At 45.7% G+C, this 124,121-nt stretch overlaps 8 protein-coding genes across 40 annotated transcripts in view; 4 read left to right on the plus strand and 4 right to left on the minus strand.

The window, feature by feature from the left end:
• Window positions 1–482, minus strand: part of LOC311586354 (olfactory receptor 1D2-like) — a gene marked incomplete at both ends in the record, with an annotated part of 942 nt that extends 460 nt beyond the window's left edge. Inside the window, one exon of the mRNA XM_084762308.1 lies at window positions 1–482. This exon is cut by the window's left edge and continues 460 nt beyond it. Coding sequence (XP_084618434.1) covers window positions 1–482 — 482 coding nt within the window.
• Window positions 483–9,917: 9,435 nt separating this feature from the next.
• LOC311587254 (olfactory receptor 1f45-like) lies at window positions 9,918–12,691 on the minus strand. Its single transcript, XM_084763838.1, has 2 exons — window positions 12,493–12,691; window positions 9,918–11,307 (listed from the first exon to the last, which is right to left on the minus strand). The coding sequence occupies exon 2, from the start codon at window positions 11,303–11,305 to the stop codon at window positions 10,382–10,384; it is 924 nt and encodes a 307-aa protein (XP_084619964.1). The 5' UTR covers window positions 11,306–11,307; window positions 12,493–12,691; the 3' UTR covers window positions 9,918–10,381.
• An 8,037-nt stretch (window positions 12,692–20,728) lies between these two features.
• On the minus strand, window positions 20,729–26,261 carry LOC311587253 (olfactory receptor 1f45-like). The gene is made up of 2 exons (XM_084763837.1): window positions 26,146–26,261; window positions 20,729–25,027 (listed from the first exon to the last, which is right to left on the minus strand). Exon 2 carries the CDS (start codon window positions 25,023–25,025, stop codon window positions 24,102–24,104), a length of 924 nt encoding a protein of 307 aa, XP_084619963.1. The 5' UTR covers window positions 25,026–25,027; window positions 26,146–26,261; the 3' UTR covers window positions 20,729–24,101.
• Window positions 26,262–26,317: 56 nt separating this feature from the next.
• Window positions 26,318–106,512, minus strand: LOC311587252 (olfactory receptor 1f45-like). Of its 17 annotated transcripts, none has more exons than XR_014775804.1 (10): window positions 55,132–55,834; window positions 53,061–53,199; window positions 52,325–52,402; window positions 46,169–46,258; window positions 45,441–45,545; window positions 45,088–45,208; window positions 37,650–41,992; window positions 35,558–36,554; window positions 34,721–34,787; window positions 26,318–26,443 (listed from the first exon to the last, which is right to left on the minus strand). XR_014775804.1 is itself a non-coding variant. In XM_084763822.1 (9 exons), the coding sequence occupies exons 7-8, from the start codon at window positions 37,702–37,704 to the stop codon at window positions 35,605–35,607; spliced, it is 1,005 nt and encodes a 334-aa protein (XP_084619948.1). In that variant the 5' UTR covers window positions 37,705–41,992; window positions 45,088–45,208; window positions 45,441–45,545; window positions 46,169–46,258; window positions 52,325–52,402; window positions 53,061–53,199; window positions 55,132–55,834; the 3' UTR covers window positions 26,321–26,443; window positions 35,558–35,604. The 17 variants fall into 17 exon arrangements, 15 of the variants coding, with proteins under 15 accessions (XP_084619948.1, XP_084619961.1, XP_084619960.1 ...); XR_014775805.1 differs by lacking the exon at window positions 26,318–26,443 and adding an exon at window positions 30,882–30,902; XM_084763822.1 differs by lacking the exon at window positions 34,721–34,787 and having other exon boundaries at window positions 26,321–26,443.
• On the plus strand, window positions 45,565–48,632 carry PROP1 (PROP paired-like homeobox 1). The gene is made up of 3 exons (XM_084763839.1): window positions 45,565–45,944; window positions 46,953–47,176; window positions 47,945–48,632. The coding sequence occupies exons 1-3, from the start codon at window positions 45,836–45,838 to the stop codon at window positions 48,284–48,286; spliced, it is 675 nt and encodes a 224-aa protein (XP_084619965.1). The 5' UTR covers window positions 45,565–45,835; the 3' UTR covers window positions 48,287–48,632.
• On the plus strand, window positions 66,828–77,701 carry ZNF354B (zinc finger protein 354B). Its single transcript, XM_084761366.1, has 5 exons — window positions 66,828–66,954; window positions 67,346–67,430; window positions 70,999–71,125; window positions 72,539–72,619; window positions 75,941–77,701. The coding sequence occupies exons 2-5, from the start codon at window positions 67,398–67,400 to the stop codon at window positions 77,455–77,457; spliced, it is 1,758 nt and encodes a 585-aa protein (XP_084617492.1). The 5' UTR covers window positions 66,828–66,954; window positions 67,346–67,397; the 3' UTR covers window positions 77,458–77,701.
• ZFP2 (ZFP2 zinc finger protein) lies at window positions 82,605–101,876 on the plus strand. 15 transcript variants are annotated; one of them, XM_084763814.1, is made up of 6 exons: window positions 82,647–82,699; window positions 85,167–85,427; window positions 86,967–87,114; window positions 88,701–88,827; window positions 89,200–89,292; window positions 99,223–101,876. In XM_084763814.1, the coding sequence occupies exons 3-6, from the start codon at window positions 87,082–87,084 to the stop codon at window positions 100,683–100,685; spliced, it is 1,716 nt and encodes a 571-aa protein (XP_084619940.1). In that variant the 5' UTR covers window positions 82,647–82,699; window positions 85,167–85,427; window positions 86,967–87,081; the 3' UTR covers window positions 100,686–101,876. The 15 variants fall into 15 exon arrangements, with proteins under 15 accessions (XP_084619933.1, XP_084619934.1, XP_084619945.1 ...); XM_084763817.1 differs by having other exon boundaries at window positions 86,988–87,114; XM_084763820.1 differs by having other exon boundaries at window positions 87,025–87,114.
• A 115-nt stretch (window positions 106,513–106,627) lies between the features above and the next one.
• On the plus strand, window positions 106,628–120,632 carry ZNF454 (zinc finger protein 454). Of its 3 annotated transcripts, none has more exons than XM_084761578.1 (4): window positions 106,628–106,859; window positions 107,932–108,062; window positions 111,081–111,207; window positions 117,439–120,632. In XM_084761578.1, exons 2-4 carry the CDS (start codon window positions 108,030–108,032, stop codon window positions 118,770–118,772), a joined length of 1,494 nt encoding a protein of 497 aa, XP_084617704.1. In that variant the 5' UTR covers window positions 106,628–106,859; window positions 107,932–108,029; the 3' UTR covers window positions 118,773–120,632. The 3 variants fall into 3 exon arrangements, with proteins under 3 accessions (XP_084617704.1, XP_084617703.1, XP_084617705.1); XM_084761577.1 differs by having other exon boundaries at window positions 108,012–108,062; XM_084761579.1 differs by lacking the exons at window positions 106,628–106,859; window positions 111,081–111,207 and having other exon boundaries at window positions 106,878–108,062.
• Window positions 120,633–124,121: the final 3,489 nt, after the last annotated feature.

Raw genomic sequence — 124,121 nt, forward strand, 5'->3', positions numbered from 1 at the left:
TGCACCAGAGAGATGAGGCCAGAGCACACCCACACAATGGCTGCCAGCCCCCCACAGAGCTTGGGGGTTATGATGGTGCAGTACTGCAGTGGGTAGCAGATGGCCACGAATCTGTCCAAGGCCATGGCAGCCAGCAGAAAGGTGTCCACGTTGGCAAAGGAGATGAGAAAGTACATCTGAGTCAGGCAGTGGGTGTAAGAGATGGTCCGTGTTCCGGCCACATGGCTAGCCAGGAGCCTGGGGATGAGGTTGGTGGTGAAGCAGATGTCAACAAAGGAAAGGTTGGCGAGGAAGAAGTACATGGGGGTGTGCAGGCGGGAGTCAGAGCTGATGGCCAGGAAAATGAGTGCGTTCCCAACCACGGTGACCAGGTACATGCACAGGAAGGCCCAGAAGAGGATCTGTTGCTGGTGTGGGTCATTGGTGATGCCAAGAAGGATAAACTCACTGATTGCAGTTTCATTCTCCCTCACTTTGGACATCTCCCTGTGGATCCTGGGCGGGTACAGGCTGGACAGCGGAGCTTACTCTGTGTTCAGAATCAGATCACAGTTCAAATGTTGGAGCTTTCTGCCAGAACCGTGTGTGTGTGTGTATGTGTGTGTGTGTGTGTGTGTGTGTGTGTGTGTGTGTGTGTGTGTGTGTGTCCAGAAGAAGGCATCATATTCTCTGGAGCTGGGGTTACAGGTGGTTCTGAGCCACCATATGTGTGTGCTAGGAACTGAACTTGGGCCCCCTGGAAGATACACACATGCTCTTCCCCACTGAGTTCTCTCTCCACGCCACCCACAGCCTATTTATTTGGTCATTTGTTCATTCATTTTTGAGGCAGAGTTCTTGCTGGTCTGGGAGTTGCAGTTCCACTCAGGGGGTTCACCAGTGAGCCCCAGCAATCCTCATGTCTCTGCCTTCCAGCACTGGGATTACAATTCTGCCCAGCTTTGATTATTTGTTTGTTTAATGTGGATTTTGGACATCAAGCTTGGGTCTCATATGATAAGCCCTGCCTACTGAGCCATCTCTCTAGTCCGGTGGCTCTCAACCTTCCTAAAGCTGCAATCCTTTAACACAGTTCCTAGTGTTGTGGCGACCCCCAACTGTGAATTTTCTATTGTTGCCACTTCATAACTGTAATTTTGCTACTGTTACGAATCATCATGGAAATATAAATATTTTCTAAAGGTCTTAGGCAACCCCTGTGAAAGGGTTGTTCAACCCCCAAAGGGGCTGTGACCCACAGGTTGAGAATCACTGCTCTAGCCCATAATAATCACTTTTTGATCGAGTTCAACTGCACTAAAGATCACATGCAATTTTCTTAATTCCCACCTTATAATATAAGTTCTTTCCTCGTGTCCTCCCTTTAGATGGGGCACACTGGCAGTACAGGGACAAGGGACTTCTTATCCAACATGGTCTGAACGCTGAGCTGGACTCTCTCGGGCATGCTGCAAGCGCTGTCTGGTTGGTTGTCAGCTGCTAGGTGCTGAGGCAAACACTTAGGCACCAAGGCTTTGACCCCTCGGCAGCTGTGAAGGAAAGGAGACCTGGCCTCAAAGCCCCAGCAGCGAGGAGGCAGAGCAAAGTGGGAAAGTGCTGGCAAACGTTTCCAGAACCTTCAGACAGAGTGTGTGACCAGCCTGTAATAGATGCCCAAAACCATTGCTCCCTGCTTTGCCCAACCCACTGCTGGCTGTCCTCTGCTCTGTGTCTCTCTGTGTGTCCCTAAAGTACAAGGTGACTCTCAAAGTTCAGAGTCTCACCCTTAGAGGAGCCTGTCCCATAAAACCAAACCAAGCAGCAAGGTTTCAAGGCAGCCCAGACTGTTACCTGCCTGCATCCCTGTCCCCCATCCATGCTGCAGCATCTTCTCAATTAAACACCCAAAGAGACTGAGACACTCTCTGGTGTAGCTCAGGCTGAAGCCCAGACTCCTAACCAAAGTCCTCCATCACCTGATTCCTGCCCTCTTTTCTTACTGTGTCTCCTGTCAGGCACACGGAACTTCAAGTCCTTCCTGCCTTGGGGTCTTTGTGCTAGGGGCTGACTGTGCCCTGGATTCTTTTTGCTTTGACCATATTTTTGCCTCCAGTCAAATAGCAACTTCTCAACAAAAGTGTTTAGTTTGTTCTATTTTGTTTTGTTTTATTTCATTTACTCTCTCTCTCTTTGTTTCTCTCTCTGTCTCTCTCTGTCTCTCTCTGTCTCTCTCTGTCTCTCTCTCTCTCTCTCTCTCTCTGTCCCTCTCTGTCTCTGTCTCTCTCTTTCTCTCTCTCTGTCTCTGTCTGTCTGTCTGTCTGTCTGTCTGTCTGTCTGTCTCTCTCTCTCTCTCTCTCTCTCTCTCTCTCTCTCTCTCTCTCTTTGTGTGTGTGTGTGTGTGTGTGTGTCTGTCTGTCTCCTCACAGGACAACTTTCAGAAGTCAGTTCTCTCCCTCCACCATTGGTTCTAGGGGTCAAAGTCAGGTGACCAGGCTTTCATAGTGTGCTGACTAGTTTTATGTAAACTTGACACAAGGGAGTCATAAGAGAGGAGAGAGCCACAATTGAGAAAATTCTAAGCTGGGTCTGGAGAGGCAGAGGTAAGCAGATCTCTGTGAGTTCAAAGCCAGCCTGGTCTACAAAAGTCCAGGACAACCAGGGCTGCGTAAAGAAACCTGTCTCAAAAAACAAAAAAACAAAAAACAAAAACAAAAATGCCTCCATAAGATTGGCCAGCAGGCAAGTCTGTAGGGCATTTTATTAATTAATAATTAGTGGGGATGGGGAGGTTTTCTGGGTGGTGCCATCCCTGGCCTGGTGGTCCTGGGTTCCATAAGAAAACACTTTGAGCAAGCCATGAGGAGCAAACCGGTCAGCAGCACTCCTCCATGGCCTCTGCCTCAGCAGCCTGCCTCCAGGTTCCTGCCCTGTTTGAGTTCCTGTCTGACTTCCTTCAGTGATGGACTATGATGTGCAAGTGTAAGCCAAATAAACCCTTTCCTCCCCAAGTAGCTTTGGTCATGGTGGTTCATCATGGCAGTAGACACCTAACTAGGGCATATAGCAAGCACGCTATCTTCCAAGCCACCTCCCTGGCCCCTGTTTGTGCAGTTTTAACCAGCTACTCTTTTGTATGTTTCTTGCCTGCATCTCAATACAAATTCGTTTGTTCACTGACTTACTTATGGGGCCTTTACCTCACCAGGCTGTGCATTCCTCAGACCATAGACACATCGGTCTCATCCACTACTCAGCGCCTGGACCAACACCTGATATACAGTAGGGGCCAAGAAAGGAGTCCAAGGAAATAATAGGTGTTCACAAAGGCCTTGCCCACTAAAATCCAGCCACATAAAAAGGCAGCCAGAGTAGCCTGTGGCTAAGGACTCCATTCAAGAAATAAAACTAGAGGCGGGAGAGATGGCTCGGTGGTTAAGGGTGCCTGCTGCTCTCTCAGAGGACCAGAGTTCTGTGCACCAAAAGCAGGAGGCTCACAATCAGCTCTAACTCCAGTTCCAGAGGATCCAGTGCCCTCCTCTGGACTCCAAAAGCCACCAATACTCCGCACACACACAAATTTGTAAAGCAAACAAAACAAAAATGGCATGTAAAGCATGAGATACAGGGCCAGCCGACCCCTGACCTTGTTCAGCCAGTGCCAGTGTTGACAAGTCCAAGAACATCTGTCTACAGGAGTTTCTTCCGTGACACCATGAAGGAGGATGACCACATGTACAGACTCCGAGTAACCCAGGGCTTGTGATGAGGTGGGTGAACTGCTTCTACCAGACCCAGCCTCCATGCGTGTTTTCTTTGGGCGTGTGCCTAGGCTGTTCCCAGAAGGCTTATATGTTGTGGTCATGGTTTCCAGGGTGGTCTGCTGGGAAGTGGTGGAGATTTGAAGGCATAGGGAGTGGGCCTGAAGCCGTGGTTAGGCTGGGTAAGAGCACTGGTTGCTCTTTGCAGCTCACTACAGCATGTGCCTCCAGCTCTAGGGGGACATGACGCCTCCATGGTACTTTACTCAAAACACCCAGACTCATAAAAATAGGGAGGTAGGTAAGGAGGGAGGGAGGGAGGGAGGGAGAGAGGGGGGAGGGAGGGAGGGAAGGAGGGAAGGAGGGAGGGAGGGAGGGGAACAGGCAAACACATAAGTTTTTGATGTTGGCTTACTGGTAGGTCTTCTGGCCACTGGTATGTGTGTTTGAGGGGACTGTCCCCCTCCCCTCTTCCCCAACCCCTCCCTCTTTCTTGTCAACAACATACATGGCTTTGTTATATCACACACTTCTACCACCATGCGCTGCCTCACCATAGGCCACAAGCAAGAAGGCCAATTGACTCTGGACTGAGAGCCCTCTGAAGTCATGAGCACAAATCAACTTTCCCTCTCGATAAGGTGGCTGATTGCCTCAGAAGTTAGTTACAGCAACGGAGGCTGATGAACACAGATCTTTAATGTTCTGCAAAACACTTCATACAGGCAGATAGTTTAAAAATTCACAGGGAATCTGAATTTCTGAGTCTTGGGAAATCTTAGTCTGGGAACAATCACACACTCATTCTCTCATAGAGCATCAATCGGTCAGGAGAACGGAAGAGCTAATAATCAATGAACAACAACTATGCTTTAGAAAAACGGCCTGCAATAGCTCTCTATACTGACTTCCTGTGTGTCCCTAAGAGCCTTCCTCTGTAGTAAGTTTATAACTGGTCCCACAGGATTCTAGGAGGCACAGAAAATTTAGGGGACTCCCCAAGCAGCAGAGATGATATCCGCTGCTCCAGGCAGCCGGTTCTGATTATCATGGTCCCCTCCTATTCTAGTCCTGGGGTTATTGGGGGGGAGGAAATGTCTACAGTCTACACACTCCCTGCCTGCTACCCTTTCTAGGATCTGCCTGGTGCTCCGGGTTGTGGAGACTCCGAAGCAGTTCTGAAAGCTTAGGTGAAGACAGAGTCAGGTCGGTTACGAAAAGATGATTTCAAATGCAGACCATCCACTTCTATCATTTGAAACGGAAACTAAATGTAAGGGGACTCTTGGTGTTTGTTTTTGGAGATTGGGTTTTTATAGGCCAGGCTGGCCTTGAACTTGCTATACAGCTGAAGATGACCCTCAACTCCTGATCCTCTGCCTCCACCTCCTGGAACTGAGAATACAGCCACGTGCCACCACTCCCGTCGTAGAGTTTGAATTCTTAAAGAACACCTCTTGCTTTCATTCAGGGTCAAAGTAAAATGGCTCTCACCCAGTTGGTCTGCCAGTTGGTCTCATTCAGTACAGGAGTCGACCCTGTCCTCTGATAACACCATTGTATTCCAGAAAGGTCCAAAGAGACTCACAGCTGACATGCTGCAAGGCAAGGAGGATGGGCTGGGCCTGCAGCTCCGTTAGCAGAGTGCTTGCCTGGTGTCTGTGACATTCTGACTTTGAACCCCAGCACAGAACAAACCAGGAGTGGTGGTGCACACACTCACACACTCACACACACACACTCTGAAGGTGGAGGCAGGAGGTTCAGAAATTCAAGATCATCCTTGACCACATAGTTTGAGGCCATCGTAGGGCCAGATGAGACCTGGTCTCAAAAATGCTTGCATACATACACATACAGGTATAAAGACAGGAAGGAAGGAAGGAGGAAGGAAGGAAAATAAAAGCAAGGAAGAGGTAATTGAGATGTGTTAAAAATTCATCAAGAGTCTCAGGTACCTGGTACTTGGCTTATATGGAAAATGTGTGGAGAATATCACACAACAAAAAGCAATTGAAAAATATTTTCTTTTAAAGTCAATATTACCAACCATCATTTAAGAATCTCAAGAGAAACATTAGGACCCTTTCTGGTTGATCAGGACCTTGCACTGTGAGTGGACCCCTCTCCCACTGCCCACCTCCTCTGATCCTCTGAACTCTGCTACTCAAGAGGAAACGGAGGTAGAAAAAGACAGAGGAGGCTGGTGTGCCTGATCCCATCCTGGCTCGTGTTTAATCTAGAAATGGATCGGATTCCTGAGCAGATGGCTCTTCTCAGTTTTCCCTGTCACCTGGTATGGGTGACAATAGCGAGGAACAAGGGGAGGATGTGTTTACACTGTCTGACTCCATCCTGGTAAATGAGAGTCAAAGGCTTACAGCTGCCAGCCTGTCCCGCCCTTTACTTGCCCACACTAGCTACCAGACAGTACACAAGAGAATGCAGCACAGAATACCAGACTCTCCTCACACTGAGGCAGGCCATCGTGTGACCAAGGGGAGAGTAGGGTGGAGAGAGAGGCGTCAAGAGGACGTAGGGGACAGTTTAGTGAGTAAGTCCTGGCCTGGAAGGCACAAGGCACTGGGTTTGAGTATTAGCACCATACAATTTTAGCCAAGGACAGAAACACACCAAAGCTGACACGCAACAGAGCTTGCGCTGAAAAACCATGCTCTGTGCAGATGTCCCAGTTTACTGGCATCATTGAGCCTTTGAGCTTTCTCCAGCCCCAGTCATGTGTCCTACTGGAAGGGCCTTTCTCCTTCACTGCATCTCTTCTGTTATCTGCATATGTCTATGTCCATAATTTTTTGTACAAGGGACACAGGGACCTGGGAATCCCAGGTGTAGTGCTCAGCACCCAAAATATCATCCAGACAGCCAAAATGTAGCAAGACTTCCCCCACGTGTCACTTCCTTACCTTCTTCAGTCCTGACTGTTGCCAGGTAGGAGAGCACCTGCCATGGACCAGTAAACCATGAAGGCAAAAGCTGACCCACTAGCAATGGCTCCCGCCGTGTAGGGGGGCAGCCCCCTCTTTTCTCACAGTTGTGTGGTGCAGGTGTTATACCTGGGCTCCTGGTGGCACCCTTTGTTTTCCTCTGGGCTGGAACACAGTTTGACTTCATGTATATTGTTAGTTTTATGACGTCTAGCACTGAGAGAACCCCCAAAGTGCCTTATTACAGGTGAGTCAGGAGAGAGCGCTGCTGCTTCCTCTGACTCCCTAAGGGCTAACAAAGGAAGGGGGAACATTGTTTCTACTGCAGGTCACTGGTGTGCGTTCTCTGTGGGAAGCTTAAAGAGAAGTCAAGTCTCAGTGGGATGGGACCCCTGTAGATTCACTAAAGATGTTGGCCATGTCTTTTCTGAATATTCTCTGCCTGTTTATACTCTTATCAAAAGATGCGGAGATACACGAAGAACCCAGATCCTAATTGGCAACAGACCTAACTAGTCTGTATTTGGAATATATATTTTTGAAGTTGGGTGAAATGGAAAAAAAAAGTTGGAGATCTGACTGACACATAAGAGGTAGATAATTTGGGAAAGGTCATTGGCCCAGGCCCAGCTCTTCAACAGTGTCTTCTTATTGCTGTGACAAGATATCTGAGAAGTAGCTTAAGGGATGGTTTGTTTTTGCTTAAAGTTTGAGAGGACAGAGTCGACCACGGTGTGACGCAATGGTGGTGGCCACATCAGGCAGCTGGTCACATTACATTCACAGTCAGGAAGCAGAGAGAGAGGCGAATGCTGGGGCTCATCTCACTTTTTCTTTTTTATTCAGTCAGGGATATCAGGCCCTGGGATGGTAGAACCCAAATGTAGGGTAGGGATCCCCTCAGATAAACCTTTTCGGAAGCACCCTGGTAGACATGCTCAAAAGTATGTTTTCATGGTGAGTCTAAGTCCAAAAAAGTTGAATGTAAAGATGGGCCATCATGGCATCAATATGAATAGTTGGAATCAAGATTCTCAATTCCCTAGCTCTGTTAGACTTGGAACCTAACTTCCTAGCTTCCAGGGGATCGTTTGATATTAGATGCTGTTGTGCCAGATGTTATCATTGGTATTTGGGAGAGGTGTCAAACTATCCTGACCAGTGCCTAAGCATCTTTTTTTATACAAAATATCTCCCACAGTTCTGGTCAGAGAGTTAGAAAGCCATGTGCATAAGTGTTGTTTGTTTGTTTATTTTTGAATTCTGAGATTCACCTATTGGGCAAATGAAATATGCCAAGGCTTTCATGATGACCTTCTTGTCTGGTAGCATGAAGTATTATCTCAGAAGCAAATTGGCAATATGCCCAGCCTTGAACAATGGGATGGATTTCAGGACACAGTCCAGAAAGCATTGCCTTTCCATCTACTGGAATTGTCAGAAGGGGTCCTATACATCGTTTGAGTTTCTTGCCTTCACTCAGCTTTGCCAGGTGAGGAATATGTGTCTCTTTAACCCATGGGACTCAATGGTGACGCCCAATAACAATTTAACATAGTAGATCATCACAAGAGTTCCCCAACTCCTGCCTGGGTTTCCTCATTATATCTCTGCGTAAATATTTCTCTTTGGTGTGGCAGGTGATGCAGCTTCTGAAAAGCACTAGCAATGAGTTAGAAAAGGATGCTTTCAGGTATGGGCTAGATGCCTGGACATAATGCACAGGGTGATGGAGGAAGTAAACATTGCTAGCACAGGTGCACTTTCTCTTTTCTTCCTGGTCATCATGAGTAGCTAAGCCATAGCTTCCCTCTCAGTGTTGGAGACATAGCAAAAGTTCTGCATCCTGATCCATAGGCAGAGAGGGGAGAGAGAGAGAGAGAGAGAGAGAGAGAGAGAGAGAGAGAGAGAGAGAGAGAGAGAGAGAGAGAGAAGACAGAGAAGAGAGGGAGAGAGGGAGACTGGACCTGCCATGAGCTTTTGAAACCTCAAAGCCCACCCCCAGCGATATACCTTCTCCAACAAGACACACCTCCTACTCCTTATAATCCTTCTGAAACTGTTCTACTCTTTAGTGACTGAGCAGTCAAACATGAGCCTTGGGGAGCTATTTTTATTCAAACTACCTTGGGCTAGGAGGATACACATTCTATTTGGAATTTTTTATATGGAAAACTTGTTCCTTTTCATTCCTTTGCTTATTCAAATGCTTATTTTAATCAGTATGGACTTCCCTTCCATTTTAAGTTACAATTCAATAGATGTTGTAGATCCTTGGTCCAAAATGCCTGGGATAAAAATATGTTTCAGATTTCAGGTTTTCTCCTAATGAAACAGCTTGGAGTGAAGCCAAATATAAACATGAAAAAACATTGTGTTTTATATGCAAGTTATACATATAACCTACAAGTAGCTTCATATAATATTTTAGTGCACCCAAGTTTTGATTGCTACCTGCCCAGTAAGGTTAGTTCTGGGATTTTCCACCTGTAGTATCATCTTGGTACTTGTCAATATGGAGATTTGAGGGTTCTCTTAAGTTTTGATTTTCTTCCAGGGGTGCTCATGCTGTACTGCCATATTTATTTGTGGTTTACTGGTTCTGGCTTTGCCCATCTGGAGCCCATCTGGGTTGGTTTTTTGAGCATCTACCCACTGCCATTTTTCCCTCCCCTCCCCTGACCAAGGTGCCATACTCAATGCCACAAAACTGCAGTAAGTCACTTTCCCCAAAATCCCAAACCAGGAGTGTTGAGCCAGAAATACAATATAACTCTGAGCTTCAGTGCAAATGCTAGATAGAGGGCATGTTTGAATCTGAGTAGTGTTAGAGTGGGGTTCATAGTCACCACACTGGAGGCTAAACTTAGTGCCTCTGAATGCTTGGCAGATTTCTATGCTAAGCTACATTCGCTCCTGTGACGGTCTGAATGGAGAATGCCCCCAACAGGCTCCTGTATTTGAACACTTGGTCCCTACTTGGTGTCACTATTCTGGAAGGTGATGGGACCTTTAGAGAGAGAGGTTTGCTGACGGAAGCACGGCACTGGGTGTGGGGCTTGAGATTTTATAGCCTGTCCCCACTTCCTGCTCTCTCTCTCTGTTTGTCTTCTGTTGGAATGAAATGTCATCTTTGCACGGCTTTCCTTCCATGAAGGACTGTGACCTTTTTGGAACTTTAAATTAAAATAACCCCCTTTTCTCCTCTAAGCCAATTTTTGGTCAGGGTATTTTATTGTGGCAACAGAAAATTAATGGATACACCAGCCTGGAGCGGTCGGCTGAGAACGGCCTCAGCAGGCCTCTGAGACTCACACATACTCTAGACAACCAGGTAAAAGACTGAACAGATGAAACTCCTCATGTCAGAGACATGAGGACATGTCGTAGAGGCTTTGTCTGACCAAGTTCCAGAGACTTCTGACTGCCCAGCATGATCTTTACACATCCAAAACAGCCATTTGAGGCTTAGCCTAACCACGTTCCAAAGACCTTCGGCGCTGTCCTTAAATATTATCTATGATTCAGGTCTAATTTTGTCAGCTTCAGATTTAGAGATTTAGAAGGGTGAACATGATTACCAAGCCCTAATTCCAGAACGGTCACAGTGTGCTGTAGACATATCTACATTGATTTCTCTGTGAAGACGAACAAATGCAAGACATCTAGGATTCCTTTCAGTTCTAAAACCTTCAGATACTAAGATCTAATACTTATCTTCCTTAGGGCTCCTTTAATGTCGCGATTCCTTAGGCTGTAGATGAAGGGATTGACCATGGGTGTCACCACTGTGAAGATGACAGAGGCCACCGTGTCCTGTACTGTGTAGGTGGATGAAGGGTGCATATATATGCCCAGGATCGACCCATAGAAGAGAGAGACCACAGTGAGGTGAGACCCACATGTGGACAGGGCTTTCCTTATCCCCTGGGCAGACTGTAACTTCAGAACCTTAGCGAAGATGTAAGCATAGGAAACAATAATACATGTAAATGGTGTCAGAAACACCAGCCCACCAACGGTGAAGACCATGAGGTCATTGACAAAGGTGTCAGAACAAGAGAGCTTCAGGATAGGGTAGGGGTCACAGAAGAAGTGGTGCACTGCATTATTGGAACAGAACGTGAGTCGAACCATGAGGAGAGTGTGCAAGAGAGCATGCAGGTTTGTGATGACCCATGATATGGCCACCAGGAGGACACAGAGCCTGGGCCTCATCATCATGGTGTAGTGGAGAGGGTGACAGATGGCCACATAGCGGTCATAGGCCATGACACTCAGGAGGAAGCCGTCCATGTTGCTGAATGTGATGAAGAAATAGATCTGGATCATACACTCCGTGTAAGAGATGGACTTGCTCCCCAGCACGTGATTCACCAGCGCTTTGGGGACAGTGACAGATGGAGCACTAATGTCAACACCGGAGAGGTTGGCCAGGAAGAAGTACATGGGCGTGTGGAGATGAGGGTCACAGCTGATGGCCAGGATGATGAGAAGGTTCCCAGAGATGGTGACCAAGTACATCCCCAGGAACAGCCCAAAGATGACCTCTTCTTGCTCTGATCGTCCAGTGAGTCCCAGGAGGATGAATTCTTTGACCGTTGTCTGGTTGGCCCCATCCATGTCTATAGAGAACAGTTTTGTCATGCAGTCAGATCATTTGCTATAACTTGAGCAAAAACATCTAATTTGAGACAGTTTAGTGATAGGTTGAGAATAAACTAAAACTGAATTATCTCTTTTGTCATTTAAAACAAAATCCTGGTTAGGTTCAACATATTTTATTTATGAGTGGCTATAGTTTTGTAAAGTACTCCTATTGGCTTGTTCCAAGCTTGATTGCTTTCATTCACAGTATTAAATTTAGTCTAATGATTTAGGCAATATAATTCACCTTATGAATAAAGGAACTGGTTGGAGTAGCAGTCATGCAGTTAATCAATTACATATTAGGAGAATTCAAAATGATCTTGTGATTTTCCTTTTACTATATAAACATACATGCGTGTGTGTGTGTGTGTGTGTGTGTGTGTGTGTGTGTGTGTGTGTGTGTGTGCTGTGTGAGTGCCTATGGAGTCAGAAGAGGGTATTACTTACCCTCAGTTTTACTGAAGCTAATCTTTTAGGAGTAGCAGGACATGTGGCTGTCTAAGTTGCCTAATATATCTGCATCACTGGGTGCTGGGGACCCTGAATCTCCAAGTGAAGGATGTTACTGCCAGGATTAGAATCAACCAGTGTCCCCCTTTGGGACTAAGAATGGCCTCCATGTAGCTTAAGTATGAAGCACATTCCTTGTGTGATCATAGATCACAGTGAGTGAACATTAAAAAAAAAAGAAACACCAGGGCAGAGGTTTGGAGCATCTTACCCGGATACTATCTTTTATTGTGGGAGAGCTCTCTGTGTGTCTGTCACTGTCTCTGTCTCTGTCTCTCCCTCCCTCCCTCTCTCACACACTCTCTCCCCCCCTTCTCCCCTCTCCTTTCTTCTCTTCCTCCTCCTCCCTCCTACCTCTTGATTGGTTACATCAGGCCAAGCTTCTCAACAAACTCAAGTCTCTGCTCCTCATCCTGCTAAACCTAAGCTGCCTCATCCCCTTTCCTGTCTGTCTTGGCGAGAGACTGCCCTGTTCTTGGCGGGCAGCACATATTGACAGAGAAAGGTTTGGGTGTCTACCAAGAAGCATTCCCTCTGATCCTGGACCCTGTTTTCCCCATTCATTCCCCATGCATTCCCTGACTTGTGTCTCTGTGCCCCTGTCTGTGGCTGAGGTGATATTGCCTCACCTGCTGCCCAGACTGTCTTACCTGCTGCTGCCTATGCTGTCCGAGGCTTTCACACAATTCCCATTTCTGTGCATCCCACGCTTGATGCTAGATTTGGGTCAATCCAAATTTGTGGGGCATTCACCACAGGAGAACATCTGGGAAGAGACGGATGGCTCTCTATGGTCACGCTTCTGTGACAAGAGTAAATAAACAGACACACCACCCCTGGAGATCAGGATTGCCATGGCAACGACTAATACATTGGGGCACCCCCAGGGCCCATTCCTCAGAGGTCCCCACTAGGGACCCATACTGAGTGTTCATTGTTTGCACTCTGTCTGAACACTGAAACTATTGTCATGAAACCAATTCTTATGAAACCCTTGTACAAACATGGACCAACATGACCGCCTCGCCTGCCTTTCCTCCGCTGTTCTTTGAGGAGCCGGTGAAAGAAGGAGCTGAGAGGAAGATTCGCTGTTAAGATGAAGGAGCTTATACACCAAAATCGGTTGTCAACTTTGTGAGAAACAGGAAGTGACGACCCCCAGACGTACAATTTTTGCCGTTTTTAATTTTTATGTGTTACGCATATGAGTGTTTGCCTTTGAACATCTGTGCACCACATGTGGAATGATGGAGGAAGCAAGAGAGTTACTGGGGTTGGAGTTACAGACAGCGGTCAGCCCCGTGTGGGGCTGGGAGTCCACCCTGGGGCCTCTAGAAGAGCCACAAGCGCTCCTGATTCATCAGCCTTCTCTCCAGCCCCAAGTCTTACTCTATTTATACTTCTACCAGAATACCAGAGTATTGCTTAAAATGTAGCCATCTTTTCAAACCCCAAGTAAACAGTGATGGTGACCCTATTGTCGCCGGATAATTTTATACATTTATCATCAATTAATGTGAACATGCTGTTTTCACTATTTTTATTTTGTTTATTATTATTATTTTTATTATTGATCTGGGGGTTGAAACTAGGGCTTCTTCACACATGCCAGGCAAAATGCTCTGTCCCTCCAGCCTGGTTTAACCCCTCATCTCTCCCTGCCTGCCTGCCTTCTTGTGTGTGGGGGGGAGGGGGAGTGCACATATGCAGGGCAAAGAAAAGCTTGCAGGAGCTGGTTCTCTCCTTTTACCGGTTAGGTACTGGGGATCAGTTGAACCCAGATTATCAGGCTTAGCAGTAAGAATTACCTGCAGAGCCATCTTTTCCATCTCCTCTTATCCAGATATTTAAAGTAATTGTTTTAGGTTGTTGTAACAAAGCTCTTTACAGTAGCCTGGATAAGACTACCAAAGAAATGCCTATCCCTCTAAATTTTAAGAGTTCTTCATGTAGCAGGATAAATTTTACAGGTAGATTCTATTTTTTAGTTCATATGCCAAATTTGAACTTTGAAAATTTCATACATGTAAATACCGAACTGGGGGCACATCCCAGATTCTCTCACCCTCCTCCACCTCCCCACCCAAAATCCTTCTTATTCCTAACAATTTTCTTACTACATTGCTGTCTTCCCCCGCTCACTGTGTTTGATTATAGATATGTCGATGAGCTTGGGTGGGAAAGGTTATTTTTTGGGATGAATCTCTGCTTATCAAAAATGATTTAACTCATTTATCCTTAATAAGATTATTGTACAAAGCTGGGTGTGGTGGCACATGCCTTTAATCCCAGCACTTGGGAGAGAGAGGCAGGTGGATTGCTGTGAGTTCAAGGCCAGCCTGGTCTACAAAGTGAGTCTAGGACAGCCAAGACTACACAGAGAAACCCTGTCTTGAAAAACAAAACAAAAACAACAACAAAAGATTATTGTACAAGAAGGGTTTAGCTCTGCTATTAAATTATTTTTTCATGTCTTATCCTTTGTCTCTCAACTTTTATTATTGCCTTTTTGTTATTCACTTGAGTTGGGGTTTTGTTTTTGTTTTTGTTTTTCTTATCATTCTACTTTGAGTCTCACTTTCTCCTTTCAGTGTATCTTAAGTTGTTTTCTTAATTATTACTTCGAAAGCTGTAATTAACATCTTAATCTTTTAACAACCCTGTCTGGATAAGACTGATTTAAGATTCGAATGAGTTCCTCTATGTCTTTGTCTCTCCCCTTTCTTTAAGGTCACATACTGTCAGAGATATAAGGACAAGTCATAGAGGCTTTGCTTGACAAAGTTCCAGAGGCCTCCGACTGTCCAGCATGGTCTCTAGACATCCAGAACAGTTGTTGAGGCTCTGCTTGACAAAGTTCCAAGTATCACTAGCTGATCACCACTGCCTTTAAATATTATGTATGGCTTAGGTTTAATTTTGCCTAAAAACTGCTTTGAAATCTGCTTTTTCTCTTAACCGCCTTTCTCTCTTTATTTCTCAGCCCTAATGAAATTTACAATGGAAAACTTTTTCCCACAGAGAATGTTGAAAGAAGGCGTCTGGTCAAAGGCTTGAGACAATGATAGAGTCTTAGCTCTGACTGTGAGACTGCCTGAAATACCTTGATATAACAGTACTTGACTAGATACTCTTAGCTATAGAAAAGTCACTTTAGAATCTGCTTTGCAAGCAATAGAAGGTGAGCTTGGAATGTCATGCTTTACAAATATTTTACAATAGAGGATCCCTTGGCAGTTAGTTTAGACTCAGATAGCACAACTGTTGGTTTGGGACTGGGAGTAAGTCAATTTTTTTCTTTATTAGAGAACATTTAGTTGCAAGCTATGTTGCTTTAACAATCATGTAAACACAATGACCTTAGCACCAGAAAATTTATGATTAAACTTTCCTGAGTATTTTTTAAGAAATAATAATCAGGTCATGCTGACCATTGCTTGGAAATTGATTGATTTTTGATGTATGCTTTATTGTAGGTTATAAAGAACTGTTTGTATTTCTTTGTTAGACTGTTACATTGCTCTGCTGATTTTAAATGCTCTATTGATTGTAAAAGATGAGAAAATCATGATGTAATCTGTAATGAAAAAAATTGAACTTCACTTTAAATAAAGTATTGGTGCAAAAAGAAAAAGAAGAAGGAGAAGGAGAAGAAAAGAAGAAGAAGAAGAAGAAGAAAGAGGAGGAGGAGAAAGCAAAAGAAAAATAACGTTCTCCTGGGTCACAAGCTCTTTCAGTTTGCACCACATATGCCTGGGCTAGTATTTCTTTTCTTATCCATTTCTAAATCTCTCCTAAACAACTAGTTCCTATAGCTAATTGTTCACCAACAGTTGTTTCCCCTTAACCAACTCTTCACCCCCTGCTCAATTCTCCCTACTGTGGATCCATACCATGACTTTCTCTTCTCTCCTCTTCACTGGTTACCAAAGCTGGTCTGTGGGAACATATTATATCTTTATATATTTGTGACAACTAATATAGATGTATAATGATTATTTTATGCATTGGTCTTTCGGCTCAAATAGAAAGGGAGAATTGTTGGCTGAAATACAATAATCACCGGCCTGTGTGTTTACCATCATCACTGTTTAGTGTACTTCCATTTTATCTTAAAGGTTTCCTTTTACTACGTATTGTAAAGATTTACTGAAAATACACTCCTTTGCTTCTGTTAATCCAGAAGCATCTTAATTTTTAATTCATTCTGGAAGGGTAATTATTTCCAATAAATAATTCTAAGGTTTTATTTTCTTTTAGCCTGTTTGTTTTCTTGTTTATTTATTTTTGGATTTTAAAGGTGGTAACTTGTAAATAGCTGGGAGTGACCTGAAACTTTTTATGTAGCCTAGGCTGGGCTAAACTCATGATTGTCTTGCCCTCCTGAGTAGCAGGATTACAGACCCTCATCACCATGTCTGTCCACGTCATCCAGCCTTCACCTTACCTGATGAGAATCCAGTAGCTGGAGTTTACCAAGCATCCCTTTATACTGTTTGTTCTTTTGCTTGCTTTCATCAGGATGCACTTACTCAGGTTTATTTCCTATTTTGAGTCACAATGACATCAAGCATCCCCCCTCAAAATGCCCGGGATCAGAAGTGTTTGATGCTTCAAATTCTTCAAGTCTTGGAATATTTGCATATACACAATGAAATACTGTGGGACTGGGATCCTAGTCTAAGCATGAAACATAGTTTTTGTTTCTTGGATCTCCTGTATATGCAGCCTGGAGGTAACTTTATACAGAGGTTTTTGTTTGTTTGTTTGTTTTTGTTTTTGTTTTTTAATGTGCCCATTTTGACTACTTCTAATTACACAAGGTCACCTGAAGAATTTCTGTATTGGGCTAGCATTCAAAGAGTTTCAGATCTTGAGGCTAGGGATGCTCAACCCGAGTCACTCTAACTGTTGCCTGGGTAGCCATGGGGAGCACTTTGTTTTGGCTGCTGTGTCTTTCTGGCATGCATTACCTCTTTTCTTTCTTCTTTCCTCTTTTCTCCTTCAGCCCTGCCCCCTTCCCCTTCCCCTTCCTCCTTCTTGGAACTCCCTTCCTTTGTACAGTACAAGAGGCCTCAGGGTTTTGTCTTCTACTTTCCCCCCCAGAAACTGTAGGACACACACACACACAAGCATGCATGAAACTCAGGACAGATACTGAGCAGTTGTTTGAAAACAGGTTCGCCTAAGCATGTGAGGACAATCTAGACAGCCAGGTTTACCAGGACTCGGGGCTCAGCTAGTAGACAAAGCCAGCTTCTAAGGCCCATGTGGCAAAAGGGCAATGGCCAGAACAAAGTCATTTATTGACTTCGCATGAAAGAAAGTTTTCGAAAGCTTTGCCCCTGCCACGAAGCACCAGGAACCAAACTACTTCAGAACAATAATTTCTAAAAGGTTGTAATAACCAGCCTGTGGCAGGGAGGCTACATCTGATTGTACTAGACACAGACCTGGAAAGCTTATAGCCTTGAGGTACACGTGTAAGGGATGTGACTCCATGAGACTACAGAGATGTGGCACAGTCCCTGCTCCCTCTGGGGACAGCCTTGTCTGAGGATGGCCATTTGTTTCAACATTCACCGAGCTGATACCAAACTTTTTAAGTGTTTTAATTGGCACACCAAGAGTTGACTCCCCAAAGGCTAATTAGTAGTAAATAGAAATTGCTTGAGGAAAGGAATATGAGGGGCCTCCCAGGAGTCTAGGCTGAGGGGAAAAGGCTCTGGGCCAGGTCTGGGCTCTATTAACTTGGGCCCTGGAGAGATAAATCACCAGACAAAGTGGCTGCCACTGGGGAGCTAGATACAAACTTGGCACAGGGTCTGCCTCTGAAGGGAAGATGGCACCAGGGACCCCACAGGGTGCTTTGTTCTTATTACTAGGACCGGGATGAGTCTACCCAGACCTCCAGAGGAGTCGCTCCCTTCCCCTGCATCTCCCTGTGCAGGGAGCTAGAGAGAAATGATTCAGGAAGTCAGCAGGGATGCAGGAAAGTGAGTGCTCAGCAGAAGGAAAATGAAAACCAGGAAGTTTGTGTAGGATTAGCCAGCATGCAATGGGCACACCAATAGGGCTTTCTAGTGAATAATGAGTTTCTAAGATGTCTGAGGGTCATCTGTGGATAGATAGTGGCTTCCACTTTGTCTCTGGATCCTTAAATAACTTCATTGACTTCATCTTAATCTTTTATCTTTCTTCTCATTCAAATTAAAAATATTTCTTTTATTTTATAAATTATAATATACTTACATCACTTTTCCTTTCCCTTTCTTTTCTCCAACCTCTCCCATATATCTCTTCTTGCTCTCTTTCAATTTCATGTCCTCTTCTTCATTAATTGTTGTTACATGTGTATGTGTTTATATACACAGACACACAGACACACACACACACACACACACACACACACACACACACACACCTGCCCATTATGAGTAGTATTGCTTCTATGTATGCTTTCAGGGCTGGCCATTTGTTACTGAATTACCAATTGGTGTATTCCTCCCACAGGAAGACTATTTCTCCCACTCTCAGCATTCCATAGCTCTTTGTATAGGGTTGAGGTCCCCTGGGCTTTCCCTGTCCACTTTGCTGTGTCTATTGTTATCCTTATTCATCTCCTGTTTAGGTAGTCATGTAAGTAAGACTTTATAGGCGTAGTTTCCAACATTCCCAGAAGACACAATCTCACAGAAAACTCTTTGATCCTCTGGCTCTTATACTTTTTCTGTCCTCTCTTACCCAACGTTTCCTGAGCCTTGAGTGCAGGAGTTGTTTTGTGCGTGCACCCATTTCAGCTGAGCTCTACTACTCCACATTGTGACTGGTTGTGGTTTTCTGTGATGATCTCCTCTGTTGTAAGGAGGACTCAATAGTGGCGTGTATACCTTGTCTGTAACCAGCAGCTCTCTAATTGGACTCAGGATCTGATCAGTAGGAGGGAAATAACACATGATACTTGAAACATAGCCAACTACCCACATCTAGTGAAGTCTTGGAGAACCTACAACAATACCACTAAACCTACATATCTTAACAACACTCTCAATGGTTGTCTTTACACCATCAGATAAGTGTAACTCACATCCAACTTTTGACCTGTGACCTAGTGGTGAGGCACACACATAACAGTAGTACTTGTTATTCAGCAGCCCAAGGCAGGAGGATGGCTAAATGCAAGAGTTTCCATCTAGCATGGAAAACACAAAAAGATTCGATCGTAGAAATAGCCAAACAAAATTCTGAACATGCTCCTTCCATTGCTCTTTCTCTGTGTCCCAGAATGCAGTGAGACTTCCTCCATTCCACAGTGACTCTGCAGAGCTTGAGTTCCCTACAGTCTCATTTTCACGGCTCTAAGTTTTGTTGTCTGTTGCTTCTCAACTTTCCATTGACTCAGACAGAAAAATCTCAATTCTCTCAAAAGCTTTGCCTGAGCACTAAGCTCTGTTAACTAAAGTTAAGAAGAACGGACAGAAGGACAAACGGACAGACAGAGACAGAGGCAGAAATGAGCAAAAAATAAATACATAAAAACCCGATAACCTTTTTTTTTTTTTAAGGAAGAGAATAAATAACCAGTTTTGTGGGCTCTTAGCATGAAAAATGTGTTCTGCTCATAACAACTTGAACCTTGGGTGTGGAAAAGGTTCCACCTCCTTGGCCACATAAGGAAATAAATGCAGTTCATTACTGCTAATTTAACTCTGTGGTCATTTCAAGGCTATTGTCAGTGGCCCCTAGCTCAGGGTCTTAACTTTTTAGTTTTAAAGTTGTCTTTTTGAGAATTTGCCTGCTCTCTCAATTCCTTGACTCCTTGCCTACTCTAACAATACCTGACACTCAAGAGAAAATCAACACTCCCACGAGAGTCGCTTTTCTATTGCTGTGATGAAACGCCATGACCAAGACAACTTGTAGAAGAGAGTTTATTTTGGCTTATGGTTCCATAGGGATAAGAGCCCACCATGACAGAGGAACACGCAGTGAGCTGCAGGATGCAAAAGCTGAGAACATCATCTTCAAAGGCAAGAGTGAAGGAGGTGTGTCACATGGCCCCCAGTGTGCCCTCTGGCAAGGCCACACCTCCTAAACTCCTCAAACAGCACCATCCATAGGGGACCAAGTGTTCAAATATCAGAGCCTATAGGGTACAGTTTTTATCCAAACTGTCATGGTTAACTATCTGGCCTAGGACTCTGATTCCATCATTTTAATAAAGGCCATGTACGTTGTAGTGACAAACTCAGGATGAGACATTCCTGATGCCAGATTAGATGGGACTGTAGGGAAATTGTAGTCAGTTCCAAGAGTCATCTGGAACCTCTGGGTACTACACTCTGGGCTCATGAGGGCCAGGAGGAGAATTTAGTAGCTTTATCTTTCTGGAGTGGAAGGCACAATAGAGTAGGAGGAGAAAAAGGAAGAACAGACATCTTCCCAGTGCATTCTCAGCCCTGCTATCAGACAAGCAGAGGGAAAGGCAGTGAGAGTGCCTACTTTTAAACTGTCTTTAGCCCAATGTTGCACACTATTTTAAAAATTAGTATGTGTGTATAGGTATTTTGTCTGCATGTCTGTGTATTGTGTGCACTCAATGCTAGAACCCAGAAGAAGGCACCGGATCCCCTGAAGCTGAAGTTATAGATGGTTGTGTGCTGCGGTGTGGGTGCTGGGACTCAAGCGTGAGGTTTCTACAAGAGCAGTCAGTGTTCTTAACAGTTGAGCCATCTTTCTAGCCCACATTCCTCAGTGTCAGAGGAAGAAAAGTTTTGGTTTTCCTCACCCATTACCAATAACTCTTCCATCTACGATCACTTAGAACAACAAAACAGTACTCATCAGTATCAGGAATGTGTCTCCGTGTAAGCTGTGGTTCTTTTGCAAAGTGACTACGCAATGCAAAAGTGATGGGAGGATGTATGGACACAGATACAGGGACCGCAAGGAAGCCCGAGATGAGAACAAAAGGACACATGAACACAATCTCATCCTCCATCTTATTATATTTCAAATATCTCACTGACATCTTTCTAAAATAAAAGTGAGAAGCTGTTCACAACTATATCTCCACCGTTCAGTGACCAAATGCCCTTTTCTGTCCTCCAGGGACATTGCAAACACACATGGTTACCAGACATATGTGCAGGCAAAATACCTATAAAATAAAATGTAAAAGTTAAAGTAAAAACGAAAATTAAAAATAATAGATGATGCCAATGTCATGCAGCCAGAGTCTCTGTGAGTTCGTAAGTCTTATAGGAGAAACCCCATAGGGTGTCCCAAACCTGCCTGTGTGGAGGGACTGCTGAAGAATAAGGAAAATACAGTTACTTGAATTTTTAAAGGTCAGGGGAATATATCAGTCGGGAATGAACAAAGCACTGAAGAAGAGAATTGGGTGTGGGGGAGGGGAATGGAACATGGTAGAAAGATTTAGTATGGAAAGGAAGCAAGCGGTAGGGAAATCCTGAGGCCAAGTCACTATTACGCTTTTCTACATGAGGCAAGAATATTTTACCTCCCCTGTGTTTCTGTGATAGTTGGGTGATGGGACCCAGTTACTATCCGAAGAGGAACCAATGGAGCCTTTGTGTAGGAGAGGGATGTACAGCAGGAAGAGAAGGAAAGCAGTGAGAGTCACCAGGACCAAGAGCCCTACAGGAAGAGGCGTGGCAGAGTCTGGAAGGAGCTGAAGGCGAGGACAGCAAGGATTTGTAATCCATCAAAAGTGGAGAAAGAAAAGACGTGAGGAGCGATAGCTACTGAGAACTGACCACTGCCCTCTGCTAGGTCAAAGGCAGGAGGATCTGGAGATGAGGAAAGAGCGTGAGAACTGACATTGCAGGTACCTGGTCTTCAGTCTACACCAGAAGAGGCACAGAACTCTGGACACCAGAGACAGAGAACAGAGTGAGAACATGATGAGACTAAGTCACAGCGGAGACGAGGGTGAAGGTCAGGCGGCCTGAGGTGGGAAGTCTGTGAGCTGCAGGGAGTTTAGGGGAGGCGAGGAGGGAGGAAGAGCTGGGATGCCTGCATGGACTTGTGATACTGAGGGAGTCTGGAAGCCAGCAGGACCATAGATGCCCCTTCAGCCAGACGTCAGGGAAATCACTCCTTTCAGCAAATGGGAACCGATTTCACAAATTCCTGAGGAACATTGGCTTTTATCTCTGTCAGAAATCCTATGGTCCAGCTTGAGCTCAGGTCTGGATATATGCACTTCCCTTTGGAGCCTGGGGAATTGGCTTTCCTTTGGACCCGACACTCACTACCATGATGGGCTTTATGTTTGATACTAATGTAATGTGCACTTTGGAAAATATTAACTTCCAATTTCCAACATTGGCACATAGAAAAATGATTTAGTTTTGAGTACTGACCTTACATACTATGATCATTAAAACCTGAGAGATGAACATTGAGTTCTTTTTGTGGGTTTTGTTTCTTTGCTTTGGTTTGGTTTTGGTATGTCTCTTGGCACTTTCTATATCTGGTAAATATTATTAATGGTCTTATTTTCCATTTCAATCTCTGTATCTTTTTCTTCTTGCACCATTGAAGCAGATAGGCCTGCCAGCACAATGCTGAACTGGGGTGGCTAGAACCTAGCTCTGTACCTTGTCCCCAGAGTTAAAGGAGAGAAGATTTAGTCTTTCATCTTAAATATAATCTCCTCTGCATGGTTTTTGTTTGTTTGTAAAAAGCTCTTTATTGGATGGAGGACCATCCTGTTGACTTCCTTAATGTCTGTCAGTAAACACTGGAATAAAAGGGAAAACTGACAACAAATCCTTTTATGTTCCGATAAGACATTGTAGCTCTTCATTCCTCCAGTGAGGCTAACATCCCTGCCTTTCTCTCACGGGTCCGCCCCATCACTCAAACCACCCACCCACTACTTCTGGAAGACAAGGGCCCTGGGCCCCCTTTAGCACCAACTGTCTCAGGAAATGGACTACTCTGCACACTTAGGAATGGAGAGAGTGCTTCATGCGTGCCACGCCCTTTCCTACCAAAGAGCTACAGTCTTATTTCATCACAGAGTCCCGGGTTACTACACCCTGTAAGTGGGCTCTGGAACACCGAAATAACTAGTTACAACTGGTTCTCTGCTTCATGGCTACCATAGGGCGGGACCAACGCCTAGGTCCTGGCCATCATTGGGCACTGGTGTTTGATTCTGCTCTTCCTGCTCTACTCTGTGGGATGTTTGGACTACTCTCTAGTTTGATTACATGAGTTTATAATGGGTGTCTATATGTAAACAAAGACATATGTCTGTTTCTAGACAAGTCTAGTTTTAACCCTTATAGTATCAGGTTAAATTGTCTTGCATTTCTATTTTCATTTAGTGCCCTTCAGTTAGAGACAAACCAAAACCACATCTCTGCAATGTTGAGATCAGCTGTTTATTAGGAAGATGCAATTCCCTTGTGCAAGTCTGTGTCTACTTACATTTAATTATACTTTTATTCTTCTGTGTTCTCCTTGCCCGTTCCATCTTGTAATTGGTCATTGTCTATGAATATGAAGGCTTTTGATTACTATTTGCTAATTGGAAATATTCATAACTTGCTGGGTTATCCAGGTACTTGGTTTAATTTTACATTGTTTCTTTAAAAAAATTTATTATGCCACTGTATCTTCTGCTTATAAAGTTCATTTTGTTTACTGTCTGCAGCTTCTGGTGTCCATCCTGGAGCAGCACCCATCCCTGACCAATGCCCTTGCTGAGGAGGAAAAGGCCTGCAGGGCAGGATGGGAGCAGAGCGTCTGCAAAGGGTGTGCTCTGGGATGGAAAGTATACAAGAGATGCTTAAGCCTAGGGCACAGTTAAGCGTGCCCTTTTCCTAACAGCAGGTGAACTAGATAGTCCTCCTCAGAGGCCAGAAAGAGCAGATCAGAGAAGGGTCAACTCTAAAGCCCTTATAAAAGACCCAGGGCATTGTGGGAGCAGGCATCTGACAGCATGGGCGGGGCCTCCTCAAATTACAACACACTCAGTTACCCAGGTGTTTCTTGTCTCTGACAAGAGCTCCTCAGAATAAGCCCTTTTCAGAGCTGACAAATCACCACTTTTATGACAAATGAGTGTCTGCCAGCTTCCAGTTTTAAAAACACACTGTGTTATTGGTCACAGGAAAAGCCATGAGTGAATTCTATTCTATCCTAATCTGTGCATCAGTTTCTCTGTAAAGATGAACAAATGCATGATATCTAGGAGTCCTTTCAGCTTTAAAAAATTCAGATTCTAGGATCTGAGAATTATCTTCTTTAGGGCCCCTTTCATATCACGATTCCTCAGGCTGTAGATGAAGGGATTGACCAGTGGTGTCACCACTGTGAAGATGACAGTGGCCACCGTGTCCTGTAGTGAATATGAGGATGAAGGACGCATATAGACTCCCAGGATCGCCCCATAGAAGAGAGAGACCACAGTGAGGTGAGACCCACACGTGGACAGGGCTTTCCTTATCCCTCGGGCAGAGGGCATCTTCAGGACATTAGAGAAAATGTAAACATAGGAAACAACAATGCATGAAAATGGTGTCAGAAATATCACTCCACCGACAGTGAAGACCATGAGGTCATTGACAAAGGTGTCAGAACAAGAGAGCTTCAGGATAGGGTAGGGGTCACAGAAGAAGTGGTGCACTGCATTATGGGAGCAGAACGTGAGTCGAACCATGAGGAGAGTGTGCAAGAGAGCATGCAGGTTTGTGATGATCCATGATATGGCCACCAGGAGGACACAGAGCCTGGGCCTCATCATCATGGTGTAGTGGAGAGGGTGACAGATGGCCACATAGCGGTCATAGGCCATGACACTCAGGAGGAAGCCGTCCATGTTGATGAATGTGATGAAGAAATAGATCTGGATCATACACTCCGTGTAAGAGATGGACTTGCTCCCCAGCACGTGATTCACCAGCGCCTTGGGGACGGTGACCGAGGAAAAGCAGATGTCGACCCCGGAGAGGTTGGCCAGGAAGAAGTACATGGGCGTGTGGAGATGAGGGTCACAGCTGATGGCCAGGATGATGAGAAGGTTCCCAGAGATGGTGACCATGTACATCCCCAGGAACACTGCAAAGACGACCTCTTCTTGCTCTGATTTTCCAGAGAGTCCCAGGAGGAGGAATTCTGCCACCATGGTGTCATTGTCTCCACCCATATCTGAGGGGAAGAGGGTATCTTTAGTCAGTTAAGAATACTTGCTAACATTTAAGCAAAAGCAGTTTCTACCTTGCAGTGGTTTGCTGGTTGATGGTGAGTAGACCCAAACACACCTCCCATGTTGTAGAGTCTTACAGCAAAATCCCTGGTGAACTGAGCAGGGTGCAATTCTGGTGTCTGCAGCCTCTAAACTCCGTTCCCGTCTGCTAAGACCGCTATGTAGGACCTTTCTTACACTATGTTTACCTTTGTATAATAGTTGAGGCAACGCATTTTCTCTATAGATGATGAGATTCAGGATGGGGCCCTTAGGTTGTCATGGAGCCAGTGGAATAAAAGCTCAAGACACGCTTAGCGCTTTTTCTTCCGCCTGTATCTTAATAGCTTTCATCTACAAAATGTTAACCAAGGAGCAAGCTGCCATTTCCTCAGAAAAACAGTGCACTCTGACATGTCACACACCTAACCCCTCCTACTATGGCTGGAAATCTGCCAGGCATCCTCTGAGGCAGGATTCGGCATCCGTTGAACTTCCTCAAAGAGACAGCGCTGTTATCATTGATGGTGATTCTTCGCTTGTGAGACTTAAGCAGCTGACAACTGCTTTCTTCCATCAGCCTCTTGTGAGCTGTGCTAAGGGCTGTGTCTGAGGCATGACATAGCTGTGTCCCTCCCTGAGGTTGGATCCCTAAACCATAAAAATAGAACCAGGCAGTTCCTAGTCTAGCCTAGTTCCCTACATAGGGCTCAGAATAGTATCCAAAGTAGCTCAAGTCTGAGACCCACTTTGTTATGGAATCACAGGTCACAGTTGATGAACACAGAGAAGCACATATGTGCAGATTAGGGGCAGAGCGGGACAACCTGCATGCAGGAGATGGGAAGGGGAGTCTCTTTGTCCAGTAAAAGCCGCTAGAGCCTGTTGCCTCAGCATCACCAAGCCCAGTTATCTCTTTATCTGCCTCTAGGACGAGAAACATTCCCCTCTTGAACTTGACCAGATACAGAAAGGTTTGGTGGGGGTACTACTCCTACTGTCATTCCTCGTGTCAGTGTCTCTGGGACTCAGGCTGCTGTTGGGGGAACTAGTCACTCACCTGTGTCCCCAGCCCTCTCACCTGCTGCTCTCAGAGGCCCTCATAGAATCCCCGTCTCTGTTGGCCCCATCCTGGACATGGATGATGGGAAAGTCACAGCGGGAGATGAGACCTGGGTGAGCTCTTCTTACGAGGACATTTAGAGCGAGACGCATAGCAGTCTTTTATAGTGGTGACAAGTAGACGCAGGCTGTGTCCCTGGAGACTGGGCTTCCATGAGGGAGGGAGGTTTGTCGTCACACCCTGGGCATCCCGAGGGTCGAGTCCTCAGAGGTCCTCATTAGGGATATGCTTTCAGTGCTCACTGTTTGCATGCTGTCTGCTTGGACCAGAGAAATAAAAATGGAAAAATTTAGTTCCCACCTAAGTGCTTGTCCCAAAGTTTTGTATTTTTATTAACATAAGCATTTAAAAGGACAAATTCGCCCTCTAAACAGTGCACATGCACATGTCTGTATATAATTTATTTCCATTATCACTCAATTAAGACTCTCACTTATTCACGGTGATTTTTCTTTTGGCATGTGAAGGGGAAGACATATCTTTGCTTACAGTATGACCCCAGTACAACAAGTGTCTACGGCACAAACAACAAACTGAAAAATGTCTAGAGCTAAAACTTATAATGTATAATACATGTAAGGGTCTTAAATTGACAAGACAAATGTCAGACTTCAACCCCAGCTCCCTATTATTAGCATTTGTGTGTGTGTGTGTGTGTGTGTGTATGTGTGTGTATGTATATTTATCTACATCTGTGTGTGACTGTACATCTGTGCATGTGTGCACATGAGTGTGCCAGAGGCCAGTCTTGTGTGCTGTTTTTCAGCTGCTTTCTACGCTGTCTTTTTTAAAAAGATTTATTTATTTATTATTTATTATATATTAGTGCTTTATCTGCAGAAGAGGGCATCAGATCACATTATAGATGGTTGTGAGCCACCATGTGGTTTCTGGGAATTGAACTCAGGACCTCTGGAAGAGCAGGCGGTGCTCTAAACCACTGAGCCATCTTTCCAGCTTTTTTTTTTTTCTTTTTTGGTTTTTCAAGACAGTGTTTTTCTGTCTTAGCCTTGGCTGTCCTGGACTCACTTTGTAGACCAGGCTAGCCTCGAATTCACAGTGATCCACTGGCCTCTGCCTCCTGAGTGCTGGGATTGCAGGTGTTGCCACATGACCTGGGTTTTTCATGTGCTTTCTAGGGCTTGAACTCAGATTTACATGCTTGCAAGGCAAGCTCGTTAGCAACTAAGCTTTTATCCCAGCTCCTATTTTTTATTTTGGTTAATATAGAATTCAGTATTACCAGGGAAACTAGAGGTAAAACCCACTGATTTATTTATTGATGTTGTTTCTGCTTCCTCTAACGGTTATTTAGTGTTCTAAGACAGTTTTTTAAAGTTATCAGTCTGCAGTTACTTGTGCGCTGTTCAAATAGGAGGTATAGTTGTCACACAAACAAAGGAAACTGGACTGGCTTCTGCAGGAGAGGGACAAAATGGAGAGAGCATTTTCTGCACATTTAGGAATTTTTTTTTTTTTTTAGCCTTTTAAATAGTAACACCCATCCTTCTAGAATTCATACATTTCCCTCACCTTTCTTATCTGTGCTACCAAGGGAACTATTAGGTTTATTAGCTGTATTTCATAGTGTTTAAGTATAAAAGTAAATGTCAAACATAGCTACAATGCATTGCACATGGCGGTAACGGTACTGACAGTTTCTCATGAAGGCCACGTTTTCAGAAAAACACATCTGAACCCCAACTCCAGATTCAGAGAAGAAAATCTGGCAGATGGTCAATGCTTCTTTCCCTGTTGCTGTGATGAAATGCTTGGAGAAAGGCAGCCTAGAAGAGACAGGGTTTAGGATTTTTTTTTTCTGACTTACAGCTTGTCTTAGCTACTGTTCTACAGCTCTGAAGAAACACCATGACCAACTCAACTTATAAAATAAACCATTTAACTGGGAGCTTGCTTCCAGATTCAGAGGGTGAGTCCCGGTCCACCATGGCAGGAAGCACATTGGTAGGCAGGCATGGTGCTGGAGCCGTAACTGAGCACTTTTATCTGATCCACAAGCCAGAGGCAGAGAGAGAGAGAAAGAGAGAGAGAGAGAGAGAGAGAGAGAGAGAGAGAGAGAGAGAGAGAGAGAGAGAGAGAGAGAGAAACAGACAGACACATGGGGATTGAGGGGAGAGACAGAGACAGAGACAGAGACAGAGACAGAGACAGAGACAGAGACAGAGACAGAGACAGAGAGACTGGGTGTGCCATGGGCCTTTGAAACCTCAGAGCCTACCCTGAGTGTCACACCTCCTCCAACAAGGCCACATCTCCTAATCCTTCCCAAAGAAGCCTATAAACTAGGGGCAAAGCATTGAAATATATGAGCCTATGAGGGGGGGAGCATTCACATTCAAACCACCCCACAGTTCCAGGTTACAGCCCGTCATTGATGGAAAGTCATGGTGGCCGGACTCACGATGGAGAGACACAATGCATCTATAAACAACAGAGAGCAATAAATGCATGAACGCTAGTGCTCAGCTCCCTTTCTCTACTCTCATAAAATCTAAGATCACCTACCTAGGGAATAGTTGGCGCTCATTGTGGGCAGATAGATATTCCTGCCTTGAGACAACCGCCCCCCCCCCCCCAAAAAACCATGCTCACAGGCTAACCTAATCTGGACAATCCCTCATGGAGACCACGCCCCCAGATGACTCTAGATTGTCAAGCAGACAATCAATACTAAGCCTCCCAGTGAATGAGGCCATCATGAAACCATGTGGTGAGGCTCATCTGGTGGGAGCTGTGTCCCGTCCAACTTGCCCAAGTTAGTTCTTTATTATTTATTAGCGGGTCTCAGCCTAATGGAGTCTTTAAAAGGCATTGAGTTCAGTGCCGTTTCCTTCTAGACGACACATCAGGCCCCTATCTGAGGGGTCTTCTCTGGCCTAGCATCTGTTTCACACTGGAGCCCTTGCCATTCCTGACAGCAGAGACACCCTTGACTCCAATCACCTCTCCTCTCACTGGTATAGCTGTCCCTGAGCTTGTGGTCTGGTCCACAGTCACCAGGGCAGCATCTTCACCACACAGGAGGCCCTTCCAGCCTGAGGGTCTCAGAAACACACCACGCAGGACTCACGTTCCTCTACGCAGATGCACCTTTCTTTACACGGTCTGCCAAGTGTACACAGTTCACAAACCTTCTCACGTGCGCCCCCTACAGACCCAGGAGGACAAGTACACCCCCCAGTGATTCTAGATGTCGATGGGTCACATGCCTGCACTATGAGCCTGGTGAAGGCCAAGAGGAAGAGTTGTCTGCCTGTGTCCTCAGTGGGGTACACTCCAGCATCCTCGGGTGAACACAAGGCAAGATGCATTTCTAAAATATTGGGGGGGGGCATGGAACTTCATGCCAGAACACTCAGTAGGTGACAGGATCCCTTTTCAAATCACATTTCTTCTTAGACACCTACTGAAAGACAGGTTCATACTATCTTCTCTACCATCAATTGCAGTTGAAGCAGCTGGCAGGAGGGACATTCATTGAGACTCCTTCATGGCTCACATTGTCACTGCGTATTCCTAAACTTACCCTTCACAGACATTGGCGCCTCTGATCTTACCAGATTTCACTCTCTTCCAAATGAATTGTTCATCCATTCTCCAGTCACATCTTGAGTAACTTCCAGTGGTCCTTGATGCTGACCCCCTGAGGCACCTATGGTGATGGTCTCGTGGAGTTGCCATCCATGGGTGATACCTCTGAGAGAAGTGTCAACATCAGATGCAAGAGGCAGGATTAATCAGCCAGGTTTATAGCAACCATCTATATCCTGGGACTACATAGAGAACCAAACTAGTTTAGGTGTCTATGTATGTCAGACTTCTTTATAGAGCATCCATCAGTTTGTGTGAGGTCCCAGGATCTTTGGAAAACCTAGAGCTCTGTGACATTCCTTTTGTATGTCACTCTTGTTTACAAGTTAGAGACAAGGAAGAAGTGCACAGAAGTAGATGGTAATGATCATGCTGTGGTTTAAATGTAAAGAAATGGCCTCTACAAGTTCTTGAACATCGGTCCCCAGTTAGTTGTGATGTTTGGGAAGGCTATGGAACCTTCGGGGGCTGCAGCCTTGCTGGAGAAAGTGCATCACAGGGGTCCGGCCTTGAGAGTTTATAGCCTCAGCCCATTTCCTGTTCTTCTTCTTCTTCTTTTTTTTTAACTGCTTCCTAGGTGTGGATGAAAATGTGATCAGCCAACTTCCTGTTCCTGCTGCTATTCCACACCTTCTTTGCCATTACAGACACTCGCTCTGGAACTGTAAGCCAAAATAAACTGTTTCTTCTTTAAGTTGCTTTTGATCATGGTATTTTATTACAGCAACAACAACAAAAAAGTTAGCAAAGATCTCATCTCTTAGCACAAGGAGTTTCTAATTTCTTTTTTTTTTAAGATTTATTTTATTATTATGTATACAGTGCCCTGTGCCTGCATGTACACCTGCAGGCCAGAAGACGGCATCAGATCACATTACAGATGGTTGTGAGCCACCATGTGGTTGCTGGGAATTGAACTCAGGACCTCTGGAGGAGCAGTCAGTGCCCTTAACCTCTGAGCCATCTCTCCTGTCCTTCTAATTCCTTTTCTTGTTTCCTTTGTGGGTTAGGATGGGAAGGCATCATCAGGGGTGCTCAAGTTCAACATAATAATTCAAATAAACCTGTGTCTGTTGCTCCTGCTCCTGCCTTTGTTGTAGTCCCTGGATACAAAGATTTTGTTGGAAGTATTGCACTGACACGCATTTTCAGAAACAATAGGAGTGTCATTTCATAGGTGGGGGACTGAGAACAAGCCCCTCACCTCCATGTGGTATGTGATGAGAAACCGTCCTCAGAACTCTAGCATCTCTTGTGGGTTCATTTGGGATCTCTAGAAATGCTACTGAAAACTACCATGAATAATTCAGAAGTGTGTTGTTTGGTTTCTAATATTTGGGATAACTTTTAAAATATGTTATTGGTATTTCTTCTTGGTTAATTTTTGGTTTGGTCAAAGATCATAATATATGAGCTTCTCTCTCTCTCTCTCTCTCTCTCTCTCTCTCTCTCTCTCTCTCTCTCTCTCTCTCTCTCTCTCTCTCTGTGTGTGTGTGTGTGTGTTGTGTGTGCCCCTATATGTGCACATGTGGAAGCCAGAGTAAGATGTCTAGTGCCTTCCTCTATCAATCTCCATTTTATTGTCTAGAGACAAGGTCTTTTATTAAGCAAACTCTTGGGACTCACCTGCCACCATCTCACTATGCCGGGGTTATAGGGATACATGGCCATATTTGGTTTTTGTTTTGTTTTGCTTTTTGCTTTTTGAAACAGGGTTTCCTTGTGTAGCCTTGGCTGTTCTGCACTTGCTTTGTAGATCAGGCTGGCCTCAAACTCGCAAAGATCTGCCTGTCTCTGCCTCCCCTAGTGCTGGGATTACAGGCGTGCGCCGCTACACCCAGCTTATATTTGGCTTTTCATGTGGGCGCTAGGGGTGTGAAGACTCCAGCTCAGGCCCTCAAGCCTGCAGAGCAAGTGCTCTTGCCCACTGAATCATCTGCCTAGCCCTGAGCCTCATAATGTCAAGTGATCTGTGTCCACTTGAAAGTACAATATAGTCTAATGTCGAGTGGTATCAAACTGGTTAATAATGGGCTTAGTCTTTTTCCACCCTTGATGACTTTCTAATTTATGTGTAGAATTTCTGAGAGAATTTTATTTCTGATAATTTTTATTGTATTTATTTATTTATTAAAGCGTGCTAAACTTTAATTTTGAGTGTACATATATTTTTAGATTGTCCTATCTTCCTTGTGAACAGAGACTTCCTTTTTATCCTAGGAAACACTTTCTCAAAGTATATTTTTGTCCTATATTAACATAACCATGTATTTTTTTTTTTGCAAATTTGTTGTTTGTATGTCATATATGTTTACATCTTTTTTTAAAGATTTATTTATTTATTATGTATACAGTGTTCTGCCAGCACGTACACCTGCACACCTGAAGAGGGCACCAGATCTCATTATAGATGGTTGTGAGCCACCCTGTGGTTGCTGGGAATTGAACTCAGGACCTTTGGAAGAGCATGCAGTGCTCTTAACCTCTGAGCCATCTCTCCAGCCCATATGTTTACATCTTTAACTTCCAATCACTCAAATATTTCCATTAGATACTTTACTCAGTTTTTAAAGTTCCTTTCAAGGCAATAGTGAATCTCTTATAATTACTCTATATCCTCTCCATTTTAGGAGCCCCTTATAAATTACATACATATTCAAATGAATCATATTTTACCCACTAGGCAGTGAACTTCTACCTTTTTTTTTAAGACAGGGTTTCTATGTAGTCCTACCTGTCCTGAACTCACTTTGTAGACCAGGCTGGCCTCTAACTCATAGAGATCCACCTGCCTCTGCCTCCCGAGTGCCACTATACCAGGCTGTGAACTTCTACCTTTTAATCTAAGAATTTAATCCACTTACATTGAGTGTGGTTACTGACCAAAAATCATTTACTTGTGTTATTATGCCTTTCTTTTATAATATTTTCATCATGTCTCTCATCAGTGTCATATTTTTAGAAGTTAGTTGTTAGTATGTCAGTTTGACTCTCTTATTCTTTTTTGCTCTATTTATTTTTATGTTATTTTCTTACCAGCCATCGTGAAATTATAACAACTGACTTTTAATAAGGCTAACTTAAAATTTACTAGAATATACTTCTTATTAATTATCTATTTCCTCGAGTCATGGTGGCCCACATCTTTAAATCTAGCACTTGGGAGGCAGAGGCAGGGAGATTTCTGGCCTACATAGCGAGACCCTGTCTCAAAAACAAATCTATGTCTGAGAACTATGTTGTGCTAGTGGTATCAGGCTAATGCTCTAAGCTTGTGGGTGTCATTGATATTTCTGCTTGATCTAGAGAGAATCTGTCCACTTGTCAGTTTTCCTGACTCATGTATTGATTGGTGATACTCAGGCCTCTTCTGTGTGTAACATCCGTGTCTATGCATGTGTGTGTGTGTGTGTGTGTGTGTGTGTGTGTGTGTGTGTGTGTGTGTGTATGTGCATGGAAGCGTTAATTATGTGTAGATCTCCAAGGAGTTGTTTCACTGTCTCTGTAGTTAACTAGTGCACAGACAAAACCCTGCCTACAAATAGAGGGAACCATAGAGAAACACTGCTATCCCGAACCTCCTAATGAACGCCACTGGGGGAGGCAGGTCTCTGCAGCCTATGTGGGAGACAAGCACACTACAGCATCACCCCAGGGATCCACCTGGCCAACCAAAGCATTGAGCCCCAGATTTTGATAGAACAACATCCCCATGGACCTCTGGGACACCACCAGCGCCCCTTGGAGTGTGCACTGCTATCCCTACAAGCACATTAGGGCTGAACAATGGAGGCAGGCGGGCAGTTCATACCTGCCTCCCCCTACCAAGGAGCTATGGCCATTTCTTGTGAAGTGATGCTGGGTTTGATGTTGAGCAGGAGATGGAGCTCCTAGTCAGTTAGTGTGGTTGGATTTCTGCTTTACCTTTTGCCTGAGGCAGGAGACCAACCCTCAGAGATTTCCAACCCACCATTTTAAACCTGGATCTAAATCTAAACTTTTCTATTCAAATAAATTGGACTTTTTTGCATATTCACTGATTGATTACAACAGTATGAGACATATATACATATATATAGACTAGATTATAAATGTCCATTTCCATGAAAATTAGATATACATATATATGCAGACTAGATTATAAATGTCTATTTCCATGAAAATTTAGTACCAATCTTTATGTTCCTGACAGACCTTTTTGCTTGTTTTTTTTAACAGCCTCTTTCCTTCCCAGTCCTGGAGATAAACATCAAAGCCTCATAGCTCAGGCTGGCACTGAACCTGCATCTTCCTGCTCTGTGTCCTATGTGTTGGGGTCAGGTGTACGGGCCACCACCCCTGGATCTCCCCATGCTTTGTGTTGTATGAATTACAGAGGGGCATGTGAGGGCTAAACCTTGACCTTGACACTCACGAGCTGGTGTTGAACTTGTTTCCTGGCAGCTCTGTGTGGCTCCTGTCTGCAAATGGTGAATTATTTCTGCATGGAACTGTCTGGTAGGGAGAAGGGAGGGGTGCATCCTAGGAATCCCGGAAACAGAAAAGAAGGCCCCTCAGAGTGGCAGCTGTTGATAAGTGGGTCTAGAAGAGCCCACGTGCAAGTGCCTTGGTCACACCTCCACGCTGCTGGGCTACACTGGGTGAACTGCACAAAGTCTGGAAGCGGTGATCACAGCAACTGCACATTAAAGTCACACTCGGTGCCTGGCTCACTGCACAGGGACATTTAAAATGTACTTGTTTCTTGAGTAACTACGGAGGCAATTAAAAGTAGGAACCACACACATTCTCCTTCATAGACATTCAATTGCCTGCCTCGGAAGCTGCTCGTGGACCCAGGGGCTCGTCCTGGGACGTGTTCTTGGCCCTCTGCCGCCATGGCTAGCTTAGGATCAGAAACAGAGACAGAATCGGTGCCTACCAGCAGACCGTTCAACAGCTGAGAATCCTGCACAAATAATCACCACATATTCTTTCACCCTTGGCTCCTGCCAGGAACAAAATAGGACACTGTCGTCTGTGTCCTCCATGCCTCCCAGCATTTGTTAGTTTGCTTTTCTATTTCAATACGGTCTTGGATGCTTCTAAGGATCATGAGTGATTCTATAGACTGGGACAGCTCAATGTCTTTGAGATTCAATTTCCTTGAGCTGGAGACAAGAATATGTGTAATGCTATATCACAGTGGTGTAAAGATAAACCAGGTGTGGTAGCACACACCTGAAGTCCCAGTACTTAGGAGGCAGAGGCAAGTGGATCTTTATGTGTCCAAGCCCAGCCTTGTCTGCATAGTGAGTTCCAGAGAAGCCAGGTTTACATAGTGAGACCTTGTCTCAAAAGAAACAAGTTCGATGCAGAGATAGTCTTTAACATATTACAATCATTTGATAAGTATCATCATATATTTTATCCAACACTATGTAGGAAAGGTCACCTTGCAAAACCTCATTATTATTGCACGTGACCCTCAGATGGTATATGCAGCCTCAGTTCACGTGCCTGCTAGTGTCTTCTCGTGCTGCTGGACACAGCCATGGGAAACAGTGAGGGGTTGCAGGAGGTCAGCAAACGCACCCTCCTAAGCCCATCTTGTGTTTATTTCTAAAATAAGGGCCTTAGGATTTGTTCTCTGTATAGGCAAGAGATTCAAGATTTTATAGTTATGAGCATTCATCAGTGAGGTATTTAAAGACAATAACACAAGCATAAAGCACTAGTAAGAAACACAATAATGAAGATTATACTTGATTATACTTACCTCAGTCTCAGTGGCTTCATTTTCAGCCTTCTCTGTTCTAGACTTTTCTATCTGTAGAATCTTGACAACACGGGTCTCCTAAACATGAGTTTCCTTAGGGCCCCTTTGACATCGTGATTCCTCAGGCTGTAGATGAAGGGATTGACCATGGGTGTCACCACTGTGAAAAAGGCAGTGGCCACCGTGTCCTGTACTGAATATGTAGCTGAAGGATGCATATAGACCCCCAGGATCGCCCCATAGAAGAGGCAGACCACGGTGAGGTGAGACCCACACGTGGACAGGGCTTTCCTTATTCTCCGAATAGATGGAAACTTCAGTACATTGGAGAGGATGTAGGCATAGGAAACAGTGATACATGTGAATGGTGTGACAGAGGTCAGCCCACCCACAGTGAAGGCTGTGATGTCATTGACAAAGGTGTCAGAACAAGAGAGCTTCAGGATAGGGTAGGGGTCACAGAAGAAGTGGTGCACTGCATTATGGGAGCAGAACGTGAGTCGAACCATGAGGAGAGTGTGCAAGAGAGCATGCAGGTTTGTGATGACCCATGATATGGCCACCAGGAGGACACAGAGCCTGGGCCTCATCATCATGGTGTAGTGGAGAGGGTGACAGATGGCCACATAGCGGTCATAGGCCATGACACTCAGGAGGAAGCCGTCCATGTTGATGAATGTGATGAAGAAATAGATCTGGATCATACACTCCGTGTAAGAGATGGACTTGCTCCCCAGCACGTGATTCACCAGCGCCTTGGGGATGGTGACTGAGGAAAAGCAGATGTCGACCCCAGAGAGGTTGGCCAGGAAGAAGTACATAGGCGTGTGGAGATGAGGGTCACAGCTGATGGCCAGGATGATGAGAAGGTTCCCAGAGATGGTGACCATGTACATCCCCAGGAACACTGCAAAGACGACCTCTTCTTGCTCTGACTGCCCAGCAAGTCCCAGGAGGAGGAATTCTGTGGCTGTCGTCTGGTTCTCTCTAGCCACATCTGTGGGTCAAACAGTTCCATTGCAGGGTAAGATTGGATGTCAACTCTTAAACAAAAACATCATGCAGTTTGGAAGAGCTTAATCATTGGCTGAGAATTTACTAAGCTGAGTGGTCTGAGTAATTCTACAGAAGAGCCTAGTGAACTCTGCTATGCTTTGATTACAGTGACTGTGTTCTTGTTCACTCTTGTTCGAATATATAGGTTCTTTCCTATGCAAAATTTTCCTTGCTCTAATAATTGTGGCATCACATCCCACTTTATAGGTGAAACGACTGAAGCTTGAGGCAATGAGGTGATTTATCCAAATTCACAGAGCCAATAGAAGTCACTGTTTAGATTGGCAGATCCTGACCCAGGGTGACCTGCACAAGCTGATGCACAAACAATGACATTGCAAGGAGAGAACCTTGGCCCCCTGTTCAGATGTTGTGGATGGACAGCTCGTTCCCCACATGGAGAAGGGGAGGGAAGGGAGAGGGGGAGGCCTCTGACGTGAACTCTGGTGCCTGGGATTTGATCACTGCCCCTTGGTGGAGAGGCCCTGTGGGAGCATAGAAAAAGGGGATGCAGGCTACCCAGATGAGACCTGATAGGCTGTGGCCAACCAGCGGGGGTAGGGGGCCAGAGGGAAAGAACCCCAACAGTCAGGGGAGGGGACAGGGCCAAAAAAAAAGGGGGGAGGGAGGGAGAATGGGAACAGGAAGAGAAGAGCAAGGGGATTACACTCGAGATGTAATATAAAGAAATTTTAATAAAAATGTATTTTTAAAAAGAACAGCTTAACTGTTTGGATGGTAGTGGTAGTTAAAATAAACAATTTAAATCTTTAATCACAGTACAATAAAAGTGCTTGGATTTTTTTTTTTTAAAGACTGCTTTAAAACAGTGGAAGAGTTGCTGCTGTCGTCTCTCTTTATGCTACACTTTAAATAGCTGTCATTTGTTGAAATTTTAGCCAAGAAGTAAATTCTAGATCTCATACACTAGAATCCTGAGGAGTTTATCTGTGGCTTTTCTAATTTTCTCACAAACCGAAATCTTTGCAGAACCAAGAGACAAGGAAAAAAAAAACGGTTTTGTTCAGCATCTTACCTGCCCTTAAGTTGCCATCCCTCTGTGGGGATGCACTGAGTTGTGCAAGGGGCATTCTTCCTCCTTCCTTCGCTCAGAAGGAAGGGCAGATACCTGGAGCAACTGGGGTGTTTTCCTATTGGAAGAAAGATTTTACAGACTGAAAAAGAGCAAATTCACCCAGAGTATCTAAAAATAAACTCCAGGACTGAGAAGCCAACACAGTCAGGGAGGATACATGAAAACTTTGACTGCTGCATCTCTGTAAAGATTCCGGGTGCTTAAACAGGAAGAGAGGGGAGCTGGTCTTTCGGTGACCAAAGTCCTGGGGAAAGGAAAGCAGAAGAGATGGCTGTGTGTGATACAGTCCACCCGCTGGCACAGAGGGTGCACTAGTGAACATTTTGAGAAGACTGACGAGGGCATAGATACCTTAGGGGTAATGACTCAAGCAGTGATGAGAGTCACACCAGGGAAATTCAGCCAAAGTGCTGAGATGGGAAGTGATCTACCCAGGACAAACATTCATCCCTGAGACACGGTGGGGAGTGTTTTTAAAAAGCTGGAAAATGTACCTAGTGGAGTATGGCTAACGTGCCCCTTCTAATTTGAGGGACAAGGGCCAGGGAGAAGGCTCGGTGCCTGCCATCAAGGCCGACGACCTGAGTTCAATCAGAGGACCCACGTGATGGAAGGAGAGAGCCAGCTCACTCCTACGTGTTGTTCTGTGACCTCCACATGTGTACCTTGTCACGTGCGCACTTACTCTCACATACAAACAAACATTCTAAGGATTTTTTTTAAAGGAATTTGAGGGATAAGGGAGTGATGTGTGACCACAAGACTCATGGGAACATACTTGTCCTGTGTACTTTAGCATCTGGTCTTCTGGACAGATCCCATGGTGGGGTCAGAGATACAGAAAGGTAGTAGGATTTCAGGAGAGGATTCTTATGTTGGAAACATCATGTGGGACTGCCACTAGGCTGGCTGGTCTTGTTACAGTGCCTCTGTGAAGCAATGATTGGCTGTGGGAGGCTGAGTTGTGGAAAATGACAATATATTGTCATTTCATGGCTTAAACTCCTCCCAAGCCAGTCACACACTACAGCACACCATGTACCTAGGTCCTTTTAATGATTGGATGTTATTTGGGCACCCCCTGCAATAGAATTCTGCACCACCACCCCACGGCCTCCTCACCAGGCGATGATGCTTCTCTTATTCCGTTTAATGGTGATTTTCAGTTTTGGTGACTTCAACACGTTGACTCTGCTCTTGTCCGTTATCTCCCGTGAGCTGAGCTAGTGTGTACCTATCTGAGACACCTGGCACATCTGCACCACTGTTTGGGATCCGGGTCATGAAGTTAAGGCTGCTTAATCTCTGGGCTCAGGTCTGGGCCAAGACCCTTCTGTGGGGCTGGGCAGGATGTCTAAGTGGCCTGACTCTGAGACCACTCAGAGTCTCTATAATTGACACTAAAGAGAATAAAGGAGAACAAACAATGGGCACAGCCAAGGACATGAGAGATGAAATAAGGCTGCCGTGTGTGCCAGAGATACCCCAGGGTATAGAGAAGTACGGCTCTTGTCCCTGAGCATGTAGCCAAGCTTGCTGGCAGCTGTGCGCTCTGTCTAGCACTTTGCACTTTTCTGTTCCCACCCTGTATGTGCCTTGGCTGTACTCCCAGCAGGCAGTGCACCTCGACAGAAAAGAGTTTGCATGTATGAAGGAGAACAGACCTTTTTCTCCCCTTTGAGACTGGTCCCATGCAGAGGAACTGGGCAGGTCTGTCTTAATTTTTCTCGATATCATGTCATATGCTTGAGTCCATGTGAATTAGTCCACTGTTGGGGGTGAAGGTGTCCTCCCTCACTGCGCCCCCGACCCTCTTACCTGCCAGGGGTGAAGGTGTCCTCCCTCACTGCACCCCCAGGACTCTCACCTGCCTTCCTCTGCTGCTGTCAGGGCCTTCACAGAGTCCCCATCTCTGCTGCCTCTGTGCTTGACCCTGGAGGAAGCAAAGTCAAAGAAAACTGAAGTGCCTCTCCTTACTGGAGAAACATGTGGGCTCCCTCTGGTCAAGCTTGGATGGTTGGAAACTAATAAGCAGAGTCTCCATCCCTTGAGACCTAGCTTTTCATGAAGATGGCTGCCAAGTCAGGGCGCCCCCTTGGGCTGAGTCCTCAGAAGTCCTCATTAGGGGCTTGTGCTAAGAGCGCATTGTCTCTATCCTTCCTGGACTCGGGAAATGGGCCTGCAGAGGCTCTTCCTGTTCTCTGCCTTGAGGGCTTTTAATTGTTTTGCTTTATTAATGTTTAGTTTTGGTGACATAATGGCTTTCATCTGAGTTTTCATATATGTACATATATGTGTATAGGTATATGCTTGTGTGTGTGTGTGTGTGTGTGTGTGTGTGTGTGTGTGTGTGATAGAATATGTATCACTGCACTTTGCTCATGTCCACCTCCCTAATCATCCTCCATGTCTTTGTATTACTTCCTTGATGATTTCCTCTTCTTCAAATGGTCTTCATCTACTTTCAGGACGTGCGCGCGTGTGCGTGCGTGCGTGTGTGCGTGTGTATGTGTGGGTGGGTAAGTAAGAATAACTCTCCTGGGCCTCAGTCTCATTTAGATAAATGACATATATATATATAATTGATAGATAGATAGATAGATAGATAGATAGATAGATAGATAGATAGATGATAAATACAGATAAAAGTATATGGTTCTATGATTATCAATGACATCACAGCTTGATCACCATGGGTGGGCTGACCTCTATCATGTCATTCACATGTAGCAAGCATTGTTTCATACACCTGTATCCTCTCCAACGTATTAAAATTCCCATCCATTCAGGGAATAAGAAAATCCCTGTCAAGCAGGCTATCCACATGACACCTGATAGGCTGTGGTCATATGGTGGGGGAGGAGGTCCCCTTCCGTCAGAGGTCTAGGGGAGGGGAATGGGGTGGAAGAGGGAGGGAGGGTGGGAATGGGAAAATACAAGTGAGGGGATAACAATTGGGATGTAAGCTGAATAAACTATAATAAATTAAAATGTTTAAAAATAAAGAAAGAAAACCCCTCTCGACGTATACGTCCTGCCTCACTATGGTTGCCTTCTCCTGTTTGTGGTCTTCCTATTCAAAGACACAGTGGCCACTGTCATCTTAACAATCCCTAGGATTCCTGACACGAAACAAACCATAAGAAAACTAATTATTAGAACCCATGAGGGGAGTCACCCTTTGTATTCCAGCCACAGCAAGGGCGTGACACCCCCCAGAAATCTGTAAGCAGCCATAAAGGAGGGACAGCTTCCCCCAGTAGCTCGGGAGGATTGACAGCTGGGCTCCCTGCCTGCTTCCTTGCTTTACCTTCTCAGAAAAAAAGGTGCTGTTGATGACGGAAACAGAGGAGGTCCAAGGCTCCTCCTGGCCTTGGTGTCAGGTGGCCATAGTGTACCGAGTTCTTCTTACTCTGGATAGTCTCTGACTTTCTGTTGTCCCCTGAGGCTTTCTCCTAGGGAGTGGGAGCTGCACCCAGCCCTCGGCATGATGACATTTGGTTTATGTCACTTAAATATGTTGGTGGCTGCTTCCATGTACCAAACAAGAAACTGTGTCTGGCACAGCTGCCCTCAGGGAGCGTTCGTGTCCTTGAGCATTAAGACTGCTTCTCTCAAGCTGGGTGGCGGTGGCGCACACCTTTAATCCCAGCACTCGGGAGGCAGAGGCAGGTGGATCACTGTGAGTCCGAGGTCAGCCTGGTCTACAAAGCGAGTCCAGGACAGCCAAGGCTACACAGAGAGACCCTGTCTCGAAAAACTAAAAACTCAGCATGGCATCTAAGTAGCCTCGCTTAAGATACATTGCTGTACAGTCATAGAGAACAGTGGGTAGACATGCGGTAGGGATAAGAGCAGGCTTGGGAGTCTAGACACCTGGCAGATTGCCTGCCTTTTGGGGTGAGGAAGGGTGGCTCTTGGATCTGAGCTTCCGGCCAAGCATTTCAGAACCCCACACGCGCTCTCTAACCCTTCCCAGTGCTTCCTTTTCCTTTCTGTCTTGGAAGTGAGCTTGTACCAATCTGCAGCGAAGCATGGAAGGCCGGTGCACAGCATGCTAACAGACATCCCCCTGCCCCACCCCCCACCCCGCCCTTGAACTTGATTAGATGCAGGGGGACTGGGTGAACGGGTCTCCCACTATTATCCATGTGCTTGTGTGAGCGTGTATGCTGCCGACAGACACGGTGGCCTCTTACCTTCCCCAGGCCCTCTCACTGCTGCTGTCCAATGTCTTCATAGACCCCTCGTTTCTGCCATTTCTGCTGACTCTCTGCTTAAGCCTGGATTATGAAAATTCACAGCTGAGCCTGAGAACTGAGGCGCCTTTTTCTTACCAGAGGAACACTCTCGTAAGACACTGGGGCTTTCCCGGGTCAGTCAGAAGAGTGGGAGCCAATAAATAGACCCCACCCTCCCTGGGCCCTGGGAGTTCCTTGATGGATGGAGCGGTGTGATTCAGGTTGCCAACGTTGAGGGCTACCAGGGCTGACGGACTGACTCCCCCATAGCTCCTCACTAGAGGTCCACTTGCACCCTGGACACGGAGTACCTCAGGGTGAAAAGAACAGTTCGGTGTTCAGACTGGCTACTTGGGCCTGGTCATGCAACTTTGTTTTTTTCTGAGTTTGTTTTTCCATCTAAGAAAGAAGAAGATGCAGGAAGCGAACAAAGTCCAATTTCAGGGTATCAGAACTTTTTGTCTTTTACAGTTTGGGGCAGGATCTCACATAGTCTAGGCTGTTCTCAGACTCACTCCATAGAGAGCCAAGGGTGACCTAGAGCTGCTGATTACCCTGCCCCCCCTCCCCATTCTCCAGGACTGGGATTATAGGGGTGAGCACCACACCTGGTTTTTACGGTGCTGGGATTGGAACCCAGGACTTCATGGATACAAGGCAAGAGCCCTTCCAGCTGAGCCGTGTTCTCAGCCCTGTGTGTTTTTATCATTTCATACATCTATGATTTCATAATATACCCAGTATTTGTTTAGTTTTATCAGGTACACATTTACGAAACCAGTCAACGGCACATGAATATCCACTTTCCAGAGTGTATCCTTTGGGTTAAGTTCTTGGAGGGTGCAGTCATGGTGTCATACAGTAGCCATACTGAAATTAAGGAAAGTGTCTCCGACTCGGAGCTAAGTTGGTTTTGGTCTTCTCTGCGAGATTCAAAGCGGCTCCTGGCAAAGGTTGGGGGGGGGGTCCCTGATGAAGAAGCAGTCTTCTTGCTGGCAGGTGGAACCCTAGTTTGGCCTCTGCTGCTCTGGTGACAGTCAGCTCCTTTTCACAGTAGGGGAAGCCTGCCTTCTAGATGCCTGTCCCTAGGTCCTCCCTGCCAGGCCCCGCTCCTCTCAGAAACCTCTTTCTGCCAGAAATCCAGCTGCTGAGCATTAAGCAAGGCCTGTGATATGTGGCCGGCTCTGCTCAGTCTGCCATGGCAAGCTCCCATCAGACACTGCTCCTGTTCTGAGTCCTGGGGGGGCCCATATCACACACACACAGTGTACTTGGTGCCCTGCCCCGTGTCCTTTATAAAACTGATGAAACTGAACATCAAGGACGTCACAGCGGCTTTGCTCTGTACACTCTGGTAATTGCCTTGACTTTCTTCTGAATAGCCCTTAAACCTTCGGGATTAAGGTTCGGTTTACTAATTTATACTAAGAAAGTAGTGACTGGAAATAGAGAGTGGATTCTGTGTCTTAATCTCTGTAACAGTTTCACCTATCCCTGACTCAGAAAACCAGAAGCTTCTAGAGGAGAAGTGGAGAAGGTTTTTGTACTTCATTCTGGGTTTTCCAAGGAAACAGGAAAGGCTGAGTTAGTAATTCCCTGGTACATACTTTTTTAAAATTACAAAACGTATTTCTGAGGTTTGTTTTATTTTAATCTTTCTGTGTATGGGCGCTTTGGCTGCATGTGTTTCTGTGTGTACCACGTGCATCCCTGGTACCCACAGGGGCCAGAGGAAGGCATCAGATCCCCTGGAACAGGAGTTATAGATGATTGTGAGCTGCCACGTGGGTGTTGGGGATCAAACCTGGTCCTTTGCAAAGGACTTGACTGCTGAGCCATCTATAAAGCGTGTTCTTCTCTTGGAGTTGGCATCTGTGGACTTTTAAAGCCTTCTTTATTGCCTTATGATCTATGTTGGATTCCTTTCTAATTAGAATCTTTATACGACCAAACCATTTTTGAAAGCAATTTTTTTTTTAACTTAACGATATGGAAATGTAGCCTCCCTCTCCACAAAGTATCTAAGAGACGAGGGGAGTGAGGATTCACATTCTCAATCCTGAGACCACTCACTGAAATCCACAAATGTCCTTCCACTAACTAAAGTGGGTAGGGCAGCTCCTGTAGCAGGATTCGAACTAAGGGACAAGGCTCAGTGGGGACTAAGTGCTCTTTGAAGGAGCTAAGCGTCCACTCAGTTCTGCTATGAATCTTGTTAGGTCATGGGTTCCATTGCAGTAGAAAGGTGAGGCCAAGATTTTGACCCTAACAAGCTCCTGTGTGCTGCTGTCCTGAGGATCATATTGTGAGTGTTAAGACCCTGAGGACCGAGATCTGTGAGGTGGCTCAGTGGGCAGGGCACTTGTTGCTGAACCGGAAGGTCTGAAGTTGATCCCTGAAACTCGTATGTTGAAAGGAGAGAACCCGCTCCCCACAAAATGTCCTCTGACCTCTATGCATAAGCTGTGGCATCAGCACGTATAAATAATATAAATAATTACACATATAAATAATAATAACAAGTTAATTGATCTTTTAAAAGGACCTTGATGGTTCTCCTGTTTTGAACAGTCATTATGGTTCTAAGAGATGTGTCTGAGGAGTTACTCTGCCCTTGAGAGTCAGGTTGCCCATAGTGACAGGGAGTTCTGAAGGGTCCATGTGTCATCAGTTAGTGTCTGCCCTTAAAAGATCAAGATGTCCTAAGGATACCAGGAAGGCTTTCACAGTCAAAATCATATCAAGAGACCTGACTTGGGGCCCCAGCTTGTTCTGAGCTCTCAGAGAATCCAAGTGTCAGGCCTTCCTTGAAGAATCATAATGGCAGAGTCTGAGAACCTCATTTATTTTGAGGCGAGACCTGAGGGTTGGGTAGGGCGGGACGAACTTGGAACTGAGACGCTCTGGAGGATCTAGGCTGCCTCAACAGGTTGTGATACCCTGAGGGCTTGGGATGAGTAAGGAGTGAAAATTGAATGAGGAACTCAGAGAGCATCTGAGAACTCTGGTGTCTGGAGACTTATGGGCGTGAAGGCACTCATGGCTGGCTGAGTGGATTCAGGGGTGGGCTTGGGTGAGGGAGGGCCCCGCAGGTGAGGGATCCAATGCTAGGACGTAATGGAGGTGTGTGAGATCACCTTGTGGTACTTGAAGGTCCTTGGGCTTCAGTGTGTCCTGGAGGGTCCTACTGTCCTCAAGTGTCAAGGTATCCAGGAGGACCAGCATGCACTTGGGATGATTTTTCATCCTCAGAGTTGCCTACAAACATGTTGGGATATCATGCCTTGTTCCGGGTCCTGTGTGTTCCCCTCTCCATTCCCCCCCCCCTTACAGTGGGGCTCACAGAAGGGGTGTCTTAGTAGAAATGTCTCTTCCCCTCTGTCCCCTGCCTGCTCCCAGAAGGGGGATTTAATAGGACAAAAGAATCTGGTCCCCTGGGAACATGAGCTCTTGGCCTCAGCCCCTGGACCCCTCTGGCAGAGCACCTCACCTCAGCTCATCTGGCTTGTGATCCTCCCCGCAAGCCAGGGGGCTCTGGTGACCAAGAAATGATTGGACAGGCCCATGGGGCCAGGAGGAGGTCGCTTCTCCAAGACTAAGGGAGAAAGAAAGGGAGCGTGAGAAAGTAGGTGGTTAAGAGAAAACAGATCAGCATCAGAGAGAGAGAGAGCCAAGCCAATCCAGAGGAAGGATCGAGAATTAGAAAAAAGAGGGAAACAGTGAGTAGACAGGTATCTAGCTAAGAGAGAGAGAGAGGTGTGGGGAGGGAGGGACTCAGAAAAGCTAGAAGGAAGAAACAGGGAGGAGAGAGATCAAAAGACAAAACAGACAGAAGAGAAAGACTGGGGAGGGGGGGTAGCCCATCTTTGGTCTAGGTGTGTAGCCATGGAATCTCAAAGAAGGAACCAACAAGAAAAGCAAAGGAAGGGCCATGCTTGTGGCCGACCTCTGCCTGAGCCACACGCGGCTTCTGGGACCCTGATCTCCACAGGAGGTGAGTGAATCCTCAGTGTGGGCTCTGTTTCCTAAGGGGCAGCAGACATGGCTCCCAAAGCCTCATCCGCCTTGGGGCAATGATCTGTCGCTCTGAAGTCTGAGAGGTTGGAAAGCAGAGTTGGAGCTTGGGGGAAGTAAGGCTTGTTAGGGGGGACTTAGAAACTGAGACAGCTTTACAGGTGGGAAGTGAGGCCGCTGACTGAGGGGATGGTGGAAGGACACCTGCTCAGTGCTGAAGCCTTGTGCTTCTTGGAGAGGGAGGGAACTGCAGGGCCAGGGACTTCCTCCAGGGAGAGCGGTCCCAGTACCTGTCTGAAGACACTGGAGTCAGAGGCGGGGAGCCACAGCCTCGGTTTCCCCTGGGGATGGGTATCTCTACTCAAGACCCCTCCTTTCCTCTGCACCTACCTTCCCAGGTGTCTCCTCTTCCCTCTGCGTTCTCTCTTCCCCAGTGGCTCTTAGACTAATTAATATGAGGGCTTAGGGAGCTTTTGGGCTAGAGAGGCAAGCCTTTCCCACGAGCTCAAGTTCCTGCAGGCTGGTAGAAGGGCCAGGGCAGAGGTAAAAGGCACTTCAAAAAGTTCATCCCAGAGGGGAGAAGAAAGTGTCTGCAGATGAGGGGAAGGGAGGGGAGGCCACTTCGCCCTCCTAAGCAGAGCGCGGGGGCGAGGAGACTGAGAGATGGATGAAGTGGGTGCGTGGAAAACGAAAGCCTTGAGTGGCAAGCAAAGGAGTCCTTGGTAATCAGCAAAGGGAAGACCCTCAAGGTGTGCCCTGTGGGTCATGTGTGTGTGCACACGTGAGGCACAGAGCTGGGGGAGTGTAGCCAGAGCAGGTGGTAGAGGCTGGAGGCAGAGACCCTTGTTTTGAAAGAGTTCTGGTGGGAACAGGGAGTCATGCGAGAGAGTTACGCAGAACATGGGGACCTACAACAGTGGTCCAGGGATGGCTGGGGGGGTCCCATCAGTAAGTGGGTCCCCTCCCCATCCCCCCTCCCCCTGTATAGACAGGAGTCCTGAGGCTTATAAAAGATTCTGTGGTACAGGGCTGGGGAGGCCTAAGCTTTGCCCGCAGAGGGGCCGTCCCCACTCCCGGCGCCGCCACCGCACCACCTTCAACCCAGCACAGCTGGAACAGCTGGAATCAGCCTTTGGGAGGAACCAGTATCCTGACATCTGGGCCCGAGAAGGGCTTGCCCAAGACACTGGCCTCAGTGAAGCCAGAATCCAGGTGAGGATGCCCTAAGGTACTCAGGGAAGAAACAAACTTTCCTAGCTGTTTGGGGGACTGTCCAGACACAACCACCGGGGTTTTTAATCCTAATGTAAATATTCACGATAATACAGGCTTCATCAACATAAGCTGGCCCCAGATCTAAGCTCATCTAACTCGATGGATATCGGATGTAGAGCCGGAGAGCCACAGCTCAGGCGCACAGCCCTCGCTTAGCAGATGCAAAGCTTTGGGTCTGACCCTCCAGCACCACACAAGCAAAATCAAAGTCAAGACCCACCCACTCCCAGCCTTGAATAGTAACACAAACACCAACAAACAGGCAGTCCTAACTGTTCACACGTGTGCCATCTCACCTCTGACCACAGTCTTACATTCCCACAAGCCCCATATTCCTGACGTCTTCAGCCTAGAGTTAGCTAGCCTGAACCGCAAACCTTTTCTTAAACCCAACCCGTGCTCAGCAATGATACTTTCCCAGTCTCCTCCGTCTCTCCGCCTCACTCTCAGTCCTGTTTCTGTCAGATGCATCTAACCCATTGGAAGTCACCATTTCCTACTCAAGGTAGTGGGAGCTGGGAGGGTTGGATGCAGGTTGGGAGTAAGAGAGAGGATTCTTCAGCAACCCTGACGCGGGCAAGCCAGGGCTGTCCTTTCTGAAGTGACACGGCAGGTGCTTACTCCCTCCCTGTCTTTGGGGGCATGAGACATCACCACCCACTCGGGACAGGGCGTGCTGACGTGTCTTCTCTTCCTTCTTCTCAGGTCTGGTTCCAGAACCGCAGAGCTAAGCAGCGGAAGCAAGAACGGTCCCTGCTCCAGCCGCTGGCCCATCTGTCTCCTCCCACCTTCTCTGGCTTCTTGCCAGAATCCCCTACTTACCCCTACTCCTATACCACACCACCTCCGCCGCCGGTACCCTGCTTCCCTCACCCCTACAATCACACTCTCCCCTCCCAGCCCTGCACAGCTGCCTCATTCGCTCTTCCTCCCCAGCCGGAGGACTGGTACCCCACCTTGCACCCAACCCCTGCTGGTCATCTGCCCTGCCCCCCACCCCCACCCATGTTTCCCCTGAGCCTCGAGACACCAAAGTCCTGGAACTAAGTGGTGATAAGTCACCCCTCTACCCATAACCCTCATGAAACACAAGATAACTGGGGAGCTCTCCTTTCCTTCTGAGGTGAAAGTAGAAACACGGTGAGGGTCAGTTCAAGATTGAAAACGGAAACGAAGGGAGGGAGGGATCCTGATGAGCTGTCAGACAGGCTGAGGAGGGCTAATTGGGAGGCGATGACAGGAGGGAAATGCTGATGGGCCATGGGTGCTATTGGTGAGTGAGGATCAAAAGAGATTGAAGCTTCATTCATTGGACCTCAGTGGGAGAACCTGCACCGTGGCTGAACTTACACCAGTCACTCTGGAGTCACCTGACTGCCCTTCCGGTTCAGCAGACATGCTGCACGTTGGCCGTGTGTGTGTGTGTGTGTGTGTGTGTGTGTGTGTGTGTGTGTGTGTGGTTTATCAGCCTCATCATTTCCTTCCCTTTAAACACCTTTGTTAATCTGAACATTAAGAGATGCCTGGTGATGTGCAGAGTGCATAGGACGTGACTAGCTTGGTTGGCAGAAGTGGTTAGCATCTTAAACATACGTTGCTGTGACCAAAAAAAAAAAAAAAAAAAAGCTTAACCTGAAGCAAACTTTTCCACAGACACACAATTTTTTTCTGAAGTGACTTGGTCTCAGCCCCTCCCCAGAGAAACACAATATAGCCCCGTGGGTGATAATACTTTGTTTTGCGTTGCTTTATGGTATGCTTGTTTTATTTGTAGCTCACTTATTGGTGGGATTGTGGAGGGATCTTTAGGAAAACCGGCCTCCACAAAACAGAGATTCATGCCGCTTGTGTATTTTCTTAGAAATGCCTGCAGTTAAAATTCCTGTAGGTCACCTCTGGATAATTATCTCATAATCCAGATAAAGTTTGGGAAAGATTAGGAAAGTCAGATCCTAGCTACACAATCTCTGTGGATGCAGGTTCAGCCAGTTACAAATCAGAAATAGTCTAAGCCAGATATGGTGGCCCATGCTCATACTTTCAGTATTTGGGAGGCTCTCACAGTGAGTTCCATGCCAGACACATAGTGGGACAAAGCCAAACATATTCCAAATGTGTTCTGAGTATGCGTACATGTTTATAGTCATTATTAGCAATTCAGTCCAGCAACACGTTATGAGGTATTACATAATATCAGGTCTTTAAAATAACACAGAGATGGTGCAGGAGTGTCCAGCATTTTGGTATTATGAGATGTCGTATCTACGAATGTATTGGGGGGCATCCATAGCCGTCCAGCTCTTGAGGCCCTTGGGCTATAGGTTGGATAGGACAAAAATGTACAGCAGGAAAGTTGTGCGAGGTTATGCAAATAGTATGCAAATCCCTGGACATTCTCCAATCTGGGTCCCTGAACGAGGGCCTAGAACCAGTGCCACACAGATGCTGAGGAATAACATCACTAGTCCTGAGTCCACCAAAAATTTTAGTTCCAGCACATGCTTAGTGGGTTTTGAATCTGTCACTTTTTGCCTGTCTTTAAATTTTTAATTACTTCTAGTGAGAGAGAAAAGTTTTGAGCTAAGTGAAAGTTTACACTTTTCTTCTCTGTAGTGTCTGAGTTAGGTGTGTATGGTGTGTCTGTGGATTGATGTAGTCAACTTTCCCTGAAAAAAAACAAAACAAAACACTGAGGCTGCTGCTTGTAAATATGGGAGCTGCTTTTGCCTTTGTTATTATTTTCTGCCTAACCCCAATTCCCTGGACACCTACTTTATCTAACTACTTAACTTTTTTCTTTTTTTTTTTTAGTATCTAGAATTGTGCTCATTTTGTAGACCTGGTAGAATTTAGAAAAGAATCATTTGGTTCATTTTCTCTGTTCTATGTTTTACACAAGAACCCAGCTGATAAACTCTTTGCTTTGGGTGGCTTCTCCAGTGTTTTCTTCATCCTTTGGATAAAAACATGATGCTTTGAATCATCTGAAATTTAACTTAATGTGTGCCGTAAAATTGTCCTGTGTATACTTCCTGGCCCCAACCCCAACCCCAACCCCCAATCAGCTACTGAGTTACTCCTGTACAATTTGTTTGATGGTGTGCCGCTGCCCTCCGCTTTGTAAGGTCACATGTTTTCAGGCACCAGGTTCTCATGGATATTGGGGCAGCTGTGAGACACCAAGTCCTTTCTCTGCTCTGGCACCAGAACCACGGTGATCAACCACCTAAATGTGTGAATCCTGGGCAACTTTAAAAGGTTTCTTAGCCAAACACAGATGTGTCCTGTCAGTTCTTTCAGGCTTCCGTGTCTCTCGGCAAAGTTTGTTGTTCATTCAGTTTTACTTTATTGAGACAAGATGTCACCAGAAATTACTGTGCAACCCAACAGGCCTTGACCGCTCACTCCTCCTGCCTCAGCCTCCAGAGCGCAGGGGTTACAATCGTGCGCCGCTATCCAGCCAAGAAAGCTCTTTCTCTGCTTAAGAAAGACACACCTTAAAGGTACTTTATAAATAATAGAGATATATCTGTTCTTTGTAACTCTAATGGGGGTTTTATATATCCCTAGTGTGTGTGTGTGTGTGTGTGTGTGTGTGTGTGTGTGTGTGTGTGTGTGTAAATTACAAAGCCTCCTATTAAGAAGCTTCTTTTTAGCCAGGCATGGTGGCGCACACCTTCAATCCCAGCACTTGGGAGTCAGAGGCAGGCAGATCTCTGAGTTCAAGGCCAGCCTGATCTATAAAGAGAGGTTCCAGGACAGCCAGGGCTACACATAGAAATCCTGTCTTGAGAAACAAAACAAAAAATCTTCACCCTGTCATGTCATAGCTTTAAAATATGCAAAAATGTATTTTAAAGTTAACAAGTGATCGTGGCATCATATGTTATAGTACACACACATAAAAGAAATATTAAGGCCACACACAGAAGTGGCAAGCCCCAGTATCCGAAGGGAGATCCAGGATAGCAGATGGAGGTTCTATGAAGGGCACATCTATTTGTGAATTAGTCCTAAGACCTTTTGAATATGGAAATAGTTTATAAAAGTTGCCTAACAATGATCTTGCCCATTAATAACACCAGTCATCATAAGCAACTGTGTTTATAGTTTATTTATGACCATCAACAATATGAGTATGAACACAGATGTCTTTTCCTTTCTAAAAATAAAGATGGGGTACCATATATGTTAACTCCTTTCTGCCTTGTGAAAATTGTGAGGGCAACTTTCAAGTGGATTGTGTCTGCCCCGTTGTTTTTGCTGCTAGCCAAGTGGACCCTCAGCCATCACTAAAGTACACAAGAGGTGGAGCTGATGTCGTGTCTGGTTTCATTGTTTGAGCACCACAAATGCCACTGTGGTTTATTTTTTTAGCAATTTTTGATAAAAAGGAAAATGACTCTCAGAAAAGAAACAACACAGATTTTCTTGAGCTCGGGATTAAGGTGGCAGTGACTAAGTTGTTGTAAATTTTGGGTCAATCAAAAAAGAGACACACTTATAGCTTAGGAGGAGTGAAACTTGTGTAAACTGAGGCAGCAATAACTTTTATAGTTGGGCAAGGTTGTCTGTGGAAGTCCCAGGAGTGCTATTTACATGTTGAAATGAGTTATTTTTACATCACTATTTACAGAGTTGTAAGGTAGCCCAAAAGCTAAAGGCCAATCAAAATCCAATAACCCAGAAAAGTCTTGAGGCACATTTTTACATTAAAAGCATTTTCCCCATTCCTTTTTGTACAGGGACTTTTAAAAAATATTTTTATATATACATTTATATTATCACATATCTATAATAAACTGCATACAGCAAGAAGAACCATGAAAGAAGCAGTAATTATATTCATGTCACATTCATAATGTTTTGGCTATTTATATTTAGCAACTTTGAAGAAAACATCTTTCCTATCTTGGTGAGTCTAAAATTCTGAATGTAAATCAATATCTATCATATCTCATCTCTATCAACTTAAAACATCTATCTAGACCTAAAAACATCTTAATCCCTAAACAACTAAGCTTAATTGTAGAACTAAACTATCTGGTCTTCATCAGAGACTTGAGAAGGAATAACATTAATTACCTGAGTAAACTGGAAGCGCAGGTTAGAAGCTTGTATCCACGCCATGGCTGTTTCATGATAGGACCTCTGTGCAGAGAGCTATGTAATTAAAATGGTAAAGCAGGAGAAAAAGAAAGATGATGTAAAATAAATCGCAATACATACTACCTGACTTGTTTACCAAGAGGATAGCTTCAGTTTTGGCAACAAACCAAAATATTAAAATAAAAATGGAACCAACTTTCATATGTGTTCAAATAAGTAACTTTCTATGCACCTCAAGGTCTTTTAAAAAGTGTAAATCAAACCCAAAATAACTTAAAAAACAAAACCAAAAACCTAAAACGTTAAACTAACCAAAGATAATGGATACATGATCCAAAACTGGAGATAAATAGGGGCACTACAACACACACAGATAAAACCCATAGAATCGGGGAAGGGCTAACAATCGAGATGTAACATGAATAAATTATTTTAAAAAAAGAATTTTTAGAATAATAAAACATCTTAAAATGAAAAAAAACCCATAGAATTACTAGGGAATATTTTAAAATCTTTATATTTATATAAATACACATAATTTTATATAAATAAAAATCTGGAAAATCTAGACGAGGTGGGTAAATTCCTAGACACACGTGACCCACCAAAACTAAACCAAGGGACTCTAAACAAACAGGTCTGTAATTAGCAAAGAGGGGGAAGCTGCCACAGTGCCTCAGTAAAGAGGCCAGGCCTCAGTGTCAGAATCTACCTGACCCTCGGAGAGATGCTGATGTGACCGACCGCGGTGCGCGGAGTCTCTCTGCAGTTTCTGTCTGTATTTCCTGGATGGCTAATGATGCTGAAGACTTCAAAGTATTTATGAGTCACTTGTATTTCTTCTGAGAATTCTGACCCATTGGGAGAGAAGAGAGGAGCCAGGAGACAGGAAGGAGTAAGTTGCAGGAGGAGGGGCCCATAAGAGCAAAGTACAATCATGTCTATGTATGAAATGTCCAAATAAAACATTTTACGCCACTAAAACACTTAAATGCAATTTAAAAGAGGATTATTTAAAACAACAACAACAACAAAACAGTCTGGGAGTTCTGAGATGGTTCAGTGGCTAGGAACACTTGGCCACTCCTGCAGGGGGGATCCCAGCACCCAGCTTCTGCAGCTCACCCAACAAGCCTCAACCCTAGCTGTAAGGGGCACACCTTCCTCTAGGCTCCTCAGGCGTCATGCACACACATACATAAATATAAAGCTCTAAGAAGCTATTTTTGTTTTTGTTTTGTTTTGTTTTTGTTTTTTGAGACAGGGTTTCTCTGTGTAGCCTTGGCTGTCCTGGACTCGCTTGATAGACCAGACTGGCTTTGAACTCACAGCTATCCTCCTGCCTCTGCCTCCCAAGTGTGTGTCTTAGGGGGTGGGGGTTGGAAATTAAAGGTGTGTGCCACCACGCCCGGCTAAGAACTTATTCTTACAACTAACTTGCCACTTTGATTACAAGAAGAACAGATGTTTAAAAGTGTTGAATGAACAGGTCGACGTGATCCAAGACGACGGAGCGTGGAACCCAGACAGTGCCTGGGCGTACAGGGTTGTCTTGAGGTAAGGGCACAAGCCCAGCAGTCCTAAGCAGTGTGTCCCATCCAAGCCCTGAGTGCCCTGCATTCCCTGGGGACACGGCACCCTTCAGGCAGGCTCGTTAATCTCAATAAACGAATGAACAAATATGTTCATTTAATGTACTTATCTTTGCTCAAAACTTAAAAATGCTTTCGGGTCTTTTTTTTCTGAAGACTTTATTTTTATTTGACGAGTTTTTGCGAGACCCTGGGCCCTCCTAGAACAGAAGACTGGAGGGTTTCCTAGCATGTCCTAAACTGATCCACAACTCCAGCTCTCCGCCATCAGCCAGAGATTGGAGTCAGCTGACAATAATTTTAGAGACAGCTACAACTCTCCAGTTTTGGCACAGATCCTGTTAAGGTGTCTTATCCTGGACCCACAGTCTTCATATCTGATCCTCCTACTCATCACCCACTCCTCTGAGTGATAGCGGATGTCCCTCCTCCAAGAATAACGTTAAAGGTCCCGTTAGCCAGAGTCTCCTCCTGCCCCCTCTGCCCCTCCCGCCCCTCCTACCCCTCCTGTCTCCCCTGCCCCCCCCCCCCCCGCGGCCCTCTGCTCCTCCTGCCCCTCCGGTTCCCCCTGCTCCCCCCCCCCCCGCGGCCCTCTGCTCCTCCTGCCCCTCCGGTTCCCCCTGCCCCCCCCCGCGGCCCTCTGCTCCTCCTGCCCCTCCTGTCCCCCCTGCCCCCCCCCGCGGCCCTCTGCTCCTCCTGCCCCTCCGGTTCCCCCTGCCCCCCCCCCGCGGCCCTCTGCTCCTCCTGCCCCTCCTGTCCCCCCTGCCCCCCCCCCGCGGCCCTCTGCTCCTCCTGCCCCTCCGGTTCCCCCTGCCCCCCCCCCCGCGGCCCTCTGCTCCTCCTGCCCCTCCGGTTCCCCCTGCCCCCCCCCCGCGGCCCTCTGCTCCTCCTGTCCCCCCTGCCCCCCCCCCGCGGCCCTCTGCTCCTCCTGCCCCTCCTGTCCCCCCTGCCCCCCCCCCGCGGCCCTCTGCTCCTCCTGCCCCTCCGGTTCCCCCTGCCCTCCAGGCCCCCCTTGCCACTCCCCCCCCCCCCCCCCGCCTCTCTTGCCTCTGCCGTCCCCCCTGCCCTCCCGAGCCCCCTGTCCCCTCCCCCGCCCTCTCCCGCCCCTCCCGTGTCCCCCCCCCCCTCCAGTTCCCCCTTAGCCTCCTCCTAGCCTCTCATTCTCACTGTGATTTTGTTATAAATTCCCACCTTTCACCCGATGAGCTCAGTTCCATCCACACTGAAGTCCCTTTCCTCAAATGTAAAATATCCTGAGTTAAATGTTTCTGCGCTTTTACTACTTAGCTCCAATTTTGACTAAACTGTTGCACATGCTGGCCAGCCCTCTACAGGCTGCAGCTTAGCCCCACACGCGCCACTCAAGTTGGTTGGTTGGTTGGTTGGTTTGGCTTAGTTGTTTTCTTTTTCTTTTCTTTTCTTTCTTTCTTTTTTCTTTGAGTTTCTTCTTTTGTTTGTCGTTTGCTTGGTTTTTGTTGTTGTTGTTGTTTTGTTTTTTCGAGACAGTGTTTCTCTGTGTACCGTGGCTTTCCTGGACTCTCGCTGTAGACCAGGCTGGCCTCGAACTCACAGAGATCCGCCTGCCTCTGCCTCCCTGAGTGCTGGGATTAAAGGTGTGCGCCACCATGCCTGATTTAATAGTCTGTCTTAGAATGGCACTTCATAATGCCAGATGAAGAAAACAGGCCAGGGACGCTGGACTCCCGCCTACTTAGGTCTAATGAAGGAGGAAAAAACAAAAACAACAACTACAAAAAAAAAAAAAATCCTCACGGAGCTATGCAACTATTCTCAGGGCTTCAGGGAAGCCAGTTAAAAGGCTCCCTCTCTGGCGCACCCTGAGGACCCTGTGCTTTGGCATTGACAATTGACGGTGCTTCCCCTGGCAGCCTCGGGCCTTAAGGAGGGGTGTGACCAGAGCTTCCGTCACCGGTGACTCATCACCAACGGTTCTAACGCCTGAACAACTCTCAAGTGTTTTTCTCCGGGAATAATTTTGAAAAAAATCATAAAAGAAGAGAGGGAAAATAACAGCAGTGGCTGTCGGCTTTTACCTGCAGCACCACAGCTCCTGCACCCCACCCCACCCCCAACCCCGTGACCTTCTTGACTTTCTCGGCTTCTCTCCCTACTCTCCCATGTTACAGAGACCTGGAGGCAAGTCAGACGACACAACGCGAGATGACTTTTCTCAGAGAGCCTACGGGTTGGAAGACTTCAGGGAGAGGTGCTGCCTGAAGGCAAAGGAGGACATTGAAAGACTTGAACCCACAACACTCAAGTCTCCTGACAGAGACAGTTTTTTGTTTTTTTTAAAATAGTCTGATTCACCCTTTCAGCTTTTCTTGAGGACTGAGGATATCACAACATTTTTTTTAGGACCGAAGATACCACAAAGTTAATTTTCAGAAGACAGAGTTTTCCTGCTGTCCAGGGATACAGCGACCTCAAGGATGTTTGCTTGTGGTCTTTGCTAAAAGAGGATGCTGATGCTGATGAGCGTGATCAACACAGCTTTGGAACCAGACGCCTGGGAAGTCCTAACAGCGCTGAGGGGGCCTCCGACAAAAGACGAGCCATGTCCTCTGTGGCAGCTAACCAACCTTTGCTCCCATCACTTTATCCCGTGGAGTTTCCTGGACATTTATCGATGTTCTGAGACTTTATCGGCCTTCCTCCATAAAAACACAGAAATGACCCACAAGAGAGAGAAGAGTGTGCACGGCCATTTTATTTCCGTAAAGAAATGCTTGACTTCTGGAAAACGACGGAACTGGGGAGGAAGAACCCTGTTCTCGTGTAATAGGAGTGAGGAGGGCAGGTCGGAAATGTGGCCTCTCAACTCTCCCAGGGAGGAGGTGTAACTGCTCTGAGCCCCTCCCCTCTGGCTTTTACTTGTAGCGCCACGGCTTCTGCTCTCAGTTACCTTCCCTACTTTTTAGCCTTTGAGACGGTGTTTCACCTCTCCGAGGGATGCTTGGCAGTGGCACCCAAACAGATGGCTCTCTGTCCACTCTCGGTTTGGACCAGCATATTCAGGAAAGAAAGATGAAGGTGCTGCCGTGGGCCGGACTGTTTGCCTGGCCGTGCGTGCATGAACCCTCACTTGGTCTCCAGAATCAGCCGCCAGAGTCTCGAACTCTACCAGATTCCCTCTATCCCAGATTGACACCCAAACTCAGCCTGGACCATCACGGGCAACTACTAACCACAGCCAAAGGCTTGTGGGCAGAGGCAGGAAAGGGCAGGCGCTCTGGGAAAGACGCCTTCAAATAACAGAAAGGAGGCGCAACCATAGAACCCGCTTTTGGAGCTTACAGGGCAATGCCATTAAGACAAGAAAACCAAAGCGCAGCCCTTCCGTCCACTCCTTTTTTCTTTCTGATATCTCCCTCCTTCCTCGGGCTCCCCAGCAGGGGGCGCAACCTGAATGCTGGGACCCCGCTCCCCTCGGCTTGCGTTTGGACCGCTGTGCTGCTGCTGAATCTTCATCATCCTTCAGACTTTTCCAGGCTCTCTCTGCTCGTGTCACTAGGAAAGTCAGTACCCTCACCCAGCCCTGCTACGCGCACCACACGACGCCACAGGAAGTGAGGAAGAGCTTTCATGGCGAAGGTCTAGACACTTCATTAATTCCCAATCTTCCTGGGCCGCAGGGAGCCTAGAATCAGGGTTCTCTAGCCTAAAGCCAATGAGTTCTTTCCTCAGTGGATGAGTGGGTTCCGAATGAGTACCACTCCCACAGCATGATGGAGACTGTCTTGTCCCTTAAGGTCATTTGGGCTATTAAATATACAGAGCTTAATTCAATGGGGTAGGGGTGGGGGTGGGGGTGGGGGGGTTGCCTCTGCCATGCAGTTTATTTTTTAAAAGAATGTGTGTGTACATCCACATGTGGGCGTGTATATGTGTATGCAGGTGCACACACTGTGTACAGGTGTAGAGGCTAAAATAGGACATGGGGCGTCCTCCTCAGCCACACCCTGTCTACTCCTCTGGAGCAGAGCAAGTCACAGTGATCCTCCTGTCTCTGACACACTCAGAGATGGGGTTTCAGACCTGCTGTGGCGCACAGCTTCTTATGCTGGTGCTGGGATCAGAAATCTAGCCTTTGTGACTGGTATCAAGTCTTCTTCATCAGCCGGCCATCTCTCCAGCCTTATTTTCCCCCATTTGGAGAGAGAGGTTTATGTCTAACCTAAACTAGCTCAGGGTGAGCCTCCTGTTTTCTCCCAAGTGCTGAGATTACAGGCTTGGGCCAACCACACTCAGTTTACATAATGCTGGGGAATTGAACCCAGGGCTCTGTGCCTGCTACTAACTGAGCTACGCACCAAGCCTTGTCATAAGGGTTATAATGGCTGTGTGGACCTTGCCCCAGAGGGCCAGATACAAGGTATCTGGAACTTTCCCACTCAACCCTAACCAGCCAATGAAATTATATCTTTTGGGAATAACATACATGGTCAGATTTTCTTACTTAAATGTTGAAAATTGGACTCTGGTTCTCTCTAGGATACAGGAAGATGTCACATTTAACTTGACCCAACAGAGTCACCCAGGAAAAGGGAACCTCAGCTTGATTAGACTAGCCTGTGGCAAGGTCGGTGAGGCATTTCTTATTTATTGATGTAGAAGGGCCTGGCCTATTGTGAGTGGCACCATCCCTAAGCAGGTGGTCTAAGTAGGTGGTCTAAGCAGGCAGTCTTGAGCTATAGAAAAAAGCTAAGCAGAAGTGCGGGGTGGGGTGGGGGTCCCCGCTTTGAATGCCTGCTTTGGCGGTCCTCCATTATTAAATGTACTCTGTAAACATAAATAAAGCCTTCCCTCCCAAATGTCTGTTCTGGTCAGTGGGTTTTATTACAGCAACAAGAAATTAAATTACGACAAATGCCTTATATGGCCCAACAACGGACTACACAGCAGTCCTTCAAGGGTATGTAACAGGCCTTAAGGGAGCTATTAGCTCCCTTGAGTCTCGAGGTTCCAGGGGGCCCCTACGCAGGATCTAAGAGGCTCTTTACAGAACTAGGAGATGGCGGGATCCTGATTATTAGATTAAGCTGTCAATTTGACACAGCCTAAAGTCATCCAAAGGCGTCTGCACTGAAGGATTGCGCAGATCAGACGCGCCTGTGACCACATATATGTGAGAGAGGGTCTTGACTGGTGATTGGTGTGGTGGGATGGGCCAGCCCACTCTTGGCTGCACCAGCCTTTGGCAGACAGGCCTAAGCTGTCCAAGAAAGCTAGATGTGCGAAAGCCAGACAGCAAGCCAGCAATGACAGGAATGTGGAGACAACAGTCTCAAGACAGTCTGAGGCTAGCACAGGGACACCTGAAATGCAGAAGGCAGACAGTTTTCTAATCTGACAAGCCAGGTGTTTGCAGCTAACACTCAGAACTCTCCTTTCTGGTCCAGGAGCAAGGGGAGGGTATGCCAACCATCTAAGATCTCAGGAAGCAAAGAGCAGAGTCTACAGAAATGAGTAAGACAGCACTGCCCTCTGGTGGTCACTGTTCAGAACTGCACCATGGCTTCGCTTAAGACATTAAGAAATATACTTTGGACGATGCAAAAGGCCAAGTGGCAAACATGCACCTGTCATGGAAAAAAAAAAGTATACATTCAACTGGCTGTGACTAACACATTAAAATATGACAAAATTATCATTACTATGGAGGAACCAATCACACGGTAGAAGGAACATCTAGGGGATTCACTGTGGCCTGGGAAACCAGGGAAAGAATCATGACGAACAAGATGATAGTGACAGATCTCAGTCAGTCATGTGCAGAAATAGACCAGGTCCCTCTAACAGACCTCTCAATGGATCTGAACACTTGGGATGGGACAGTCCAACTCCTATCACCCCGACATCTCTATCGTGTGACTTCTGGAGTACAGGGCACTCAGACCAAAGAAGGAATCCCACCCAAGTCTGGTTAAGCAAACCAATGAGTTTACTGAGGTTTCTTCTTATGGGAGCATCAGTGGGGTGCTACTCTTAACTGGAACATGGGTGACCCAAAGGCAAACTCAACACCCAGAAGCCTAGACTAGTGTGGGCGATGCCGGAGGGGAGCGGCACCCTGGAGCTCCCTGTACAACTTGCCATGCAGAGAATCCCTCAACAGCTGTCCGTTGCTTTTTTTTTTTTATAGCCTTGGGGAAGGCAGCTGTGAGCATTTCAGCTCTAAGCTCCTTGCATTTCATTAGCTTCCTTATCCTCGTAAGTTTCCTTAGCTTCCTGCATCTTGTGGACCTGGTCCTCCCCCTGAAGGTGGAACACAACCTAACCTTGACTTCTGCTGCTATTCCACAGAGCTCTCCAAGCCTTGAGGGAGGTGAGGGCTCTGTTTTTCTCCATCTCGGAACTGAGCATTGGGGCCCCTGTGCCACACACCCGTCACCCGGACCTTGAATAGGTTATGAGTCTCTGCAGTACCCCACCCATTACAAAAGGCTTCACCCCAGGACCGAAGTTCACAACAGTACTAATTTATGGACATAAGCATAGGTATTTAGAAGGCAAGTTGACAGGCACGTCCCATCCACTTAACAAAACAATAGCAGTTGCTTCCCCCAAAGCATAGGATTTGGCTTACAGTATCAGAGTGAGCTTCTGGGGAGTGGGCCTTAATCCAATCAGAAAGCAGTTAGGTGGACCAACCACAGTGCCACTATTTTGTGAATAGGGAAATTTTGCCTGGTGTGCTGGTAGTGAGCGGTCCATAGTCAAGCAGGACCATCCATGACAATTTGTCCCCAGAACCTTGAACCACCCACCTAGCAAGGGGGGAAATTTCCACTTTGTCTCTGTCTGACTTCTCCATGTCCTTCAACCAAAGTATATAGTGTCTTTAGCAAGAGACGCCTACCATCTAGGTGTGGCATGCACCCAACAGCAGGGGTAACAGCCTTTTATAGTTTATGGCCAACAGATTATTAGGGATTATTCTGGGTGTGGTGGCACATGCCTGTAATCCCAGCACTCTGGAGGCATTAGCAGGTCTCTGTGTTTGATGCTGGCTTTGTCTATATAGTGAATTCCAGTCCAGCCAGGGTTAAAAAGTGAGACTGTCTCAAAAAAAAAAAAATGTAGGGAAGTAACCGAGTCCTGGCATGAGGATTTTTATCCAACAATAATGTTAAGGCTACTGAGAGTGCCTCCCTTTAATCCCCTGAACTGTCATCTTTACTGTTCTTTCCGATGCTTTTTCAGATGTATAAGAGCCGCTAGGGTTAGAATTATGTAGAGAAACGTTCTTTCAGAAGATTAGTAGAATCCCCGAAGGCCCCATCATCATCTATTCTAAGCAAATGCCAATTGCTCTTAGACGGTTGGGGGCGGGGGGCGAGGGCGTTAGCAAGGGCCAACACACGTGAGTGGATCACCTCGCTTGTATCAATTGTCTCATCAAAAGAGCCATGTTGGGCGCCCTAGTCCTCTGTAATACCCTGACAGCTGTTTGGAGCCATTCCAAGTCCTTATCCCCTGGGTGTTCCTGCTGCTCTTGTGGGGTCACTGAAGAAGGGCTTCCCATCTCTGGGTGCTTGTGAGGAACTTCACACTCTGCCTGAATAAGGCCAAATCAGGGCAGGGCGGCCCCAGTTTGCTTTTTATTAACATGATAAACACCATGACCAAGAACAACTTGAGGAGGATAGGGTTTATTTGCCTGACACAAGAAGCCTGGAGTGGTTTTAATTAATTAATTAATTAATTAATTAATTTTTATTTTATTGTTTTTTTTCTTTCTTTCTTTTTTTTTTTTTTTTTTTTTTTTGACACAGGGTTTCTCTGTGTAGTCTTGGCTGTCCTAGACTCACTCTATAGACCAGGCTGGTCCCAAACTCAGAGATCCACCTGCCTCTGTCTCCAAGCACTGGGATTAAAGGTGTGCGCCACCACACCCCAGCTAATAATTCCTTAAAGGTTACTTTTTTTTTTTCCCACCTACATGGTTTTAAGGATCCAACATCAACAAAAATGAAGTAGAAACAAAGCTCTAGCAGCTCCTGGTAAAATGGTCATACAGACACAGTCCAGCCAGGAATTCTGATGCTCCTATAGCCCCACAGGGTCATCCAAGCAATCAGCTTCATACAATTCCTACTTCTTTTTAAATGATCTGCACATGCTGGGGGTGGGGGGTGGGGGTGTCTGTGTATGTGTGAGTGCAGGTGCCCATGGGGTTCAGAGGAGGGCAGTGAGCCCCCTGGCACTAGACTTACAAGTGACTGAGAGCTATCCTATAGATGCTAGGAGCTGAGCTCAGGTCCTCTGCAAGAGCAGCGAGCGTTTTTAATTACTGAGCCTTCTCTCCAGCCTATTTTAAAGAGACTTTATCTTTATCGGGTCTTAAGTGCATGGACAGGTATCAAACTCCAAAAAATTAACTTCCTCTACTTCTCCAGATCTTGTTTTCTGAAAAGCACTCAGAGCCTCAAGGACATTGCTACTGGAACAATGAACCAATCCAGAACCTTCACTTTCTCTTCGAAAGGAACCCTGAAGTGTGAGTGCGTCGCTCCTCCCCTCAAGGCTCAGAGACTGTCTAGGAAGAACGGGCAGAAATATTGTAAGATCCAGAACCTGGTGGGGACTGCTGTGAAACTGTCTTCTGGGCTGTTGCACGCTTGAAGTCACAGCAGCTGTGATCAGCTGCACAAGTCCCACACGGCATCGGGCCCTCGGAAGGGAGCCAGCTCACGAGGCTTCATGCCTAGCTGAGAACTATTTGCAGTATACGGAGGCTCAGAGGGGAGAGTCAGTCAGTTTCCTCTGCAGTGTGTCTGTCCTCTGTGGTGTGTCCGTCCTCTGGGTTGTGTCCGGTTTCTCATAGGTTGCCATGCCCCAGTGGATGGCCCTGCACAAAGGCACACAGGGACTTCTCTAATTGGACTCAGTGGGTTATAAAGTTGGGAGGGAGGTGTGGGGGGTGGATCTAGAAAAAGTTGGAAGGGGAAAAGGTGTGGGATATGATCAAGCTATATTGAATACATGGATGAAGTTTTCAAAGAATAGATGATTTTTTTTTAATTAAAGGAACCCAGGGACCACCAATACCAGAAAAGTAAACTTATGGACTGATGACGTGGCTCTTGATTTTAGAATTATCCAAATGTGGGATAGCTTGTGTGCTGGCTAGTTTTATGTCAACTTGACATAGGCTAGATTCATTTGGAAAGAGTGAACCTCAATTGAGAAAATGCACCCGACAGGTTGTCCTGTAGGCAGGGCTGCGGAGCATTTTCTTGATTGTTGATTGAGGAGAGAGGGCTCAAGCTCACTGTGAACGGTGTCACTCCTGAGCTGGTGGCCCTTGGTGCTAAAAAGAAAGAAATAAAGAATGAGAAACAAACAAAGAATGAGAATGAGAGAAAGAAAGAAACAAAGAGAAAGAAAAGAAACAAATGAAAAAGAAAGAATGAATGAATGAAAACAAAAGAAAGAAAGACAGACAGACAGAAAAGGAGATGGAGCAAGCCATGAGGAGCAAACCAGTAAGCAGCCTCCTTCTGTGGCCTCTGCATCAGCTCCTGCCTCCTCCCAAGGTTTTGTCTTGAGTTCCTACTCTGACTTCCTTCAGTGATGGACTGAGGTGTGGAACTATACACTGAAATAAACCCTTTCCTCCTCAAGTTGTTTTGGTCACAATGTTTTACCACAGCAACCCTAACAAGACAGCTTGGTAACGTGTACTGCTAACACAAACCCCCTGCCACCCACTGCCTTGACACAATGGGCTCTTCGCTTCCTGCTCTTCCCTGGTGGGCAGGTCTTCTTAGTGCCAAACCTTCCTCTCCTTCCTATTGCCGGGCTTTCTCAAGCCATCAGCACTTAGAATAAAGACACAGAGACGTACTCATTTTTATCATAGCCTAGGCCTCATCTAACTTAATTAGCCTACTGTTCTACTCCACCCCCCCCCACCCCCCCCCACACACATGGCCTTTCTCTCTCTCAGTCCCAACGTCTGTTCCTCCCTGTCAAACTGGTGAATCTACCACATCTGACTCTTGCCACAGGGACCCTCTCTCAGCCTGGAAGTCCTGCCTTTCCTCTCCTGCCTAGATATTGACCATCAGCTCTTTATTTAACCAATCAGAAGCGAGGAAGGTGAATGTTACAAAGTACTGAGGCAAGTGATGAACAGTAGCAAAATCCAGACAGTTCTCAGCGGGCTGCCAGCACAGAAGTCACAATTGAATACACAGTGCACAAAAAGATCGCCCCAACGCTTTCTTCTCGTGGACAGCTTTCCAAATCATTGCTGGAAGGACATGGCCAGTCTATCTGTCCTAGGATTTCTTATTTTGCCAGCAGTTTTTGGTTCCATTAAATGTTAACAAGTCAACTTCTTCCAAAATTCAGCAGATTCTACTTCAAATGGGTTATTAGTCAAGGTGTTGGCCAATATTTCATGGACTAAGTCCAAGATAGCTGTAGTGGTTTGAACGATGTAGTGAGTCCCACCGTAGCCTCTGGCGTTTGAATACTTGCTTCTAAGGTGGTGGTGTTTGGGGAGGCTTAGGAGGGGTGTGCCTTGCTGTAAGGAGCATTTCAGTGGGAGCAGTGGGAGTTCAAAAAGTCATTTCAAGTGCGCTCTCACTGCTTTCCGCTTGTGGTTTAAGATGTGAGATCTCAGCTGTTCCTGCTGCTACACCCAAATTAGGGATTCCTGTCACTACAGTGAACGCTTACAGTAGCTTATTAGCAACAGGGACATGGCGTGAGAGCTGAGAAGATTCCCTCACACTGGTGCTGTGAGGCCAAAACAGGCACAAGGACTAGTTAGTGGGAGCCCAAAGGGGAAAATATAGTGTCTTAGGGTTTCCATGCTGTGAAGAGACACCATGACCACGGCAAGCACTTCATTGGGGCTGGCTTACAGTTTCAGAGGTTTGGTCCATCATCACCATGGCGGGAATCATGGCAGCGTGCAGCAGGCACGGTGCTGGAGAAGGAGCTGAGAGTTCTTCATCTTGATCCACAGGCAGCAGAAGGGGGACTGTGTCTCACACTGGGCGTAGCCTAAGTATATATAACCTCAAAGCCCACCTCCACAGTGACGCACTTCCTGCAGCAAGGCCACACCTCCTAATAGTGTCACTTCCTGTGGTCAAGCATTCGAACACATGAGTCCACAGGAGCCATTCCTATCTAAACCTCCACACAGACCTTACAGGTTAAGAGCTCTGTTTTCAGTTGAGACAGTTAAAAAGAAGTTCCTGTTTGTTCTGTGCTAAGTCCTTGCAAGTTAAGACGTCTAACTGTAACTAGAAAGTTCCTATTCTAAATCCTAGTTAAAGAAGTTCCTGTCTGTCCTCGGTTAAGTCCTTCCTAAATAAAGTTTCTATTTGTAGTTTTTAGGTCTCATGCAAAACGCTTGCAACCCCATGCGCTTAACATGTATCGTCACCTCTGTGCCTTCCCCTCTCATTGTACCCCTTTCAACAAAGTATCACAACCAACTCTCTTGCCCCTGTGAACACCTTATCTCTCCTGTAAGAGGGACTTTAAGAGGCCATTTGGGGCTACTCTCTCAAATCCCAACTTAGGGTAAGGCAGTCCCAGGTGCACCCCAAACTATAGCTTGCTTTAATTTTGGACAATTGTGGACTTGGTCTTTTCTCCTGGAGAATCTCAGAGAATCTCAGGTGTTTGGGGGTGCAGTTTCGTATGCACACACATGCATATGTGCACTGTATTACCCTGAGTTCTGTTGCTATATATAATGGTGGTCTCATGAGATTTCCTACCCCTTAGTTATGTAGCTTTTATAAAAATGTAGCACATTATTTATATTTTTGTGATAAGCAAACCTTTGTGTTTCTAGGCATACAAATGGATAGCAAGTACAATCCCAGAGTGTTTTACTGTTTAGATAAGGAAATAACACATTTCTCGGAAATTGTATACCTGTTGTTAAGCAAAGCAAGACTATATTTGGTCGTTTGCTCTGAACGCGCTATATCAGAAAGAGATGAACACGTTTATTTCAGAATTTATTGAGTAACAAAAAACTTGCAAGACACAGTAGCTTTATCGACAGCGATGTGCCAAGAAGTCCCAGTTTCCTTGGTAGCCAGGTGAGGCTGAAACAAGTTCTTTTATAACAAGCTATGTGTATGTGGGGGGCGGGGTGTGTGTGTGATGGTGTGCTCAGACCAGAGGTCAATACAGGTGTCTTCTGCTATCATTCTTCATTTGTTTGTTTGTTTGTTTGTTTGTTTAAAATCCTGGCGCTCACGGTTTCAGCTATCTTGTCCTTTTCCTTTTTTCTGTAATACCCTCTGAGTCTAAATCAATACATAATTATTTTTACAGCTCACTGTTTACTCTCCATCCCACTAAAAAGCACTGCATACCAAGTGATGTTCCCTTTTGTTCTCTGGTTAATTTCAAAAGGCTTACAACACAAGATGGTTTCAGTGAGTGACTGCAGGAGGCATAGGCCTGTTTTCTGTCACAGTCAGCTAGCCTCACCACCATTCACACAAATGCCATTACAATGCACCTCACACCCAAGACTCCACAGAGCTGGCTAGCCCGGGACCTTTTTCTGGGGGGTGGGAGGGAGAGGGATATGGGGGCGCTCCACTGCAGCTGCGCGTCTGAGGGGCCAAAGCCGACTACTTCAAATCCCAGGATCCCTGGGTCTGGCGTGAACTACATTTCCCAGAGGCCTCTGCGTCAGCCGTTTTAAGACAACCCCCAAGCCCCGCCCCGCCCCCCGCGAGCTTCGGTGGGCCGCGGGGCTTCTGTAGTACGGGCTTGCTTCCCGGCCGTTAGCTTCCCGTGCTGAATCTCCACGCGCGGTCGCTCGGAGCCTTTATGAGGCGTGGCGGGAGCTGGGGGGGAGGTGAGCCGCACGGCCAGGCTGAAGGAGGCGGAGGCCTGTGGCGTGGGCCACCCTGAGCCACTGGTCCGTCCCCTTTCTGGAGTTTTCTCTAGGGCTCTGGAAATTGACCCCTGGACAGCAGTTGAGCATGTGGGTGGTCAGTAAGTGGAGTGGAGAAGCAACGTACCTGCCTGTGGTCAGATCTGAGCGGGTGGAAACGCGTGCGTCCCCACTGTGGCCACACTCTGGCCCCAGTTTCCTGATCTAAAGGCAGAGGACAGTGCCAGCTGAGCTGTAGTGAACAGCGTAGGGTGATCCCTGGCACATAGGGACATAGTGAGTCCCCTCTGTGATGGAGTCCAGTGTCGCCTGAGTCTTGTTTCTGGAAATCCAGAGGCAAGAAGAGTGGGGACTTGTCGATTCTCTGATGCCGGCCCCCAGCTCCTGCTTCCCTCTCTGGAGGCAGAAGAGCCAGGCTCAGCTGATGAGACGCTTTCTGAGACACGACTTCTGAGGGGTGCGAAGCAATCCTGCTCTTTTTCCTTCTCTCAGATCACACTTTTGGAGACTGTACCCATCCTTGAGAAAAGCGCAGAAAGAGAACATGGCTCCAGAGCAAAGGGAAGGGAAGCCTCAGGTGAGCGCACTGCCATCTCAGTTCTTAGTAGAAGGTGGGTTTTGTATGCTTTTCTTTTTCCTTCCTGACTGACGGTCTCCATCCAGTACAGCCTTCACCAGGATTTGGTGCCCGTGGAGGAGTTGGTCCTCTCTCATGAATGAGGGAACACACCCCATTCTCACAGGGTCTAGCCTTGTTGGTTGCTGATCTCAATCTGTTGTGCTTTACTAAGTTGACCATGTCATACAGGTGCCCATTTATCGTTAGGGACACACCTGCGGAAAAGTCCTTTCTGGTCTGCTTCCTTCCTTCATGTCTGTCTCCCGCACACACACCCCTCACAGGATTTCTTTTTTCTTTTTTCTTTTTCTCCGAGACAGGGTCTCTCTGTGTTAGCCTTGGCTGTCCTGGACTTGCTTTGTAGACCAGGCTGACCTCGAACTGACAGCGATCCTCCTGCCTCTGCCTCCTGAGTGCTGGGATTAAAGGCATGCGCCACCACGCCCAGCTAAGGATTTCTTGGTATCGCTTTTTGCCTTTGAGAATGCTTGCGACTTTCCCCCAGCCTATAGCTTTCTTCCCTTTACTCCATGGATCCTAGGTTTTGATTGTACCATTCTTCTGAAAACTAATCTTGACCTGCCATTTTAAGGTACAGGAATACAGAGATGCTGCAAGGGACACAGTTTCAGGAGCCTGCCTCTGAAAACTAGGAAACAACTTCCCAAGAATCCGTGAAGAGGGTTTCAAAGCAGAAAAGTCAGTAAAACACAGTGGTCGGGAAGTGGGGTGCTCAAGACAGCCAACTTCTAGCCCATCCCCTCAGTTGCCATTTGTGGGCCTTGAGCAAGTCTAACTCTCTGTGGCTCCGCTTCCCCAGCAATAAAATAAAATTGGCAACCCCGCCCCCTTCTAGGATAGGTCAGAGGATGACAAAGTCAGTTCATGGGAAGTGTTTAGATTCGGCCAGACACTGAGGGCTCAGTCTGTAGTTACCACAGCACCAGATAACGCTGCATTGATGGCACAGGGTTCTCTGTGGAGCCACAAGGGCCTAGGGTTTGGCCAGCTCCATATCCTTAAGCCTTTACATTCCATCCAGGAGGTCCAGTTGTGTTCATGCCCTGAACCCTCATCCCTGTGTGTGTGAACCCTTTCCTTTGTCTCCCTTACCTGCTCTCCATGTGTCAATACCACAGTTAAAAAAGAAAAGAAAAGAAAGAAAGAAAAAGAAAGCCCCAGTGTCTGGAAGTTTAAGACCAAGGAAAGAACCAAAGAAGTTCAGCGTTCATGGTGGAAACCTTCCACTGTGGTGGTGCTGCTGCCAGTGGTAAAGCTTGTGACATCAGGTGGATTCTGATCTCACATTGTCTCTGAAGTGAAGATTGAAGTTGGAGATGGTATGTGAGCCTACCAATCCAGCTACAGAGCTTTTTCGCATTGTTGAAATGATTTTATGCATGTTCCTGTGTGCCGAGTACATCAGAAATTCTTTAAAAGCCAAGATTATCTTTGGTATTCTCTCCATAACATTCTTTTTCGCATGCATGTGAAAATTAAAAGTAAAGAATCTTGCAGGACATGGTGGCCCACACCTTTAATCCAGTACTAGGGAGGCAGAGGCAGGCAGATCTCTGTGAGTTTGGGGCTAGCCTGGCCTAACAATATCAAGTTCCAGGCCATCCAGAGCTACATAGACTTTTGTCTCAAAAACAAAACAAAGAACTCAAAAAAACCTTTACTAGAAAGACTACTAATGACCATGAGGTGCATTATTGGCTGTAAATCTCTATACACAAAGCCAGGCTCCTATGTTGTAGAAAATAAAAATGGCCATTAAAGTTTATTATTAAAAGCCTGTAGTTATTATGACAGTTATTAATAACTTGCTGTCATATCAATAAAAGACACAGACATCTGATAGAATTTTAAGTAAGCCTTACTTCACCTGAGGCTGGGCAGATATTACCTGCTAAGCTACCTTGTTACCTCTTCCAAACCATTTGCTCTAAATATTCCTATTTGGGCCATGTCCATTCAAAAATAAAAAGTACTTGCATATGCTTTCCATCTGGGCTTCTCTCCATGCCAATCCTCAGACTCTTCCTCCTTGGCACATGGTTCTCTCCATGCTAACCCATGGTGCCTCAGCTTCCTTCTCCTCTCCTTCCCATGATCCACCTGTGAACTTTGGCCACGCCTACCTCATTTCTGCCCTGCCAAGTATGTAGGCATTTTATTGGTCAAACAGGGATTACACAGCCAAGATTACACAGCAACATTTGGGGTGTGTGATGATAGTCTGCTTGTAAGAGACAGCAAGGATGGGCTGGAGAGATGGCTCAGAGGTTAAGCACACTGACTGCTCCTCCAGAGGTCCTGAGTTCAATTCCCAGCAACCATATGGTGACTCACAACCATCTATAGTGTGATCTGATGCCCTCTTCTGGCCTGCAGGTGGACATTCAGGCAGAGCACTGTATACATAATAAATAAATACATACATACATACATACATCTTTAAGAGACAGCAAGGAGACCTTGGGAAGCAAGATCATTAACAATCAAATACAAAGCACCAGACCAGACTGTTGCAATCCTTCCTTTTTGTCTAATTAAAAAAGCTATTTTTATATATAAAGTATATACAGTAAGAACAAGTATGAAGCATAAAAACCAATAGGTAAGACATGCACACTGTCTAGTCTAAATGTATTTGGCAACCCTGAAGAAAATACAATCTCTCCTATCTAGGTGAGTCTATAGTCTTGGACCTAAATTATTTTCTATTATTTCTTGTATCTTATCAACCTAAAAACATCTATTTAGATCTTAAAACATCTTCTTAACTGCTAACTAAGTTTAATTACAAAGCTATAACTATTTAGTCTTAAACCTAATCAGAGACTTGAGAAATAAAATTATATCTGAGTAAGCAGGAAGTGCAGGCAAGCAACTTCAAAAAACTAATAAAACAACAGAGGCAGCTGCCTGGACAGTCACCCAGAATCTCTCTATAACGTTGGAGCATCATCATCAGCCTTCTGGCTCAGTATATGACAAACATTTTTATGAAGCAGGAACTATGAGGGACTCACTCACCCTGTCTTGACAGAGCTAGGCAATCAACTCAGCCTGCGTCCACGTCTCCTCCGTTTTCAGACAGCATTCTGCTGTGGTTGCATGGGGACAGTTGCCTATCGGCTAGCTTGCCGTAGTTGAAGCTGTCTCCTGATGGAGATTTCTGTCTGTGGTTGCATAGGAACAGTTGCCCATTGGCTAGCTTGCCGTAGTTGAAGCCATCTCCTGATGGACATTTCTGTCTGTGGTTGCATAGGGACAGTTGCCCATTGGCTAGCTTGCCGTAGTTGAAGCCGTCTCCTCATGGAGATTCTTCGATGCGCATCATCATTGCTGTTCTTTGTGTATTTGTCACTGCTTGAATTAATCATTAAATGGATTACTTAGCCTCTTTAGAGCCCTCAGTGACATCATTTTATGATGGCCTGTCCACTTTCCACACTATCACCTCCCTCGTGCCGTACGAGGTTGGTCCTGGGTGAGATGGAATGGCTTTTCCTCACAGGTGCCGGTGACCTTTGAAGATGTGGCCGTGCTCTTTACTCGGGATGAGTGGAAGAAGCTGGATCCCTCCCAGAGAAGCCTGTACCGCGAGGTGATGCTGGAGAACTACAGCAACCTGGCCTCGCTGGGTGAGGAGACTCCCTGTGGGCAGAGATGCAGCAGTGAGGGCCCCGCCCCTGCTTCCCTGGATGGAGGCTGTGGCCATTAGAACACCCTAGGCTGGGTTTTGCTGTAGGGCTGTACAGATCAGATCTCTATAAATAATGAAACTGTTTTCCACTTCCAGGTGTTTACAGGCCCCAAATAGGAGAACAAAGGGATTGATACTCATACTGTCCCTTGCTGTCTGTAACTTGACAGTGGAAATTCCTTCAGTGTTGACGCTGCATTTTCATGTTATATTTATTCTGTGTTGCTTGTAACAAAGACTTCCCTCAGCCTTCCTATTTCTTGCCTTTCTCACTTCTCTTTTGTACACAGGTAAATGCTGTATACTCTGTTGTTGATGTTAATTTAAAGATGGGGTCTAATAAATGTTTATTATTAGGCTATGATTACCACGCAGTATTCTCTAATTTGCTATCAATCATTAAAAGCAGCCTTGGTTTACCCAGGGCAGGGCAGATATTAATCCCCTAAACTACCTCCCATATCTCCCTGCCCCAGCCCCAAGCCATCTCCTCCTAATAATTTCTGTTGAGCTCCCTCCCATCCATAGTCCCAAAATACTTGCTACTGTTCTTCCTCTGGGCCAAACCCTCCATGCACGCCGGCCAGGTGCTTCTCACTCACCTAGCCCATAGAGGCGGCCCCTTCCTCCTCCGCCTCTCTCCTGTCTCCTCCCAAGATCCTCTTCCAGTCTCTGACTGCTTCCCTTCCCAGAACCTCTCTGTCCCAAAAGCCTTCAAACCTTAGCTATCCCATCTGCCCTGCCCAGGTGTGTCGGCTTTTAATTGGTCAAACAGGAATAAGTTTTCAGGGAAGGTTGCAAACATTTAGAGCAAAAAAACAAGCCGAGCAGTGGTGGTGCACGCTTTTGATCCCAGCACTCAGAAGGCAGAGGCCGGCGGATCTCTGTGAGTTCAAGGCCAGCCTGGTCTACAGAGCAAGCTCCAGGACAGCCAGGGCTACACAGAGAAACCTTGTCTCGAAAAACAAAAAACAAACATTTGGGGGTATGTGAGTCTGCTCATTTGGGCAGCAAGCAGACCAACTGCCAACACTCTATCCTTGAAAAGAAGCCCGTGTGTTCCCGCTGTAAACAGGCAACCTAACAGCTACTCATTTTATTCTGGCTGTGCACCCAGCATTACTTTTCGAGAATGTTAAGGCTGCCTGTTTAGCATATTTCCGCAATACCAGTCATGTCCTGTGAGCCACTTGGCTTCTGCTTAACACATCCCGTCACATGGCAGGGAACAGCTAAAGTACCCAGTAGAAGTGTCCTGTCCCTTCCTCTGGTTTCTCACACAAATATGTAATGTACGTTCCTATTACAACTAAGTCGTTTTTCTGTTTCTGTGAATTCTGTGTGTGGTCAGGATTTCCATTTGCCAAACCAAAGATGATCTCCGTGTTACAGCAAGGAGAGGAACCCTGGAAAGCAGAGAAAGAAAGTCATGGTGAGTGGGGGCGGGCGGGGGAGGGGGGGAGGTGACACTCCGCAAAATAAGAACGGAGGGTAGCCTCAGTGACCTCAGTGACTGGAGACCGACCTGGACCAGCAGCAGGTCGTGCTTTAGTGACAGCTGCTAAGTGGGAGGACCAGGGGATGAGGAGATAAAGGCGACAGGAAAGCTGGTTTCAGGAAATGTCTTATGCCAAGCAAGTTTATTAAGAAGTTCAGATTGCCAGGCATGGTGGAGCATGGCTTTAATCCCAGCACTTGGGAGGCAGAGGCAGGTGGATTGCTGTGAGTTCGAGGAGAGCCTGGTCTACAAAGCAAGTCCGGGACAGCCAAGGCTAACACAGAGAAACCCTGTCTCAAAAAACAAAAACAAAAACAAAAACAAAAAAGAAGTTCAGCATCTTATATACTATTTGGGGTCGGGTGGCAGGGTGGGACAGAGTCAGCGGAAAGCTATTGCACAATGGTGCCAATCCAGTTATGCTGAGCAAGGGGGATACAGAAAGAATATAGTCAAACTGTCATAGTTCAAGTGCAAAGCAGCTTTGGGACTGACAACCAGAGGCCCTTAGGGTCAGAAGAGTGGGGTTCTCAGGATCTGAGACCTAAGCTCTGCCAAAGCCCTGGTCTATGACAGGATTGTCTTTGGACTTCTTCTTTAGTATGAAAGCTTGGCCTTAGCTTAGGCTCTTACAACTTAAATTGACCCCTTTTTAGTAATCTATGCTCCACCTCATGGCTCTTTGCTTCTCAGTCCCAGCACCCTGTTTCTTCCCCCACAGCTGGCTGGTGAATCTCCCACACCCAATTCATTCCCAGAGCTCCTGTCTCTAGCTGGAAGTCCCGCCCATCCTCTCCTGCTTTGCTATAGGGTGTTCAGCTCTTTATTAAACCAATCAGAATGTGTTGGAGGAATGTTTGTAAAATATAATGCAGCAAGAATAATAACAATTCTGCAGGTACAGAACTCAACATTTGAATAATACAAAGGCAACTCTACATCGTGCACAAAAAGGCCACCCCAACACTGCACCAGGCCATTCCTGGCTCTGCCAAGCATATTCTTGGTTTTATACAAGAGACTATGTTCCTTTTCCATACGTCAGGGCCTCAGGGGAGGCCTTGGGTCAGCCTGTCCCTCATCAGGAGCCTTCTTCGGGTACTTGATCCTCAAGGTCTGTTAGGAGAGGGCAAGCTCAAGCTCCTAGACCCTAGCCTCCCTCCTGTCTCTGCTCCCTTTTCAAATGAGCATCTCAAAGTCTCTTGCTCTTTCCAAGGAGGGCTGCATTTCATGTACGAGAACTTAGTGTGTTTAAGGATATATTGAAAGTAACTCAATATGCTGACTGCAGGATAGTCCCACACAACAAGTATCTGACCAGGATGTCTGCTGCTACTGAGAAATGCTGACATATATCCTGACTTTATTTACTGACAGTGGGTTATTATATCCGAGAGTAGCAGAGGAATGCTCCATTTTCATTCAGGATGCTTACAAAAACTTTTCTTGTATAGTTTTTTCATATTTCTTGTATTCCCCTTATTCTTTCTAAAAATGCCTTTGTGTGTCAATTCTATATACGCTTCATTACTGAATGAGGATTTTATTTTATTTTATTTTTTTACTGAATGAGTTTTAAGAGATGTTCTGCCATCAGCAAATACAGGCAGTTTTGGGGTTATTTGTTTTTTTAACTTCTCGCTGATTTATTTGTCTGACTGGGCTAATTAATATTTCCTTAAAGATGAATAGTAGGGAAAATGGGTATACTTGCCTCATTCTTGATTATAGTAGAAATACAGTGTCTCTTCATTAAATAAAGTATTGGCTTTGGACCAAACTATGTGAATTTTATCATGTTGTGGAGGTATGCCTCAAGTCCTCTTTATGCTTATTACCCGTGTGACACAGATTTTTATTGAAGGCTTTCTTGGCATCTCTAGATAGAGCTTTTCCACTTTAATACATACACTGTACTTGTGTATCACAGGGTAAATGATGGGCTGACTGTACCCCGATGCTGCTGTCAGAGTATGATAGAGATGAAAGTGACCTGCCAGCCCGTGACACTATAGTCAGGAAGAGTTAGTACACGGGGCTGGGGAGATGAACAGGCAGCTAGAGCGCTTGTGCTTGCGGAGGACACGGCTTTGTTCCCTAGACTCCCGTCATGGCTCACAGTCATCCGTGACTCTAGTTCCAGAGGTTCCAGTGCCTTCGCCTGACCTCTGCAGGCAATTAGCATGCATGTGCTGTACATCCGTACACACAGGCAAAACATACATAAATTAAGACAAGCAAATCTAATATAAAACTTTTTTAAACAGTAGCATGCAAGCTAGTCAAAGTGGTGATGTTCTCCTTTGATCTCAGCACTCAAGATCCCTGTGAGTTCGAGGCCAGCCCGCTCTCTACCCTAAGTTCCCGGCCAACCATGGTTACATAGTGAGACCCTGCATCAAAACTGGATAAATAGAAATTAACAGAATGTATTATTCATGCTGAGAAGTATAAAAGTATAGCACTAGAATTACGTTCAATATATAATATTTGATAATAGCAGTAAGTTACTATATTGCTGGTTCATGACTACTGTGCTTTGCATTTTGTATTTTAATACTTTGTATTAAATTATGCTTGTGCTTATGGGAAGAAAGGTTTAGGAGGCGATGTTAAACTAGGAGCAGTCTCATCCATGTCATGTTTACCATATCTTTTGATTACATCAAGACACACGTATATCTGGTGGTTAATGTACACCATGTAGATTGGTGTGAGGCATCCTCAGTGATGCTTACATGAAGATGGCCTACCTCAGTTAGGACCACATTTCTCAAAGCATATCCCTGCCATTAAGTGATGCTTTGCTGTATCTTGTAATAAGTGCTATAATGAGAGGAAGGGTGTGGATTGCTAGACTCAGTCAGGAAAAGACGCAACGGAGGAGTTGTTTGCGTTGCATTGGAAGGCTGCTAAGGATTTCGACAGGTAGGAAAGGGAAAATTAAGAACTTCAAAATGAAAAAGAATGGCAACGGTACCATAATTTCCAAATCCATCATGGGCTTTGGGTACCAGGCTCCATTTCCTAATTCATACTCCTCTAACCCCTCTGCTGGTTACTCTTACCTCACCCCTGCATAAATGCGCTTGTGTATCCTCTGTTCGCTCCAGCTGATAGGCTCTCAGCTGCTGTTTTAGTCCTCACTGTCCTAGTACCCTTAGGCTACAGTATTTATTTAGGTATCGTTGTCCTTCTTCCTGTACATTTAGTCTGAGCTAATCACACCTATCACTGGCAATTTTTTTCTTCCAGGATGTAAGAGCAGCCGTCACACGACAAAATCAACTCAAACTAAAGAGTCATCATTTCAGAGATTAAAAAGGAAGCAACTCAAAAGGGATAGGTCCTGGGACAGTTTTAAAAAACAGGACAAAAACGAAAGCTTAGAAATCATTTCAGTCACCCATACAAAAATCCCTATTGTAGATAAAAGCCATAAGAATTTTGGCTCTGGCCCAAATGTCAGCCTGAAGTCAGTTGGGAAACAGAAGATTGCTAGAGAAAAAACACAAAGAAATAGCGTCAAGAAAAATTCAAATTCACTTAATCAGCCAAAAATCAGGACAGCAGAGAAACACTATAAATGTAGTACTTGTGAAAAAATTTTCATGCACAACTCATCCCTTCGCAAACATCTGAAAACCCATACTGGAGAGAGAGCATTTCAATGTAAAGAGTGTTTGAAAGCTTTCAGCCAAAGTTCTGCTCTTATTCAACATCAAAGAACACATACTGGAGAGAAGCCCTACATATGTACAGAATGTGGGAAAGCCTTCAGCCATAGTGCATCACTTGGTAAGCACCTAAGGACTCATACTTTGGAGAAATCCTATACGTGCAAAGAATGTGGAAAATCCTTTAGCAAAAGGTCTGGCCTTTTTTTGCATCAAAAAATCCATGCTGGAGAAAATCCTCATAAATATAACCCAGGTAGGAAGGCATCCACTTCCCTTTCAGGATGCCAGAGAATTCATTCCAGAAAGAAGACCTACGTGTGCAGTGACTGTGGCAACAGCTTTAAGTCCAGCTCATCCCTCCGCTACCATCAGAGAATCCACACTGGAGAGAAACCTTTCAAGTGCAGCGAATGTGGCAGAGCCTTCAGTCAGAGTGCATCTCTGATTCAACACGAAAGAATCCACACCGGAGAAAAGCCCTACAGATGCAATGAGTGCGGGAAAGGCTTCACTTCTATCTCAAGGCTCAACAGACACCGAATAATTCATACAGGAGAGAAGTTTTATAACTGTAATGAGTGTGGCAAAGCCTTAAGTTCCCATTCAACTCTCATCATTCATGAGAGAATTCACACCGGGGAGAAACCATGTAAATGCAAGGTTTGTGGGAAAGCCTTCAGACAGAGTTCAGCTCTGATCCAGCATCAGAGAATGCATACTGGAGAAAGACCCTATAAATGTACCGAGTGTGGGAAAACGTTCAGGTGTAACTCGTCCCTGAGTAACCACCAGCGAATCCACACTGGAGAGAAACCTTATCGATGTCAGGAATGTGGGATGTCCTTTGGCCAAAGTGCAGCTCTTATTCAGCACCGAAGGATTCACACGGGAGAGAAGCCCTTTAACTGTAGCACGTGTGGGAAGAGTTTTAGACAAAGCTCCTCGCTTATTGCACATCAGCGAATTCATACTGGAGAGAAGCCCTATGAGTGCAGTGCATGTGGGAAGCTCTTCAGCCAGAGATCTTCCCTAACCAACCATTACAAAATTCATATTGAAGAGGACTCCTTGAACACAGATTTGCATGAGTAAAAGCAGTTGACCAAAGTTCCCTGGAGAATATATTCTACATATTGACTTACGAAGTATAGTGACTATGAGGAAACTTTTAGTCCTATAAGATATTAAAATTGGAAGAAAAAACTTTGGTCGTATAATAATTAACAAAGATTTCAAACCTATCAGTCACTTTTTAAGATCAGTTGCTTCACTGTTGCAGACATTGGCATTGGCCATTTGTAAGGTAAAAGGAACACTTTTATTCTGTTGTCTGAATTATATAATATATGCAATATATAAACACTAGAAAAATCTGAGTGCAGGGTTTGTCATTAACAAAAGGAATATCAGCTATTAGTATTACAGCCAATATTTTAATAGTAAATAATTGAAATATATGCATTTTAAAAGCAATGAACCAAATTAAAAAACAAAAAACTACCTCGCACTGTCTTTTCCTAAGCTATTATCAAACTGCATGGTTTTCATTAAAGAGGAAGAAAGAAAACTGTTGTCTTAAATTGTTGTTCTTCTGGATTTCTAGCTTTCCTACAACACCCCCACACTTAATACACATAATTCTGTGTTGTCAGTTACTTTGCTTCATTGTTTTGAATCACTAGTTATGAGGCCATGTCCTTAATGGTAATATTAAAGACTTGTCTTAGTTACCTTGGAGCGAGAAGGCTAGCTTAACTCGCCAAAACAAGTTGTGAGAGAGCAATTAAGGAAGACGCTGAGCATCAGCTACCTCCAACATGAACCCCCAAACATGCACTCCACACACACACATGAAGAGAAAATTCCATTTTCCAATGCTAGTATATAGCCATAATCGATTTTTACATAATTGGCCTTGTATAAGTAACATGGATAATTTATTTGTGTGTGCATGGTACATGTGTGCATACAAATTTCTTTCTTTCTAATGGTGTATTTGTAGATTCTTTGCATTCACAATCATGGTAACTACAAATACCATTTTTTTTTTCTCTTCTAATTGGTGTCTTACTTTTCTTACAGTGTGGCACTACCTAAACCTTTTTAGGTTTTCTCATCTGATCACAGTGTCTTTTATTTAATTTTCTGTGCAGCATGGGACCATGCAGTGAATATAAACAATAGCACTTTTCCATTTACACACTAGCTTCAGCTTGTTTACACACTAGCTTCAGCTTGTTTACACACTAGCTTCAGCTTGTTTACACACTAGCTTCAGCTTGTGGATGCTTGTTCTGAAGCTGACTGAGCGGCTCTTGTGCTGTGAGTTTTATCATAAAAAGGAATAGTATTTCGTTGCATCCACTTGGCGCATTGACTAAAAATGATAGTTTTTCTCTTCACTGTTTTAAGAATAACATTGTTCTGATTTCCATCACCACCGGGGCCTAGAAGTCAACTAGGCAGCGATGTTCCTGCCTCCGCCTCCTACATGTTAGATTACAGGCAGGTACCACTGTACCCATAAATTGTCCTAATTTTGATGGTGCATGGATGAAATCATTTTTCGCCATCCTGTATAGTGTGTGTGTGTGTGTGTGTGTGTGTGTGTGTGTGTGTGTGTGTGAGAGAGAGAGAGAGAGAGAGAGAGAGAGTCAAGTTTCTTCCATAATGACTAGAAACCCAACTGAAGTGACCATGATTATTTTCTAAGAACTTAGAGCAGAAATAAATTATATTTATTTTATTTTATGAGTGTTTTGCCTGCATGTATGTGTTTGTTTCATGTGTGTGCACTGTCTAAGGAGATCAGAAGAGGACATTTGATCCCCTAGAACTGGAGCTACAGTTGTGAGCTGCCATGTGGGTGATGGGAATCAAATCCAGGTCCTCTGCAAGAGCAGCCAGTGTTCTTAACTATGGAACCACTTCTTCAGCCCCAGAAAATGTTATCATCCATAGGTGGATGATAAAATACAATAGATGGAACAGTAACAACTCAGGAGGCAGAGGCAGACAGATCTCAGTGAGTTTGAGGCCAGCCTGGTCTACAAAGTGAGTCCAGGACAGCCAAGGCTACACAAGGAGACCCTGTCTTGAAAAAAAAAAAAGCCGTAGTTAGTCCTTCAAAGCCTGAAGGCATGACTTAGGATAATAGGTCTGTCTTTCTCAGGTTATAAAGTATGTCAGTATTACCTATCATATAAATGTAAAGATTGTTCTCATTTTGAAACATAACTTTCCATGAGAGTTCTGAATAAAGAGTCAAGAAAAATGTGTATTTCTAGATCCTATACTGTTCTAAGTTACATAGTCTTTGGCCTTTTCAATGCCAGAGATTGGCCAATGTCATTAATGCACGACTTTTTGACGGGTTTTTGTTCTCTTTCCCCTCCCCCCTCCTGTCCTGTTTGGTCGTAAGTCAGGATTCTCTGTGCAGCCTAGTTCCCAAGCATGATCTTCCTGCATCAGGCTCGAGTGCTGAGGTCACAGTCAAGGGCTGCTGCACTGAACAGTTGCTGTATTGCAGTAGGGTTGTTAAGAATATGTATCAGCTCAAAAATTTAACTGTCTATTGTATGCATTTTTATTTAAAAGGCAATGTGGTTGAGACTAGAACAGAAACTACAGTTTCCCTCGTATTGTTAGAAACAATGTTAGTATATTGCTGGATAAAATATTGTTGGTTATAATGGGGGAGCACCTCATCTCACTGTGATGGAACAGTGTCAAAGCCAGCCAGATTAAAAGGGGGGTGGTGGAAAGCAAATAAGATTGATAATTTCATAAAATAATACTAAAATTGTTGTTTTTAATAAAAACATTCATAAGGACCAGGGAAATCATGATGGGGGAGGACAATATGTATCAAGTTAGTGGCTGAGATGCTAGATCCAAACATTCCTCTAAATATTGTCTGTGTGTGGTGTTGGCTGATTCCTTAATGATTCTACACTATTAGGGGTTTATTAAAGGCATGTACCCCCTCTCCCTTACAACCTGACTACTCTAAATAGGAGGGAAAGGAGATAAGGAGAACAAGAATGACACCTTCTGGGTGTCAGTTCCACAGGGCAAGTCCCTGGCGTAATTCTCAGGAGTCCAGCAGATCATCTATCTGACAGAAGAAGCCGCACCATCTGTGGACCGGTGGACTGAACATGGAGGTCTCCACCGAGCTCGCCACCGCTGCCAAATCCTCCAGCTCCTCTCGCTGTGGGCTGGAACCTCCGATTTTTCTCTCTGGTTCCCCAATGTCCTTTCTCTCTCTCTCTGTCTCTCTCTCTCTCTGTGTCTCTCTCTCTCTCTCTGTCTCTCTCTCTCTCTCTGTCTCTCTCTCTCTCTCTCTCTGTCTCTCTCTCCTCCCATCTGAGTCTACCTAGAACTTCATCAGTTTGTAGAGACAAAGTCTCAGTGGGGTGAAGCATCCCAAGACTGTTTTCACCTTGGGCCCAGACTAAGGCAAGGCTACATTCTCTCCACAGTGTGGGTGTGTGCACTTGAGTGCAGGTGTACATGGAGGCTGGAGAGACTGGATAGGATGCCCTGGAGACGGGAGTTACAGCTGGTTAGAGCTGCTTGCAGCAGGTGTTAACAACAGAACTGGGGCTCTCTCTCTGCAAGAACAGTAGCTGCTCTTAACTACTGAGCCATCAAGTCCTCAATTGGGACAACTATGGGAAAGAGCCAGACACTACCAGTGAAGGGCAATGAAGGAATTTGTATTCAGTGTATTGGCAATAGGGATAGCCACTTCCATTATGCAGGAGCTGAACTCTGAATACAGAAAAGGCGAACTAGAGACTTAGAGCCAACAAGACAGCACAGTGGGCATCAAGGAGCAGTTTTCTGCTAAAGGTTTGCCAAAGGCTTACTGCGTAAGGTGTGGGGTTAAAGGAATTTGGTCACATGTAGAGAGTGGAGGACTTAGCAGGATTTTTGAGTCTCATCAAAAAGTGGCCTCCAGAGTTCAGGCCAGCCTGGTCTACAAAGTGAGTCCAGGACAGCCAAGGCTACACACAGAAACCCTGTCTCCAAAAACAAAAAACAAACAAAATAAAAAAGTGGCCTCCAAATGCCTGTCCAATATTTGGTTCAGGACACAGTCTTTGTAGCAAGAAACAGAAGATTTGCATCCTGAAGTGGGAAAAAGAAGTTAAAAGTGTAGGAAAGGGACTAGCTGGGAAGCAAGTCAACCTAAGTAGACGGCAGATGGGTGAGAGAAACGGGTGAATGTGACCACAGTGCATTGTATGGAAGTATCATGATGTCAGATTTTTAAGAAAAACATTAAAAGGCACAAGTGACCATCACTTTTTTAAAAAGCAAATGTTACAATCTCTAACCTATCTTCCTAAGATGTCATACACATCTCCAAGTTCCAAGGTTGTAGTTGCAGCCAAAATTATCGTAGCGTCTACGACTTTCACCCACAGAGGTGCTTGGTTTGCCAGTGACAATTCTGCAGCCGTAGGAAGAGCCACCAACAACTCAGCCCGTGCTTATGGTTGGCTAGCTCCCACTCGCCGAGTGACGCAGCGCCCACGCTGCTTGTCTAGACTACTGCGAGGGTCTGCGGATTGAAAAGACGACACAATAGTGGGTCATTCCTGCTAAGAGAATGCCTTTTATTGGGAGTAACAGAGCTGCTTATATAGGGGAGGAACTAGCAATCGAACAGCACTGTGCAAAGTCCCCTAGAGGAGGCAAACCAAGGGCCAAATAGTGAGACTCAAAACAAGGAAAATGAAGGCAACCAGTGGAGCACAATGTTTCAACTGCAGAGAAAAACAAGTAATGTTTCAACTGCAGACAAAAAGTTACAACCGCAGACAAAAAGAAGTAATGGTCAGTAACCGCCCAGCTGCGGTTCCCCACAGAGTGACACGAAGTCACGACATTACTTCTTTACCTCTCATGCTCCCTCATGCAAGTGGGTGTCCAGTGTCCTCTGACTCTAGGGAAGGAGAGTGTTCTAGAACTGTTTATTTTATTTTGTTTTTTGAGACAGAGTTTCTCTGTGTAGCTTTGGCTGTGCTGGACTCGCTTTGTAGACCAGGCTGGCCTCCAACTCTGAGAGATGCGCCTGCCTCTGCCTCCTGAGTGCTGGGATTACAGGTGTGCTCCACCATGCCAGGCTCTAGAACCGGTTTCTTTAAGGAAACAGGTAAAGTTGCAAACCATGCACAAGCACTGCAGGGGCAAGCCCACGCCTACAACCTTCCAGCCGCGCCTGCGCAATTGGAAGGCCTGCCAGAGGCCTTGTGGGAAATGCAGTCCAGCGCGCCCGGCAGGGCTGCGTGTGCTGCCAGCCTCTGGCTTCTTGGTGACTCGGGTGAGTGCGGCGCCTCGGGCGGGTGTTCCGGGGGCAGGAAAGTAGAGATGTTCCCAGTGGGATCCCCGGGTGCAACGCCAATCTCAGTGGCTGGATGGCGAGGCCAGCCGGGCAGTTCGGTGCTCGATCCTCCATGAGCAAGCGCCGAGTCACAGGTGCGCTGCTCACCCGGGCGCCAGGCCGCAGGTCACACTTGACTGAGACCCCGCTCGGCCCCTCGGATACCCGGGAGTCAGTCGGACCGGCTGCTCGCCAGCTCTACCTGGCCCGGAAGCCCTGGCTCGGTACGCGTTGCGAACGCTCCGGGGATCTACTCTTGGAAGCCTGGGCGGTCTCGGGGCCAAAGCCTGGCCTTTGTGAGCATCCTGCTCGGGATCCGCCCTCTGCCCGCCGTAAACGAAGGAGGAGCACGCGGAGTGGCTACTAAGTGAGGACGTGCCCATCAGATCTCTCTTTAAGTTCACTGTTGGTCAGCTAGAAAATACACGAGCAAAATCACTCGAGATCTGTCCAAAAGTCTGTGTGTTGTGTGGTGTGGTGTGTGTGTGTGTGTGTGTGTGTGTGGGTGTGTGTGTAAATAGAAACATTGTGCTTAAAAAAAAAAAAAAGGAATGTTAGAGGCCTTTCTACATTAACTTTGTTTTGTTTTGTTTTTCAAGACAGGGTTTCTCTGTGTAGCTTGACTCTCCTGGACTCATTTTGTAGAGCAGGCTGGCGTTGAACTCACAGAGATCCGCTTGCCTCTGCCTCCCTGAGTACTGGGATCACAGGCATGGACCACCCTGCCCTGCTTCTCCATTCACTTTTCAAAACGGAGTTTGAAATGCATTTTGTAAGGTGCTTGATAGTGCTTCTAAACCATTGTATCACAGCCCAACGAAGATAGAGAATAAACTTAAAACAGTGATGTTTAAGGGCAGTTAACGCTGTCTTTTTCATGAATGGGAGGGAAAGTGTGCCTGATTGCTAAAGCAGTGTTCCCTTTGGCTTTTGTCGCTGTTGTTTTGTTTTCTATTTTTATATTGTACATGGTACAGGCCCACCTGTTTATGTAATTCTTTACACTGTCTCTGCACAAATCTTCAAGTGAAATGTCTAGGTAGACTTTGGGTATCTCCTGTCTTACTCATTCCAGGAAAGTAGCCGTTTATAAAAATGGCTGCTGTATAAGAGTGGTTGATGGCCTCATACCAACTTGAAACGTTAGTAGCCAAATGTGGCTTTTAATCCTACAGAGGCAGAGGGATGAGTTTGAAGGCCATCTGCTCTACATAGAGCTTTCTGGGCCAGCCAAGGCTGCTTAGACAGGCCCTGTCTCAAAAAATATCCCTGGGCTAAACTCCATCTCACTTTATCCCTAACTTTTACGTCTGTTGTACAAACAGGTCTCATGAATGTACAGAGAAGTTACTTATTCCTATAGTCACATAACTCTCCCCTCTGGGCTTTCTTTTTCCATTTCCCATGGGTGTTGTATGTCTGCATGTGTGTATGGGTACAGGGGCACATATACCCACATACTTGCGCAACCTGTGGCCAGTGAAGGTAAGAGTCATCCCTGGTCTCCCTCCCACAGGCACTCCATCCTCTTGCTTGCATCCTGGTCCTCATGGCTGCCCAGCCAACACTTGAACCACTGAGCCATTCCCCGGGGCCAGCTCCCTCCTCCATCTCCACGGTGTTTACCATAATTAGAGAGGCCTTCTGTTTCATCACATCACGAAGATGTTCATTTATAGTTTCTTGTAGAGCCCTCGTTCCATTTATGCAGCTTTATTCTTTTCCAAATGGCAACTCTTTTATATGTTATTGTGGTAATTAATCCTTTATTGATAAGAGATGCCAACTGTCTCATATCCTGAGCCGGCCTGCCCCACCCCTCTGCCTTTACTGTGCCAGGGCCTCTGCTGAGCAATAATAACTCAGCCCCTGAACTCCTATGTATACATTTTTTTTTTCTGAATTACTTGAACTGCTGGGATTTGAATTTATCCCATTGGTGTTCGCTGTTGGTCTGTAACATCTATGAGGGAGGAGACTTTGCCTGTTGGATTTACCGCTGTTTCTCACCATCGCTTGGCATGCTGCTCTTCTCATAGCAGGTGTTGACAAGATAATATGTCAGCGATTCCTCAGCAATACTGTGGTTTTTGGGTCAACTTGACACAGGTTACAGTTATCCGAAAGGAGTGAGCCTCAATTGGGAAAATGCCTCCATAAGATCCAGCTGTAATGGGCTGGAGAGATGGCTCAGGTTAAGAGCACTGTCTACTCTTCCAAAGGTCCTGAGTTCAATTCCCGGCAACCACATGGTGGCTCAGTATCATCTATAATGAGATCTGGTGCCCTCTTCTGGCCTCCAGGTGTACATGCAGACTGAAATTGTGTACATATTTAATAATAATAATAAAAAGATCCAGCTGTAAGGCTTTTTTGTTTTGTTTTGTTTTTTTGTTTTTTGAGACAGAGTTTCTGTGTGTAGCCTTGGCTGTCCTGGACTCACTTGGCATTTCTTAATTAGTGTTTGGTGAGGGAGGGCCCAGCCCACTGTGAGTGATGCCATCCTTGGACTGGTGGTCCTGATAAGAAAGCAGGCTGAGCAAACCATGGGAACCAAGCCAACAAGCAGCACGTGTCCATGGCCTCTGTGCCAGCTCCTGCTTCCAGATCCCTCTATGTTTGAGTTCCTGTCCTGACTTCCTTTGATAAAGAGCAGTGATATGGAAGTGTAAGCCAAACAAACTCTTTCTTCATGTCATTTCATCGAATCAACAGTAACCCTAAGACTAGTTACCGGTGTTCTGGTTAATGTCATTTAAAATTCTGGTGGGCAAGTTCTCTTTCATAACTATTAACCTTAAATTAAAATAATGTGCATATTCGTGTGTGGTAGTGTTACAACGTGATTATACAGTATGTGATCAAATGGGACTAATTAGCACAATCCGTAAACACATTTTTTTTTTTAATTCTTCGTGTTGGATGAAATGAGGATGCTTTTTTTCAGCTGAGTGTAATCCCAGCACCTGGGAGCTAAAGGCAGGAGTTGAAGGTCAGCTTCTATTACAGCAAGTTCATGGCCAGCTGGGCTGTATGAGACCCTGTCCCAAAATATGAAAAGAGGTGCAGAGGAGATTGCTGGGTGGGGAGAAGTGCCTCTGTGCACACTTGAAGACTTGACTTCACATGCAACACCCATGTAAGAATGTAGGCGGGTTTCAGACGGATGCGTAACAGGAAAGCGGGCGAGCTGGGACCCAGAGGCAGGAAGATTGCCGGGGTTCGCTGTCCACCAGCCAAACTCCAGGCTCAGAGACTGTCCCAGAGGAATCAGGCAGAGCGTAATAAAACGGGACACCAAACGTCCTCCTCTGGCACCTACGTATGTACATGCTCACACACGCGTGAATGTAGTACACACGCATACGAATACACGAAAAAAATGAAAACGCCTTGCTGTTTTAAAATTTTAAAAGTAAACTAATGCAAATTAATTGTAGCTAACCTTTTGTGCTCTAGGTTAAGAGGTATGTATGCCTTTTATGTGACTTTATTCCTGTGCCTGCCTGCCCTCTCGTTGTCTGGTAGCCACTAAAGTCTCTGCTTCAATGAGATCAACAGACTCAGCTTTCACATATGAGTGAGAACACCTGGTGTTTGTCGTCACTAGCATTCTTTTAAATTTTCCCCTAAGGCTAGAAACATGGCTTAGTGGCTAAGAGGCCTTCCTGCTCTTGTGGAGGGCACGGGTTTGGTTCCCAGCACCCACGTGGTGGCTTAAAAACGATTCCTGACTCTAGGTCCAGGATGTCCAATACCTTTTCCCACCTTCTCCAACACCAGATCCAAACATGGTACACATACATGCATGCAGCCAGAACACTTATATACAGAAATAAATAAACCAAAAAATAAAAGTTCTAGGGGTTGGGGATTTAGCTCAGTGGTAGAGCGCTTGCCTAGCAAGCTCAAGGCCCTGGGTTTGGTCCTCAGCTATGGAGAAAAAAAAAAGTTCTAAAACTAATGATTTTTTCATAACTAACTTTAAAATACTGCCACTGAGGTATATAAACTGATTAGGAATATGTTAATCAGGTCAAGGAATAGGCATTAGGAATCCTGAGCCATCCTACCCAGGAATACAGCATGCCTCTCCATTCATTTCTGTTAATATACCTAAATAAGCTTAATCAAGCAAAGTTTATAGGTAAAACACTTAATTCTATTTATGTCAATACCTTATGCTTCTTACTTTGTTTATTTGTAGGTATTTTATTTTTCGTTGCAGCAGGAGTCTCTCTCATGGCTTCCTTTCCCTCCCTCAGCTCCACCTCTAGAGACGGAACATTCTCTGGGAAGGCCCCACAGGAAGGAGGGAGGCAATGGCTGTTGGGCCTCAGCCATTGGGAGCTCAGGTGAGACATCACTGTCAGACGTCCTTTTATTCCCATATTGGAATGGGCTTTATTACAGAGGACAGGGGTGTAGCGAGAATTTTGTAACTTTGGGTTCTTAAAAACAAAACAGACATGTTATGTTTTAATTCCAGGTGTGGGGTATAGGGCTGCTTCACAGCAGCTGACTGTGGTTTGCCTCCTGCTATGGGTGTCTTTTTACATTATTTCATGATATTTCTATGTTTAGACAAGATCTCTCACTGAACCATAAGCTCATCATGTAAGCTATGTTAGCAGGCCAGTAAACCTAAGGAGCCACCATCTGTACCTATCAGTGTTGGGGTGAGAGGCGTATTGCCTTTGATGTGAGTCCTCCAGAGCTGAACTCAGATCTGCTTGTCTGCTTTGCTCACTCTTAACCGCTGCTGACCATCCCCCAACAGTTAGATTACCAGTATGGTCTAATAATGTTTATTATTAGGCCTATAATTATTGTTATGATAGTATTTCCTAACCCACTAGCAATCAATCAAGACACAGACACCTGTTATATTTTAAAATAGCCTTAGTTAACCTGGGGCAGGGCAGATATTAATCCCCTAAACTACTTTCCATAGTGGGGCAGATATCCCATACCTGCCGTAATCCTATGCCATTTACTTCTAATAATTTCTATCAGGCTACCTCCCATCCATAATCCCAAATTGCTAATGTTCTTCATCTGCGCCAAATCCTCCATCCATGCTGGCCATGTGCTTCTCCTCCACCTAACCCACAGCAACCTTCCTTCTCCTCTGGTCTCTTCTTCCCAAGATTCTGTCTCCCCCAGCCCAGGAACCTTAGTCACGCCTATCCCATGTGCCCTGCCCAGGTGTGATAGCATTTTATTGGTCAAACAGCTGAGGCTCTTAGGCAAGGTGGGTCACAGAGACAGCAAGCAGTAATCAGCATCAAAATACATCAGACCAACCTCCAACACTGCTCCAGCTCCCCAGCCCTCCCACAACCTCTTAAACATTGCTTCATGGGGACCAAGCTTCCAACACTTGAGCCTTTGGGGTCCAACCAGCTCAGGACAAACAATAGCACCCCTGTCCTTGATTCCTGAGATAGTCAGTGTTAATTGTTCCCTTAACAGAATCCGCGATCACCTGGGAGATGGGCTTTTGGGCACGCTGTCTTGATTGGGTTAAATTGAGAAGTCTCTCTCATAGTGGGTGGCTCCGTTTCCTAGCCAGGACACAGGGAGCTGAGCAGCAGCCGGCATCCCGAATGTGGATGTCATGTGACCAACTGCTTCTAGCTCCTGCCACCTTGCCTTTTGCACCCCTGAACTGTGAACCAAAATAAACGGTTTCTCAAGTTGCTTTTGTCAGAGTATTTTATGACAGAAATAAGGAAACTACCACAATCCCTAAACCACTCTGTAATTTTTTTTCTTTTGTCTCATAATGTCTGTGGTTTGTTGCAATTATTTTATTTTTGTCAGAATGTAGCATGTTTTCCTCACACAAAACTGTATCCTGTTCCTTCAGGTGTCGCTTGGTCTTTTCTCAAGGTTTTATTAGCAAAATCCCATGTTAAGGAGGAATTTGTATTTTCAGGAGTCAGTGACATTCAAAGATGTGTCTGTGGACTTCACTTGGGAGGAGTGGATGCAGCTAGATTCTTCACAGAGGAGCCTGTGTGGCAGGGTGATGCTGGAAAACTACAGGAACCTGGTCTCCCTGGGTGAGGAACACACATACACACACACACACATACACCACACATGCACCACACACGCGCGCGCGCACACACACACACACACACACACACACCACACATACACCACACACATGCACATGCACATGCACACATGCTTGCTACTTAAGACCTAACTCTGGCCACTTTCCCCCTTCAGCCTTCTGCCATATGGAATTCATGGGTTTGACTTGAAACCTCCACTCTCATGGGGCATCGTTTAGGATAGTGCCTTAGTGTCCCCTCTTTCAAGGTGAAAAGTCTATAGAGAATGGAAAAAATGGAAAGGGAGGAAATAAGAACCATGCTGGGCGTGGGTGTTGACTCGTTCAGAATCCAACCTCGCCTCTCCCTCCTAAGCAGGACGTCAGCCTGCTGAACCAAAGGCGATCTCTGCACCGGAACAGGAGCTGAGCCTGAGGAAAGGAGAACTCTCAGGTTGCATCTCTCTGGGTAAGTGTCACAATGCAAGGACTTGTAACATGGGTGTCTTACCAAGCGTGAAAGACATTTTGGGGTCTCTGGGAGAGACCACTTCCCACAGATGTGTGTTTTATGAAAACAGGGCCACCGTGCTGATGAGATTTGTCCTCTGTCACTGAAGCTTATGTCCTGGTCTTGGAGGAGGGGATGGATGCATTGTGAGGCTTGAGTGACTACACTTGTAGCATGTGCACATTGCTGGGAGCCACTGAGCATTTGGAAAAGCTAGCAGTGGCATTTCTTCTCTGTCTTCATTTGTGTGCAGTAAAGTCTGTTGCTGACTGAGACACCTCCTTTTACTGTCTTTGTTCCCAGGCCTAGCCTATATTCCTAACTTTTCCTTATATTTGTAAATATTTGGGAGCTTTGTTTTCTTCCTGCCTGGAAAGGCATTTTGAATAGTCTACATATTTTAAAAAGTGAGAAGTGAGTTTTGCTGCATTTCCAGCAGCTCAATATCTTTCACATTTCATTTATCCTTCCAGAATGTTCCATCTGTGTCCACCATCCATTTATTTCCTGCCATTCGGCTCTTAATGCTTAGTGCCTTGGTCAGTCCCCGTCACAGCTAAAAGTTCAGATGTTTTCTCTGCAGAAAACACATTTTACACCTTGCCATTTCAACACTTCTCGCCCCATTGTTTTAAAACGTATTTTTAAAAGCTAACAAGGGAGCAGAGGACCTGGAGATGGCTCAGTGGGTAACATGGCTGCTGTGTAAGCATGAGAACCTGCCTTCAAGGCCAGTGCCCACATAGAAGCCGTGCCTGTAGGTGACAGGCTACACACCTGCCACCCAACATAGGAGGATCCCTGGGGCTCGCTGGCCAGCCACTGTAGACAAATTGGTGAGCTCCAGATTCAATCAGAGACCCTCATCTTGGAAAATAAGGTGGAGCGTGATGGAGGCACCTGACATCAGCCCTGTCTCAGGAACAAACGGTTGTATTATTATTACTTTAACAGTGATGTCTTGCCATTGTCAGTATCCTGTGATTTGTTAGAAAATGCCCTCAGGAGTAAATGTTGGGGTGCCCAGGGGTAGCATGTCACATCCGTGAGCTAGGAAGTGGTCCAGCAAAGCCAGTGCTTACAACACACAGAAACAATAAACAAGGCCCAGAGAATGTGGCTGAGGGGCAGATGTGTCATTCTTCTCTCTTTTCTGTGGATTCAGACTTTCAAAATTAAAAGTGTGCCAAGGAAGCCGAGGAGGGACTGGCTGCTGTCTGACTCCCACTTCTGTCCTGGCCTCTTCCTAGGGGGGACCCCTGCAAACATAGAGCTATCTGTTGTCTGCACAGTCTGTCAAGGAAATAGGAAAACAGATACTCTGAGTCTAGGCGCAGCAGTTACCCCGAATGCATTTTCTGAAGAAGAGGGAGCTATTGTAACTTTGATAGGCAGAGACGAAAGGAAATTATAAGCAAACACTTCAGTGAATACCTTGGTGAGGACCATGCACAAATGAGTTAAGGCAAAGAAGGAAAATTCTGGCTACGGGGCTGTATTGATATATTATACCCTGTTCTTTGTGAGGCAGAGGTCAGTTCTCAAATACATCAACAGTAGTGAGGATGTGAGGTCAGCTGGAAAAGTCAGGACCAATGGCTTATCTTGTAAAGACTCTTCCAGGCCTCCAACAAGCTTGCCTCTTTGTATCTCCATGCACAAGTTGCCCATCTGGTATTTGCATGAAGAAATTCACAAACATTTCTTTATGAGTGTTTAATCTTAAACATGAATAAGATGTTCTGACCACCACTCCTCTTTCTAGAGAACAAGACTCTGAAAGAGGACTCGCTGGGTTGGAGGGTGTATGCATTCAGAGGTCTCGCTCCTTCTGTTTTATGCGTGTAATGCTCATTCATATGGTATAACACAACCCCTTTAGGGAGCTTAGTTGCTTTCATTATAGATTTCTGTGGTGTTGATTGCTATTGTTTCTTATGTTTATTGTTCTGTAAGTAGTTTATTCATTCCACAAATACTCATTGAGTATTAGGCCCTCTGTCTGCCACTGGAATTGTAGCAAGAAAGCAACGTGGGGGCGGGGATAGCACAGTTGGTAAGTGGCTGGGAAGAGAATGTAGCCTAAGGGTGAGGTTAATTGTAGGGGTTGTGACTTTGCATAGATTCTCAGATAAAGCCATACGTCTAGGACTCTATTCTGAGCACATGGAACAGCAAGTGCCAAGGCCCTGATGTGGGAGATTGTCCTTCTAAAAGGGAGAGAGCCTCAGGTGAAGAGTCCTCCAAATGTAGTTCTTTCACTCCTGAAGGGGAAAAATCAAACTCTGCTTTCAGATTTTCTATTTCTATGACTTATTTTTATTCTTTCTGACTGTCTCTGTCTCCGTCTGTCTGTTTGTCTCTCTCTCTGTCTCTGTGTGTGTGTGTATGTGTGTACACTGTACGCATGTGTGTAGGTGTCCTGTTTCATCACACTGCCTTATTCCCTTTAGATAGGGTCTCTGAGCCTGGAGCTAGGCTGCAGCCAGCAAGCCACAGCAGTCCTCTGTGTGCTGCCACAAAGGCCCAAGCTCAGCTTTCTGTGTGGGTGCTGAGGTTGGAACTCAGTCCTCATGTGGCAAAGTAAGCCCTCAACCCCACTGAGCTGTCTCCGTGGCTCCTCTTCCTTTTTGTTAGCAGTGCATTAACTTCTCCTACTTTATGGGTATTTTCACGTTTCAGGAGTTCTGCTGGACTTTGTTGGTACGTTTCTACACTCCTAGATTTGGTGTGTTTGCTTAGGGTTCTGTTTTGGTCACTCCACCGCCAAGTGGTGAGGTTTCTTGAGGCACTGGGTGGAAATGTGTCTGGTGCTAGTGACTAATTCCCACCTCTCACCTGCTAAGCAAGGGCTGTACCACTAAGCTGCACCCCACCCGCATGCTTTAGATAAGGACTTCCTACCCCCACTCCTTTATCTTCTTTCAGACTTTTCCTTCAGGAAGAGTCCAAACGCTTCCTCAGCAGTATTTACGTGTCTTTCGGGGCATCTGTCAGGCGCTGGCATGTAAACTCACTGAATTGTCGTTATTGAGCTTACATGCCATTGTATGCCCACCCACTGCATGCCAGAGCAAGTGTTTGATGGTATTTGTTGGATGAATATTGAATAACATTACATAGAACTTTTAGAAGTCAGGTCTACGTGTGAGTTTGAGGAGAGTTATCAGGATACAAAGGTCAAAGATGCTCCCAGACAGGTTACAGAAGCATCCCGAGGGATGAGGAGGGGAACTGGGTCAGGGAAAGGAGAAAATCAGAAAGACTACAGCAGTGTTGAGTAAAGAAGGACAAACGCCTATGGGCTGAGCGATCGGAAAGCCGCCTGTGACCCAGGGACGAGGCTTGTTCAGTGCTAAGGGGCTGTGCTGTGTGTGGAAGAGTACAGAAGCAAGTACAGCCTGGCGTTTCCTCAAGGCTAGACTGAAGGGGAGAAAGAAGAGAAGAGCACCTCCGCTGTGTTCTTGGGGCAAATGGGTCTGAATTATCCTCTAGAGAAGGAGAGACTGGGGAGCTAGGAGAGTGGCGAGCACGGCAAAGCCATGCAGTGCAGAGCATGCTCTTCTCGGGTTTTCTTACACATCACTGCAGGTTAGCTGTGAAGAGGTGTCCTGTTAGCAGGTAAATGTGAGTGCACAGAGGTGTGTTTTGGTTCACTGTACATGCATAGTAATGGCCTAGTTCACTTCTCAAGTCACACGGGTTTTTCCTCACCTTTGCAGGCCTGGCGCATTGTGTTTTGGCACCCTGTGTTCCTGGGAGGATCTCCTAGGCCAGTTTTTAAAAGTTGTAGGTAATATTTTTTATTTGTCTTTTTCTTAAGAATTGGGTCTTCAGAATTTACATTTAAGTTAGGCATCTAAATGTAATAAAGAATATATTGAACCTCACTAAGTTCTGTATAGTGTTAAGATATTTGAGTGTTAAAAAACTGTTAGCATTTTTGCAGAATAGCAAATGCTTTATTCTTTTTCTCACTTAGTTTTTGGAGTATATGTAAGCAGAGGATTTATAAAGCATATACATTATATATATATATGTATATATATATATATATATATATATATGTGACATGATGGATATTCTGTCATACCCTTAATAAATGAACACTTAACCAGTTTTTCTTATGTAAATATTGTAAGTACCATTTAACAGATGAGGAGATTAGAACACCGAAAGGTTAAGAAACCTGCACAAAGTCACACAGCTAATAACGATTGAAATCAGATTTGAGCAGGATAGATAATCTGGCTTGACTTATTACCTAACTACTGCGGCTTCCTGCTTTTCTATGTAGTTGGTTATGATGAAACAAATGAAGAATAAGGAGCACAGACCCCAGAGTCCAGACCCTAGGTCAAGAACCAGCATCCCGTGCACTGTTACCGCTACTCAGCACTGACCACTATTCTGATTTGTGATAATTTCTGTATTAGTCATGGCTCCTTAAGTAACAGAAGGGGACTTATTAGAGTGGGTTACAGGCTGTGATCCAACTAGTTGTCCAACAGTGGCTGTGTCTTGAAGGAAAGGCCAAATACCCAGTAGTTACTCAGTCCATGAATCTGGAGATGTCAGCTGTTCTTCCATCTATACTGGCAATCCCACAGAGGTAGGTTCTCATACCAGCAAAGGAATGGCTCAGCAGCAAGACAGATGAGCTGGTAGTGAGAGCGAGGGCAAGCAGGCAGAAGCAAAAGCTTCCTTTTATGTGGGCTGCCACCAAGTGTAGCCCATGTTTAGGATGGGTCTTTCCACTTCAGATGACCAAATTTAGGAAGAATCTTCCCACCTCAAACAATCCAATCAAGTAAACTGCCCCATCCCCAGACATGGCCAACTGTTGGGGGTTTAGTTGTTACAGATGGAGTCAAGTTGACAACCAAGGTTAGCTGTCACAGGTCCATTCCTTGTCATGTAGACACACAATTATCATGACCAGTTTCCAAATGGGCGTGATAACCGGGTCATAATTCTATCTAACATGATGTAACTAATCCCATGTACAGCCATAAATGTATTACAGGTGACAGCGTCCCCTGAGGAATGGTTAGTCCTTTAGTCTCATAACCTAAATTATGATAACCATTAATATTATCTCAATTGATATTGTATTACATGATAAAGAGGAGGAACACAAATATCACTTAATGTATATCTATATATATGCATAAACTCATTCTTAACAAAATAGGACAGAAACACTCATGCTAACTGCAGTTTATGTTTCTGTCACATGGCCTCAGCTAGTGTTTGTCACTGCCTTCCTCTACTACCCATTCTGTACATCTGCCTCCCTCAGCAAGCACCTCAGCAGGCCTTGGTTCTTTTCCTTGGAGGAGAGACCCACACGCCTTCATTCCCGAGGCTCTGGACCCTTCCTCGCCCTATTTGGTTGGGGTTGTTGTAGTTTCTCACTGATTTTAATCGGGTCAGTACCCCAAGAGACACCCTAAGGATCTCCTGCATGCCACCATAACCTTCCTCCCCTCCATTGTGGAGAAGCAATTCAACGTCTCCCTGGTAATCCGGATCAGTCACCCCTCCTAGTAGGGCTACTCCTCTCTTAGCCTGTTGGCTTAAGAGGATGAGAAACCCAAAGTGACCAGGGGGAAGTATGAGCCTGCAGTCCAGTGGAGTTTTGTTGTGTCTCCTGGCAGGGGCACTGCCCCTTCTGGAACCTAAAACTTGTGCCAGCAGAAGTTAAGGGTTGGTAGTGAGTGGAACAATTCCCATTTCCACCCCCCTTGATTCCTGGACCTGTGGATCCTGGCTGTGGGAGAAGCTGTACCATATATTCAATGAAGATTCAAAGCATACACCACCTTTTGGAGAACTCTGTCCCAGCCCTCCAGGCTGCTGCCACCTAATTGGCATTATGTGTGTGTTTTCAAAAGGCCATCTCATAATTCTATTGGGCCAGCTACTTCAGGGTGATGGATTCCTGAGTAACAGACCCACTGCCTCACCTCTCTGGCTATGAGTTCCTTGGTTAGAAGCAATGGTATATGGAATAACAGGATGGCAAAGAACACATTCAGTTAGTCTACAGATGGTAGTGTTGACAGCGTCCCATGCAGGAAAGGCAAACCCATAATCAGAACAAGTATCTATTCCATTAAGGCCTAAGTGTTACACTTTCCACGAAGGAAGTGGCCCCAACTTAGTCAAGTTGATGACCAAGATTAGCCATCACAATTTCCTTTTTTGGCTCTTCTTTACAGTGTTGCCATCTATCCCTGCTAATGGATTCTCCCCAGCACTTCTTCTGGGTATCAATTCACATATTCTCAGAAAACTTGAATTGGATAACTGGATTCTGCCAGAGTGAGCTGGGCAAGAGACAGCTGCCAGCACATGTATTGCTGATACCACTAGATAGACACGCTCTCCAGAGTTACTTAGGAACATGTATTTGGTGGTAATTCCTGTTTGACTTCTGGGTTTTCTTTTTGTTAAAGATGCTCAGCTTGGAGGGGAAAGCCTTGTGAGGTACATTTCTTGCTTCAGAGCCTTTGGTTTATGGTTCCCCATGTTGACCTCTGCTATGTTAACTTTGACTGACAGTCCTAACGCTGATTCTCAGATTGCAGTTTCCTATCCTCTGTCCTCACTGCCTCCAGGCCATTTTGTCTGGGATAAGAAACGGGGTCCTGTGCATCCGAGAAGCTCCAGGGTCCTTCCTTCTCCTTCTACTCAGTTGCCTCCAGCAGCTCAACAGATTGGCTCTGCTCAGCACAAGTTCCAGCTTCACAGAAAGGAAATTTAGGAAAGAGCAGGGCTGGTTAGGCTTGTTACATCTGTAGGTAGAACTGTCTGCTTAAAGGTTATAAAGAAAGAAAGGCCTTTAAACAGCATCCTCCTCCTTTAAGTGTTGTGAGCTTCAAATATGTCTTTTCTTTATGTTGTAGATGAGTGTATTTCCCGAGAGCAATTTACATCTAATATCTTCCTCCTTAGCAGATTATTTTATCCTCTCAGATCTTAGCCCAAGCTCAGAGAAACAAGTAAGTCACTAAAGTGTTGTTAAGATCCACAGTTTGAACCTATATGTGTGACTCAAGGGGCAACAATCCTTTGACACCTTGATGCTTCATTAGATTATCTGGTGTAGAGTTCTACTGGTAGGAATGGCAGGTGGGTAGGTATTTTGGTTTCTTTTCTGGTTGCTCTAATAAAGCAACCTAGGGGAGAAAGTATTTCAGCTCACAGTTCTAGGTCATCATGGCCAAGAAAGCACATGGCAGGAGACTGAGGCAGAGAGGAGGCAGAGAGTAATAAATAAATGGGTCCCTTGGTACCCAGCTTGCTACCTCCATCTTATAAAGGATTCCCTGCCCAGGGAATGGTCTCATCCACGTCCACAGTCAATACGGGTCTTCCCACAGTGATTCATGTAATCAAGATGATCCCCATGGCCATGTCCTTAAGCCAGTTTAACCTAACGACCCCTCATGGAGACTTCCTTCCCAGATGAATTTTTGTAAAGTTAACAATGTCAACCCTCACAGTTCTACCCCTTGTTGATTTGAATCCAAAACAAATCTATTTTAAGTCAGAATCTACCCCTTGTCCCCATTGGCTCATTACCATGTTATAAAATGTATTTAACCCAACTTTAAAAGTTTCCATAGTATTTAACAATCCTAATACTTTAATATACACTCTTTTAATTGTGAACACTCTTTTTTTTAATTTATTATTATTATTATTATTATTATTATTTTTTTTTTTTTTTTTTTTTTTTTTTTTTTTTTTAGTTTTTTGAGACAGGGTTTCTCTGTGTAGTCTTGGCTGTCCTGGACTCACTTTGTAGACCAGGCTGGCCTCAAATTCACAGCGATCCACCTGCCTCTGCCTCCCAAGTGCTGGGATTAAAGGCGTGCGCCACCACGCCCGGCCTCTTGAACACTCTTAAAAAAAAAAAAAAGATTTATTTATTTATTATGTATACATGTCCTGCCTGCATATGTGCTTGACCACCAGAAGAGGGCACCAGATCTCATTATAGATGGTTAGGAGCCACCAGATCTCATTATAGATGGTTAGGAGCCACCATGTGGTTGCTGGGAATTGAACTCAGGATCTTTGGAAGAGTAGCCAGTACTCTTAATCTCTGAGCCATCTTTCTAGCCCCCAACACTCATTTTTTTTTAAGTTATATATTTGCAACATATGACACAGAGTAAACAGGGTATAAAATAGTCACAGCAAAGCAAACCAAGGCCCTACAGTGTCATGTCTGATATCTGAGGCTCTTAATCTAATAGTCCAAGCTCTATGTGGCTTTGGTATCCACCGTTCCAGCCTTGTTACCTGCATCACACACATACTGTCTCCTAGGCCAGGTCTCCTTCACTCCTTCAGCTCCCCTTGGCAGATACCCCACAGGCCTGGCATCTCTATTATCCTATGGTTTTCACTGTAACTGAGGCTTCTAGGCAGTGACTGACCTTACCATACATTTCCTGGCCTCAGCTAAAATCCATGACTTCCTCCCTCCATACCTTCAAAACTAGTATTACATGGGTTATGCTGCCAAGTTCTGCCCCCAACTCCAGAAGGAAAATGACCCCCTAGGACCAAGAGCTGTACCAGCTTCTATGTGCTCGTCCTGGAGAAACATATGCTAGGAAGTTGCTTTTGAGTGACAGGAGCCACTTCAAACTAGATTGTGTCCTTTTAAATGAATTTGTATCTTCACATGAAGGAGCTGCTGTTGGGTGCAATTTGCCCCTCATATAATCCCAGTGCAATACAGGAGGCATCTCTACCACGGTGCTGAGCTCTTTAACAAGGACAGCTGTTTTCTCAGACAACCTAAATGCCCTCCTGTCCTCAGTTTCCCCTATCAAACTGATAAGTCCTCTGTCTTCAAATACAGCTGTATTCATACTCTCAAGACATGGTCAGAATGAGGCCAGATATTTCAACAAAATATAATATAAATGGCCCCTCGCCCAGTCCCTGATAGAATCCTTGTTTTCCTCTGAAACCTTATGAGCCATGTTTACCTCAGTCTTGTAAGTGCCCACCGGAATGAGTCATGCTCCAATTCCAGCGTTTTCTAGCCTCGTATACCAGACTCTTGCACATTCTAGCCACAGATGGGTCCAAAGGTAAAAGTGACATGATCAAGTGTACACATCAAAGACCCCACTTTTGGGTACCAATCTCTGTCTTAGTTTCTTTTCTGTTTATGTGATAAAATATTCTGACAAAAACAACTTAAGGGAGAAAGTGTATATTTAACTCACAGTTCGTGTTAAAGTCAATTCATGGTAGAGAAGTCGCAGTGGCCGGAGGCTGAGGGAGCTGGTCATGTTACATCTGCTGTCAGAAGAAAAGAACAGTGAATATATGCATGTTAGTGGTCATCTTGCTGTCCGTCCCCATCTTATACAGGACCCCCTGCCCAAGAGAAGGCCCAGGTGAGGCCTTATCACATCAGTAATATAATCAGATCAACTTAATCTAGATAATCCTTCATTGAGATCCCCTTCCCAGGCAACACCGAATTCTACCGAGCTGGTTAATTAATTGTCATAATGTAGCACCTGGTTCTGACCTGCTTTCCCCAGCCAGTCTCCTCTGCGTGTTTTTACCTAGTTCTCCATTCATTATTGATCCATCCCTCCTGCATGAGCTAGCCCTTTCTCCTCACTTATCCAGTGCACCTGCCGTCGTCTGAGTTCTTCTGTTTTTGTGGGCTGCTATGCTGTTCTTCACCTTTTAATCTCCCTGAAGAATTGTAGATTTTCAAAATCTATCAAGCGCACTTAGCAGCTAGTCTACTTTTATTCTCTCATCCCCTGTACCCTTTATGTAGTTTCTCATCACTTATACCACAGAAATCAATCTGCATTTGAACTCTGTACTTTCTTTCAGGCTGGGAGACAAGACTTGAAACCAAAGAGCCAACTCCAAATCCCAAATTTACTGGAATCTTGCCCTACGAGGCTGTAATGGAAAGGGAAGATCTCTGGCATTCAGCATTAGGGGCTGTCTTGGAACCTTCTTGTTGGTTAGAGGGGCAACAAGAAAGATATCTGGGCCAAGTGGCAGTGACCCAAAAGGAAGCCTTTAACGAGAAGAGGGTATGTGGAGGTAATAAAACTGAGAAATATTCTATTGAGGGTTCAATGCTTGATTCACCGCAAAGCATTCCTGTGGCAAAAAGACCCCGTAATTGGAATTCATGTGGAAAAGATTCTAAACAAAATTCTGAGTTAATGAAAACTTCGAGAATGTTTGTAGGAAAGAAAATATATGAATGTGATGAGTGCAGGAAAACCTTCAGCCAGAGTTCTTCCTTGCTTAAGCACCAGAGGATTCACACTGGGGAGAAACCTTATAAATGCAATGTATGTGACAAGCACTTCATCGAACGCTCCTCCCTCACTGTGCATCAAAGGACTCACACGGGAGAAAAGCCCTACAAATGTAATGAGTGTGGGAAAGCCTTTAGTCAGAGTATGAACCTTACTGTTCATCAAAGAACTCATACTGGAGAGAAACCTTATCAATGCAAAGAGTGTGGGAAAGCTTTCCGTAAGAACTCCTCCCTTATTCAACATGAAAGGATTCATACTGGAGAGAAGCCCTATAAATGCAATGATTGTGGGAAAGCTTTTACACAAAGCATGAATCTTACGGTGCATCAGAGAACTCACACAGGAGAAAAACCCTATGAATGTAATGAATGTGGAAAAGCCTTCAGTCAAAGCATGCATCTTATTGTTCATCAGAGAAGTCATACTGGAGAAAAACCCTATGAATGCAGTGAGTGTGGAAAAGCCTTTAGTAAAAGCTCAACTCTCACCCTACATCAGCGAAATCACACTGGAGAAAAACCCTACAAATGTAACAAATGTGGTAAATCCTTTAGTCAAAGCACGTATCTTATAGAACATCAGAGACTTCACTCTGGAGTGAAACCTTTTGAATGTAACCAGTGTGGGAAAGCTTTCAGTAAGAATTCTTCTCTGACTCAGCATCGGAGAATTCACACTGGTGAGAAGCCTTACGAGTGTATGGTATGCGGAAAGCATTTCACCGGGAGATCTTCCCTAACTGTGCATCAGGTAATACACACTGGAGAGAAACCGTATGAATGCACTGACTGTGGAAAGGCCTTCAGCCAAAGCGCCTATCTTATTGAACACCAGAGAATTCATACTGGTGAAAAACCCTACGAATGTGATCAGTGTGGGAAAGCTTTCATTAAGAATTCATCCCTTATAGTGCACCAGAGGATACATACAGGAGAGAAGCCCTACCAGTGTAATGAATGTGGAAAAGCCTTCAGTCGAAGTACAAACCTTACAAGACATCAGAGGACTCACATGTGAGAAAAGTTCTCACTGACCCCTTCATCTTGATTAATCCTTTGATAATAATCAAATGTCATATTAATGTAGGTACTTAAGTCACCGTAACTAATGTGGTAACCTTTTAGTTGAAGTACAGTATAGCATACCAGATATTAGAACCATAGCAGAGTAAACATGAAAGTAGAGAACACTTGATTCACATGGTAAAATTTTATACCAGGCTTGAGTAGCTAATACATAAGTGATAACGACATAGGCTGAAGTAAGCTCTATTGTGTCATCCTGGGAATCCTGATTTGGGCATCAGAGTTCACACTGGATGGGAAAATGTGATAGTGATTAACTGGACAGCCCCAAAGTTGGGCTCAACCCAGTTCTAACCCCCCATTAACTTGAACAAGTTACCCAGTTTTATCAGGTCACAGTGTTTTATCTGTAAATGAGAGATTTGGGATGTAGAAATTCTTTGGGATCTGTATTTGCTAAAATGCCCAAAACAAAATGCAGGGAATTTTTTTGGTCTTCTATTATACATGCTGTGGAGATGCTTCTATTTCACGGTGGTTTTCTTGGGTGTTTTTAGGTTAAAATTCTCTACCTCTAATTCATTGTCCTTTATGTCCTTGGGTTACTTTCTCTCCTAAAATGTAGGTTAGTTTCCATGGGGTGCCAGATAAAATTTGCATATTTTAATGCTATAGCATGCTGTTTTGAATTCTCTGCTAATAGTCATTAAACTGTTGTTAAATAAGCTGATTATATTTAATGTGACTTAAATATAAACTTTAATTACTTAGGAATCAAGTACATACCTTTGTGTCTTATTTGACTGTTATGGAAATTTAAAAGACAGGTGGATTGAACACTAATTGTACTGGATAGATTTATATCAACTTGACACACGCTAAAGTCATCTAGGAGGAGGGAACCTCAATTAAGGAAACGCATCCATAAGATGGGGTGTAGGCAAGCCTGCAGGGAGCATTTTCTTGATTAGCGATTGATGAGGGAGGACCCAGCCACTGTGAGTGGTGCCATCCCAGGTTCTATACAAAAGCAGGCTGAACCAGCCAGCAAACAGCACTCCTCCACGGCTTCTGCATCAGCTCCTGCCTCCAGGTCCCTGCCTTGTTTGAGTTTCCGTCCTGACTTTCTTCAATCATGAACAGTGATATGATGTGTAAGCCAAATAAACTCTTTTCTCCCCAAGTTGCTTTGGTCATGTGTTTGATCACAGCAATAGAAACCCTAACTAAAACATTAATAGACATAGGAATTCAGCAAATTAATAAAACCTTTGTAACTCAAAGCATACTGGAAACCACACAGGAGTAGGTTATAGATCATGATAGTAGTTGGTTTATTAAACATACTGACTGTGTCCTAAATATGAGGCAGTGGGGGGCGGGATCGCTGTAGGCTTTCGGGATGGCCTGGAAACATTCCACGAAGAGACAAGAATGAAACTCAGTTCAGTCCAACTTAGGCACCGATACTGGGCCACAACTTCAAGAGTCTAACACTAGTTGTTATTTTAGATGTATTTAAGCATGGCACAGTTTTGGAAAAAACGTTTTCTGATAACAGTTAATCCCATCCTGTGAGTACAATATGTTTACATAAAAGCTCTTTACAAAACACATGTGGCTTCTTCCATAAAGATGGGTTCTGTTGACTTAGAAACGGTATCAATACAAGGATCTAAGGAGATTGACTAGGGGTAAACATAATGGCTGTGGGAATCGGGATTTGGCCTGATGCAGCAATAACATAGAAGTCACTTAGGCTGTTATAAAAGTACAAATGACATGATTTCATGCAGATGGGTTTTATGGCCTAGAAGCAATGATCAAGGTGAGGGAGGGGACATCTAGGATTAACAAATATAATATTCTGAGGGATGTGGGTGGAGCCTGGCTCAAAAGGTAGCAAAGGATCACCAGGTTGTAAACTATATTTCAGCATTCAGGAGAACAACCAAATATCTTCTCCCTTTGGAGAGAGAAGCCTTCTGCTTTAATTTTCCTGGCTTCTCCAGTGCTTATCTGTATGCTTACCTTTTGCCCTCTACAAGATAGAATCAGAAAACCAAAATTGAATTACATATTTTTTTTTATTTTCTAGAGGCTAAGAATGTGACAGAATGATGAAAGACAAAATGATCAAAATGATGAGAGAAAGCCCAGAAAAAAATTGGCAATTGGATAAATAGCCTTTGAAGTAGACTTTAAAGGAGCCTTTTGTAAATAGTGGTTGTTATCTGAAATTTATGGGGTTGTTCTTCCTGAAGGATTCACAGAGACTACATAACTTAGTCCCAGGACACAACTGGCAAACCAAGAAGTCTCAAATGTCTGGGAACTGCTTAGGTAATAGCTCCTTCAGACAATCCCTAGATCAGATAAGAGGTATTGGTATTTGGAAATTGATTTATTCAAGAAGCCTTTTGTGTAACAATAAAGAGGCTCTGCAAAGCAAGGAGTTAAGTCCTTCAGAGGCTGATCCACCCTGCTGCTGAGAAGCCTAAATCCATCCTGCAGGGTTTCTTCAATCAGATCGTCCTGAGTAACCCAGAGCACTGACAGCCCTGACAGTTGATTCCTTAGGATATAGTTCAGGTAGGTCACTTCCCTATATTTACACTAATTGGCATGGTTCAGTCTCTGCTCACAATCCACAGGCTGGAACAATAACATAAGTGCAACACTTCCTACTCATGATACACAGGATGGAGGACTCCTAGACCCTGATGCCAAGTGGCTCCTAGTTCGGGGTGCCCAAGGGAGTGAGCCAGCTGATGCAGAGAAACAGGAGTAATGGAAAGATGGCTAAAAAGAACCCAGTACATCTAGGAAATTCTGGGCGGTTGGTGTGTAGCAAGTCAAAGTGACAGGCAAGGAAGCTAAAGGAAGATGTCACACCCTGCTGTAAAGGTCTTGTTACTGGGCTCTGCAAATCAGCACTAGGAACTAGGAAGAAGTAGCCACTCCTGAAGAAATCAGTTTGGGCCTATATAAACGTTCCTTTGCATATCCATAATTTATAGTGAGGGAGCAGACAGGGAAACCGTTTTGGTTTCTCCCAACCCCTTTCTTAGAGTGGATCCTAATGAAAAAAAAAAAAAAACCAGTCCATGAGAGAAATGGGGGCTGCCTGGGTGAATGTTGGAACAGTAAGTAAAGCCTGTAAGGGAGTCCTAGCTAGAGCCGTATGGTATCACGGACTTCATGTCAACGGTGTCGCTACAGTTTGAGTTGTTTTAATCTTTGAGAAAGTCTCCCAAGTTTCACCCAGGCTGGCCTTGAACTCACTGTGTTGGCTGCCTCTACCTCCTGAGTGAATTACAGTTGTACTGCCGCCACAGCCAGTTTACAGCACGGGGTATCAAGTCCAGGTATTCACGCAGGCACTCCAGCAGCTGAGCTACACTCCAGCCCTGTTTGAAGGATGTGCACGTCTGTGTGTCACACACACACACACACACACACACACACACACACACACACACGGGTACAGAAGGCTACCCATAAGGCAATCATTCCCTAATGGCTTTTACTAGCCCCAGCAGAAATAAATCCAATAAATGGAAGTTTCGCTACTTTCGTCATACATTTTGGAAGACACATTTCCTCCCAGCTACCCTAAGCAGCCTTTGCACCTTCCTTCATCAGCAGGAGTACCATTCCTGGTTCCACCTACTTCATTTACTGGGGCCTTGCTCAAGGCGTTTCATACATCAGTGCCTGCTTCCTCATTTGTTAACGAGGTGCTTTGGGTTATGCTAGGTAAGAACATGGTAAGGAAATTACCTAACAGAGTTAGTGCTAAATGCTACTTTATTGTCATAGATCTGAAAACTGAGGTCTGAATTTTCTAGCATGCTGTCCAGAACCCACAAGCACCTAAGAGAACAGTATGCTCTCAAAGCAAATGTCTTAGAGGAAGGTATATAGTGGAGGGCAGCTATGCCACACACTACCTATTGCAGAAACCTCCAGGCCTAGTGTCCTTTCTCCCCCTAACCACGCCATAATGTGGGGTTTTATTTATTTTGCTGTTGTTTTGGGTGAGCCTTGATTTTTCTTTTCAATGTTAGGATTCAAGCCAGCAGATGCTATCACTGTGCTAATGAGGGAACCTTCTCCCAGGGACCCTAGAATCCACCCCCCCACACACACAAAGATCCCAGTTTGCTTGACTAGTCCAACTCCATGACAGGCTTCAGGTTTTCACTCTGCTTAACTAGGCCAAGTTTCTAACAATCCCTGGAAAAAACACAACTCGTGGACAGTTCATGGGCAGCTAATCAGCCTATAGGACAAAATGAGCAAATACTATGTTTTTATTACTTCATGGCCTTGGTAAAGAACACAGCTGGCCCTGTCTAGTCAAATTAAAGGCCAACTCCTGAGTAAGAGCCCAAACCTCAACGACTCAAAAAGTCCCCAGTAACACAACACACAGCTAATCCTGCATCCCCTTGTATATGCTGAGTCAATTCTGACCAATCAAACCTTCTCACAAACCCCTCTGTCTATAACTTGAGCCTGCGTGCTCATCGGGGCCATCCTCTAGAGGAGAGAGGTGATGCCAGCATACTGGAATGAATGCTCTTTGCTTTTTGTTTGTTTTTTATTGACTTATTCAGATTGCATCTCAGTTGTTATCCCCTTGCTTGTCTCCTGCTCTTTGCTTTTGAATACTGCCTTGGAGTCTTTCTTCAGGGGATCGCCAAGATGCTAACACTACTACCCATCCCTAGCTCTCACCTTGCATCTGTCCTGCCCAGAACTGCCCAGTGAGTCTGGACAGATATGTTAATCTGTCCACTTCAAACTTCCATCGCTTTCTTCTCACACACAAAATGAACCCATTGTTCCTGCCATGGCTGTCAGAACCTCAGAGTCACACACATTCCCATACTGAGCTATCACTCCTTTTCCCTGGTGATGACGCTGGCCTTCCTAAGCATCAAATACACTAAGCCAAGTTCTTTGTGGGCAGCTCTTCCCAGGAAATCCAAATATCCCAAATATCCCCACCCTTGTTCCCTCTGTAACTCCCAACACAGCTTTACTGCCCTGTCACTCACTCCCTGGTGAATATTTTCTGTTTGATGGGCTGCCTTCCCTAGTCACACCAACCCTCTAGTGTGCAGGGTGCACTCAGTTTCTCCACCATCTGCATAGTGCCTGGACCTACCTGCTCCCTAAGTGAGAGAATGACATCTTTAAAGACCAGGATAGTCACTGACATTGCGTCCTAAAGAGTGGCCAGCAATCCCTGAAGTGCCGATCCTTGGATCGTATGTTTTTTTTCTGAATTGATTTTTCTTTTTTAACCAACAACACAGTTGCTCCATGAATACTTAACTACCTACTCAAGGGCAACTAGATATTTCCAGGAGGAGGCTCTGGTACATCACCCCATACTCACTGGCCCCAGCAAAATCAAAAGTAAATCCAAACTTCTCTAAATACCATCCCGCTATCCCAGAGAGACTTGTTGACCTTGTTGAGACTTCCAGGGCCTTCGTTCCAGTCCCTTCCATCTCTCATCCACGCGCGCCTGGGCGGCAGTCTTCCTCTTTCCCTGTACCCCTGCGACCGCCACCCTCGCAGCACCTCAGGGACCACGTGCACCTCCTGTCCGGCTGCGGCACGGGCCGAAGCGCCTATCCAGAGCACGATCCTGACAGAACTTTCAGCCCTTTTCCTGCCTCTCGGCCTTCCTACGTAGTTCCTGGACCTTCCCTGGCTTTGGTCGCAGGATTGAGCTCCCCTGGGATAACAGCATCCTGGGCCTTATTTCACCACGGAGACACAGGTAGTTAGCACGGAGCGGACCACAGTTCTGACCCGCGTTCAGCTGTAGGGCGCGACAGTGCTCCGCGAAGGCTTCTGGGAACTGTAGTTTAGCCAGTAGAGCCACTGTGCGCAGGCGCACGTCATCACTCTTGTCTCCCGTGTTCTGGGAAAAGAAGCCCCGAAATCTAATTGCTTTAGCACCGAGATTTGTTCGAACTAGACTCCCGGGCTCCCGGAGCAGTGCTTAGCCGCCGTTACAAGCTCCCGCTCATTGTGTCCTGACTGCTATGTGGTGGCGATGCTCTATCACAGAGGTAGACTCTCCTCAAAGAGCAGCCCGGCGGTGACCAGCCGCATCCAAACCAAGCGGGAAAACGACAGTCAGGTCGGGCGAGGGTTCAGGACGGAGGGGAGACCGACCAAGGGTGGGTCGTGGTCCATTTTAGAGGACATGAATCCCATGCCTTTAACTTGGCACAGAATGCGCTGAGGTTTGACTCCACACAGAAAGGACCGGCAGCGCGGTCTTGTGGTAGAGCTGAAAGATTCCCTATTGCATGTGGAGAAGCTTGGGTCAGGACCTCTAGAGTTTCTTGGAGCAGACTCAGGAAGAAGACAGTTGATCCCAACTGATGGGCATATTCCCGGTGACCCTCCAAGTCCTGTCTGAGGTACTTGTGAACAGGACAACTGCAGTGTAGTCCCTGCACGTGACAAAGCGGTAGAGGGTGGCTTGTGTAAATAACACCCCCCCCCTACACACACACACACACTCCTCCTCCCTCCCTCAACCCCTACTCGCACAGCACACAAATAAACTGCTTTTGCCTCCAGGTCACTTAACGGAGCTCAGAGAAGGAGAACCTGGAGGCCACACAAGCTTGGCTTGCGAGGTTTCCAAAGTGCTGAAGATCTGGCCTGCTGAACTCTCCTCCCCTTTCATGAGAAAGAAATCCACTCTACCCTCCTCCTTGTTGTTGTGTGGGTGTGGGTGGCCTCCCTTCCAGTACTCGGGTGGAAGGGTATCCACAACTGGGAGAGCTAGGACAGTGTCCCAAGGGTGCCCTGAGGCACAGGAGCCCAGGAACCTCACAGCTCTGAGAGGAGGCCTCTCCAGCAGAGACGATGCAGCGCCCAGGGAAGGGTTGCCCCTAAACCCTGAGGACCTGGGGAGCCTTGGAACCTGAGCTCCACTCCCTCATTTCTTCTCCTTTTCCTCTTCTGACAAGAGACTCACAGCAGCCAGGTTTATTGGAGGGATGAATCCAGGAGTGGCTGCCTCTGCTGTGGGTAGGAGACAGCAAAAAACAAATACTTTCAAAATACCTTCCAAAACAATAGGACATTGGAAATAAACTGACCAAAGAACTCATTGCTTTGGGAGGACTGAGAATGCAAGGATGTCAATATTCAGGAGTGCTCCCTGTGTGACCTTTGACCCAGCCCTCTCATCACAGATGTGCAGATGCTTCTAGCCTGAGGAATCCCATAGTTGGAAAGCTCTTCACCTGCCTCCTTTGTGCTTGGTGGTCCTCAGGTCACCAGAGAAGAAGGAATGGCTGTCAGCCACCTCCCAGCCCTGGTCCAGGTGAGTGGAAAGGAGTGTTGCATGTCATCATTGTCATCGTCCTGTGTCGTGCCCCACCCCACAGCTGTGCTCTTGACTTGAAGATTATAAGCTCGTTTGCTCTAACCAGAAGTTCTCCTTTTACTCCAGTCTCCCCAGTTGCCCCCTCCCACCCCACATCTCTTCATAGTGAGCCTTGGAGCTTTCTGTACATCGTGTAAGTGGCACGGCTGGGCAGGAATCTAGGCTAGTATGAAACGAAAACCTTTGCACTTTGTTAGTCAGTAAGGTGGGAGTCCAAATGGTAAAGATAGGATCTGACATAGAGCCAAAAGAAAGAATTCAAACTTTTCCCCGTGAACATGGGGTTTCCTAGACTCCTCTTTTATTTATTTAGAAGATGCCATGTAACTTTTGTTTCAGAAGAATATTTAATAGCAGTAAAAAAATGTGAAGAATTCTACTTCTACAGGTTAGGGGTATAGCTTTGTGATAGAGCTCTTGGTTAGCATGGATAAAGCCCTAGGCTCAGAGCCCAGAAACACACACACACACACACACACACACACACACACACACACACACACATACACACGTACACACATTCGTGCATACGAGCACACACATATACACTCACATACACTTATACACATGTTCATACACACACGTGCACATACACTCATACACACACCCACACACCCCACACCTATATACACACACCACACTACATCCACATACACTCACACAGACACACAAACTCAAACTCATGCACACGCACTCACACATATTCACACACTCACATACATGCACACACACACTCACTCATATACGTACATCCACACTCATACACACACATATATACACATACTCACACCCCTCACACCTACAACCACCCATTCACACACACTAAACACACACTCATAGTCACACATGAACGCTCACCAACTCACACACATGCACACTGGCACACACTCACTCACACATACCATCCACAAAGCTGGGGCGTGGTGGCTTGCACCTGTAATCCTAACACTTGGCCGACTGCAGCAAGAAGACTGAAAGTTGAAGGCCAGCCTGGGCTACATGAAGAGGCTGACTATTCTAATTTCTTTGCTTTTAAGTCTTTAGCTTTCTGGGACAAGGAATGTATGGGAGGTGGGAAGCTGGGTGAGCCGCCAACCAGCTCTAGCTTGCTGCCTGCTCGTTCTCCTCTTGTTCTGTTGGCTGGTTTTGGGTTTTTGTTTGCTTTTTAATCAAAAGAGCTTTATTTAGAGGCCGAAAGTTCAAGACTGGGCAGCCATGTGTTGCAAGGGCTCTGTGTTGCATCATGGGTAGTGACTGGAAAGAGAAGGGTGTGGCGAGTGCTGCAAGATGAGAGGAAGCAAGAGGGTGCCAAGGGAGTTAACTTCCCTTGACAGCACTGTGCTGCTCATAAAAGCCACTGCAGTCCGGAGAGACCTGCCCCATTCCCCCGTTACCAAAATATGTGCACTGAACCCTTCAGAGAACGGGGCTCCAGGACCTGCTCATGTCCCATAGAAGCTCCCGCTCTTAAAGGTTTCCCACGTCCCCACACCTTCACACTGGGTACCAGGCACATAGACCTTGGAGGTATGCCACGCCATACCTGAGGCATGGCAGTTAAATACTACTTATGTTGTTTGCAGGCTACTGTAATTTGGCTGCCACCAGGCAGGGTAGCTTAGGGTTATAAAACGTGCCAGGTCTGTGAGCTGTGTTAGAAAGCAGAGGTGAACAACAGTTCTTGATCAGTGCATTCCTGGGTCCACGTCAGCCTGTGCTCCTGGCCTCATTCCTGAGCACGGAGGCTTTGGGCACAGGTAGCAAACTTAGCTGAGATACTGGACTGGCCCCACATCCAAAGGCAAAGGTACAACCAGACTTTGGCTGTGGACTTGGAGTCTCGAGTGTACCTAGAGTCCTTCCTCTTAGACCCTTTGCTTTCTTTACCTGACCCCTTTTCCTCATTGCGCACTAGGTCCCTGGCTTCATAGTCAGCTCAAACAATCACAGTGTGCCGCGTGCTGTTTTCCATGCTAGAGTTCAGGTTCCTGAGAGAGACTCTTTCTTTCCGCGTTCAGAATTTCCAAGGAAGTGATAAGTTATAATCAGAGAAGACATGGTGTCGTGGTACAGAACGATTACTCCCATGGTGTGTGTGTCTTTGTGTGTGTGTGTGTGTATGTGTGTGTATCTGTGTGTCTGTGTCTGTGTGTGTCTGTGTATCTGTGTGTGTCTCCGTGTATGTGTGTGTATGTGTGTGTATACACACTCACACATGTGTCGGGGTGGGCAGATGAGCAGTTGAAGAAAAGTAAAATCACTGAAACCAGTGGTCATGCGCCACTGACAGACACAGTGCATTCTGAGAAGTGCATCATGAAGCTGTTTCTTCTTTATGTGAACACACAGAGGGTGTTTCTGCAAACCTAGATGGTCTGGGTCAGCCATTTAACACGGCCTCCTAGTGTAATCCAGAGATGTGGAAAACATGAAACACGTGAGATTGCTGCTGCTGAAACATGGCATATTGTTCCACAGTAAAGATTTCTTGGGTATGTTGGAGGATACCCTAAAATAATGGTTTAAAAAGAGTACAGTAAGTGTATCGATATTTGATGTCCTTACCAAGTGTTAGCCGCTGAACAGTACTGTGCTTTTACACTACTGCTGGTGCCATTTGCTTATCGAAATCACCATCACCCCAAACATGGAAATATGTGTGTGCTGAGATGTTAGCCCGGCTACATCAGAGCTGCCGAGAGAGATGGGAGGTGTTGCGGGCACAGTGAACAAGTGCACACTCTCACTCCTTCTCTACCATTGGTGTCAAAGTTGGGGACAAAGTATATCTTTAGCACAAAGCTCAGCGTCCAGGAGATGCTGAGGATATGCCTAGCCTGTCCCCTGAACACCAGCTTCCTGCTGGCTAATGGTCCCTGTGAGCTGCTGGGACAGCCAGTCTCTGCGTTTTCCTGCGGTATCCCCTGGTTGGTAAGCAAAGGTTCTCTGTTACAGGACTTGGTGACCTTCAAGGATGTGGCTGTGGTCTTCACGCAGGAGGAGTGGGGACGGCTGAGCTCTGCCCAGAGGGCCTTGTACAGGGAGGTGATGATGGAGAACTACAGCAACCTGCTCTGGCTGGGTAAGCTGGACACCACGGGGCTTAGCTTCACCCTTGCAGGACTCATCAGGGACCCCGAGCAGCCATACAACAGATTGGGTTGGCCTCACTGCTGCTGCCGCCTTCGCTCTTACTGTATTTATCTTCTTGTTGTCCCCTGAGTCTATTGAAGCCTTACCTAAAGATGTGTCACAAGTGAGGGGGGAGTGGGAACAGACTCTCTGCCTCGGGACCTAAGCCGTCTTGCCCCAGCCCTTGCAAACATGCTCTCCTTCCTGTCTAATCACCATTTCCAGAAAATTCTGAGGACCATGTCTCATCTTTTTTGTTTGTTTGTTTGTTTGTTTGTTTTGTTTTTCGAGACAGGGTCTCTCTGTAGCCCTGGCTGTTCTGGACTCACTTTGTAGACCAGGCTGGCCTCGAACTCGCAGTGATCCGCCCGCCTCTGCCTCCCGAGTGCTGGGATTAAAGGCATGCACCACCACGCCCAGCTCCATGTCTCATCTTTATGATGACTTTTATCTCAATTTTGAACAGATAAGGTCGGGTTTTATTTTCTACCTCCTTGAAAAACAGGGCTCTTAGGATCCAAACCAGATTTGTTTTTTCACCTGGAAAAAGCAGAAGAGTGCATGTCACAGGATGCTCCGGAGGGCTTTGTTCTCGGTGAGGGTTGTGCATGTGGGAGACATTGGGAGGATCCCAGGTGGGGAGGGGGGTAGGCTTGAGGTCTCAGCAAATGTGACAGGCCAGGGCACATTGTCCCGGCATGCATTCCCAAACTGACATTCATTATAAAAGTCTGATTATGTCTGGCCCCTTCTTTCTCTCCGTGGTTCACATGTATTGGTAGTCTGTGGCTGGAGAGGCGGCCAGCAGTGAAGAGTGCTTGTCCTCCCTCTTCAGTTCCCAGCCCCCACACTGGACAGCTCACAGTTGCCTGGACCTCCCTCCACCTCCTGTGGATCCAGCATCCTCAATTGGCTTCCACAGGCACACTGCACACACGCTCTTACACATGAGTAAAAATAAAAATTTAAAATTAGCAGTCTGCTTGTCTCACTCTTGGGTTGGAGTGGCCTTCTTAAATCTAACATACAGAAGCCGCCTGCACGTCTCTAGCGAGGAGCCTTCTTAGGACTCTGGAGACAGTTCTGTGTTCGCTGAAGCACCTCTTTTTCTAGTGATGCAGCCACACATGTCCTCACCTCCCTCTTGTTTTCTGTAACCACAGGGAGGTCTGTTCAACCTCCTTTAACTGCCCTCCTGTGCCAGGCTCTGTGCTTGGCTACAGGTGCCAGAGGGGCAGTATTGCCGCACACTTGGCTACACTGCTCACACCCAGCACAGTGTGTGGCTGCTAGTGAGACTTGCTGCCTGGGACAGAGAGAACATGGCAGCTCGGTGGCTTTCCTGAGAAGTCTGCTGGGGCTTGTGACTCAAATATGGGATTATGTCTTTCTGCTATTTTGAAGTCTTTGAGAAATTCCCTACCTTACCTAGGATGCTGTAACATTGCATTTTCCTGTAGTGTGTTACAGGCTGTAAAATGTCTTTTTTTTTTTTAAAGACAGAGTTTCGACATAACCCTGGCTGTCCTGGAACTTGCTATGTAGACCAGACTAACCCTGAATTTACAGAGAACCCCCTGCCTCTGCCTCCTGAGTGCTAGAATTAAAGGCGTGTGCTACCACACTTGACCTGTAAAGTTATCTTTTAAGAAATCTACTGCTATTTTTTCACTGTAATCCAGTGAAATAGGCAGAAGTTTATATTTTATAGTTAATAGCAGCCGGGTGTGGTGGCACACGCCTTTAATCCCAGCACTCGGGAGGCAGAGGCAGGTGGATCGCTGTGAGTTCGAGGCCAGCCTGGTCTACAAGGGGAGTCCAGGACAGCCAAGGCTATACAGAGAAACCCTGTCTTGAAAAAAACAAACAAACAAAAAATAGTTAATAGCTGGATATCGCAAATCTAGGACCTAGGTTCAATTTCCCAGTATAGGGAAATAAAGAAAATCTTTAACTCACCCCTATAGAATAGTCTATGAATTTTGGTGTTCTTTGACAACCAACTGCTTTACCTCACGGAGCCGTCTTACCAGCCCAAAAATCTCCAACGTTTTAAGTATTGACAAATTACTATACCTGACCTCCAGTGACAGGTCCCAGTCAAAATTCAGACACTGAAACTATTCTATATAATTGCCTTAGGTTACAACGTTACAAGCCAGGATGTAACGAGCAAGAACATGTAATTTTGTTTGCTGGCTTGAGGCAGGGTTTCTCTGTGTAGCCCCTGTTGTCCTGGAACTTTGTAGACCAGGTTGGCCTCGAACTCAGAGATCCACCTGCCTCTGCCTCCTGAGTGCTGGGATTAAAAGTGTGTGCCACGCACTGCCCTATAAATGTTTCTGAGTCTGTGTTACCTCCAATAATATAATATGTTCCCTCTCCTTCCATTTTCCTGAAACTTGCATTTTTCTTTATGGTTTCATGAAATTCACTATATATGTTTACCACATTTTCATTATCATTTCCTGTTGATGGACAGCTAAGATGGACCCGTTTTCCTGCTATTGCAAATTAAGCACGGATGGGATGTGGTAGGACGTAGCACGCTTTGGGTATCTGTTCAGGCATGAGATAGCGGGTCATATGGTAATTCTATTTTTAATTTTTTTAGAGAAACCTCCATACTGATTTCCATATGGCTGTATTGCACACTCCCACCGGCAGCAGATAAGGAGTTCTCTTTGCCCACGTCCTTGCCAGCACTCGTTCTTAAGACAGTTATTTTTAATCACAGAAAGAGAAACATCATGATATCTGGCTTTGCTTTTTACGTTTTCTATCCTCCGGGCCAGCAGCTAACAGAGAGAAGTGACAGTTAAGTACTGTGCGGGGTGGTCTGGGGTAGGCATTTTTTTTGCCTCCTGACACATTTAATCCTTCATGTCCTGCAAAGCAAGAATGTCAGATGCACTCTGCAGCTAACCCCACCCCGAGAAGATACTGCGTTTGGACGGGTGCTGCTCTTGGTTGGAAGGTCGGGATCAGCACAAACCCAACCGACCCCAGAACTCTCATGTTTTTTTTCCTCCTCCGTATTATTTTCAATCAGACAGGATCCCAAGGAAACAACCAGACGTTACATCTCAAGTAGCTGCCGGTCATTTTTATATGTCTCTCATTTACTAATATTAGGTCTCTGGGTCTCATACTCTTTAGTTTTCAATTTTCTTTGGGTGTAACTACACAAGAGTTTCATTTATAATTTTATTCTCTCTCTCTCTCTCTCTCTCTCTCTCTCTCTCTCTCTCTCTCTCTCTCTCTCTCTCTCTCTCTGTGTGTGTGTGTGTGTGTGTGTGTATGTTCAGGTGCCCACATACACAGAAGCCAGAGGATGTCTTATTCCCTTGAGGCAGGCTTTAAGCCATTATGACATCTGTCCTGATGCCGCCTTAGCATGTGAGGTGTTATACACTCTATGTGGGGAAAGGCAAGGAAAATCCATGCAGGCGCCTCACGTGAACGCTACAGAAACCTGACAATGGTCACGTGCCCTCCATTCCTGTCTTCACTTGTCTCACCGAAGGCTTATCGGGTTTTTAACTCTTACTTAAATCCCTTGGTAGCTTGTTTCCTTTATTATTTCCTTCTTCACTGGATTTAATTTCCTCTTGGGATTGATAGTCAATATATCCATCTATTTCCTACATTTGAAAGCTTTAGTGTCCTGTGAGCTCCTGCTCATATCTGTACTTGCAGCACCTGTCAGTTCAGCAGATTCTAACTGTTGTCATGGTTTCTCCTTTGATGTGTCAGCTATGCGGAGATGTATCACTTTCCTTCTGTTTGCTCTGATTTTGACTTCGAACATTTTGAGGCTCTGTCCCGTGTGTGCACGCAGGTGGAGACAGTCCCTATTACGTCCCTTTGCCAATGATCTGTCTTCTCTAATGCTGTGAGATTTGTCTCAGACTACTATAAGCACCGTCTTTTTTTTTTTTTTTAACATTTTAAATCCTTTCCATTCTTACATCTTTGCTATTTTAGTGTCTGCTGCGTTTCCCTGTTTCTTTTCTGATGGCCTGTGGCTCTGTTTATTTAGATTCCTTACTCTGTGTGTGGAGGTTGATGTCCGCTCTCCTCTTTGTACACTTCATTCACCTGCGTTAAATTCCTTATTTTTTATCTTTCTTCCCTTCTATTGGATTGTTTTTATTGTTCCACGTTTATCCTGTATTCGCTTGTTGATTTACAGTCCTTAGCCTTTTAGTGGTAAGTGTAATATTTGAAACCAGATTTTTATTATCCAAAATAATAATGTTTTTTACGTGTCGTCACACAGGACGGGGGATGTAGCTCAGCTGGTTGAGTACTCACGTAGCATTCATCAAGCTGTGGTTCAACCCCAGACCCACATAAGCCAGGCTTCATGCTGCGACCTCAGCACCTGGGAGGTGAGGGAAGGAGGGTTACAAATTCAAGGTCATTGTCAGCTACATAGTGAGTTGGAGGCCGCTGAGATACCTGACATGCTGTCTCAAAACAAAGAAAAATAAAATTCCTGACCATTGCTCGAACTTTTCAGTATAAAAATGGTTCCTTGTCCCCTCTTTTGTGCTGTTCTGTCATATACTTTTCCTGTGTATTTTAATTCTACAAAAGTCAAGGCAGGGGGGCTGGAGAGATGGCTCAGAGGTTAAGAGCACTGGTTGCTCTTCCAGAGGTCCTGAGTTCAATTCCCAGCAACCACATGGTGGTTCACAACCATCTATAAGGAGATCTGGCACCCTCTCCTGGCGGGCAGGCACATATCCAGGTAGGACATTGTATACATAATAAATAAATAAATAAATCTTTTTTAAAAAAAAGTCAAGGCAGTACAATTATTATATGATATAATCAATATTTACTGTCCAAAATGTACTTTTTCTACTGCTCATTCCTTACATTTCATATTCCCACAGATTTGTTTTTCCATCTCCCAGGGACATTCATGGTTTCCTTTGAAGATGGGCCTGCGGCCGGCCCTGGCTTTTACTTCTTTGTAGGGCAGTATCTATCTTGTGTTTACTCTCTGAAGATGTTTTTTCCTTTTGGTTGACGTTCTCTTTTGAGTTTGGCAGTTAGGTTCTTTTAACACTGTTTAGTAGGTGTGGACTTGTCCTTCGCAGCATGGGATTATTTGGTCAGATGACCCATGGGGCCATGTCTACTTCCATTTCTATGTGACCACTGTGCTCCTCCCCCGGATTCACAGCTTCTCTTCTGTTGGGAGGCCAGATGCTCTCTAGTGAGTGGACATCGTCCCTTGACTTCTGCTCTTGCTTTTGTGTCTCTGTAGTGTTTCCCTCAGGCAGATGTCACGGTACCATTTTGGGGACACTGCTTCTGCATATGCAGTTGAACATCCTTGTTTCGTCACTCTACCTTAGCATTTCATGCAGCCTAGGAACACATTAACTTCTGCCATATAAATACTCAAATAAGTCTAGAAGGCGTAGAGCATTGGTGACGGTCTTGAGGGTTTCCTGCTGCCAAGTGTTGACCCCTAGACTCAAGGTTTTGTTTTGGCAGTGTTGGGGTTGCCATAAAGACCCTATCACTGGACAAAATAGCCATATACCGGCTCCCCTTATTTGTTAGCTTAGTATGGTCCACATTAGAGAATTTTTAAGTCTCTTAGTGTTTTTGTGTGCTTTCTTTGATTAAAAATTTTTCACACAATATATTTTGATCATGGTTTTTCTGTGCTGTCTCCTAGAACCTTCTGCCCAAGCTTATGATACCTCTCTCTCTCCCTCTAGAGAAATTTTTGAGATACAGTATTCTCTCTTTTTAAAAAGATGATGATAATGATGATAATTTGTGTGTGTGTATTTGCCTATTTGTATGTCTGTGTACCACATGCATGCCTGGGACACGCAAAGGCCATTAGATGTCCTGGCACTGTAGTCACAGGCAGATGCTAGCCACTATGCGGGAGCTGGGAACCGAATCTGGCCTTGTGAAGGAACAGCCAATGTTCTTAACCACTAAGCTATATCTCGAGCCTCCAAATTTTACCCTTTAGCCCAGGTTAGCCTCAAGCTCATGGTGGCCCTTTTGCTTCAACCTCTCAAATGGGGGGATTGCAAACATGAGCTGCAGTTTCTTTGTTACATTGTTAACAGGCTGCTCAGTTCCTTCCGTCAAGCTGTTCCTCCAGGGTAAGTGCGACATTTCCGTTCTCAATGTCTTTCAGGTGGGATTACCATGACCACGAGTAAGACATTTCTCAAGGCTGCTATCCCTAAAAGAGAACCAGATCAATGGATAACGGAAGACAGAGTCACCAGAGAGATTCCCTGCGAGCGTGCTGACCTGTTAGGTTGGCAATGCCAGGAAGGTCAGGAGGTCAGGTTGCAGCAAGTGGTCTTCGCCTCACAGGACACTCCACCAAAGCTCAGTGAGCAGAAGGTCAAGGGGCCTGAGAGGGGCTGCGTGGTGAGTGCATTGCCTGTTCAAAGTCAGAGGTCTCAAGCCATCAAAAAAGCTTTTGAATGCGGTGAGTGCGTGAAAGCCTTCTCCAAGAGTTTGACCCTTAAGAAACATCGGAAAAGTCATACTGAAAAGCTCGACACACGTCAGAAAACGCCAAGTGGAGAAAAACGCTATGAATGTAGAGAGTGCGGGAAGGCCTTTCACCAGAGTACACATCTTATCCATCACCAAAGGAGTCACACCGGGGAGAAGCCGTATGAATGTAAGGTCTGTGGCAAGGCCTTCTCCGTGAGCTCTTCACTTACCTACCACCAGAAAATCCATACCGGAGAAAAGCCTTTTGAGTGCAACGTTTGTGGAAAAGCCTTTATCCGGAACATACATCTTTCCCACCATCATAGAATACATACAGGAGAGAAACCTTTCCAGTGTAACATTTGTGACAAAGCTTTCGTTTGCAGAGCACATCTTACCAAGCACCATAACATTCACAGCGGCGAGAGACCCTATAAATGTAACGAATGTGGGAAAGCCTTCAATCAGAGTACAAGTTTTCTTCAGCACCAGAGAATACATACTGGAGAGAAACCCTTTGAGTGCAGTGAGTGTGGAAAGGCCTTCAGGGTAAACTCATCCCTCACTGAACACCAGAGAATTCACACGGGGGAGAAACCATATAAATGTAGTGACTGTGGCAAAGCATTCAGGGATAATTCATCCTTTGCGCGACATCGGAAAATTCACACCGGAGAGAAACCTTACAGGTGTGGCTTGTGTAAGAAAGCTTTCAGGGACCAGTCGGCCCTGGCGCAGCATCAGAGAATCCATACTGGGGAAAAGCCTTACATGTGTGAGGTATGTGAGAAAGCCTTCAGTGACCATTCGGCCCTTACCCAACATAAGAGGATTCATACGAGAGAAAAACCATACAGATGTAAGATCTGTGGGAAAGCTTTTATCCGAAGCACCCACCTCACTCAGCATCAGAGAATTCACACGGGAGAGAAACCTTATAAGTGTAAGAAGTGTGGGAAGGCCTTCAACCAGACTGCAAACCTCATTCACCACCAGAGGCATCATGTTGAGGAAACGTGATAGGAAGGTGGTTCATTTGGAAGTGCTGTAGGAACGATGCCAGTAATTATTGATTATAGAGAATGCATAGGGAGCCACAGAAAGCCTTCTGCCAGGGCGCTTGTATTAACTGAGCACCAGCTTTCACGAGGTCATGGGTCTTGAGAGTTTGAAGAATGGAAAACACACACACACCTCAGTTGGATAGTAATACTTCTTTTTTATTGCCCTGAGTTACCAACTACTAGAACCAAAAAGAAACTTCATTAAAAGTATAAATGTCAGTTTGGCAAACTTACAATTTGTTAAAACAATTATAAAATGATAACTTAAGGAACCAAAAAAAAAAAAAGGAAGAAAATGGTCTTTATGTATTTTGTTCTAGATTTTCTTACGTAAGAAAGCTGCTGTCTTTTAATAGAAGCATTTGTCTCCTCTCCCCGACGTCCCTGGTGCCCAGTGTAAGGCGGGTGCAGTCAGTGACCCATGCAGGAGTCAAGAATCACTCAAATCATACTTCTTGTGAGTCTCCGCCACCTCCTGTCAAATCTCGTGAGTCTCCCTGCCTCCTGCTCCTTACCTGTGCTCTTCTGGGAGGGTTCATTTGCATTGTGTGATACTCCTCTGTCTTGGCTCCAGCTCTTGTCACCATGTCCTTGTTCTCACCACCCTGGACCTCATCCATAATGCAAATTGGAACCGCAAGATCAGCAGTGCCATGGCTCTAGATTTTGCGCCCAAATCCATCTTTCAGAACCCAAGGTCTCTTTCTGGAGGCAAAAGGGCATCGAAGGTATTGTGTCACCCAGTTATACAAGGCCTTGGCTAACTGTGACCCTGGTAGGATACCCATAGAGGGGCTTTTCCCCGATAGCCGTTCCACAGCATAGGAAAGTTACAGTGTCTGTCCACAGGAGTCAGGGGCTTGCTCAGTTTTAAGGAGGATGAGCCCCACTATCTGGTCATGGTTGATATTCCTGGCCACTTCTATTTTTGTGACTTGCCATCTCCCCATTTACAATTGATACAAGACAAGGACTCTAAGGCTGGGACTCAGATGCTCTGACCCATTTCCTGTTCCTGGTCAGTCCTCTGTAGCTACTGCATTAGAGTCTATCTATCTGCCACGCCCATACTATTAACTCTACATCCTGCTCCTCGCCCAGCCTTTATCTGGATTTCTGAAGGTATTAATTGTGCTCTATAAAAGCACTATGCTTATAATTCCTGCTTATATATTTGAAAGTTCATTTCTTTTCCTCCACCGGGGCATCCTACCACTTAAAGACTCTATTGTTCTGACCGTGGTGTACATGCTGAGCAGACCCAGGCCCAGAAGGCTGTGACGGGCTAGTCCTGCAGACAGCTCTTTCACCGTCAATATTTTTCCTAGAAATCACGCTCACAACCATGCCACTTCATATATGCCACCCCTGGAGACACTCTCTTCCACACCTGGAGGAACAGAAGCTCTGTACCCCTCCAAGGGGGTACACTCATAACAATGGAGACACACGAGCCAGGAAACTCATTCCAGGAGGCAAGTTCCTAGTTCCTGGCTTGTAGAAGTGCCACTTTATGAAGTTGGGCAGTCTTGCCCGCTAAAGTGGGAGGGACAACTCTGCCCCAACTTAAAGACGATGCTTTTGTATATTGTGTCAGACTCTGGGGTGTTGCACACACCTAGATGGAAGATTTGAGCTCCCTCAAAACCTAAATTCAATGTTCAGCAAATAAAGCCCAACAGGAGGCAGGTGACTCCTGTTAAGGGACTGATGACTCACACGGCCTTCCTTCTGCATGTAAAGGGGCATTTAAGAGGTTATTGGCACTCCCCGGGGTGTGTGCGCACACATCCTCTGCAGTCTCATATGGCTAGGCCTGCAGGTTGGGTGCTAACCTGTAGCACCGTGTTCCCTGCTCCTGACCTCTGCTTTCAGCATGGTCCAGCCTACCTGCCGGGTCCTCAGTCACACAAACCAACCTATGTCTTTACTTTGAGTCTGTAGGAGTTTTCCAGTTCCTTTTGGTTTTGTGATGGTTTGCTTTGAGACAAGCTCTCTGTAAGCCAGCCTGTCCAAAAGTCACCAAGGAGTCCAAGGTGGCCTCAAGTTGTTGGTGATCCTCCTGCCTCGGCCTCCCAAGTGTCCAGCTTGAGAGTCACATTTCTAAGTTTGATGTTTGTCTCTTGATTAGTAACAATGGCAAGTGCTATGTTGGGGCTGAAGCCTGAATTGGGGCGACAGTCTCTTTTATCTTGGTGACATCCTAGGATGGTGGCTGCCATCTCGCTTTCTCTGAGCTTATCTTCCTCAGGTGTAGCTTGTGAAATTATGCTCATTCATTCATCCCTTTCCCAGGAGGCAGAAAGGCAATAAAGAGCCAATTAAATATGCCTGGGCCAACTTGAATGTCTTATAGTGGTGTTTGGCCGGTCATTGGCCTTATGGCGTTCTACCAAATAATTAGCAGTGCCTTGACTAGGAGAGCCAACTGCCTGGGTACCATTCTGTTCTTTTCTAATCTGAAGCAGCATGAACTATCGACATGGCTGATGGGACTAGCCCCCACATCACCTTTGACCTCTAGTGTGCATTTTCAGGACCCATGAGATAGATAACTGTGTTCTCCAGTCCAGGAGTGGTGTGCACGCCTTTAATCCCAGCACTTAGGAGCTAAAGGCAGGCAGATCTCTGTGAGTTTGAGACTAGCCAGGGCTATTTAGAGAGACCCTTGTCTGCGCCCTTCCTGACCAGCAGGAATAAGACTCAAGACAACTGGGTTCCTTCTCAAGATGGTTTACTCAGGAATGAATCTTCAACAGCTTCGCTTGGCGGAGAATGGCCCCGCCCCCAGGCAGGCAAAGGCTTATACCCTCAGCAAGAGCCAATCAGGGAGAGCCACGTGTAGCCTCCCCATAGGTCTGAAATGAGTCATGGAGACGTAAGGCTTGATGCCCGTGCTGATAGCCATATAAGGACTTGTTTACTAGGGAGAGCACTCACCGTCGGGAGGGTGGAAGGCGGAAGCCAGCGCCATCTTTAGGCGTGGCTGCATCGCTGCTCTCGACAGACCCTTGTCTTTAAAAAAAAAAAAGTTTCTCCCACATGCTCTCTTCTGTTCTGCCAGGTTTAAGATGAGACTTCAGGTTCCTGAGAAAGGCTTTTCTCCACCCTGATGGTTAATCTCAAGGCAGCTGCTAGGGAGAGCAATCCCTTCTACTTCTAGATTTCATAGTGTTAACGAGTGACCACTTATGTACCTTAACCGTGGCAGAAACGCAGTGCTCGGGACCTTTCAGGAGTACAGTTTGCAAGCTGGCTGAGGCACAGCTTCAGCAGTTCCCTTCGCACATCCCACTCACCCTGTGAGCTCCACACGGTGCAGAGAGCGATGGCTCCCAACATTCCCAACACTCTCCTGGTAACGTGGCCGTGCTGTGGTGAGGCAGTGCTGAACTTGCTTGCAGTGTCCGTCTCAGTCCCTCTTCTGGACTGGGGAAGCCACCTCCATCAGCTCTCCTTTGTCCTGCCCAGAGGGGAGACACATCACAAGTGCCCGTGTCATCCTGCTCCGGGGAGGCTAAAGTTTCCTCATGTTTGTGGACCCCACCAACAGCCACTGGGAATACCTGTCCTGTGGAGGGGAAACTGCTGTTTCAAATTTTCCTCTTTTGTCAGGACTTCCTCAATTCCTCTGATTTTATAACAGGGTTGTTCCTGTCCCGTTTGTCTAAGATTGCCCGGCTCTGGCAATCTTAGGTTGTATGTCTCAACCTACCGCCTTTTCCACATCCTTTCAAAATAGCCTTTTGGTGGCTGAATGTTAGCTCCGAGGTGACGAGCACTTGCTACTCTTCCAGAGGACTGGAGTTAGGCTCCCAGCACATGGCTCACAAACATCTTGTATCTCCAGCTCCAGGTGATCAGATGCCTCCAAAGAGACTGTGAGTGTTCTTAACTGAGAGAAACGAATTCTCTTGGCCAAGGTCACCCACCTAGTAAGTGGTAGACCAGACATAATCTCAAGTTTTATTTGTTTGCTGTTTGTGTACGGGTGTTTTGCTTGTGTGTTTGTGTGTGTTGGCTTGCACTTGCCTGGTGCCTGTGGAAGGCAAGAGGGGGAGATAGATTCCCTGGGTGAAGTTACCTCAGTGCCAAAGGTACTACTGAAAGATGTCAGCATTTCATTTCTGTCTGTCCAACACTCAGAGCAGCCCCCCACCTCCAAATCCCCAGAGATGAAAACTATTTAGGGAGAATTTCACATTTAGAAATAAAAGCATTCAGAATAATAAAGAGTATTTCAGAAACATTTTTTTTCTATTGATTTTCTTTGTTTCTTGAGATAGGAGTCTCAGGTAGCCCAGGTTGGCCTTGAATTAACTATGTAGCTGAGGCTGGCTTGAAACTCCAGATTCTCCTGCCTCCACTTACCAGATGTGGAATGACAGGTGTGTGCCACCATGCTAAGCAGTTAGGGGCATTTCTAAAGCTGGTTCCCACTATCAGATTATGGAGGAATATTTGCATACAATTGAACATTTTATTACATTTTAGAAGAAACTCTGCAAACTGACAACTAAAGAATCAACAGAAAACTAAAGTACTGAAGTCAAGCTTATGGGCAAATGTTATATTTGTTCCCTAGAAATAACTCCATAAAGAGAAAAGCAATGTGTGTGATGGGTTATTAGGGGTGAGTTTCCAAGAGACAAGCACGTCATAAAAGTAGAATTAGTGTGACAAAAATTTCATACTGTTGAGAAAGAATAAACATATCATCAACATTTTTAAAAAATCTCAGACACGCAAGTCTCAGCAGACTCCATGGGAAGAAAGGTTACAAACAGGTGAGTGAAGTAAGCACCACTCGGGGGCACAACCTCACCCTCTGAGCAGCTCGTGTGGATAGAAAAACTAATAAAAATGTGGGCTAAGCCTCCAATGCAGAACTCCGCTTTTGCTGTACCCCAGGAGGAACAGCTCGAGGGCAGGGGAGACAATAAAGCCTTCAGGTGTGGTCTGCCTCTTAGTCCACAGGCGAGAACCTGCACTACTAGACTCTCTCACACAATTCACAAATTTGAAGGAGAAAAAAACCATAAAACTGTATCTGGGGTTCAATTTGATTGACCAGATATCTAGTAACTCAAAGCTGTGAAGCAGACTCTTGGGGAGTCGCCATTCCCCCAGTGAGCACAAAAAATAAAAAATAAAAAAAGTAAAGAACCAAAGGGAAGAATTTCAGATGAGGAGACGCTTTCAGAAAGGAAAGAAACCTCAAGGGTGTCTTCAATATAAAAAGCTCCCATAACAGAGGACCAACCATGCTATCCCAAATCGGTCTTGATGTGGAGAAAATCTACAA

Source organism: Acomys minous (genome assembly GCF_964271855.1).
Source record: "Acomys minous genome assembly, chromosome: 16".
In the NCBI taxonomy this organism is placed as follows: domain Eukaryota; kingdom Metazoa; phylum Chordata; class Mammalia; order Rodentia; family Muridae; genus Acomys; species Acomys minous.

What these genes read in the sequence shown, in the direction of transcription:
- LOC311587254 (XM_084763838.1), bottom strand. Translation starts at nt 11,305, where the DNA reads ATGGATGGGGCCAACCAGACAACGGTCAAAGAATTCATCCTCCTGGGA.
- LOC311587253 (XM_084763837.1), bottom strand. Translation starts at nt 25,025, where the DNA reads ATGGGTGGAGACAATGACACCATGGTGGCAGAATTCCTCCTCCTGGGA.
- LOC311587252 (XM_084763822.1), bottom strand. Translation starts at nt 37,704, where the DNA reads ATGCCCCTTGCACAACTCAGTGCATCCCCACAGAGGGATGGCAACTTA. An exon ending in GGATGGCAACTTAAGGGCAG is followed by an intron (nt 36,555 to 37,649) that starts GTAAGATGCTGA and finishes TTTGACCCACAG; the next exon opens with ATGTGGCTAGAGAGAACCAG.
- PROP1 (XM_084763839.1), top strand. Translation starts at nt 45,836, where the DNA reads ATGGAATCTCAAAGAAGGAACCAACAAGAAAAGCAAAGGAAGGGCCAT. An exon ending in GACCCTGATCTCCACAGGAG is followed by an intron (nt 45,945 to 46,952) that starts GTGAGTGAATCC and finishes CCCCCTGTATAG; the next exon opens with ACAGGAGTCCTGAGGCTTAT. An exon ending in TCAGTGAAGCCAGAATCCAG is followed by an intron (nt 47,177 to 47,944) that starts GTGAGGATGCCC and finishes CCTTCTTCTCAG; the next exon opens with GTCTGGTTCCAGAACCGCAG.
- ZNF354B (XM_084761366.1), top strand. Translation starts at nt 67,398, where the DNA reads ATGGCTCCAGAGCAAAGGGAAGGGAAGCCTCAG. An exon ending in AAAGGGAAGGGAAGCCTCAG is followed by an intron (nt 67,431 to 70,998) that starts GTGAGCGCACTG and finishes TTTTCCTCACAG; the next exon opens with GTGCCGGTGACCTTTGAAGA. An exon ending in CAGCAACCTGGCCTCGCTGG is followed by an intron (nt 71,126 to 72,538) that starts GTGAGGAGACTC and finishes GTGTGTGGTCAG; the next exon opens with GATTTCCATTTGCCAAACCA.
- ZFP2 (XM_084763807.1), top strand. Translation starts at nt 87,082, where the DNA reads ATGGCTGTTGGGCCTCAGCCATTGGGAGCTCAG. An exon ending in CTCAGCCATTGGGAGCTCAG is followed by an intron (nt 87,115 to 88,700) that starts GTGAGACATCAC and finishes TTGTATTTTCAG; the next exon opens with GAGTCAGTGACATTCAAAGA. An exon ending in CTCAGGTTGCATCTCTCTGG is followed by an intron (nt 89,293 to 99,222) that starts GTAAGTGTCACA and finishes ACTTTCTTTCAG; the next exon opens with GCTGGGAGACAAGACTTGAA.
- ZNF454 (XM_084761577.1), top strand. Translation starts at nt 106,773, where the DNA reads ATGCTCTATCACAGAGGTAGACTCTCCTCAAAGAGCAGCCCGGCGGTG. An exon ending in ACCTCCCAGCCCTGGTCCAG is followed by an intron (nt 108,063 to 111,080) that starts GTGAGTGGAAAG and finishes TCTCTGTTACAG; the next exon opens with GACTTGGTGACCTTCAAGGA. An exon ending in CAGCAACCTGCTCTGGCTGG is followed by an intron (nt 111,208 to 117,438) that starts GTAAGCTGGACA and finishes AATGTCTTTCAG; the next exon opens with GTGGGATTACCATGACCACG.